This window comes from Xyrauchen texanus, chromosome 7 (genome assembly GCF_025860055.1).
Source record: "Xyrauchen texanus isolate HMW12.3.18 chromosome 7, RBS_HiC_50CHRs, whole genome shotgun sequence".
In the NCBI taxonomy this organism is placed as follows: domain Eukaryota; kingdom Metazoa; phylum Chordata; class Actinopteri; order Cypriniformes; family Catostomidae; genus Xyrauchen; species Xyrauchen texanus.
In genome coordinates this window covers 30,434,357-30,578,535 of record NC_068282.1, presented here as the reverse complement: position 1 = coordinate 30,578,535, position 144,179 = coordinate 30,434,357, and the positions used below count along the sequence as shown (strand labels likewise).

The window sequence follows — 144,179 nt, the reverse complement described above, 5'->3', positions numbered from 1 at the left end:
CGTGATCTGACAATCTGACTTTAGTTGCCATTTATTTGCATTGTTGAGGGATTCTGTGGAAATTCTGAAGGCCTGAGGGGGTGGAGCTCAGACTCACGTGTTGCTTGGCTTTGGGCATGTGATTTGTGAAACACTTGTCGCTTGTAACCATCAAGAAAAAAATTCTGGATAAACTTTTAGTTTTTCTCTATTTGTTTGTAGATTAATTAAGAGTGTAAAGCGATTACAAATACATAGGCAAAAAGGTGTTGAGAATGAAAGGATGAAAAATATTTATTTATTTATTTGGCATTCTTAGGCCAGCAGAGATGGCTTTGCTGGCCTTTAGAATTCTCCACTGAGAAAGAGAGAGAATGATTTGATGAATAAAGAACAATTAATTTTTGCAGGTGTCTTGAAAGAAAATTAGACCAAAAAACTATTTTTCACAAGTAACAGTAGAATCATTGTAAATAACATAGCAAACCTTTAGCAAGCTCTCAATGATTTACATTGGAGAAAATCATACAGTGTTTGTTATAAGAGAAACAGCTGTTTTTCATATTTAATTTTTTTTCTGCACTTGAAGCAGTTAATAACAGAAAATTTAAATCAAGGAAGTTGTCCTTGTCGCCATAGTTTCTAAATTATTCTTTAAGATTCTTGAAGGCTGTCTTGTCTTTGTCCAAAGTGAAGCTCTTACGGCTTCTCCACCGTAGGAGCTTGAGGAAATTGAGACTGGCATTGAAAACCTTGTCATGTTCAAAAACCATCTTGTAGAAGGTTTCAATGGGAAGGTCACCATTTGGATCAGCATATTTCAGGGTGGTCATGGGAGTGTACAGTGTGTTAGTCTGATGGCGAAATGGTGGGTTCTCCATGTTAATGATTTTGAATGTGTGCTGGTTATGGAAGAAAAACAAATAATAGACTGTTAGTAATTATAAAAGACAAAGCTAAAGATTAAGCATTATAAAGATAGTTTTGTGAAAGTCATTGAATAGATAGCTGGATGAAATTTCTATGGTTTTTGAAAGTTTTTACAAAAATTCTAAACTAGCCACACTTGACTCGAATTTGTTGCTTGTTATATTCACATGCAAATTAGCTGTTGATTCACCACAAATATTTGCCAGAAGTTGCTGGTAGTGGTGAACCTCTGGCAAATCTTTGGCAACAATGGACAATTTGCTGCAAGTTTGCCGCATAGCTCATTTGCATGTGAAAATGATCATTGGCGAATTTGCTGTAATTTGTGGCAAAGTTGCCATGAACTCTTGATTTTCGTAATGGGTATGGTGCAAGTACCTCTGCTACATCCTCTGGTGTTTGTCCAAGAGTCTCAAATATCTGTCTGTAATTTTTCAAGTAGATGTTGGTGAACATGTCTGCAGTCACTTTATCAGCTGCAGAGAGGTCTATCTTCAAGCCTTCCTCATACACTTTACGTTCAAACTCTGTGACAACTGGTCCAGGTTCAATGAGGCTTATACTGCACAGATGCAAATAAAATAGGCCCAAAAAAAAGGGTTAAAGTGTGCATGTGAAGATTCTAAAAACATCACAGAGAATTCTTAAAATAAATTTGCAGCAAATTTTCTGCTTGTTATTTTCACATGCAAATGAGCATGTGATTCGCTGCAAATGTTTGCCAGAAGTTTGCAACTCTTCACTGGTAGTGGTGAACCTCTGGCAAACCTTTGGCAACATATAAATTGCCACTAGTTTTCTGAAAAACTAATTTGCATGTGAAAATTATCTGTGGCAAATTTGCAGCGAACTCTCAATTTTTGGAAGGGACTTCAGCAGTATTTAAGTTGTGTAATGTCCACTGAGTCTAGATTCATGTTGAAGTCCATTCTAATGCTAGCTTTAGCTGTAGTGCCCACAAATGATCTGGAATGAGAAAAGCTTTACAAAATGCATATTGGCATGAGTTTTCACCACAAGCCAGCTGGTGTTTTCAGAGTTTGGCATATTGAGCATTGATGGAACAAAAGTATCTGATTGTGCCATTGTTTGTTCACATAATCATGCAAAACAGAAGAGAATGTTGAGTATGTTTCCAACTCAATTTCAGACTCTATGTCTCATAGATACATCACCCAACTAAACCTCAAGCCAAATAAAACAACGTAATTCAATGTAAAATCAGTACTTGAAGCGGGTTGGTACGCCATACCGGGAAATGATGCAAAAATTACGTTGCACGCGGCAACTATTCTTTCACGCTGGTACGGTGTCAAGCTCCCACAAAACAACCAGGGGAACCCTATGAAGGAAGTAAAATCTCTCAAACCGCTAAACAGCTTTATAAACAGCAATAACGAGGTAAAGAGACACTGTGCCATGCATTAAAATCAATTACAAAGCTTTTTAAAATACACATAATTTTCCTTACTAAAATGCATGATGTTTATGTAGTAACTGACAGAATGCTAGTTTAACATTAAATCTATTAGGTAGAATCTAATAGACAAATACTATAGTTTTTTTTATTTGAAAATGCTAATCATTGTAATAAGAAGCGTTTCATGGTCTTATGTGGTTATGGTGTTATTGTTATAAATGCCACAGTTAAACAATTAAATAACTATGATAATTTTTTATAAGGCAAGTAAAATTAAGAATGGGGGTTTAAGGTGTTGACCTTCATGACTTATAGACAAACTATGGGCAAAGTTTTCCTTCTGTTCTAATAAATGTTAAAAAAAAATTGCAAGTTGGCTGAATGTTGGCCATGTTTGCCTTCATACATTTCAAGTGATGACTTACTGCAAATTATTAAAAACCTGATGAAAGTAAACCAATATTTAAAGAGGAACAATCATTTATACTAAGCACAGTCCCAAATAGGTAAAATGGTCTAATCATAGGTACGGTCAGAATATTAACAGTAGCCCTATAGAAATAAGGCTTCATTTAAATTAGTTGTTTAATTTCACATAGCAGTACTAAACTATCAAATTCAAAATTTTCCAGATGCTTAGATTATCAAAAATAACTCCAAGATATCCAATGTAAACATGAAATGCAACCAACCAATTTTGAACGTGTGGATGACTGTACCTCAGCCACCACAGAAGACCATATTTGGATAAGGAAAACAACCATATTGTATGTGTGTTTACCCAGGTTAGTTAAGCACAAAAAATAAATAATTATTTACATTGTAGAGTTTGATTAGGTTATACTGCAGTGTTACAAATTAAATATATAATTATTATCATAATGCATACACGTGTGTATGGTTGATTCATTCCAGGTTACCAAAGTTGTGTAACCTACAGGGAAACTGTTCCCTACTGCTGCAGGTATACAACTGCAGATACTCCAACCAGACAAATTACATTCTATGAAAAACATTATGACTAAGTAATGAGTTACAATATGTGGACAATTTAACTATGGAATTAAACAAATACTAAGCTTGTCAGTTAATTCGTTTTTCATGTTCTGTTGTTCAATATCATGAAATGAATATGCTCATTTCCATGCTCATTAAATGAGCACAATCACTTACTTTAGATTGAATCTCAGAGCTTGAACTGCCAGACTCTCACAGAAACCTTCAACAGCAAACTTGGAAGCAGCATAAATGTCATTAAACAATATACCTATGTAAATGAACATGACAGTGATTAAAGAATAGTCAAATTCTGTCATTGCAATGAATCCATAATTTATTTATTATTTTTTTAATTATGATGAGCCAAAATGTTATCAGAAACCTCATAAACTCAAACTGCCATTTATTTTAGTCCTTTTTTGTGAGGCTCACCCTGAATCCCCATGACACTGCTGATGACCACTATGTGACCACTTTTTCTCTTCTTCATATCAGGCAGAACCTCCTTCAGCAGTCGAATAAGCCCAAAGAAATTGGTGTCCATGACAGTTTTCATCTCATCAATGGACTGGCACTCAATGGGGCCGATCAGTCCCATTCCTGCATTACTGACTGAGAGAAACAGAGAATAGAAGGGTAAGAAAATGTATAGTGAATCACAGAGAGTAAATTGAGCAAATCAAAAACAACTTAGAAGTATTCACAGGTGTTAATGCCACGGTAGACAAGCAGGAAGGAGAACCCAAATGCAGGAATGAGTGAAACAAATTATTTTATTAAACAAAAGAAAAAACAAAGATGAAACACAAAACTCTCACATGGGAGAAAACTTGTAAGAAAAAAAAAAAACAGAACAAAACACGATAACAAACTGAATAAATGATAAAGAAGATAACTAACCAGACAGAGGGGTAACACACAAACGCAGGTCAACAGACATGGGAAAAAAACGATCCGACAAACACAAGGAAAAAGGAGCTCAATATCCTTCTCCTATAAGCGATGGTAAGTGAGGCTGCAGTACCCACCGTCGGAGAGGTGGCATTACTGTCCTTGGGTTGGGATAAAGAGGGAGAGTCTTCCGAGACACAGGCTGAGATAAAATAATCCCACTTTAAAGCCAAAACTCCCCTCTTCCCCCCAACAGAAATACAGGACTTGATGGGCTCTACCAGAAAGAGGTCAATGAGGCATTCCTGGTTGAAGCCCAAATCCAAGGCCAACGCTTGAAAATCCAGAGAATACACTGGTTCCCCTGACGGAGAACAAAGAGCTTTTCGGTTTTTGCAGCTCTTTGATGAATGGGAAAAAACTCAGAAAAGCATTTTTTGTGGACGTTTCTTTGTGTACAGGGGCATTGTCATGATGGAACAGGAAAGCTATGCCCTATTCGACTAAAAATGTTTATCTAAGCATAAGCAGGGCTGTATGCTTGACTTAAAGCACCAGCTAGGCATGGCCCTGCTAAAAAACAACATGGGTGGTCTCCAGCATATGTTGTGTTTTGAATGCTGGTCCCCAACGTGGGATGCTGGTGTGTTGGTGTTCCAAAAAGGCTTTTTTGACTAGCTTAAATAGCAAAACTTCCTTGGTTAACCAGAAAAACCACACTAGTCGACCAGTGGTATGTGGATATGTGGTTAAGTGGTTATGCTTAACCAGCTAAGTTACACAAATTTAACCAGCAATAACCAACATAAACAGCATAGACTAGCATGGTAATTGCATTTGGTATTGCCTAATTTTTTAGACACTAGTGTCAAGTTAAAGGAATGTAAAAACATTTATTGATGCATTCTGTTTTATTCATTGTTCTGCGTCTATCTTTTTTTGTGCAGGTTTCACAAAGATTCGACTTCTTGAAGATGTTCAGATCACAAAGAGGACTTCATGTGGCATTGTTACACATGATTCTATATTGTTCTTCACCCAGTAAAGTTTCAGCGCTTGATAAACGTAAGCCAAGGTTTTTCCCTTTTCCTCTGGTGTGCTAAGGAGGAGCTATGCTTTAGTAAATTATGAATGTTTTTTGTTACAAAATTGTAACAGATGTTGCTTACTATGCTTCAATAAAATACAGCATATTGCAAGAAATGTACTTGCTTGGAGCAGAAATTATATTAAGAGTGAGCGGTTTCGGGTTTGAGTTCAGTTCAGGCTGATGGTACATGCCTGGTGGGGTCACACGTTCTCGGGTATGAGCTGCGTTTGGGACACATTCAGGCTTCATCTTAAGGCCCATGCAGACCTGTACAGTCTACCCAATTTGTAATGGCAACCCTCAGCAGGAGAATGCACCATGTCACAAAGCACTTTATCTCAAAAGCTGGTTCCACCAACACGGAATTCATTGAAAACATTGAAACACTGAAAACATTGATCTCAGTCGAATAGAGAACCTTGGACATGTGGTGGAATGGGAGATCTGCTGTTTTCATTTGCAGACAACATTCAGTAGCAGTTGTGTGATGTTATCCTGTCAACATTGAAGAAGATTCTGTAATTTTTGAGCACCTTTTCCACCATTGGGTCCAAACTCTTTTCATTCGAAGGTCGTTGGCATTTTTACAGTTTATTTTATCACTTTGGTGCTGCAAAATCAGGATTAGAATGGACTAACTGAGAAAGTGACCAATCATGAGTCACCACATCACATTCCACCAGCACGGTTCAGTACAGGTAGCTAACGAACCGTGCTGAAGTGGAAATGCTACTGGAATCATCATTCAATGTGCTAGAAACTTTCAGCCCAATGGTGGAGCGCTTCTTGTTGCATAAATGCCACAAAAAAAATCACAGTTTGGGGGCCAAATGTCCTACCCATTATTAGTATTACCTAAAAAAGTGACACGTGAGTGTAAATATATTTTATTTTAATTTTTTTTTGGCATGGAGACAATAGTTTTCAGTGCACTGAGATTGAAAAAAGGGAAGATTATAAAACATTATTGTTTTTATGTGAGAAGTACCATTGGAGCATGAAAAGCAAGCATTGCTCTTACTGAGAATGTCAACCCTACGCATAGGCAGACTGTCCACGCAGGCTGTGATCGACTTCTCATCACAAACATCGAGCTGCTTGATCTCCAATGTGCGACCCAAAGTACGACCTGCTGCCTCCACCAGAGCTTCTCCTCTTGCCAGGTTCCTCATGGTGGCATACACTGCCGAGACAGAACATAAAATCTGCAAAAATTGCAAAGATATTTGGGCTCTCTCAGATTACCACACTGGCATAACCCTAGAGAACATTTATTCACCACTTCAAATAAATATTTCATGAGTATGTTCATGCAAGGTCTTGTCACTTTGAACAAGCTTCTCTCATGCATTAATGAATGTGCAACAGACATCAAGATTAAGACTGAAATATGACTTAAACTTTGGGCTGTCATATGCCTACAGATGACTTGGAATATGAAACATGAGTCGCATGGACTACTTGTATAATACTTCTGTGTCCTACTTGTATGATGCTTTCAAGTGACTCACTTTATTGCTTTAAAAGGATATTTCATCCAAAAATGAATATTATCTCATAATTTACTCACCCTCATGCCATCCCAGATGGGATTAACTTTCTTCCTTTTAAACATTTTTAGAAGAATGTCTCAGATCTATATGTCCATGCAATGCAAGTGAATGGCGATGAGGCATTTGAAGCCCCAAAAAGGAGATACAGTCAGCATCAACGTAATCCATAACACTCCAGTGGTTTAATCAATGTCTTCTGAAGATATCCAGTTGCTATTGGTTGAGAACTGATACAACTCATATTTCACTGTACACCTTGCCATTGCAATCTCTAGATATGATCATGATTGATCTTGAAATCATGATTGCCAAAAAGACTGCTGCCAAGATGTACAGTAAAAAAGGAGTTACATTTTGGTCTGTTCTTGCTCAAAACCAACTGGATCGCTTCAGACGGCATTGATTAAACCACTGGGGTCTGATGATTATGTTTGCAACTTAATCTGCTTTTTGGAGCTTCAAAGGCCGGATGACCATTTACTTGCATTGTATGTACTGTACATAGAGAGCAGAGATATTTTTCTAAAAATATGTGTCTGTGTTCAGCAGAAGAAAGAAAGTCATCCACATCTTAGATGGCATGAGGGTAAATTATAAGAGAACTTTCATTTTTGGATTACCAACACTTTAAAGAAAATCATAAGGGTTTGGAATGTTATGAAGGTGAGTGAATAGACAGAATTTCCATTTTGGGGAAATCTATTCCATATAAGTTCCTCAAATATCTTATTGTGTACTCATCAAACTTTAATATGTAAGTGTCTCAAAACCTTTCCCTTATGATGGGTTTACTGGAAGAACCGTCTCAATATAAAATGGTATCTAGGTTCTTCATATGGTTCAATCAGTGTCACAATCTGAACCCCAAATGGTGCCTCAAGTATATTTAAATTTTTGAAGTTAACTTTTAAGTTATTTCAAGTAGCAGTAGTCACTGATTATTTAATGACTAATGGATTAAAGCTACTTATGTACTTTACAGTACCTTACAGTTCAACCATGCAACAAGTTATATCAACCTGATCTAACCCTTTAGTTTTGTTGATGTAACCTAGTTCAATCAGGTTGATTTATTCGTGTTCAATAATATGTTTTACTTGAATAAAACCAGTTATTTTAGATTAAGCACATTTTAAGGTCAACATTTCAACAACTTGCCACAAATTTGCAGCAATTAGCCACTCATTATTTTCACTTGCAAGTGAGCATGTGATTCGCCCCAAATGTTTGCAAAAAGTTTGCAGCTCTTCACTGGTAGTGGTGAACCTGCAGCAAACCTTTGGCAAAAATTGACAGTCTACTGCAAAGCTATGAAAATAATGCTGTGAAAATAATCAGTGGCAAATTTGCGGAAAGTTTGTGGCAAATTTGTCATGAACTCTCGATTTTTGTAAGGGTTTTCAATGTACAAGCAAAGCTAATTTATTTATGAGAATCCACAACTAAGAATATTTGTATGCATTTTTTTAATGCATCCCACATCTTCAATTGAAATTAACCACACTCACAACTATACTAAGGTAGCTATGCGGTTTACCTCCATTTACTGTCCTTACCCATGAATCTCTTCTTCTCATCTTTGGCAAAACGAACAGCAAGTGCCAGTCCAATGCCAGAAGAACAACCAGTGATCAGTACAACCTTCTGATTCATGGCAGCAATGAAAATTTTTTCTCTAAACACGCGGCAAGACAGAGAGAGTCAAAGTGAGCTGGGAAGAGGTAGGGAGAAGATAAAGAGACTAAGTGAGTTGGAGCTTGAAAGATGAGCTAAGACACATTTTAAATCCACCTCATACAGACTCAGCAGAATGGCCCATGTGTCATTTTAATCTACAGCCCTACTCACATGTATTGCAGATTGATTATTTTAAGCAACACAATGATTGCCAAGACACAAGTCCTGAACACAACTGTGATGTAATCTGTTTAAACTCAAAATACTTTATAAATATCATATGAAGTATTTTACCTGCTTGTGTTGCTCCAAGAAACTATGCATATATTTTACATTCTTGATAAACCACTGTCCTTCATGCCCACTTCAACAAACACAAAATAACTTACTATTATTTTAATAAGCACGGTTTTATTATGTAATGTAAATCAGCATAATTATAGACATACATTTTAAACCATTTCTAGTAACTACAATATATGCTTCGATAACATTTCAATTTGTGAGGCATAATACATACAGTACATGTGAACAGTTTTTCATAATCACATGGCACTAATCTAAAATATTGAAGACAGATCAATGTTTTTCATTTTATCAAGTTCAACATTATTCTTTGCTTAAACATATTCTTTTTAATATTCATAAAAAAATTATGATGCCAATGCATTTGGAAACATCATTGGTATATAGAAGTAATCCTAAGAAGTATATAAAAAGAAATAGAAAATAGTTTACATTTATAACAAGGCAAAGCACTCTATTTGAAAGTCATTAAGAGTAGAAAAATACAGTTCATAGAGGCTTAACATGCAACAGTATTGCATACTGTGTTCTCATCTGCATTCATTTCAGATAGCACCACTCTCCACCCATCAAACACAAGAACACAGATGAGTATTGGAAGCTACTGTATGCAAATGGACAAAAATGTGTAATAGTATGTGTTTGGAATGTGCATTTAGAAACGAGCACGGATGCGATCCAGTGGGTCTGTATCCCACATCTTGGAATCCCAGGCCTGGAACCAGCCAGTGAAGGTTGGGGGCTCAAAGCCCTGCTTTATAGTGATGATCGGGGTGCCACGACGGCCAGAAGGATCAGACTCCAAATATTCTTTGGCTGATGGAAAGAAACATTTAATTTAATTTAATTTAATTTAATTAATAATAAGGAATTCCACATTCAATGATAATGTTTAACCACATTACTTATCCTGCATAATGAGTAAACAGGGATTGCTCCAGTTGAGAGATATACATTGCTTTTTGTACTTTAGAATAGATAACTGAATTATCCTAACATTATAAATTATATTTATAATGGTATGAGGGAATACTCTGTTGGTTAGTGCTTCAGTGTATTAACTTACCTATTTTAGCTGATCCAGTCCGCTCTACTTCATTTGCTTCATTACCAATCCAAAGAAAGATCTATGGAGAAAAGATTCAGGGAATCTCATTTTCAGCAGCTGCAATAACTGAACTTGGTTGAACAGTATGTATGTACTTGTATAATGTCCAATAAACATTATGTACATGCTAAAACAGTGTATAAAATATCATGCCATTTTAAAGTCAACTCTTTAATTTTTTTTCTTGCATGTTCCTGTTCTCAGCTCATCTCTGCAAATGTTTTCAAATAAAATATTTTTTCCAAATATATGAAATAACTTAATGTATCAAGTTATGTAGATATACTGTAGAACTTGTTCTGACATCGAAACAACTTTCCATTTCAGCTGAAGTCACAAATCCTTCTTACTTATTTAACCCCTTCTATCCAACCACTTGATTCAAATCAGGTATGTAACATCACTTTTCCAGATCCATTTCAATCTCATTGGATAAAATCGAGCTTCGTCTTACATTTTTCCTCATATTTTTTTTTCATAGTGTTGTGAATGGTATTTCATGTTCAATTTTTCTAACCTGCTCCCAAGTATCCAGAAGCATGACATCATCAGTGGCCAAATCAGACTGGGTGAACTCTCCAGGCACTTCCTCAGCCTGAGATGAAAAGGGTAAAGTAAAGTATATGCATTCATTTAAAAAATAAATCAGTTTCAAATAAAATGAAAACCCATCTAGGTGAACTCACAACCAGACGTCCACTCTTGTTGGAGCAGCCAAACAGACGAGGAGGTTTAACTGTCTTCTGCAGACTTTTGGAGGTCTGATAATCCTTCTTTCCACCCAGAGCAGACCAAAACCCAGCTGAGAAGAGCAAGATGAGATGAAAGAGAGAGAAAGAGAGAAAAGGAAACATAGGAGAGGGAAGTAAAAAGAGGGAATTTTCCTATGTCATGAAAAAACATTGGGTTGTGAAAATTGAAGTGACATTTTTGTAATAACAAAACTGATAAATAACAGGGAATTTAGGGATGTAAGGGATAGTTGTTATTCAGTTAACTGTTCGACGGGTCTGTACAGTACTTTAATACCAAAATCAATTAGTCTAAATGTGCAATAGAGGTCTTCAACCCGATCCAAGCCCGACAGTACAAGACAAACTGTCGGGTTTCAGGCCAGGTTCAGCTCAGTTTTTCATGTATAGGGCAATTAAAGGTTGTTAACAGATGTTTTTACGTGCATCTGCGCTGTTTTTCTGATTGTTTTTCAGCAACTTGCACACGACAGCTGCATTTTTTTACACACCGTGCCAAGTAAAAAAATTGGTTTGTCAGCTTATACTGTAGCTCACTGTGGCCTTTATTACCTGCTATTTCTAGTGTTTGATGCATATACAGTGCAATAAATATTCTTTAATCCCAAGTAACCAAATGATTAATAATTAATTAATCATTGAACTCTCGTGGTTAATCGAATATTACAAAGGATCACCATGAACATTACAATGACTGAACATTTCTAAAACAGCAGGCACCAACCTGGTTCTTTGCCCTCTAAAATTTCAGTGGCACTTCCTCCAAGGAAGCTGCAGACGTATTTTGCAGCAGCCATTTCTTCCTCGGATGCACCTGTTCCTCTCCACAGAAACATGCCGTCAGGACACTTCAGCACAAACACATCATTAGTGTTCAGTTTAGCTGCAGAGGTTTCCACCTAGTTAAGGAGAGAGAGAGAAAGAGAGAGAACGAGTCAGAGATCATTTCCTGTTGGTCATTTCTAAGTTCATGTACAGTGTGTGTTGTGGAGTGACTTAAGTTATCACTGACCTCCACAGCGCGTGTTGCACGGGTGGAGCTCTGGCGGATGTGGAAGAGGCGTATGCTACCAGTCCGACTCTGACCACCTTTACGTGATGTCCCACCCAAGTGGATGATCATGGGTTTCCCCTTAAACAGACTCATCAAATGGGGTGGTTCCTGGCCTTGAGTGACACGGACCTGCAGTGGGACATTACAGTGAGTTCCAAATCAAGTAGACCTTGACCACATTTATTTCATATCAAATGAACTTTTCTGTGTAGCAAATTAGACTAGACTACAGGAGATAGAAAATACAAGATCATTTGACCAAACACAGGAGGTGAGGGGTGTGTTTGTTAATACCTGGACAGGTGCACCGCCCATAGAATCATCCAGCTTGACTGTAAGAAAAGCTGAAGCAGCCAGTTCATCTTGAGTGCACTTAAGCCCCTGCCTAAAATAAAAAATAAGTTAATCTAGTTAAACCATTAAATGTTGACTATGATTAATTTGTTGATTAATATGTATCAACCTGTAATTGTCTTAGCTCACCAGGTGTAGATAATGTGTTGCTCTCTGCTTCCTTGGCGGTAGGTGTAGAGTATCAGGTAACAGTCTCCTCCATAGAACTGCCCATAGCTAGAAGGGTCCACAGGAACTCTATCCCCACCCTCCACACGCCACACCTTCAGAAGTCCAGTGCAAGAGACATAGAATCACAATGTGTTGCTGACGTTACAAGCAAAAGCATTGTGGACTTTCTATCCTATTTTTGTATCAGTGGCAACACAATAACAACATATCAACGGCATATTGCAATATATAAACATACATTGCAAATAACAAAATCTTACACAATATAAGCCCAATTAGAAGGAGTTCTAAAAACAACTGGTCCTTGATCCTTTTAGGATCAGTACTTTTACCTGGACCTTGCCAGAGCCATTGTCCAGCATACCATGCTGGGCTGCCATTGCTTTGTTGGAGTGCAGACTGGAGGCGTCAAAGGGAATCTGCTGAACATGTGCAATGCGACCAATGCTGTAGGCCTTTCCTGGACCTGTGGTCTGATCCTTATCCTTCCAGTTACTGAAGAACTGTTTAAACAGTGTGGTCTCACCTCCAGCTGGCATAACCTGGATCTGGTTACAGAAAGAATGATAGACAGACTAGTTAGGATTTGGCTTCCACTTGATTTACTTAATTAACAAGGTCACTAAGGATGGTTCCAAATCAGATTTCTGATGAGGTCAATACCTGTGTGTTTTGGGGGTATTTCTTGTCTTTGATAAACTGCTCAGCTATCTTCATGGCTGCCTTACGTTCATCTGTGTTAGCGTTCGCTCCTGAGGGGTTTATATACATGAGAGGTTCCATAAAGTAAAACAAAGTCATCTTCGCTCTGTATTTCACCTAGTGGCTTTAATTAATATACATACATTATAATACAAGGATGAAACCAAATATTTAACATTTGGAACATACCAAATGTTCAAAATTCTCCCTTTGAAAAACCCATATTGATTGACCACTTATCTGAATATTGAAGGGGCATGTCCACCTCATTGACTATGGTGGTTATGACCTGGATTTAACAAAGGACACCAAAATAAAATCACAGTTGAATGTGGACCATACCTTTCCAAAGAAAGATCTTGCTGTCCACTCCATTGTCCAGGATGTAGCACTCATCTGGAGTGAGCATTTCTTGTTTGAAAGGGCTGCTCTGGGCCACCAGAGATGTATTCATGGAGCCGGCAGAGTCAGACACCTAATCCACACACAAATACATATATTTATAAAACTCAATTCATTTTAATTTAAACAAAAATTTCGGTAACACTTTATTTTAGGGATCAGAAATACGACTGTAATTAATGACTAATAACTGGACTTGTAAGGGACTAGTTACAGACTTCTTTATAATTATAAGGTACCAGTATATAAGGTATAATATATAAGATATATAGCCTGTTTACATTTGCTGTTGTTTTTTCTAGCAATTAATGTATTAGGTTAAATGAAAGATACCAATAGCTAGCAAGGTGGAAAATATATCATTTATAGGTTCTCATTACAATTTGTGAATGTGCAGCTTATAAATATAAAATAAATACAGAAGGCTGAGATTTTTGTTGCTTAGTGTAAATAGCAACAAAAAGTGTTAGATGCTAATTGCACCCCTAATTAAATACTACCATACAGTTTAGGGGCATCACTGCAGCATGATTATTGTGTTTATTTGGAGTCTCAGAGGGAATTTTAACCCTAACCTTCCCTGCTTTGTTGAAATACTATATGCATTCTACATGTATTTTATACTTACAAGCCGCACATTCACACAGAGTATTGATATGTTTTGTTTTAAGCTAATAAATTCATTGTTATGACCAAAGCAAATGTAAAGGGGCTATAAAGCAAGAATAAGAAATAAGCCTTAAGAAATAATTATAATGCCAAACCAGTCCATAACTAGTCACTTACAAGTGTAATTATTAGTCATGGATTACTGTCTAATTTCTGATCCCTAAAATAATGTTATCAAAAGTTCATAGAGTACAGCAGAACACAGTGCTTGTGGTAGCTTTCAGATGTGTTTACAGTAGGCCTATAGTACATAATCAAACATACCATGTAGAGAGTGCCCTTTTTCTGATTAGCTCTGTCTGTCGTCTCATCGTCAGGACTTCCTGCTGGGATGTTGGGCTTGGGCCCAAGAACCTTAAAATAAACACAATAATGGTTTCCACCAATTTTATCCATGGGAGGAAAAAATGGAACCAATGTGTGCAACCACCGGTCAACCAATGTCACATAAAAAGACTATTACACAGAACATCATGAAAGAAGTCAAAATCCAAACAATCCTTCTTTGATTAAAAACCAAACAATATTTTAAATATGACAGTGTTTATGCAGAAAGTGAAAATAAACCTTTACTTAAAATTTGTTAACAATTTCCTCAAACGCACTACTACTAAATTTAATTCACTGTTGCATTTCTTCTTACTTTTGCCTGCAAGAGTTCAACTCGACGTATGCACAGAAACCATTTTTGTTTTCAGAAATTATTAAATCCTGATGCCATTGAGAAATTATAAAAACAAATTCTTCAATACAGTATGTGTTCTAAAAGACTAAATGCTGTTCAGATTAAGACACACAAGATAGCACACGTACGTCTCTGAAATGTCTGTTTCAGATTTTTTTTATCTGGAAAGCATCTAACATCTGCTAAACATCTTAAAAAGATCAGATTTACAATTATTCTATATCATAAATGTCTCAAAGACATTTGCTGAATGTCTCATTGGCATCCGAGACATATTTATTGACATCCGTATTATAGCAAACAACACAAAATAGACATCTTCCAGATGTAAACACACACATCAGGTAGATGTCTGGGTGTTGTACATGTGCTAACAGGGAATAGAGTATAACAGGTGTCTCGAGACACATTTTTAACAGATGATGTTCTATTTTACTTGACAAAAGAATGAAAAAATAAATGGTGGTGCTCCTGCACAAAAAAAGGCAAAAACCACAGCGATACGTAATGTAACGGTCAAAAACACCTGCAATGTTAGCTAAAGGATCTATTTCTAACTAATCTAACCCATAACAATTACTTACAGTATGTTGGTGTAACCTAATGTATTCAGGTAGATTTTTTCAGGTTAAATAATATTTTTGACTTTATTATAAAACAAACTTGTTGTTTTTAAGTAATTTTGATGTTTCCACACAAAGTAAATAATTTGTAGGTTACCTGAAATTTTTTTTTTTTTTTACAGTTTATACTGTGTTTTGATTAGTTTAGGTGATTTACACTAGCTGAAGCAATTCACCCAAGACTTTTGGGAAGAGGTGTGAAGAGAAGAGGTAGATGGCAAAATTGTAATACAGCCCAGAAACATTTTTGTACATCTACTCTGTGATGCTCTGACTTGAAGCACCTTCAGCCACTGGTTTACTTCTTTTTGATGTCTAAGAATAACTACTTTTTTAAATCATTTTTGTTTTGTTTTGCTGAAGCAAGTCCTTCTCATATATGCACAGCTTCTAAAAGTCTAGATGCTGCATGGCATAGTTGGATCACCACTAAGACAATGATTGTCACATCTCTGAACATACGCACAGGCCACCTTCAGTTCCCCTAAAATGACATGGCCACCAGCCCACCATGTATAGTATTTGTGTGTGTGTGTGTGTGTGTGTGTGTGTGTGTGTGTGTGTGTGTGTGTGTGTGTGTGTGTGTGTGTGTTTTTTTTTGTTTACTTGATTACAGATCTTATGTTATTCTCTGTGGCATGCCTCAACTGCCCCAACAATGTATGTCTTCACATCTTGCCATAACAGCAATACCAATGCAATGCTCATTCTTGCAACAAAATGGACTTCGAAACACAAAACAAAATTTTGGAAAGAGCCTGGTTACCTAGTCAATTGCAACACCTCCACCACCCCAACTCCACATTAATTTTAATAACTCTACGTTTAACTAACTTTAACTAATTAGCACTAGGTGGTAATTTAGGGCTCAAAAGCCAAATATTTACCTTTACCAATCTGTTTGCCTTTACCATTTGCACAGATTAGATGGAAATGTGAAATTGTGAAATGGCACTTCGTTTTTTGTCTTGTGGAAGAAGATAAGACTTACATTAAGGACAGCCTCTGGCTCAGAACCCTCCTCAACCATGAGCAGAGCAGCACGCCCATTTCGCTCATTATCACGGATGTCAATAGCCACCTGGGAGGCTTTCAAGCGCTCAAAACGGTTACACTCACTCCCACACCATTGGTAGATGTCCTAAAAAAATCAGAATTTTGATTGTGAGGTTGTGAATCTTTGATTTTACAAACAGAAAACACAAAAAAAATCCTCAAATCTATTAATAATTTCACACAATGTGGTTCTGACCTTTCCAAGATCAACGATGAAGCAGTCACCACGATTGAAGCTGACCCAGGACATATTCACCTCCGTGGCACGAATGGTCCTCCGTCCCTTAATGTGAAGTAGACGCTTCACATTCATATCATTGGTCACCACATGTTGGAACCCAGAGGCCACTCCACCTTGCTGTGTTATGGAGACAGAAAACTGACATTGAGCACAACAAAATACATAAAAATGTCTTGTTACTCTTACAGTAGCATCTGTGAATTTTCAAGAAAGAAAAATATTTGCAGATATAGATGCAATTTACTGTTATATTTTCAGCTGGATTAATTCTTTGCTGTTTTCCTGACACAAAATTTTCCTCTGCCATTTTTTTAATTATTAGATACATTTCAGTAAAAAACAAAATATCACAGCATTGCGGAAATTTGTTATGGAAAATAGTAGACGTTTGCACCACTTATTTGTATGCAGTAAATGGGACCATTCTAACCCCACTTGTGACATTGTCCGCTTCTCAGGTGTTTTCCCTAATTATGATTCTGGAAAACGATAGCAACTCTGATCCACTGCTATCCATTGGCATTAATTAACATTCAACTTAAGACTGTATAGATAAATTCTGAAATTTTACAAATGTATATTGATGTTGGCAAATGTAAAATTAAGCATATTACAAAAAATCTTGCAAAATTGTGAACTTTTTGTTACTGAATATGACAAAATTTAAAAAAAAAATTGTAACTCGCTTCATAAAGCATCTGGTACCCCATATGGGTTATTACCTTGTATTTAATTCCAGATTTAAAGAAACCGAGGAATTTGATGGACTCGTTGTTCTGAGCTTCACGGTACTGAACTGGTGCTCCACCCAGATGATCATCTAGCTGCATAGAAAAAATGGCAGCAGCTCCTCTTTCATCCTGAGAGCACTCATTACCTGCAGTTCAAACATATACAGAGAAGTGCAAATATCCACAATAGTGTGAAGGTGTGTCACTATATCAGTTTACATGTAAAAACAGTGCCATGTTGTTACAAAGGCAGTGAATATTTTAGACAGATTTTTGGCAATGAGCATAGATTTAAGGTATTAAATGAAACTAGTCCAACTCACCTAACCATATGTGGATGCTGTAGGAGGGAGCAGAAGTGGTGAAGAGGACAACATAGGCGTCTCCAGTGAAGAAGTTTCCATGAAGCTGTTTGGGGACAGGTTTCAGGTCCATCTTCTCTATCCTCCAAATCTGCAGACCAGGCTCCTTACCTGCATTCTGGAACTCCTTGTGGAAAACCATGATTCCTGGAATATATAGACATTAACACTTGGATGTCTTGTCTAAAAATTCTGTGGCTGATTTTCAGAGCAAGATATCACATGTTAACACTTAAAGTTACTAATAAAATAGAACAGAAACTATTAAACATGTCTTAAAAATCTATATGGTCTGTGCATGGTAATTTAATAAGTGAGTGATAAAACAAGGTCATAACAGAATTTAGAAAATAAAGCCCTGGAATAGAATATGGCCTTAACATTAATTGCTGATATTATAAATAACACAGAGATCAAAGTCAAAGGCAGCTTTATCAACCTTGCTGGCACATGTACATCACACAGACGTTTATTTGATGTGAGTGTTTACAACTGGAAGATGTATTTTTTACATTGTTTGTTCATCTGCAATACGTCTATAAGACTTATGTCAATAAGTATGTTTTGAATGTCAATAAGACATTAAACAGATGACTTCAAGACGTTTTTGATTTAGAATGCTTGTAAATCTGATCTTTTTAAGATGTTTAGCATGTTGATTAGACTGTGATGCTTTTCAGATGAAAAGATCTAAAATAGACATCTCATACACTCAACAACAAAACAAATGAGGTAGGTTTCTAAACATCAGTTTTATTCAAAACACAACCATTTATATTCAAATATATGACAAACAGGTGTGTGCACATGGTACAAAGTTAGTTTTAAAACAGTGAGAGTTATGCAATGAGTAACAGGAGCATTTAGAAAAGGATGCAAAACTGACCTGCTGTTCAATAGCAAACATATTGCATGCATTTTTAATACATTTAAAAACAGTAATGAATTCATGATCAGCCCTAGGCATTATGTTATTAACTCAGTTGAAGTATTTAGTGGGTGCACCCCAGCAGGGTGGAGCTGTCAACAAAAGAGTCATGCTGCATAAATTCTTCTGTGTGCAGACATGCATGCCCCAGTTATTTACCTGAGTTTATTAGGGCACATATGTGCATGAGAGTGAGTTGACAATCTTAATCACAGAATCATAGTAATACATTCATGTCCAATTTACCTTTAACTTCGAACGGTGACATGTTTTGAATGCATTGAATGAAATCAAAATCAAAATTGTTGACATGTGCAATTTAACTTGTATTTTTGCTAACTGCACTGTTACCAATAATACAATCTTAGTTACTTAGTCCAATAATACAATCCTACGTGATATGACGTTATAACATAGTAACTAGCCTATTGTATTTTGGTAGAAACTATGGTTACCAATGTCATTTTTGTAAGAGCCGCGCGTCAAGGGCAGGTTGGGCACGCCCACATATTAAACCAGGTACACGGAATTGTAAAGAACCCAATCATTTTAATAAGAATTATTAATATTCAGCCAGGATGCACATTTAGCAAACAACAGGTTAACTTAATTAGTAACACCGATCATTTAGACTATGTGAGATAACACATCTGGAATCCCGTGTTTTCTCGTGCAGAGCATAAACACAATCTGCAAAGCACAAATGAAAAATTACTATATATGCCTATTTTATTTTTTGTAAATAGCCTATTGATAAAAACTACGCAGAAGTATGGGCGCAAACTGCAGCTGGACTCCATGTCTAGAGTAATGTAGCAATATCCTTTTATTTAGTACTCTTTCGTTATTGTTCTGTAGCGGATCGGCGCGTATAAAGCCCAAAAGTATTTTCTACTGTCAAATATCTAATGAATATACCAAAAGTAACAGAAATAAGGTAGGCTAGTTGATGATACAGAAGTATAATATAATTTGTTCTGCGTATCTGTCTTACGCACACTCAAACAAATGAAGTACAACAATAAAGTAATTGCAGTTCAGCTTTCTTAGGCAATATCTTACCTTTCTGGACAACAAAATGCGCAGAAGACGATAAAGACAGATGTGCTTTTAGAAGCTACTCCTGGTATATTCCAGATTGTGCAGTTTCAGAAGTTTCAAAGGATGCAGCGGACTTTAAATGATCTGCCGTTTTTCAGGGGAGAGGCAGATGTGAGCCCTCAGCCAATTACAACAAGTTTATCTCCTCCCTCAGGCTCATCCCTAAAACCCACATTATGTAACTTTATGGCACAAAGTCATTACACTCCCCCAAACACAAACACAACGATTATTTATTCTTATATAGACAAAATGGTAACATACAATAAATACAATGAAATGCATTACAAAACTGCATGGTAAGTGCAGCAGGGTGTGGCTGTTCAAAAATTGCGTATGTGCTCTATAACATGATGCACAATTTACACAATATAGACGGAATGGAAGACCTATACTGTTCATGAAGGCCTACAATGCACACACGTAGACAAAATGTCTAACCCATTAAATGTCACATCATTTGTAAATAGATACAGGTATACATTTTAATTGATGCTGCAGACCAGGAGAAGTGTCCTAGTTTAATTACATGCTGAGCATTATTCTCTCATTGTAGGCTACATTAACTGGGCTCTTTATTAGGAAAACCTATAAACCTTCTTATTCATGTGATCATCTAATCAGCAATCGTGTGGCAATAGTGCAATGAATAAAATCATACAGATACGGGTCAGGAGCGTCAGTTAATGTTCACTTCAACCATCATGGGGGAAAATGTGATCTCAGTGAATCTGACCATTGCATGACTGTTGGTGCCAGATGAGTAAATAAATAAATAATAAATATTAATAAGTAAAGTGCTCTTTAAGTGTATTGCATTGTATTGCATTTTCACAGTTGGGAGATTTCAGGTGAAGCAGTTTTCACACATTTCAGGTTAAACTCACAGCACACATTTCCAGTGAGGTGACATTCTTTTTTGAGTGAAGGTGAAAAAACCTTTCATTTATTAACAATTATAGGTCCGGACATGTCTATTTCTTTGTGATATGTGCACATAAGATTCACCATGACTTACAATTTACTCTTCCCCATTTACCCCATTCTCTGAGCACTGCTACACCTGCAGACCTGAAATCCACCTCTCAGCAGCAGGCATACACCTATGGCAACCTAGAGCCTGCAAGATTTAATATTCTACAGAGCCTGAAATATTCCATCAAGACACAAGCCTAAAGATTGTCAGAGCTTTCTATTTCATATTCTCAACAGATCCTTCATGAAATACCCTGAGCACAGTACTTTGTCTGAATATGCCTTTGGGTTATGAAGGTACAAACCAGGATTTCTCAGGCATTCCAAGAAGTCAAGGGTAAAGAAATCATAGATGCAGGGTTTGAGTACCTAAGAGCTTAAGGCAAAATTTGCCGCAAGATTTGCTTAGAATAAGGCCTGTGGATTCAGAACTTGAAGGTCTGACATGAGGGCTGTGAAATTGAGAAAACAAGAGGAATGCCGTGAACTTGGAGTGAGTGAGTCATATTTGCGTGTGAGAGTGAGTCATAGTTACAGGCTCTCTGATCTAAAGTTAGTCTTCTAGTTGTGTTTCGTGGACTGTCTATTAGCCTTTTTCCATTACATACAAATAGTACTCATAATTCTATATTAAACAGATTTGTATGTTATTAACTAGTCCTTAAATACTGAAACTTCTTAATATTTAAAGGATGAAACACACTGACAAGACAGAGTATGCAGAACCAGCAAACAAAACCTCAACTGTGAAGGAAGGAATGTGCATCTACATGTTTTCAGCCTTTCTGTAGCACATCACAACTTCCTGTTAAAGGAAGCAGTATGAGAATCTAAAACTGAAATTAAAGCTGCACTGTAGTGATACAGTACATTAAAACCCTTAGCTTTCCTCTAACCACAGGCCCAAGCAAACGTTTCTAATGACTACAATAGAGTGTGTAAACACAGATCAGTTGCTTCATAAACAAACATAAACCTACAGGTATAACTGCACTTCTTTGTCTAGTGTCTATCTCATTGTATGGGTCATACATGTGACTGCAGTAATGTTTAAATGTTTGTGGCAGGGAGGAGGGCGGGGCCGGATCGTGAGACACACCCAGTCCCGTATTAGGCTAATCAAGCCTCCCGAGAGAGATAGTTTACAGACATGTCCGTCATGTGTGTGTTTATGTTGTCTTTTAAGTTTATCATTAAACTATTATTTATATTGTCAAGCCGGTTCTCGCCTCCTCCTTCCCGCACGATTCTCTGCAGTCGACCTTTATCCCTCTCGGGAGGCTTGATTAGCCTAATACGGGACCAGGTGTGTAGGATCACGACCCGGCCCCGCCCTCCGCCCTGCCACATTGTTGTTGTTTTTAGTTTTTTTACTGCAAAAATACATTTGCCATTTTTTTATTTCAATACAAAAGCTCTTCATTAGAAATTATATTATCAGTATAACAATACAAGTGAAAAGTATCTGAATTTCAGACATTCTTAGTACTTGCCATTGCATACATTGCATATATGGTTTTTGCGCCTCTGCTCCAGCATGATTTGACAATGTTCCAAAGGACATCTTGTGCATTGAATTAACAAGAAAATATGCATTTTGTGTTAACAGGGTCAATGTCACAAATATACTCATTTGACAGAATCGTAAATCTTTCTTCTTCATTTTACGCCAGAACTTGTCTTTGTTTTACATTTTCAAATTCCTAAAACTTTCAGTTTGTCTCCAGGTCTAAATTAGATTTTGAATCCCAGATTTTCAAAGTGGTCTCAGAATTTTGGACCCCACTGTTTGAATGTCAATGATGTGACAGATTGTTTGGTAAGTCTGATTTGGTTGAATCTGTGCTGTGATTGAGGGCCTCTGTCCTGTTTTTGTGGCACATTGTGGTTTTCACGTGGCTGCTTGGCCGAGGAACGGAACAACTGTGTCGACCCTCTCTGATGAATAAACACTGGGGGAGGACTGCAGAGTTCCTAAACCTTTCACTGCAACCTCAGCATTGTATGTTATTGTCTGCCTTTTAAACACACACACCCCACACCATTCATACATAATCACACACAGAAATACACACGCTAACACATGTGTATGTATGCCCTTGCAGACATAGACACACACACTCCAGAAAACTCACGAAGGATCAGAAACATAATTTGATGCGTGAAACTTACACAAACCTTTCATGCATATATGCACAAATACAAAACTGTGCACTGGAGCCAAATGGCATGGATAAAATGCTATTGTCTTCAGACTAGAGGAGTGTGAGTAGAGCGTGCCATCAGGAATGTGCAAAAATCCAGCTCTATACACTTATGCAACGATTTTATCCAACAAAATCTAATGGATGTTGTTTCAGTATATTGCATAGTCTTGGTAGATAAACCAGTTTCACAACATTATATCACAAATTGGCCTGTTAAGTGAGTAGATGTCCCATTTCATTAAAGATTTTGGAAGGATTACATATGAATCCCTGAAGCCTAGTTTATTCTCTCTGCAGCTCTGTATTTTTTTCCAGTGGAAATTTACCCTGGCTCCCTTTCCCAAACCTTGCACTGTTAAAAAAAAAAAACACAAGTCAAGATATTGCTGTTAGGAATTCCTTGTCTTGTTTCACTGTTGCCCTCTGTCTGCCATTTTTGTCACCTTTGCATTCCATAGTTTTCACTTTTGTCCCTTGTTTAGCTCCACTGTCTCACTTGTCATTGTTTAGAACTACACTTCCCAGAATCCACCTGCCATCATCACTGCCATTTTGTTCATTGTTTTCACCTGTGTCTCATTCTGTCATCACTCACTGTGTATTTAAGCCCTGCTTTTTGTTCACTCCTTGTCGTTTGTTGAATGTTGTTAGCCTGGTGTGTGTGTGTTCCCTGCCTGTGTTTTCTAGTTTTATGTTTATTTCCCCATTGAGGGTTTTCCTTTGTGTTTTTTCTTGCTTGTTTATTTAATAAAGTGTAACTGCATTTAGATCCGCATCTCCTCGTCTGCCTTGCTGCTCAATCGTGACAGAACAAACGACCCAATATGGATCTAGCAGCTTACCTGATGGAACTGACCCAGGCGGAGTTGACCATCCGCGAGTACTCCCACTTCTTTTCCGCTGTTGCCATCCACACCGGCTTCAACGACACATCCCTGAAAACCATCTACCAGCTCGGGCTACCAACGTACCAGCTGAGGGGATTGCCGAACTCCGGAGACCTCACGTGGAGGGAATATGTGGATCTAGTCTTGGGAGTACTCGCTGCCGGGGAACCACCTCTCTCGATCCTGGTTTCCGCCACTGGGCTTTCCGTGCCTGCCCCGGTCAGCGAGCCAGAGCCCTCGCCTGCCCCGGTCAGCGAGCCAGAGCCCTCGCCTGCCCCGGTCAGCGAGCCAGAGCCCTCGCCTGCCCCGGTCAGCGAGCCAGAGCCCTCGCCAGCTACGGTCAGCGAGCCAGAGCCCTCGCCTGCCCCGGTCTGCGAGCCAGAGCCCTCGTCAGCTACGGTCAGCGGGCCAGAGCCAGAGCCTGCCCCGGTCTGCGAGCCAGAGCCCTCATCAGCTACGGTCAGCGAGCCAGAGCCAGAGCCCTCGTCAGCCACGGTCAGCGAACCCAAGCCAGCGCATACCACGGTCACCCAGCCAGCGCCTGTCGCCTCAGAGGTCAGCGAGCCAGCGCCTGTCGCCTCAGAGGTCAGCGAGCCAGCGCCTGTCGCCTCAGAGGTCAGCGAGCCAGCGCCTGTCGCCTCAGAGGTCAGCGAGCCAGCCTGTCGCCTCAGAGGTCAGCGAGCCAGCGCCTGTCGCCTCAGAGGTCAGCGAGCCAGCGCCTGTAGCCTCGACCGTCCCTGAGCCAGCGCCTGTAGCCTCGACCGTCCCTGAGCCAGCGCCTGTAGCCTCGACCGTCCCTGAAACCAGCGCCTGTAGCCTCGACCGTCCCTGAAACCAGCGCCTGTAGCCTCGACCGTCCCTGAAACCAGCGCCTGTAGCCTCGACCGTCCCTGAAACCAGCGCCTGTAGCCTCGACCGTCCCTGAAACCAGCGCCTGTAGCCTCGACCGTCCCTGAGCCAGCGCCTGTAGCCTCGACCGTCCCTGAGCCAGCGCCTGTAGCCTCGACCGTCCCTGAGCCAGCGCCTGTAGCCTCGACCGTCCCTGAGCCAGCGCCTGTAGCCTCGACCGTCCCTGAGCCAGCGCCTGTAGCCTCGACCGTCCCTGAGCCAGCGCCTGTAGCCTCGACCGTCCCTGAGCCAGCGCCTGTAGCCTCGACCGTCCCTGAGCCAGCGCCTGTAGCCTCGACCGTCCCTGAGCCAGCGCCTGTAGCCTCGACCGTCCCTGAGCCAGCGCCTGTAGCCTCGACCGTTCCCGGGCCAACGCCAATAGCCAGGACTGACCAAAAGCCAGCGCCAATGGTCATGCCCGTCCTAGAGCCTGCGCCCCTCGAGCCTTCCGAGCCTCCCGAGCTCCGCCTTCCGAGCCTCCTGAGCTCCGCCTTCCGAGCTTCCCAGAGCTCCGCCTTCCGAGCTTCCCAGAGCTCCGCCTTCCGAGCTTCCCAGAGCTCCGCCTTCCCGAGCTTTCCAGAGCTTCACCTCTCAAGCCTCCCAGGGCTCCGCCTCTCAAGTCTCTCGAGCCTCCCGAGCTTTCCAGAGCTCCGCCTCTCGAGCCTCCCAGAGCTCCGCCTCTCAAGCCTCCCAGGGCTCCTCCTCTCGGGCCTCCCAGGGCTCCTCCTCTCGGGCCTCCCAGGGCTCCTCCTCTCGGGCCTCCCAGGGCTCCTCCTCTCGAGCCTCCCAGGGCTCCTCCTCTCGAGCCTCCCAGGGCTCCGCCTCCTGAGCCTCCCACGGCTCTGCCCCCTGAGCCTCCCGAGCTTTCCATGGTTCCTCCTCCCTCGGCTCTGCCTCCTGAGCCTCCCACGGCTCCGCCCCCTGAGGCCTCTGAGCCTCCCGAGCCTCCCGCGGCTCCGCCTCCCGAGCCTCCCGCGGCTCCGCCCCCGAGCCTCCCGCGGCTCCGCCTCCAGAGCCTCCCTCAGCTGAGCCTCCCGAGCCTTCCATGGTTCCTCCTCCCTCGGCTCCGCCCCCTGAGGCCTCTGAGCCTCCAGAGCCTCCCTCAGCTGAGCCTCCCTCGGCTCCGCCTCCAGAGCCTCCCTCGGCTCCGCCTCCAGAGCCTCCCTCGGCTCCGCCTCCAGAGCTTCCTACGGCTCCACCCTCAGAGCCTCCCGAGCCTCCTGCGGCTCCGCCTCCCAAGCCTCCTGCGGCTCCGCCGCCAGAGCCTTCCAGGTCACCGTCTTTAGGGCCTCCTCCCAGGGGTCCTGACCCTGTCCCTGACCTGTGGCCTCCTCCCAGACCTTCTGACCCTGTTCCCGTCCTGTGGCCTCCTCCCAGGCCTCCTGACCCAGTCCCTGTCCTGTGGCCTCTGCCCAGGCCCCCTGACCCAGTCCCTGTCCAGTGGCCTCCTCCCAGGTTCCCCAAACCTGTCCTTGCCCGGTGGCCAGCTCCCTGACCACCTGAAATTGTCCTTGCCCTTTGTGCCCCCTTGGACTTCCTTCCTGCCTGCCATCTGTGCCCCCTTGGACTTCCTGCCTGCCATCTGTGCCCCCTTGGACTGTCTGTCTGCTCCTCGTTGCCCCCTGGACTGTCTGTCTGCCCCTCGTTGCCCCCTTGGTCTGTCTGCCCACCTCAAGCTCCCCCAGTCATGGACATTTTTTGTTTTGTTTTATGTTACTTTGATCGTCTGGAATCCGATCCTTGAGGGGGGGCTATGTTAGGAATTCCTTGTCTTGTTTCACTGTTGCCCTCTGTCTGCCATTTTTGTCACCTTTGCATTCCATAGTTTTCACTTTTGTCCCTTGTTTAGCTCCACTGTCTCACTTGTCATTGTGTAGAACTACACTTCCCAGAATCCACCTGCCATCATCACTGCCATTTTGTTCATTGTTTTCACCTGTGTCTCATTCTGTCATCACTCACTGTGTATTTAAGCCCTGCTTTTTGTTCACTCCTTGTCGTTCGTTGAATGTTGTTAGCCTGGTGTGTGTTCCCTGCCTGTGTTTTCTAGTTTTATTTTTATTTCCCCATTGAGGGTTTTCCTTTGTGTTTTTTCTTGCTTGTTTATTTAATAAAGTGTAACTGCATTTAGATCCGCATCTCCTCGTCTGCCTTGCTGCTCAATCGTGACAATTGCAAACTACCAAAACTCATTAACTCAAATGCATTCAACAGTTATTTTCCAGATCTCATGTAAAAATAAAATAATAATAATAATAATAATAATAATAATAATAATAATAATAATAATAAAAACCTGTTTAAATCAAACATAAGACAATAAAGGGTTAGTTCACCCAAAAGTGAAAATTCTCTAATCATTTACTCACCCTGATGTCATGCTAGATGTGTGACTTTCTTTCTTCTGCAGAACACAAACAAAGATTTTAGAACAATATCTCAGCTCTGTAGGTCTGCACAATGCAAGTGAATGGTGATCAGGCCTTTGAAGCTTAAAAAGCAGTTATAGTTAACATAGCCTACTGTTCGTAATTCATCTAGACTCCAGTGGTTTAATCAATGTTTTCTGAAGCGATTCAGTTGGTTTTGGGTGCGAACAGACCAAAATGCAACTCTTTTTTACTGTATGTCTTGACAGCAGTCTCCTTGGTGATCATAATTTCAAGCTTGTTTACACTTCCTAGTGCTTGACACATGCGCAGAGTGCTAGATGGCACTATAGAAAGTTTAATCAAGCTTGAAATCGTGATCACCAAGGAGACTCCTGTCAAGATGTACAGTGAAAAGATTTTCACATTTTGGTCTGTTCTATCCCAAAACCAACTGGAACGCTTCAGATGACATTGATCAAACCACTGGAGTCGATTACTTATATGCTACAAGCTTCCAATGCCTGATCACCATTCACTTGCATTTTATAAACTTACAGAGCTGAGATATACTTCTAAAAATCTTAATTTGTGTTCAGCTGAACAAGTCATACACAAATTAGATATATAGGCGAGTAAATGATGAGAGTATTTTTATTTTTGGATGAACTATCCCTTTAATGACCCCCTTATAACAATCCAGTGGTGAACCTGCAGAGGTTTCATGTGCCCTGTGTCTTTGTGAACTTTAGTATTGGAGAGATTTAAGAGCAGCATGTGTATGGAATGGCCAACAGATGTTGCAGCACTTTAATTTCCTGTAGCTGACTTTTTGGATCTCACGACACTGCCATACTAATATCAGCCGACTTTATGGCAGGAGAGTAGTGTATGCGCCACGTCTCACTCAAACGAGTGCCACTCGAATATGTGCAAACAGATGCTGTCTTAAGTCCAAAGTATATTTTGGTCAGATGCGAATACTAGGAGAATTTTGTCATCAGCAGAGTGCTCGAGCACTGAATGCATGTGGCCTGATTTTTAGAGACTTATATCTGTTCAGAACAAAAATGGGCTTTTCCCAATCAGTGGGCATTTTAAAACCACTGAGATTCCCTACTTTCATTGGAGAGTTTAGAAATATCCATCCTGGTTGAAACCGACCACAGATTTGAAAAAAACCCTTATTGGTCTGCAAAGACCTACACTTGGATTTTTCTAATCATGTGTTCTCTTTCTGAACACGCAGTATGCACATGCACTTGGAATTATTTGCAATAATTAGTGGGTCAACAAGTTGGCAATGCTCATAGTTAAGCAGACGATGAAGCACTAGAAAAAGATGTAATCGCCGCTAATCAACAGGAGACAAATGTGGAAACATAAACAGTGGATGTGCACGTCAAGAGAGCGTGTGTGAGGAGGCCAGGAGATACCTGTTATTGTATAACTTGAGTCTGAAGGAATATAATGAAATATTCATAGGTCTAAACTCTTGAAGATAAATAGTACAGTCTCTCATAGAAGTCGTAGCGCATATATGCTAACCACCTGTGTATGCACGCACAGCCAAATGATGTACACTTTGAAAGGCTAGAGTTAAAATTAGAATTAGAATAAGAATTACTTATAATTAGATATAACTGGGAAAGGTAACTGGTATTGTATTTCTGAGTTATTCTATCACAGTGATCAGGGGTATGCATATCCCATGAGGTACTTAATCAGGTTCAAGTGGGTAGGCTACTTGGAAACATTTGACTTTGTTAAACCAATAAAATATATAAATTGCATCTTAGAAAAAAATATTAGGGCTGTCAAAATGTTATAAATCTCATAATTTTTGGTTTTAAACACCAGTGTGATTCTAGTTAAAAGGAGCACATTTAGGCTTGGTGTCAATGAAACGTTCTTGAGCATACTGATAGAGCTGTGGAGGTGCCTACAGTAAGACAAAATAAGTTGTGATACACATATATCTGATGTTATACAACAGCTACAATCCTCAGATCTGATATTTAATTTAACAGCACTGGAACACTTAACTATTTGTACAATTTCATTTGTCTGTGTTCGCTGTGGGTAAAATATGATGGGTATTTTGATTTTTTTATTGTTCAATTTGATTTAGTTCGCTGATTTGTTCTGTGTTCTGCCTGCAGATTACATCTTTTTGCCAGCAGATGATGGCAAATTAATGTCTTTTATGTTATGAGTAAGTCATTGAGTCATTGACTTAACTGCTTTTTAAGGAATCAGTTAAGTTGAGTTGTTCCAAAACAATGGACGTGATCGAGAACGATTTGTTAACCTAAAAGATTCCTTCAAAAACATAGAATATTTTATGAACAAAACACCAGTGTGAGAGCATTGCAGACAGTGGAGTTGTGCTTGATGCTTTGGCTTCTTTTGGAAATATTTTGCTGGCCGAGAAGAAATGCACAAACTAACTAGCTTATTTTTGTCTGAAACTTAAGTTATTTGATTTTATTTGTTTGTTAAACTATTGTGTAAAAGAAAAATTACACTCACAATCATGCTGTTGGTCTAAATATTACCCGCAGCAACAGGGCCATTGTTAGGGTGGTAAAACTATAGGGATCGCTATTGAAGGGGGCCCCACATTCTGACTCGCTCTGGGCCCTGCACAGCTTGGGACATCCTTGTGTGTCCTGTGCAGCCCTGTGCAGCTGAATCACAGGCATGTTGAGAACAACAGCACTATTGCTCGTGTGAAACTGCATAATTGCAAAATACTCACTATGACCAAGATGTTTCATAAAACAGAATATGTATGACCTATTGTAATATATATTGCAGTCTACAACATGCTCCCAACATGTATTAAATTTCACCTTTTTTATTTTGTATAAAAGTATTTTGGTTGGCCTTCCTCGCAATGTCAAGTCCTAAATATGACAAAAATTGGTAAAATATTGCATCCTTATCATGAACACTACATGTCAAATAATCTAGAGACATATATTCAAGAATAATCCTATTCCACATTTTAACAGTCGGAGCTTTGTCCGAAATCCACTGCAAAGGTATACATTTTCTGGCACTAAAAGTGAGAATATTAAAGAGCTTTTATCTTGTGTGCAGTAAGACCCACATAATAAGATATTCCTAGTAAATAATATGCAGGGTCCAGGACCAAGGAGACCTCCAATATCTTGTTCATATCTTCTGTAACATTACACCAGAACCTTTGAATCTTATGACAAAACCAGAATCTGTGGGTAACATTCCCTATTTCTGTCTTGCATTTAGAACACAGAGGAGAGAGGTCAGCCCTAAATCTACTCCATTGAGCAGGAGATATGTGTGCTCTATGAAGAATTTTATGCTGGATTGCTCTCACTCTATTACAAACATGCAGAGACTTTACATTACATTCCTCCAGGCCATGTCCCATTCATCGTCAGAAATTATATTATCAACTTCTTTCTCCCAGATTGTTTTAAGACAATGTGTAGATATTTCTTAGTCATAGACAGCATATTATAAAAATGACTTATAGTTTCAACTGACAGAGTCTCAATAAGCTGTTCTTTAAGGTTTGATTAACTCAGATAGAAGTGAAGTGTCCTTCTGAATAAAGTTCCTTAATTGTAGGAAGCAAAATAAATCTCTACCATCCAGATAATTTTTTTAAGATATCTGACCAAAGGTGTGACAATCCAAGTGACACCTTGCTGGTAAAAGGCAGGAGCTGTCCAAGATGCTAAAGTAGCTATACAGCAGCTGGATATAGTGATGCGCATGTACCCTTGGCGCCAAGCATTTTGTGGCACACGGTGCTTGAGCAAGCACTGAAGAGGTCTCATGTCGGTGGCTGCCACCATAAACCCCAATGCATACTCCTTAAAAAGGAGATTTGTTGGCTGGGGAGAGCATGCTCTTTGCTCTGTTCACAATATGGCCCAAGCTGTTCAGATGTTGAAGCAGTAAGTCTCTGTGCTGGCATAACAGAGCCTCTGATTGTGCCTGTAACAGCCAAACATTGAGATAGTTTAAGATGCGCATGACGCTCAGTTTCAGAGGGGCGATAACTGCATCGATGCACATTGTGAATGTGCGAGTGTAGCCGGTTCGGACTCGCGTGTCTCTGCTATTACGACTCGGCTACCCCTCTGCGTTGTGTTGTAGAAGTCAGCGAGAGGCATTGAAGAATATGTCAGTTCACTAAAGTGTTGCTTTAGTATATCAATAATAACTCTTGGGTCTTCACCAGATTTTAATGATGGGTTACTGCGTAATGTGATTTTGATTATGTCTCTCGCTCTCCCTCCAAGTCTTGACATCATTTCCTGAGCCTGTTCTCCTGTCGGCACACCTCTCTTTCTTAAATAGAGTTCAATCTGTTCTTCCCACTCGTGGATAGAAAGTTTATCTGTGCTATCTCCACGAAAGCATGGTGGCTCTTTCACATCAGATTGCATCACCAATTTTACACCAGTCATGGTTAGTGAATGGGGGGTCAGCAGAAAGTGGTTCTAAACCTACATTTTGGCTGCTAGTCATTCTCCCCTCATTCTCACTTCCCTTCTTTAACTGTGCTGAAATAGACTGTCCTATTTCATGGGCTAACTGTGTAATGAGGTTGCTTAATTCAGCGGAAGTTGTTTCTGACTTGGGAACCTGTCTATCAATTTGTATGTGTGTGGAGCAAAACACTGGAGAGTCAGCGATACCTGTGGCTCCAGGAGTGTGAGCCATATCCCTAAAGAACTGCCCTCTCCCTCACCAATGTATGCTTCATCTTGCATATCTTCCACAACATAAGTATATGACATTGTCACAAAAAAAAAATTACAACAATGACAGTAGTTCTCTTTTTTTATTTATTTATATATTTTTTTTTTGCTGTATTATAATACTCAGTACTTGTACCTCTCTCTCCAGCAGATTAGACCGGAAAAGAAGGATTCAACCCAGTCCATAGAACAAACTATGCGGTACCCAGCAACATCCGGCGGTCAATCTGACATCGATCCTTCTGGGTATCCGGGTCACGGCACCAATGTAGCCGGTTCGGACTCGCGTGTCTCTGCTATTACGACTCGGCTATTCTTCTGCGTTGTGTTGTGTTGTGATGAATAAAGACTAGAGTCAGATGGCTGGTCCATAGGTCTTTTTTTATCTGCATGAGTTGAAAAATGCAGTAATTATTTGTTGCATTCAATGTAGTGTGTTTAATCAGCCTTCTCCTCGCTCCGCTCAGACCTCCCGCGGACTGAAGCGAGAGCACGCGCAACGCGACAATGACGTCACAACTGCGACGAACACAAAACTCATAAAAATATATATATATAAAAAAATAAATTATTTTCTTTTCTTACATACATATATAACAGAAAAATGTTGGATTTTGTGTGAATTTAAAATTAAAACACAAATTATAATTAATACCCGTTACACGAGGAGCCAAAGACAGTCCGAAGGGCAGGACTTTGAATTGATACGCTGTTCCCTCAAACGCAAATTTCAAAAACATTCTGTAATGTCATACAAATTGGATATGAATGTATGCATACTTCAGATCTATCAACGCAAACCAATCGTGTGGGCGTACATAAGATAAGATCCTGATTTCTGAGTAATAACTTTGAATGGCCGCTTTGTGAGTGTGCAATATAAATGTCTCAAATCCAGGATCGACTGAAGCCCACCATCTTTCTTTGGGGCAAGAAAATAACAGCTGTAAAACCCTTTTTGGGCTTGGTAATTTGGCTCAATCTCTTTCTCACTTTTCACAAGGAGATTGTGTATTTTGGCTCCTAAAGGCCAGTTCACAGTATACCGACAGACATGTCTGTCGGGTTTTGTCGGATCAGTGTGTTAACCCTGTCGGCGTGTGTCGGGTATTGTTGGTGTCTGTTTCAATCGGTGGTTGTCGGGTCATGGAATGAGCAGTGTGGTATAATTTTCCAACAAACTCTGATGTAATATAACATGACCACAAACCTTTGCCATGACGATGAGGGACGTGTCCCTGAAAACTCAATGTAAATTAAAGCGTGTGAGCTAGGTGCTAGCAACAGGCGTGTTAAATAGCTGTTGTAAAAATAAAAATGCCAGATTTCTAGATGAGAAATTACTTGTTAAATTCCCAAACACATATGAACTGTAAAATTGTGTTAATAGCACAAAGGAATGAAGCATTTGGTCACAGCATTTGGAACTATGGTGCCATTTCTCGCCAAGTGTACAGCAGACATTTCTTTCTTATGAAGTCCTTATGATGACATGCGTGTAATCACATAACATGCATTTATATTGCATGCATCATTAATCTCTGTGCATAGATTAGCACTACAAACACTATTATTAAACTAGATAGTGCTGAAAGCTTTGACCTTGTTTAGCACCAATGGACCTGACAGCTCCGTAACCATGTGCATACTTATTATTTGAGAAAAGATAATTATGTATCGATGTGTTATTAAAATTAATTTGTTTATTTTGTTCCGTTTTGGTATCAATCGTGATCATTCACTTAACCGTATGCCATTTTTAGTATTCTGTTGTATGAAGTAAGAAGCGAGATCAACATTTAACATTTGCAAATGTTAAAAGTTTATAACTTACATTTGAGTAAAACTACTGTTCACAACATATGACCTAACAAGGATCTTGTCACGTCACATCATCTACCTTAAGATGTCTTTCTTGGAGAACATGGCAGATGGCGCTACATGTTTCAGGAATAAGCTTAGTTAAAGTTGAGCATCCAATTCGAAACAAGAAATGCAAGTTATGAACAGATTCCCCTAAAACAATTCAATAGGTACAACATAGCTGTTAGAAATATAAATATTTATAATTTCCACTTAAATAGCTTAATTATCTTGTTTAATTACCGTAACAAATACTGTGAGATGGTAAAATTTACATTTCAAGGGATAAAATATGTTGCCAGGAAATGAAGTGAAATCATTAGGCATCTCTAAAATTTGTTAAAAGTAGTTCTTGAAACTGATTGGGGGCTGTGGCAGGGCGGAGGGCGGGGCCGGGTCGTGATTCCGCACACCCGGCCCCCAATTTGGCTAATCAAGCCTCAGAGAGTGATAAAGGCCGACCGGAATCTGCAGTGCGACAGAGGGAGAGATTTACGGGCAGCTGTCCGAGACCTGTGTGTTTATATTTGTGTTTTTGGTTGAGTTATATATTAAACTATTATTTATATTGTCAAGCCGGTTCTCGCCTCCTCCTTCCCATTAATCCCTTTACAGGGCCAAACAGAGCAAAATTTTGGAAGCTCTGGGCATCATTTGTTTGCAGTTCTCTGCATAAATTTAGGTAAGCGCCATGTCTCTCACGTCGCAACAACTAAGGCTCACCCACAACCTCTTTTGTTTCATTCGTCTTCTTTTCAGGCAAAGAACGACATGTAAAGACATAAGTAAAATTTGGATTGTGGTAAAAGGATCATCCATTTTTTAACCACTCTGACTCTCCGTAAAGAAGTCTGTTGGTGTCTGTTGGTGCAGTGTGAACATAACCATTGTTGGTGATTGTCAAGTCAAGTCAATTTTATTTGTATAGCGCATTTCACAACACACATCATTTCAAAGCAGCTTTACAGAAGATCAGGGTCAGTGTTTAAACATCGATTTTGTTTGAACTGTAAGATTAATAATGACTAATGTCTTTGAAGTCCATCCTGGATTAACTGCAGAAGTTCACATAGATGCAATTGTCCTTGTTAATTGGCTGATGAAAGATTCTGTTGGCAATTGTTAGTCTATGCATTTCATTTTAAGATCGTAGTCCATCAATAGACAGAGGTGATGCAGGCAGAGTAATTTCGGTGAGGTTCAGTGTGGTCCATCCTAAATCCAAGGTTCAGACAACGGCATATGAAGTATCCCATGTCTTATGGTTGGAGTTGGCATCAGTTCATCCTCTGCAGTCCATCATAACAGACTGAAGTGATGTTTGGCTGGCACCGGCTGCATTTAGTCATCATCATTCAGCGACACGTAGCAGTGGAGTCCTACACGATGCAGGAATTGTGCTGGATCCAGCCGGTTCTGGTGACCTCAGGATAGGAGTCCCGAGGTTGAGACAGGGAAACAAATAAAATTATATAAGCATAGATGCCATTCAATTTATTGCAGAGTTATAAATCATGATCAATGTTTCTGGTTTCCGGTTCTGGCAGACTTAACTAAAGCAGCCTAATTGTGGGTTGGAGGATAAATTAGGTGTATGCCTGGCTAAATAGATGAGTCTTTAACCTAGACTTAAACTGAGAGAGTGTGTCTGCATCTCGAACAGTGTTAGGGAGACCATTCCATAGTTTAGGAGCCAAATATGATAAGGATCTACCTCCTTTTGTGGATTTTGATATTCTAGGAACTATTAACAGGCCAGAATTTTGTGATCATCATGAACTTGATGGAATGTAGCATGGTAGAAGGTCACTTAAGTACTGCGGAGCTAGACCATTCAAAGCTTTGTACGTAGTTAACAGAATTTAAAAATAATTACGGAATTTAACAGGTAGCCAATATAACGATGATAAAATGGGGCTAATATGATCATATTTCTTGGTTCTTGTTAGCACTCTGGCTGCTGCATTTTGAACCAATTGAATTGTATTTATTGATCTTGCTGGACATCCTCCCAGTAAGCATTACAATAATCTAGTCTTGAGGTCATGAATGCATGAATTAGTTTTTCGGCATCAGCAACAGAGAGCATGTGCTGTAATTTAGCAATATTTCTTAGGTGGAAGAATGCTGTTCTACAAACATTGGTAATTTGATTTTCAAAGAACAGATTGGTATCAAATATAACAACTAAGTTCTTCACTGTTGAAGATGATGTAACAGTACATCCATCGAGAGTCAAGTTATATTGTAGTGGCTTATTTTTAAAGTTTTTTGGTCCAATAATTAGTACCTCTGTTTTATTGTCTTCTGTTTTATAGTACCTCTGTACTTATTGTCAGCGTTGGTCGGTGTCTGTCGGTGCGGTGTGAACTGACCTTAACACTGGTGTGTCTTCAGACAAAACCGTGGAAGACAGAACGCCGTTGAAACTGGGTGCCCGGTGTGCAAATAGGATTGTATAATTATGTTCTATACTTTTTTGCACCCATTATGAAATATCTGTTAGTGCTCGCCACGTATCCACGTAAAGGGACAGAGGATAATTTGCTTTGCTCACTGTATGATATGATGCGATGCTCACCATAGGTTGCGGGCTCTGCTTTCCGCTTCAAAGGGTAGTGCCCGTCAGGAGAGCTTTTGCTACACAGGGGTGTTTCTCTCACCGGCGCGGGGCATGCGCCGTTATGGCTGCTTCCGTTTGGGCGTGCGTGACCTCAACGGTGGCTTGGCGATGGCAGGTGGCGGCGCTGGATCGAAGCCTTGCTTGAGAAGGTTGTGCGAACCAGTTTGGTGATCCCCCTGCTCGAAAATCCATCAACAATGAAAACGAAACCCCCCCCCCACCCCCACTAAGCTCAACATCTTTTGGAGGGGGGCCCTTGAAGATAATTGGTGCCGGGGTCATAATCCATCCCTGGCTCAACTTTGAGGCCCCGCTGTGCCTCATGTGAATTATGATACAATATGATACAATATTTTATCTGACAGAGAAGAGGAAAGAATAAGACTACTCAGAATAAAATGGTCAGAGTGAGAAAAATTCAGGCAGTGAGAGGAAGTTCTATTCTAGAACTTTCCATTCTAACAGTGCTATTTGTGTACCAATGACTTGCTACTGATACAATTAACAGCATACTGAAAACAGATTTATTTGCTAGATTTACTATGTATTGTTTTCTAAAATGCTTTATGAATTTTCTGAGAAAATGTAGAAATAGTCTTTGATCCAATAACTTTTTGTGCAGCCCCATTATGCTGTGATATTTCCAATTTAAAAATAATCTTTTGATCCTTCTGACATCATATTAAAGGGAGTGACATCATAATTTCTATTCATATAGTTCGAACAAAGGTAAGGTTATCTTATAGTCTAAATCAGTATTGTTTGCTCTATTACACAAAATATTAGACGACTTTGTGACATTTAAGCCAAAAAGATCTTGAATGAAACAGGGTTGGCACATGTTTTGGGGGGAAAAGTTTATGAATATTATTATTATTTAAACTTCCATTATAATCAGATTTCTTTACAAGGTACACAATAACTGAGGGATTAAATCATCTATTCAAATTATGAGTAGACAAATTCCATACTTATTGTGACAGTGTTAAATTATTGTAGCTCTAAAGGATTGTGGAAATAGTGTATATAACAATTGCAAACCCATATTTGTTAATTACAAATCTGATTATAGTATTGTGGTCCCCCGATGTTTATGTTGGTTACAGCCCTGGTAATTTGGGCCTGAAGTGGGAAAATTATTTATATTTATTTTAATTTCACAAGTAACCTTTTCAAGTAAAAAATGTATATATATATATATATATATATATATATATATATATATATATATATATATATATATATATATATATATATATATATTATTATTATTATTATTTTTTTTTTTTTTCTGACAATAACCCAGATACAGACCCCAATATTCTTACAATCCACTCTGAGCTGTGGCTCAAGAGGTTTTCTATTGTAATTAGAGAGTTTGGTTTGGATACATGGATTAAGTAAAGCATCTGAGCTTTTATAAAATATATATTTAGTAAGATTCGCTAAGGTCATCCAGAGTTCTGCATGTGTTGATGTTTATCAGCTAAGTTGATATTGAAAAGATAAGTTGATACTGAGAGGTTTGTAATAACATGCCCGATGGAAAACTCTAAAATAGGAATAATAAATTTTATGAAGTACTTAAGATTCAGTTTAGGTAGCCCTGAAGATTATTGATAAAATCTAGAATTATCTTAATTTCACCGGTCCAATCTTCTCAGTGTACTGTAGATTAACCCTGAACAAGCTTTAGTTTCTCTATTTCTTTGTAAGGTAATCAAACAAATTAGTAATTATAAGTTGAATTTAAACAAATGTATTAGATAAGATTTAAAAACACTTAACATTGCTGAATGTAGTTTAGAAAAGAAAATGTAGTTAATTTGCCATTTACTAAACATATACATTTTCTTCACTAAGATTTATCCTCCTCATTAATTTCAATTAAATGTGTAAATCTTTATAAAAGACTGAAAAATGTACACACACATCAGAGACAAAAGCAACACAGCCTCTAACTAGGTATTGTAAACTTGACTACTCAGCAGTAGTGAAGCAATCTTTAAGCCTTATATAATGTTGTGACATGTCAAGTGATCCCTGAATAATATGAGAAGTCAGGGGCATTTCATTGGTTTCCAAAGTTGAAAATAGACTTTGTGCTACTAAGTTATATCCAAACAATTTAACTAAAAAAACAAATCACAACATTTGGTGTGAGTTAGCAATAAAAAGATCAGAACACTTTTAAAGAATTTCTAAATCTCCTGCTTACTTTATTAATAATATTAATTCTTCATAGGGCTGTGTCAGAAGACATAATAATCAATAAAATATTATATTAGTGTTGTGTGCATGCATAAGAGTGAATGTCATCTTCAACCATGCTTTTTGTGTATCTTTCATGTCTTTCATGACTGGGAACATTGTGTTATAAACCATCATCTACTATAAGACCTACCATGCAAGGCCTTTATAACCCAATAGTTTCTACTAAAACCATACCTTTATCTATCTTCTTACAAATTGTTTAATGGGTTTTATTGTCTTTATGGTACAGGAGAGTAGAGATTGACTAGCAGTTACAAAATGTATGTTAATACAGTGAAGAGAATGCACCCATCTGCATCCAAGTGCATTTATTTTCAGTATGCTTCTGGGCATGTATGCTTCTGCAATGTGTTTAGCAGCATACTTTATTTTGTTTAGCGTTTTGCCTGTAATATGCATTAAACTATGTGTGACAAAGTAATTGGCTTATCCTTTGTCCTGAGTATGAATTGAGGGGAAAGGGCAGTGGTGATATATCTTGGCATCAACTGTGTGTGGTATGAGGACACCAAATATGAGAGAACTTCAAAGCAGAGGATCTAAAAAGTAGATTTAGGATTGAATCTTAAAGCTAAAACGCCTTCAAGTAGCATGGAAATCCCCATATGAAATGAATATAAGTCACTGTTTTCTTTTCACAAAGAATAACATGGAGGATATATCTATATTTTTATTGAACAAGAATATAACCCATACAGTAGGTTCACCTGCATTACTGAAATACTATTAATGTTGAAACAGCAAAGCTGATTGGCTTTATGTTGCAAGGGCTGTGTGGGCATGTAATATTTGAGGGTATGCACATGAATAAACCTTACACAATTCAAAAGCAGCAGAAGAGATAAATACGCCCATATCAAAAGACAATGGACTTGTTTGCCTGTTTCCTTGTACATATGAAACATCTCAAAGCTACATGACATTGTTCACAGTCTGTGGTCTCACAAACCAAGTCATAAACAAAAACAAGAATGCCTGTCTGAAGTTGCCACACACAATTTGGTAAAATAAAAAGTGTAATTTATGACAGGGGATTCAAATTTATATCACAACTAACAGGGTATTAAGTTGATGTCTATATACACCAAACAAGTTATAAATTATAAATAAAGGCTGCTTTTCTGTTAAACAGGATATACCATACACAGAGCATTCAACAACCAAAATAGCAGAAGGACATAGAACTGTTTCCATATTTGGAGGGTAAACACACACCCTTTAAAATGGTTGTGGCATTCCATTATCATTTAACAAAGATTTTACAACGTAGGGCAGCATTTGTCACACAAGGAACATGTGGGGCCGGTCTAAACAATTATGCCATTTTGGATACGGTGGCCAAGAAAACATTTCAGATGAATAGTGGGGCAAATTCTTCATTATGAGAGGAATGCATATGGTGACCTATAAACTGAAGGCGGACAGGTAGAGTCTCACCTGAGCCCTGCTTTAAGTTTTTGCATGGTTGCTTCCCGCTCCTTTGCATTCTGCTGCGAACGCTGCAATATGTTACGCAGTTCCTGCAGGTGATCGAGGGTGCCGACAAGCTCGCCACGAACTGTCTTCATCTGACTCTCCAGCAGCTGTGTCCGGTGGAGGGAGTTTCTACGGTCTCGCTTGCTGCGTTGGACCTTCTCCTCCAGATCAGAGACTGAGACGACAAATTAGAAGACCCAATCAGACTGCATATACATTTGTTGTGTACAACGGGGCTAAGTGCCCCCCGGGATAAAGGGGGTCCACTGCAGATATTACACTACTAAAACATTAAACGCACTTTCCTTAACACCTGTTAGTCACTACACTGTAAAATATTCCTGATCCATGATATCATTGCAAACAATGTGTAAAGTTTGAGATAATTTGATGTAATATTTAATCATTTTTAAAATGTTGCACACGTCAGCCTGGTCTCATGACATTTACGTGAGTATTGCAACATTGTTGCAAAACTGAAATTACGTGATTCATTACAAGTTTGGCTGCACTTTTCAAGTGAAATGTCCAGCAGGGGTTGCCAAAACCGAGCAAAATGAGGTTGTAATCATTCGAGATTTTTAAGGTGAATTTTAGATAGGAAGGTAAGTTTTATTAAAACCTTCTAACCTAAAACTTACCGTAAACTTAACCAAAATTGTCCGAAAAGACAAATGAGAGTTTAACAAAACAGACATCTTTACCCTTAACTCCCACCTAACCTTAGTGTTTTAAAATGCAGAAACGAAATGAAAAGCATATTTTGTGAAGCATCCACTTCAATTTGTGTCGCTTCTATGTCTCTGTCGTGTCACGTGTCAGCTTGAGTTCTTGTCTGGTTTCCAACGGTCCTCCGAGTCCAAAGTCCAACGCTCTAGAGGTGCACCACTTGCAAGCTAATCATACTGGAATAAGTGTACATATGTAGGGTCTGTAATACAAACGTTAAAATGTATCATTTTTTGATGCTTTAGAGTAAAAGTGTCTCAGTATCATAACATGGCAGGGTCTGAGTAATAGAGAGAAAAATACATGTTTATAAAGTTATAATCAGCCATTGAAGTCATGATTTGAGTGAAAGTGAGAAAAAAAAAAAAAAAAAAACACATTGTTGTAGCACCTCTAGGGTTCATTTTACCTAGGAACGGCAGGGAACTGGAGACATATATAACAAGTTTTGCAAAAAATGATATATAGTCACGTTTTCACTATGAGACCAGGTTGGTAAATGTAGCAAATGAGAATACCTGAAATGATCACATTGTACTTTTTAGGCAAAATTCTTATTAATGATTTTCAAGATGATTATAGTTTTTTAGTAACTGTCCAATTACTAAAAGGAAAGTATTTGGTGTATAAACACACATTGTTAACCCTTTTCTGAAGTGGTTATTTTGAAGTATAATCTTAATTTGTTAATAATAAAATACAATTTTAAAAATCATGCTGTCTCAAAAGTGTCTACCTAAGGTAAGATTTTGCCCTGTACATGTAACTATTGTCCCTCTGTTTATCAAAATAACTAAAAAGGGGGGTCTTTTATTCAAATGTATTAATTTTAATCAAAACAACCTTTCATTATTATTTCTTTTCACACAATTTGTTGCTCCATCAATATTCAATAAAAAAAATCTTGATACATTTTATGACCATAAAACAAAAAGCACAATTTTCTTAAGGTGTGCCTTTTGCCCCACTGACTGTACCCTACTATAAAATCAAATGAGGAAACGAATTATAAAATTCTAATTTGTCATTCTAATTGATTATTCTCATTTGTTTCTCATTATGCAGTACAGTACAGTAATACAAATAAAAAATAATTTGTGGCCTACATGGGTGAATCTTTTAAAATTATGCACAGTTCAAATTTCAACCCCAACATCAAAAGAAAAAATATAGCTATAACTTTATAAAAAAAAAAAAAAGGGAAGAAAAAAAACACTATGTTTTTTTAAAGACATTGTCTGGTGTAGTTTAGAACTATATTCCATTTGTACACACGCAAGTTTCAGTGACTTGTTAATGCAGTCTCACATTCACAGACATAACATTTATAAATAGTTTATATACAGACCCATGGTGTCCTCACAGGGTTTGCTTTCTGATTCTGTCTCTGTTTTCTTCTCCATTAGCCCTTTGGTTTCTTCTAGCATCTTCTCCATCTGCACCAGCTGAGAGGCATTGGCTCCACTGGCCCTACGGATGAGCAACAGTTCTCTTCCTCTCTCACTCAACTCTTTTTTTTTACACTCACTCATGTTCTTTGTTAGTGGCCAGTCCAACGTACAATGGCACGTAGTAAAATACTTTAGAACACTAGTTTTATACCAGTTTGTCAGTTTGAGGCAACTCTATGATGTTCAACCCAACACAGCCTTGACATTCTGTTTCCTGCAATAGTTTTCCATTTTGTTTTCTCTTATGCTTGCCTATTTCCCCTGTCTTTTAGTTAATCTTTTAGTCCTTAATGTCTCTCCTGGCAGTCCTGTAACTTGTAAGTTGTCTCCTCGATAACAAGGAGAAGGTGGTCTTCTTTTATACTTGGTATCCAGAACATATTAGGCTTGCAGACAAACAAACAAAGAGTGAATAGAGAGTTGTGCCTGTCATGAGATCAGCCTGATTCACACAAAGCCTCCAGCAACGTAGCCTTTTATACACATTTATGGACGATACAGCTCTTCACTTTGGGTAATACTTTCAATACTATTACCATTATTTGTAATTATAAACAACAACTGAAACTTAGGATGAATTGATGATTGACGTGAAACCCTTTTTTGCACTGCATTTCTAAAGGTGCTTTCCACTCCATGTGCTAGGAATGTGCTGATAGACATTCACAGAGTGGATCTCCAAAAACAAAATTAGGCCCTCTTTCTGTATTTATATCTCTTAAGGATAAGTGCTCAAGAAAGGACATCATTATTTAATGAGGACAGAAGAACATTTAGATCCACAGTGTAGGTGTGTCTCCTACATGAGTTATGAGGATCTGAACACACACTCTCAAGAGCTACAGGGACTTATTTTAAAACCTCTGTTGCAAACACCCCAAACTCTTTAAGATTCTCTCTTATTTTCCTGAGTGAAGAGCACAGCAGCATACAATAAAAACACAAATAAATAGTTTTAACCATATGCAATTTATTCAGGAGGCCCTAGCTCTCTCAAGAGCTTTGTCTTTCCTATTTGATCTTTCACTGAGGACAGCTTAGTCTTGTGATGAGTCATGACCACTTTTGTGATTTCACAGCATGTTTACAACATGCACAGCAACAAACCAAAATATCAGTAACTTCTATTTTTGAAATTCCAACCAGGGCTGGACTGGGAAGAAAAACTGGGACAGGATTTTACATATAAACTGGGGTGCTGTCCTTTTCTGCATATAGCGGCGCAGTTTTGTGGTCCATTCTTCACACTGCCAGCTATTTTGTCACTGCATGTCTCCAGTGGCTGGTGGTTAGGTCGTTAGTGGTGTTTATGGAGAGTATAAACAGCACTGTTTCTTTACAATTAATATTATTATTATTAAAATATTAGGATCACGTGCGCAAAAGTTGCTCTTCATTTGCATAAAGTTAAACATTTCTCAACTTTGTCGCATCGCTGGACACACCCACATCTGGTCGTCAACAGCCGCCCTCACTCGTGTTGCCGGAATTCACCAGCTCTTATTGAAAATGAATGAGATGAGGTCGTTTTGTCGCTGCTGGCAGTGTGAATGCAGCTTAACGTTGTGGCTCATTGTAGGCTATCGCAGCACATTCTGCCAGTTTTGCGGCCGACCCACTGGCTCGCTCGGTTCTCCCGATGCCCAGTGCACCCCTGATCGGCCCCAAAGTGCGTTGGCCCACCGGGAAAATGCCGGTATGCCAGATTACCAGTCCAGCCCTGATTCCAACACCAGACCAGTTTTGCATTGCTCCTGTGTGATATAATTTGTTTAAAAAATTCACTATATTTTCATCTTTAACAATTTGGTTGTATGTTACAAACATGAAATATTGATTTTAAATATTTGCACATATTCTGTAAAAGAGACAAATTAATTCACCTACAACCAGTAGGCAATCTGGATCCACAGACTGCTTATGGACGCTATTAAAAGAAAGGTGATAACAATTGCTCACAAATAAAGGAATTTAGAGGGTGATTATATTATTATAGTTGTTCATTAGCTACGAAGGCCTAGTCCACACTAATACGTTTTCGTTTGAAAATGCATCTTTTTCTCTCCGTTTTGGCCTTCCGTCCACACTGAGATGGCGTGTTTGTTTGCGAAAACTGAGCTTTTTGAAAAGGCACTCCAAAGTGGATAAATTTGAAAATGCCATTTTCACGTTGTAGTGTGGACTGTGAAAATGGTTGATTTGGAAAATTATGACACATTTTTAGTCATGTGATCTGTTCCAAAAAAACTATCAAGATGGCAGCCTGTGTTCTAGCGGCGCTGTTGTGCCTGATACTCACTTTGATAGCGTTGTTAAAAAAAATAAATGTCACTTTGTACTGTACAACCTTCACATTGCATTCCTTCAAAGGTGAAGGGAAGTTTACTCAGAATTAGTGTCCGGCGACGAAACATGAGGACAATTGTGTTTCAGACTGTACATGCAATGGGAATTTTCCACATGCACAGTGACACGATTAAAGCATTTTCATACGTTTCAGTGTGGACAAGCAACTTTTGGAAAACGCTTGAAAACGTTATTGTGGATGGAGAGCATTTTGAAACGAAAACGCTGTTTTCAAATGTATGTAGATGTAGCCTAAGAAATAAGTTGAGAGAGTTAACAAACTAAATAATTCCATTTATGTAGTTTCACTCTGAATCCACAACCGACTCCTCAACTGAACACTGGGAGTATTATACTAACACAGACAAGATTTACTTTTTAAAGAAAGAAAAAAACTACTTTAGACCCAGTGTTTCAGGCTTGTGCTTGCTTTTAAAATGAAAAGCTGCCTTTATAGAACTTTGATCATTTTGTTCTATCCACATCTAGCTAAAATTGGACATGCAGGGCATACAGCCATTTGATTCAAAACCAGGCTAAGGACAAAACATTTTACTGACCTCTGCATCATTCAGGGACTTTATCCACACGCACACACACACACACACACACACACACACACACACACACACACACACACACACACACACACGCTGCACATGCAAACATATTCAGCTTGTAGTTTTACATACACATTTATGACTCTAGTCCTGACATGTGTCCAATATATGACAGCCTCTTATTCCACTGCACCTCACACAATCAGTAACTGATGATCATTGTCAACATCAAAGCATGAGCTTCTCTGAGTGAACTTCAGTGCTTTATGGGCTGTTCTACTCACGGATATTAACTTATTTTCAGAGAGAACATTATCCCTCTTTCAAGCAGAGCCTTAACCACAATATACATTGAGGTGGACAAGTCCCCCCCAATAATGAGATATGACCATGTCATTTGAGATTGCCAATCAAATCGATGAAGGCGGGACTAAAATTTAAGAAGCTGAGTGGTAACCTTGTGGATTATTCCAGCACCACGCAGCATGCACGCATCAGTATCAGCAGTTCAGGTTAAGAGTGTTAGTGTCATGTAAGATGTCAGTATCTAACTAAACATGCAATATTTGCCCACTATTTTATGATTTAAATGTTGTACAGAACAACAGTAATTCCAATGGTGCAAACTATTCACCATTTGCCGAAATATGCTGTTTTGAGTTAGAAATATGTCACGTACAGTACGTGATTCATATGTCATTCATAATTTTGAATGTGAAAACATTAACAGAGCCGTTTTCAGCATAACATACTTAAACAAAGAGTGAATGCGTTCATATTGTAAAGGAATTGAATAAATGAGTACTTTTTTTTAGAAAATCCACTTGATATTGTCTTAGAAAATTATCTATAATACAAAGTAGAGCGTTTTCACCCTCAAATTAAAACTACAGCATGCAAAGCCTGTGACCTGTGGTCACACAGACCCTCACCATCTTCAACTGCTTCAGATAGTTGCTGAATTCTTCTGACAGGAAGACAAGGTGGACCCCAAAACTTTAATTTCAACTAAAAAGACAAATTATTCTAGCTGAACAGGCTAGTGGGTGCTACAGTCATACAGAGGTAGGAGTTTATGACAGGGGAGACCTTATCTGTATATGTAGCCTGTCACACTCTTCAGCTGCTCGTGGTTGCATTTACAATTGGTTTTGGTCACAGTGAAATTAGGGAGGTGGTATAACTGTTAATAAAATTTTATCACAAATCTCAACTCCTCTGTGAACAAAAATTCGAAGTCCCAATCTTTGCAATAAAAAAATATAAGGAAAACATGTTACAAAAATATAAATATTGGGGTAGCTGTTTATAGCTGCACATGACCCTATATAGGACGGACGGACGGACGGATGGATACAGGGGTGTGCCATAGTGTGTGTAAAATCTGTTTAAGCAGGTTAAGTTATGTGAAGGAAGAATACGGAGTCTCTGTTTTTCTTGCTGCATCATATAAAAGCGTTTTTATTTTAACAGGCCTAAGGGATGTACTGTAGCAACTCACATGCAAAAACACAAACAAACTCACTAAATCATCCAAGCCACCATCTCAAAAGAAGTGATGTGCATGACACTCCATTTCAGTCTTTACAAGGGATGGAAGCGCATGAGTGTGACAGAAAACAGTGATCGATAATTTGACTTTTGACTTAATTCGAAATTCAGTGATAACTATACACAATCGTCTCAAAGAGGTGACTTATTTTTAAAAAATGTGATTTTCAGTGGTACCTTGCGGTCTGAATCATCAAAGCAACAAGCTCCAACACAGTGCACAGTGCCTTTCAGTCCAGGGCAGAGACACTATGGAGAAGCCCACTAATATGGAAGGCCAAATTATCTATTAATGTTCCCAAGTATTACTGGTCATAATTGCATTTTTACTAGTAAGAATTCCAATTACAGAATTCTATAATTGAATTTGTACTATTAAGAATTCCAAATAAAAAGCACTAATTACATTTTTACTAGGAATAATTTAAATAACAGAACTCTCTAACTTAATTTTTACTAGTAAGAATTCCAATTAGAGAGCTCTACAATTGCATGTGTACTAGTAAAAATTCTCATTTCAGAGCTCTACAATTGAATACTTGTCACATATTTCCATTGACTCCCATTTATTTTTAGCACTTTAATTACATTTTACTAGTAAGAATTCCAATTAGAGAGCCCTAAAACTGAATTCTTATTAGTAAGAATTGTAATTGCAGTGCTCTACAATTACAGTTTAGATATGTTTATTTGCAGAGCTCTGTAAATGGAATTCTTACTAGTAAAATGTAATTGCAGAGCTCTTTAATTGTAATTATTTCTAGTAAAAAATATTTTATAGAGCTCTGTACAAGGAGTAACACTGGGTGCATTAAAAGCTAAACCGGCTTGCCATGCAATTCTTACTAGTAAGAATGTATTCGCACAGCTCTGCAATTCAATTGTAGAGCTCTGCAATTGCATTATTCAAAAATGTCATTAGAGAACTCTGTAGTTATCATTCTTACTAGTACAATCAATTGTAGATCTCTTTTATTGGAGTTTTTACTAGAAAACCTTCAATTGTAGAGCTCTGCAATTCCATTCTTTAAGTAAAAATGCAAATAGAGAGCTCTGTAATTAGAAAATGTATTGCAGAGCTCTCAAATTAAAATATTATAAGAAGAAAATGCAATTTCAACACGTAATGCTGGAAGCATAAAAAGGTGAATCAGCTTGCCACACACACACACACACAAATGGCAAACCTCTAGACAGAGTATGGCTGAATGGAATGGAAATAGTCTTCAAAACTATTTTCAACTTAACATATATGAGCATGTCAATGTGTCCCGTCCTAGTGTGTAATCAGAGCATTTTTCTCAAACATTTTCTTTCATTTTAACCGCACAAGTAAAAGATTCCACTAGGTGGCGGCAGAGAAGGCTAAGACCTTAAACCGTATCAAGTTTTTAGCATTGTCTGGGTTAAGACAAGTAAATCCATTCACATTCAGACAAAAGTCCATTAACACAGTTGGTATGATATTTGTCTCATTCTCCTTGACATGCTGACATGAGCAATTAGCGGTGTACTGGCATAATCAGTTTGATGTTTCATTGTCAACTTGTGCAGATTTCAGGTTACACAGGTCACACTGCACTGTACCTACTTTCAAGTGAAGTCAAGCACCTGCACAGATTCCCACACTTACAGCTCACTGAACTAAAAGTTCAACTAAAAAAATAAAAACTTTTAAGAAGAGGAAAACAGAGGAGCTGTTAGTAAAGAAAATGGCAACAGATGCCTCCTAAATTCCCATAGCATTTTGAGAAAAAAAACTTTCAAATTCAAAATATTACAGATATCCAATATAAACATGAAATCACTTAACCAACCAACTCTGAGCTTGTGGTTGACAGTGTAACTCAGCCACCACTGAATGCCATTTTTGGACCCAGGAAAACCCTGGTTGTGCCATAGCTGTGAATGCCAGGTTAAATGGCACAAAAAAAGTGAGCACAAACAAACAAACCAAAAACATTTGAACATCTTGCCCATGTATTTGACCCTGACCATATCATGAAAATCTCACTCCAACTACACAGTAGGAAACCAAAGTTGGCAATCCAGAAACTATCCTATTCGCAAAATCTGCTCTTGATCAGGTATGTTTATACCTAATATATACATACATATATACGCACACACACACACACACACACACACATACATATATATATATATATATATATATATATATACACACACACATATATATCTGATATACATCTGAGTATTTCACAATCTGCTCAGTTACTGGGATTTTCACGCACAACCATTTCTAGGGTTTACAAAGAATGGTGTGAAAAGGGAAAAACATCCAGTATGTGACAGTCCTGTGGGCGAAAATGCCTTGTTGATGCTAGAGGTCAGAGGAGAATGGGCCGACTGATTCAAGCTGATAGAAGAGCAACTTTGCCTGAAATAACCACTCGTTACAACCGAGGTATGCAGCAAAGCATTTGTGAAGCCACAACATGCACAACCTTGAGGCGGATGGGCTACAACAGCAGAAGACCCCACCGGGTACCACTCATCTCCACTACAAATAGGAAAAAGAGGCTACAATTTGCAAGAGCTCACCAAAATTGGACAGTTGAAGACTGGAAATATGTTGCTTAGTCTGATGAGTCTCGATTTCTGTTGAGACATTCAGATGGTAGAGTCAGAATTTGGCGTAAACATAATGAGAACATGGATCCATCATACCTTGTTACCACTGTGCAGGCTGGTGGTGGTGGTGTAATGCTGTGGGGGATGTTTTCTTGGCACACGTTAGGCCCCTTAGTACCAATTGGGCATCGTTTAAATGCCACGCCCTACCTGAGCATTGTTTCTGACCATGTCCATCCCTTTATGGCCACCATGTACCCATCCTCTGATGGCTACTTCCAGCAGGATAATGCACCATGTCACAAAGCTCGAATCATTTCAAATTGGTTTCTTGAACATGACAATGAGTTCACTGTACTAAAATGGCCCCCACGGTCACCAGATCTCAACCCAATAGAGCATCTTTGGGATGTGGTGGAACGGGAGCTTCGTGCCCTGGATGTGCATCCCACAAATCTCCATCAACTGCAAGATGCTATCCTATCAATATGGGCCAACATTTCTAAAGAATGCTTTCAGCACCTTGTTGAATCAATGCCACGTAGAATTAAGGCAGTTCTGAAGGCTGAAAGGGGGTCAAACACAGTATTAGTATGGTGTTCCTAATAATCCTTTAGGTGAGTGTATATATATATATATATATATATATATATATATATATATAGATAGCACTTTTTATAATAAATAAACTCTCTTCCCGGGTTCGTGAGGAGTTAATTCATGCTCAGCAAAAAAAAGAAACGTCTTCTCACTTTGAACTGCTTTTATTTTCAGTAAACTTAACATGTCTAAAAATGTGTATGAACATAAATATTCAACAACTAAGATATAAACTGAACATGTTTCATAGACATGTTACTAACAGAAATGGAATTTCACCAGATTTGTCATACGTTACCCCACTCTTCCACCAAGGCACTTGCAAGATCCTGGACATTTCTGGGGGAATGTCCCTAGCCCTCACCCTCCTATCCAACCAGTTCTAGACATGCTCAATGGGATTGAGATCTGTGCTCTTCGCTGGACATGTCAGATCCCTGACATTCCTGTCTTGCAGGAAATCATGCACAGAACGAGCAGTACGACTGGTGGCATTGTCATGCTGGAGGGTCATGTCAGGATGAGCCTGCGGGAAGGGTACCACATGAGGGAGGAGGATGTCTTCCCTGTAATGCACATCACTGAGATTGCCTGCTATGTCAACAAGCTCAGTCCGATGATGCTGTGACACACTGCCCCAGACCATGACGGACCCTCCACCTCCAAATCGATCCCGCTCAAGAGTACAGGCCTCGGTGTAATGCTCATTCCTTCAACGATAAATACGAGTCCGACCTTCACCCCTGGTGAGACAAAACCGCGATTTGTCAGTGAAGAGCACTTTTTGCCAGTCCTGTCTGGTCCAGCGAAGGTGGTTTTGTGCCCATAGGCGACGTGGTTTCTGGTGATGTCTGGCAAGGACCTGCCTTACAACAGGCCTACAAGTAAGCTGTTAGTGTCTTAACGACTGTTCTACGTGTGCATGTTCATTAATTATGGTTCATTGAACAAGAATGGAAAACATTGTTTAAACCCTTTACAATAAAGATCTGTAAATGCAGAAGTTATTTGGATTTTTACAAAATTATCTTTAAAATACAGTGTCCTATCAAAGTTTATATGCCTACAGTTCATATATTCGTTATGACTGCTCCCATCCTGACCAACACGAGGATCAGTCACTGCGGTATATTCATGTCGGTTGCCGTTATGTAGTGTAGTGTGGCGTGATGGGAATCTGTTCCACATATGCATTACTACGCAATGTTGAGTGTACTGAGTTGTAAAGGAACATCTCAGTTACATACATAGCCTCGGTTCCCTGAGACGTAAGGAACGAGACATTGAGAATGCTAGCCACACTACAAGAATAAGAGTTCATGAGGCACAAGCGATCCACTCCTTGTTCTCAGTCAGAAAGAGTAAAAGGTGTTTGTGCTCCTGTTTTTATAGCTGACAGTTTTGCGCCAAAACAGGCGGGGCTCAAACACCAAAGCCAATATTAGAATATTGCCGTTATTGTAGAGAGGTTTCGACTAGGTTGTGTAAGAAGGCACTCCCATATGCAGTCTCATACAGAAACAGAGACGTTTCACATGCCCTTGTTGAAATTTATTAAGCAAAGTAAGCCAGGATTAAATCCATGAATGAAAGTGTCCAATAACAGGGCAGTTACTTATGGCACTTTTCCACTGCACGTTAGTTTGACTAGCCTCTACTCTACTCGCTTAACATTTCTGAGCTTGCATTTTCACTGCAGTTTAGTGCCACCTCAAGGTGAGGTGGCACAAGGTGATTATAGGCTGATTGTCATAGGCACCGGCACCTCTACCGCTGTGACATCACCTTAAACACGACACAAACTGACCAAAACAATAACACTAGCTGTTAGCTACTAGCTCATTGTGCTGCATAAAGCAGTTGTTGCATGGGGATTTTTCACAAGTGTTACCTGGTTGTTTAAGAAGCAAGCTTCCAGTATCTGGTCAACTAAATAAAGTGAAACTTTCCAGCAGTGTATAGAGTTAACATAACAAAACATACCATCCTCCATCGTGGATCAACACCAAGTCCAGGGCACTCTCCCTCCCATTGCTCGCCAGTATAGAGCTTTTATAAGGTTACTGATATGGCTTAACTCTTTATCTCACATCAGTGGTCATGACTCTATACAGGTTTAAAAATTATTCATTTATTTTTAAATAAAACTTTTTAATGAGAAAACAAATACCGAGTGCACCTTTAAACCAAATCAAAATTAAATCAAAATTATTTTCAAGTGATAAGGTATGAATACAAATATTTATTTACATTTTTAAATGACCTTGTGAGGAAGACAACAAAATTCAAACAACACAGGTTTTATTGTTTTAAATACAACAATGAATGTAAACCAGAAACATGTACATACTCTTTACACTTTGTTCAAAACATTTTTTAAGTTTCATCATTCAAAGACAAAGAGCAACAAGAAAAATGCATTTTTGGTATCCTACAAAGATTCAAGCTACAATCAATTAAACAATAACTTCGAAAATTACCCACATGCAAAACAACTGCACTGAGGTTAGTCCTTCATGTTGTCCATTATGAATAGTACAAAATTACTTCTACATAAGCCAACAAAGGTTAAGCTGCAAATGAATGGTCTTTTTTCCCAAAAACAAATAAGCAAAGAAAGGAGGAAGGGATGCAGTAATCCAGAGACCAACCAAAAAGGTGGCTGTAATCCAGACCAGGAGAACCTACATTACTGCCTCTGTCAGTGATGTGTTTCCAGTTCCACAATGGTCCACTCCCCCTGTGGAGAAGCAGCATCCTCGGGGGAGAAGCTAGTCACAGTGATGCTGGTAGTGGAGTCCTCCAGGGGAGAAATAAGCTCGGCCCAGCGCTTAAATGTGTCCTTCTCATGATAAAGGTAATCTTGTTCATTCAAGCAGTCTCGAGACAGGGACAGTGTTTGCTTTATCAGGTACTGTGCAAGGTTTAAATCCTCTGGAACAGAGTTTATGATGCCCAAATTTGACTCTTGGTCAGACAGTAGCTGTCGAAGCAGGCCCCAGTCTCTTTCTGCAAACTTACTGTCATCTCTCTCCACTTCCTCTTTAACTCCCTCTGTCTCTAGATCTTTGACATTCCAGTGTGACTTCTCCTGCTTTTGGTCATTGCTCCGGTCCGTGTCCAAGCTTAGCTCAAGGGCTTCTCCCACGTCCATCTCAAAAATGGGGGATAGGGCTTTAGACGGCCGTCTGTCATTTGTACAGGTTTGATCCAATGTGTCACAACCATCAATGTCCCCTAAAAATAATTGACAATACTGGACAATGACCAAGTGTTTAAACCCTAAGTGGGCTTTTTTTTAAACACAGGTATTTTTTTTATTTTTTTTAAGACATGCGTAGTTTCTAGCTCCACACGATGTACAGATTCACCCCTAGTGCAACTATGTCCTCCATGATACAGTTAAGACCTTAATGCTTGAAATTTCATTAAAATAAATGATATCTTAGTTAGTTACCACTTTGTTTTCACTGTCATTAATCAAGATATATTTGATTAAATGACAAGTGCTTTATAATTAACCAGATGTACAAATTCAAAGTTATTCATGGAACAAGTCTTACTTGATAAGGATGGACGGCTGCCATAAAGGTGAGGCACAGGAAAGCCTACAACTGAATGTGTCTCTTTTTTTCCACAAGTGCTGTAACAGTGAAAAACATGCTTTTGCCAGCACCTGTATCTCTAGCATAACTCAAGTTCAGTAACAAAGGATAAAAATACTCTTTAGTTCCGATCACACAGAGCATTTTTTCCTTAAATATATACACTCAAAAGCAAGCAAGCACCATTTTAATTAAAGTTTTTTCCAGAAAGTTTATTTTTATGCTTAGAGCTAAACATAAAAAGGAGGGACGTTCTGGCAAAAGACTACTTATTGCTTTACTTGGCAAATGCATGATACTGTATGCTTCTTATTAAGATGAAACAAGCAAAACCATTAACAGTGATTGGAAAACAATACAAGGGTGAAAAAAAGAGAGACATAGGAAGACCTTTTCTAGAAACACACCATATACAGAAAACACTACTTATTCTACAGAAATACACTGAATAAAATAAAATAAAAATATAATGGTTACCTACTAGATCCTAATGAAACTACAACTGTATGGTATATTGTGAATGAGATAAAGAAAAAACAAAAACACAGACATACAAAAATGGATACAAACATAGATGGGAAATTACCAAAAACAATAATAAAACCTAGTGTAATCATGCAAGAATTTACGGTTTAAATGACTAATAAACAGACACAGACCCCAAAGATCAGACAGCATCACACTCAACATTGATATTGAGTATAAAAAAACATCTCAATTTAACACATTCAAACCATCATGGCCTCTGTGGTAAGGATGGTCCTTTATGTGCAGTATTAAAAGGAAGCTTAGCTCACTGTATATTTGTGCATGTATATATATATAACTTGATGGCCAAGTCACATAGTGCTTGTCTTTTGCATGTCTTATGGAGAAGTCAACAAATAAATTAGTTGGTCTTTGACTATTCAGTTTAGATGTTTCATGGAATATCTTACAAAAAAGACAAGATACATACATACATACATATACATATACATATACATATATTATTATATATATATATATATATACTATACTATATATATATATATATATATATATATATATATATAAAAAAAATACTGGGTACTTGCTTGTCTATAAATTAAAGTGCACTGGTACAACTGTAGCAACCCAGCCATGCCACATAACAGATGGTCTGACTCAGCATACTACACCACATGCAGATAAATAGTTTACTGGCGGAAATATGATGTTTGTAAACTGTAGAAGTTTAGGGTATATTGCCTCAGAGTGAAGACAGTTAATTCGTTTTGTGGTTATTGAATTTTTGGAGAGCAAAATGTACAAATTTAATGAAAATAATTAAAGGAAGGGGGAAGAGGTAGTAGTGCGCTATCTAAATGAATAAGCTATCAAGATGTACCCCATTAAAAAAAAAGAGTGGAGATTAAAGGTATTGTCTGAATATTAGAGTTTAATGGGTCAAGATGGGAGACTGTGGGCAGATTTATTTGAGGCTGAAGTCTGGGTCTCTAACATTATACATTACCTGCTGGAGAGTGTGCAAGTGAGCACACAGTCAGCTGCGGCTCAGTTAATTCTAGCCGTAAGTCAGCTTTTTTGCTGTCTATATGCTTGGCTTGCAGACTGTCATATTTCTCTGCCAGCCGCAGGTCAAGGTGACTTGGACGCTCCTGAGCAGGTAGGTCACTGATGTCTCTGTCTAGCACGGGGGCATCTGGCACACAATTTTCTTGTGGAGATTCCTGGACTTTTGTCAGGAATACCGCAGGTTTGGGATCCTGTGCATTTCCCTGGTTGTTAGAGATATGGCTGCCGCTCACTGTGCTTGTTAAATGCTGGGAGCAGTAGTCGGTATGGGAGTAGTGTGGATCACTGTCAAAAACATCACCATGTGTCATGGAATCACCTGACTGGTTTGGTGGAGTCTTGGCACCTCCTTCTTCACATCCAAGCTCTTCACACTCATCCACAGAGAGCAAAATAGAACGGCGGAAGTTAGAAGCTGACTGGTACTCGAGCTGCTCTTTCTCTTGGTCCACAGCATCTTCGAATGCCAGGTTAACAATACCTTGAAACTGTGAAGATGGCTCTACTGGGGGAGCCATTCCTCTTGGCAGTACCTCAACTTCAGATGTTTCATCTTCAGTCTCCTCTTCCTCCTCCTCCTCAGAGGAGAAAAGTCGGTGGTCCTGTGCACTCTTCACATTTGTTGCTGTGGTATCCATTTCGCAGGGTTCCTCCATTGGCACCTCATCCTTTCTAATCCATGATCGTGGTCTCTGACGCCCCCCCTCTTCTTCACTTGTAGTTTCAGCCTCTCGTCCTCTAAGCCGCACCTCCACATGTAGTCCAGCACCGCTCTCGTACATCTTGAGCTCCTCAGGTGTGCTGGTGTCACTGCTGCTGCGACCCAGGAAGTCAGAGCAGCGCATTGTCCCGCACTTAGAAACACCACGCTCGTGAGAGTAGCAGTCATCATCCTGCGAGCCACCAGCATCATAATCCTCTGACTGTGGTTTTATGTCATCAGAAGAGGTGGTGGCACTGACAGACTCGGACTCGGGGCTAACCTGAGGATGAAGCCCATTCCACAAGTCCTCTAGGGGGGTTTCAATGCTACCTAGACTGCACGGTGTATCGGGAGGGAGGTCGGAATCCTTTGAAGAGTTGGAATTGAGGCCCTGTTCTGGTCTACAGAGATAGGGAGGAATGGTATGGCTGGACACAAATTTACTTTCACTCATCTCACATTGTCCAGAAGTATCTATTTTTACAGAGTTCACATAGTTTTGTGTTTCTAGGGTCACTGACTTAATCGTCTCCTCTGTAGTGCTTAGTTTACTCAGTGGATTACTGCTTTTATCCAAATCATGACCCTTAGTGGAAGTTGTTGTTGTAGCTTGGGAGACTGATTCCAGCACTGCTTCTGGCTGTAGTATGGCTGGGCTGAGCAGTGAATTCTGCTCTACAAATAAAGGAGCTGTGGAACTCTCCACACAAGATGAAGTAACTTCTGGGCCTTTTGCCTTACCTTTAGTAGAAGTTGGATTTGACTGCTGAGATACTTTTTTAGATACCGAGTGTTTAGGGCTAGATACCAAATCTTTTACAGCAGCCACTGGCTTTTTATAGACCGCAGAAGTTGAGTTTTTGAATGTTCCCACTGATTTTGGAGATGATTTTGTTGCAGATATTTCTGAGGCTTTCTGTTTGGGTCCTGCTTTGTTTGTGGAGGTGAGCGACTGCTTGGCGGACGATGTGGGAGCTTTGATGCTGGGCGACTCACGGATGGCTTTTGTTGTTTTCTTAGTGGTTGAAGGTTTAGACATATCTTTCTCTACTTCTTTTCTGGGGGAGGCAGTCTTTCTAGAGCTAAGGGCTGATCCAGGTCTGGATGCAGCTGTTTGAAAGAAGTAACAGATACCATTTTAAGTAACATTTTCGTACACAGCAGCCTTTATACTTTGATAGGTAAGATATCGTATAGTTTCTACTAGTTAAAATGTAATAAATTAATTCTCATAAATGTACAAAAGCTGCAACTATCTATCATCAGCCTGAATGTTTCTTACCATTGTTCTCTGCAAGCCCTGAGACGGTGACCCTGCTCTTTGGATCTGAGCGAATTGCAGGAATTCCAGGTCCTGCTTGTTTGGCTGTGGTGGGTTTAGCCTTGTTTGCTTTATTTGTGGGGCTGTAGCAACACATGGAAGGACAAACATTGATTATCAACTGAAAAAAAAAAAATAATCAAAAATGTCTTGATTTATTAAAACTAGATGAAAAAAGTAGAGAAGCGGTATGTTCACAAAATCACTCACCTGCTAGATGTGTCAGTGTCTGGTTTCTGTGCAGGTTTGGTCAGACAAGATTTTGTTGTTGCCTTGGCTTGAAGTTTAGACCTGAGACCTAACAGGTAAAAATAATTATTGAGTCTTTAGAAGTCCAGTCTGAAAAACACAACAACTGTCCGTTAAGCATCAATAATTGTAATGTTGATAATATTAAATGTTTGTAGTTATAATTAAATACTTTCTGTGCATCTCTGAAATATATATTTTTTTCTTCAGTATAATCCAATTATACAAAACAGCATCACATTTCCGTCATCAACCCTGTATAAAGAAATCAAATAAGCATTGTGTTGAGGGTTGATGATATTAGTTGTACCAAATAGGAAATGTTTATATTCAGCAGCATCTGTGAGCTATTTGCACCTACATTCCTTAAGATCTGTGAGCAAGGGAACAGGCATGTACAGTTTTAGTAGGTTTAAGCAGCTTAATGATGAGCTAACTCCGGCATACCTAGCTAAAACCTTCTCTGCTGAGCACAGCCACTCTGAGTCACAGAGGAGTCTGTACCAGGCAAACACCTGCTAATGAGCAGGAAAATTGGGACAGTCTGTGAGACCAAACAAAATAGCAAAGACAGCCCTCTAGATTTTTCCCTCTAGATTTTGACAGGACTACAGTTGACGAGTTGAGTGGTACGGATTGCAATAGAATGGCATATCTCAGCAACACTAACTGTTTGGCCCAATGGTGGAAAATAACCTACAGAGGGACAAACAAACAAAGAGTATCTGAATGTAATTTCTTGACTACCATGGACCTTCACAGTCATGCTTATACCAACTATAGAGCTGTGGTAGAGGCTTGTTTTTCTACTGGTTTTGGATTTCAGGTAGCATCCAGTCCTAACACAGGCCAAGAGATCAGTAGGCTGAGCTCAAGGACTACTTTAAGATGATAGAGGCAAGTTTCATTATTTGATGTGGGGTAAGAGGGTAAAGAGTGGGGTAAGAGGGTAAAGAATCAAGGTAAATTCTGCAGCAAACCTGTGGTTGTACTGAGGCCATTGTCACAAGGACTCCCAATGCTGTTGTCTGGTGAGGTGCTGCCAGAGTTGGAGGGGGTATTCTGGACATGTTGGGCATTGCTGGTGCTGTCAGTGGATGATTCCGGAGGCACATCTTTCCCTGACGTTGTGCTTTTTTGGACTTTTCCTGCTTTAGTCTGGCCACCCACAAGATCCGCAGGGGAAGACTTTGGCCGTGCTCCAGGGTTGGGCTTCCTGTCCAGCACTACCTTCCCTGTGGACGATCCACGGGCACCTAAAGTGGTGGAATTCTCTCTCTGAGTGCCTGAACCACCAGTGCCATTCAACACTGGTTTAACAGGGGATGCAGTCTTGGTTTTAGCGGGTATATGAGTTAACTTAACTTTATCATTCTTGCTTTGAAGTGAGACGTTTTTACTAGCTGTTGTTTTTCCACCAGGAGCCGTGTGAGCTGTTGGCCCCAGAGCATCAGACTTCATGGTGCCTGATGCTGCAGCTACAAGTCTTGCAGGGGAAGCACGTGGACCCTGTGATACCTTAATGGGACGGTGAGTAGGACTATCACATGGAGATGAAAAGCCTGAGAGGCATTTTGCAGGCTTCTGTAAGAGGAGTAAGAAAAGAGAGAAAGAAAACTATAATGTCTTTGCTCATTGTTTATCAAATCAAATCATCATAGACATGCAACTCCATGTCAAAGTAAAATAACATTACCTTTGGATTAAAGATGCAGTATGTAAGATTCAAAAACCCTTGTTATTAATGACACCTGTGGCCCTTAAGTGAACAGCAGCCAGCTACCCGTTGCTCGTGCACACACTCCATAGGGACGTGATCGAGTATCAGCCACAACAATTACGTAACGTACAAATTGACTGAACGTGATTCACTGGCATCATGCTGACAGATGAGGTAGCATAATTAAAATGACACTGTTATGATTGTTTAACTACAAACTTTTAGACTAAACTAAAACTACTTATCCGCTAACATAGCATACTGATACACACATAGAGCTACATACTACTGAACTATAACAGACAGTTTACAGTTGCACTGCACTGCTATGTTGCTTTGTATGTCATATGTTGTACTACCATCAAGAAACCAGTGTATTTGCTTAAATGTATCCTGTATACCTGACATTTAGTAAAAAGAGAAGATAATTTAAATTATTTGAAAGTTACGAAGCAAGGTAACTTGCAATTCGCCAGCGTTAGCAGGCGAAATGCAAGCATCAAAGTTGAATGGGGACTGGGAAGTTGAATCAAGCATCACTGGTAGATGGGAGCAGAAGACTCAGGTGGTGCTCTGGCGAAAAAAAAATATATATATATATATATATACACATGTAAAGCTAACAACAGCTGGATGGAAGAATTTAATTTCATATCTCGAAGCCATATCGACAATGCCCACGCATTTTGCAATGTGTCTCACTGATTTTAATATCGGACACGAAGGGATAAATGACGTTACTCAGCACATTGAATCACAACAGCACAATTTGTATTTAGCCTGCCTTTGCCATCCAGCAGTGGACTCCTGGATTTTGGTGCCCAAATGTTGTCAGGTATGTGCCCTGCCGATGTTCACTCTAGTTTTCGCTCCACCACGTTCCTGCTTAGCCATATGGGATTCAGTAAATACATTTTTTCAGTTTTTGTAGTGTGTTGTGCTGGGAACCGGACGTTTGCTGGATTCCATCTCTAAGATACAGTTACCTAGTGTTGCAGTTTGTTGTCGCTGTTGAACAGCGGAAGAGAAGCTATTACTAAGGCAAGGCTCAGTGAAGCGCACATAAACGTCACATCCTTTAGATTTTCCAGGCAAAACCTGCCTGCTCCCTTCACATGAAAATCAGTCTACAGGCTTTAATAGGCAACCTTAGAAGTCTGGAAGGGGCTAATTTTTTAATTTGTGCTAAAAGCTGTTCTCACATTGGCAAAAAGGCAAATATTACATGAAAATTGTTACAAACTGCACCTTTAAGTCAAACCCCCCCCCCCCCCATTGGTAGCCACAAGCATTAAGAGATATGATGAAGAAGCTTAAACATCAATATGCATATGTCATTGTGTCTATTAAATGACAGTTGTATAGCTTATATTATTCTATCACCTTTAGGTGACAGGGCTCTTGCAAACTACTATGCAAAGCAATTCTCTACTAAAATTTCTGAATGAAAAAAGAATAATTCTCATTCCCATTAAAAAGAACCTTTCATAATCAACTAAGCTTTAAGTTAAACCAGAGATCAGCCGTAAATGTAAGTTTTTAGGATGATTTCCCAACGAGACAGCTGCAGCACACATTCTCTGAATCGACCTAAAGGTTGCTGTGGCGAGACAGTATTGACATGACAATGAGCTATTATATTCATTACAGCCAATGTAGACAATCAGTTTGTCTTTCAGTAAAAGTAAATCTTACAAAAGCAGACCTTACAGAGGATGTATAATTCCAGAATAAATACATTTTACAGAATAAATAAATAAAAAAAAAAACAAAAACAAAACCAGAATAAGTGATTACCTGAGAGCTAGTGAGCACAGGTTTTTTTCCAAGTCTTTTGCAGTCACCTTTATCAAGAGCAGCTGAGAGGATTGGCAGAGGGAGGAAGAGAAAACACAGAATTTTAAATTACAGACATCTTTAGTTAATTAGAACATCCTCTCCAGCGTAATAACAATTTCCCAAACATTTCCTCAATCAAGCACACGAATGTCACAACACCAATCAGTGAAAATAGCAGTGTAGCATTGCAGAGTGCCACTGATTTCTTGCTTCAGATCTGGATGTGTGTGTACATCCCTAATATCATCATCATCAAAAAATAAATAAATCTATGCTTCCTTCCCAGTGCTGCAATGGAGCGCCACTTTCAAGAACACTGCTGTCAACCAGTTCCTCTGAAGGAATGCAGCTTGAGTGTTTGTGTTATTGCATGTAGAATTCTTTGCAAACACATTTGAAGGCATTTATGTAAGTGTGTCAAGCATTGCAGTATGTGGGGGGAATCTTGAGAAAGCAGAATGTAATCATGATCTTAACAATCATAGCAATGCATTATTTATGTTCTAGCATATATTTCTTTGTGTATCCACATGTAAAACAGGACAACACAAGGTCAATTTGAATACAGTCTCTAATCAGAACCAGAACAATAAAGAAGGGTTGGACCAATTCCCCAACCCCTTCTAGAAATAATGAATGTGTTGTGTGTGGAGTATTCTAGCCGTCAATGGTAAAGCCGTCATCAAAGCATCACAGTCATATTACAATGGGATGGACTGATGGACTGACAAGTGTCATCATCAGAAGCTGGAGATTATTCAAAAGGCAATGCCTCACAACATCTGGCTACACACCAATCATGGAAAGAGAGCTCTTCATCCCCCCCCCCACCACACACAAACACCAGCACATTCTGAATGCTGCTTGGCTTTGAAACCGCAGCTTCCACAGAAAGCTGTTAATTTCTTTGAACATATTTTTCACTCCTAGTCTTCCAATTCCATCTATACCTTTCTTCAATCACCTGTTCTTTAAACTTAATTTTCATCATTAATGGCTCTCCTTGTCTTTTTTTTACTGCTAAATCCTTACCTTGTCTCTCTCTCCTCACCTGCAAGTATTTTCTCCCGATATCTGGGTTGTAGCGTGTCCCATCCTTGTGTGTGTCGCACTGCAAAGAAGGACTGAAGCAGGAAGGTCCAGAGCCTCTTGCGCAACAAACACAGCTCACGCCTGAATGGCTACCGGAGGAACAGAATGAGTGAAAGAGAGAGCATGAGCGAGCAAGTTAGTCAGAGAGACAGAGAGAGAGAGAGAGAGAGAGAGAGAGAGAAAGAGAAGGAGGGTGGGTGGATACAACAGCAGGAGCACAGGAGCGAATCTGCAGCTGCTTCAAAGGCTTGTTGTCCTGGCAACCGATCGCCGTTGCCTCCCTCTATCCTTAACAGGATCCTCTCCAATTAAATGGATGATGTCAACAGTTGAGGCTTGGATTTCCGCCTTCTGCACTGAATGTTCATTAAAACCCTTTTCATATTATTATTCTGCCACGGTCTTTCCATTTGTGATTCATTTCTCCCTCTGTCCCACCCTCCCATCCTCTTTAACGGACACAGAACCAGATTACACATGACCACACCCATGACTCTTAGTCTTACTCTGCCTAATCCATCTTGCCATTTCCCCTGAAATGTGAATCAACTCAAAATGAGAGAGAAAAACTGATGTGCAGAGAAAAATAAAATCAGAAGAAAAAACAGAGGAATTATCAGCTGGTAAGGTGAAGTTGTTTACAATGATCTCTACTACTTCGAAGTGTCAATTTACTGTAATCCGGCCCAGGCCTGGCCTCAACAGACCTTTGCTGCAGGCACACAGCTCACTGCAGCTCAGAGAGAGGCATGGGAATTTGTGCACCCAGAATTGAAATTAGAGTGCAACATTTTTTCACCACAATTAATTCAGCTTGAACCTCTTAGCATACAGACTCAAATATAAGTCACTCCAATTTACTTTTATTTATAAAATGATTGCCATACAAACAAAAGCGATGATATCATTATAAAAATGTATACTGAATTGTGAATAGTCTTCTTTCTTGCATTTATTAGCATACTGAATTGTGATTGGTCTTTCCATTTTCTCTATTTAATAATGTAGCTGCAGTTACATTGCAATGGTGTCATGTGTTAATTCTCTGACTTACCTACACTTTTCTTTTGCAGTCTTGCATGCACTATTACTGTATTTCCTTCAGGAAATGCAAATTTCGTTACTAAAAAACAGATTGAACATTTGCAAATCCAATGAAGATAAATAAGTTATACATTTATTTAAAAAGATTAATTCTATATTAACCTGTGTGTTTTTACCAATTTAGCATTCATCTGACACTTTTTGTCATTTTGTCAATGAAATTCTGTATAATAATTATAATGTATTTTAACATAGATTGCTCAATCCCTGACTAATTAAGTGAAGGTTTTCAGTGTTTTGTTTCTTTGTTTACCTCCACTTCGTCTTGATTGGCTTTGTCATCAGACAGATTGTCTACATCTGTTGGGTCACCACTCAGCTGATCCATGGTAGTAAAGAGGTCACAGCAGTTTTCCACGGTTATGCACTCTCGCACGGCTCCACACACCTTCCTCAGTAGAGTGGGGTCACGTGTGAACTCCTCTCTCTAAAAACAATCCACATCTGACTATCAAAGCTGATTTTATATCTAAATACATCTCTGAACATTAATAACTCTATTTGCGAGTTCGTACCCTTCTGAGGTTGTGGAAGGCAGTGGTATGTGTGACCTGGGGCAGGTGTGTGACAATCATCTGCAGACACTCTTCTTGCAGTTCACTGGCCAGACAGACCACCTGCTTTGCCCATTTCACCTCCGGGAGGCTGCCAATCAGCTGCTCGCTGCCACACAGCACAGATACCACACTCTGCACCGTCTGAAACACAACAGACACCATCACACACTCTCCACCACTAATAATTTCGTCCATAACAAAACACAAAACATAATCTACATCAATGTTTCCTACAGAATTTGATTTTATTTGAATTCAAATGTAATTTAAAATACAATGTATTTCAATAACAATCATCATTTGTGGATGTATATTTTTAAATGACACACTGTCATAAAAACATCAAGTCATTAAGTGAGTCTGATGTAATTTCAGTAAACACTGATGGATATTTCATCAGACTGATTCAAACGGATAACTCTTTAGTTTTTGGGCCTGCTACACTGGTCGTACTGTACAATTTGTTTTTGTGAACATTGATGCATAAAACACAGCTGTACACCATCTAGAACACAACAACCATCATCACAAACACACGCACTGTCATTCACACAGAGTCAATCATCCCTCCTTCCTCTGACTCACACTGGCCGCACTGTTAGAGACTGCACATTTCCTAGTGTAATTCAATATACTTCACATCAAGGCTGGAAATCAAGAGGGGGAAAACCCGATGTTATACAACTGCACTTGGCAGACTGCAGCTGCTCAAGGTCTGGCTGTGTGCGAGTGTGTCTGAAAAAATTTTGGGCACTGCCAGAATATGGCTAAAGATAGAAAAAGTTGTTTGTGGCTATAACACACAAATACATTCTCAATCAAGGCCTCTAACTGCACTGTAGTCAAAAGGATTCTCAAATGTGAGACCACAGATCATCTTAATGTAATTATGTAGGCTGAAGTCAGAAACAGAAGAAAAGTGAGAAAAGAGGGTGTTGTTGCCTGTGGATAAATGTGTGATTGTACAGTCCAAAACTGTTCCCAAAAGAGAGCAAAATCTGCTTTAGTTATGTCCTTAACTGAAAATCAATTCATAAATAAGGCAAATACTCCTTTTCTTATTTTTCTATTCTAAAAAATAAATTATTCGGGGGTAGGGTTAGGATGTGGGTTAAGGTTAGTCTATAGAAATGATAATAAGCTTTACATAAAAACAATAGAAGTAATGGTATGTTCCCATTTACAGTAGATAGCCAAGTAAACACATGTGTTACACACCATGTTTTTGGTGACAGTTTTGAGGCACTCTCTCTGTAGTTCTGGAGGGAGCAGGGCAAAATTCCTTTCTGACCAGCACTTCACAAAATGCTCAGCAACCCACCTATGAATTGAAACAAAACACACACACATCCATGAGTGCAAGCAATTATCACTCAAGAAATTTGATCACTGTCATGGAGACAAAATTCTCTAAGGTGGTTACAAGAGTGGGGGATGTCGAGAAACGGAACGATTATCTTGAGCAGGGGTGCACAATACGTCGATCGCGATCTACCGGTCGATCGCAAAAGGTAGTGTGGGTAGATCGCATGGCATTAAAAAAAATAGTCGTCAGCCTATCATCCATCCTTGCTATAAAATTTGTCACTTGATTGACATACAGGGCAGCCAGTCATCGCCACGCATGCAATGGTGCCAAGTGCTGCAAAACTCTAGCAAGCTTGCGAGTTGCCCAGTTAGCCTCCAATTTATTTCTTTTGAACTTGAGAAAGGGTTTAAAAATGAGTAAAGAAGCTGGACCAAGTAAGAAGCCTAAAACTTACCATTTCCATACGGAGTGGGAGGAGGACTTTTTTTTCACCATGTCATTTTCAAAGTGCGTTTGCCTCATCTGCCAGTCTTCCATCACTATACCTAAGAAAGGGAATGTGGAGCGCCATTTTCGGACACTTCATAAAAACTACGACACCGACTTTCCTCCAAAAAGCGAGCTGAGAAGGAGAAAGGTGAAAGAACTAAAATCCCAGTTGTCCGGACAGCAGTCATTTTTCTCACAGTGAACTACAAAAGCGAAGGCAGCCACTGAAGCGTCATTCCGGGTGAGTCACCTCATTGTCAAGAACAAGAAGTCATTCCGAGATGGAGAGATGGTAAAAGAAGTGTTTGTTGAAGCAGCTGACTCGCTGTTCCGAGACTTTAAAAACAAATCAGAAATACTGTTTTCGATCAAAGCTCTCCAGCTATCAAGAACTACAATTTCGCGGCGCAGTGAAGTCATGGCCGAGGATTTGACCCAGCAACTTTGGAAGGACATCTCAGATTGCGAGAGTTTCTCACTGCAGCTGTCTACAGACGTGAGTGACTCAGCCCAGATGTGCATTTTTATTCGGATGGCGTTTACCGATATGACTGCGAAAGAGGAGCTGTTAACTGTACTGCCCATGAGAGAACATACACGAGGAGAAGACATATTTCAGTCTTGCAAAAACTTTATCGAGAAAACCCAGCTCCCATTGTTCAAATTGGTGTCTATCACCACAGACGGAGCTCCCGCCATGGTTGGTCGCTTGAATGGATTTATTGCCAAGTGCAGGGAGAATGATGATTTTCCGGACTTCCTCAATTACCACTACATAATACACCAACAAGCGTTATGCTCAAAAATGCTAAACATGAAAGAGATAATGGATGTGGCAACGAAGATCGCCTGTTCTATTCACGCCAGATCTCTTCAAAGACGGCTATTCCGTGCGCATCTGGAGAAGGCTGACTGCGACCACTCTGACTTGTTATTACACACTGACGTGAGGTGGCTTAGTCGAGGTAAATTCCTGCAACGATTTCGAGAGCTCTCGTGTCAGAGCTAGAGACGCAAGGGAAGTCATGTGTGCAGCTTGACAGTGCACGCTACATAGAGCAGATTGACATTTGTCTGTCAGAGTTTGACAAACGCTTTCAAGACTTTGCTTTAATCGAGCCAATCGCTACATTCATGTGCCATTCATGTGCCATCCATTTCGGGAAGATGCTGAAGTTGTTTCACTCGCATCAAAAATTGCAACACTGTTTCACCTGAACTCTTCTGGAGTGGAGGATGAGATTTTGACACTACAAGCCGACATTGAGCTGAAGTCAGTTCAGTTCTGGAACTTACTCACAGAGGAAAAGTACCCCAACATGAGGAAATGTGCCACCTCCTTGACTGCATTATTCGGCTCCACTTATTTATGTGAGTCAGCTTTTTCACACACGAAGATCATTAAGTCCACATACCGTTCCACCATGACTGATGATCATTTGGAAGTTTGCTTGAGGCTGGCTATCAGCAACTACTGTCCAGACTATGCATCCCTGACTGATTCCATTCACTGCAAGTCATCAGAGTAAGGTAGGCTAATGACAAAATATTTACACAGTTGTATTGTGCAATATGGGTTCATGCAGTTATTCAAGGTTCACAGCATACGTTGTACACATAAAAAATTGTCAATGTATTTATAAATAAATATATGTCTTGCATTTTTATAGTAGGTAGATCACATCGAGTAAGTCATTAGATAAGTAGCTTGCATGCTGAAAAAGTGTGTGCACCCCTGATCTAGAGTCATCGGAAAGGGAATTATCTACTAATCCAAGGTGGATTTGGAGCGTGTCTGGGAGAAGTTGGAGGACATGGAAAACCATAGCCGAATCACTTAGGGAGCAGAGGGACAGGATACGGTCAAATTCTTGGGTGGGCTCTTTCCGAATCTGCTTGACATAGCAGGCAATAAGATGGGAATTGAGCGAGCTAACAGGGTTCCAGCTCGTTGATCTACAGAGGGAGACAGGACCCGATCAATTCTGGCCAAATTTCTGAGATCATCCTATAAAGACATTGTGTTACACGAGGGGAGGAGTAAAGGAATGCTTTCTTGGAAAAACCACAGCATTTTCAAGTTCATGCAAACAATTTTTTCTTATGTGTCAAAATGTCAAATGTTAATATGAGTGGATTGTCTCTCTCCACGTGGAATGTGAATGGGTTGGGTTATTTCTCTTCTTAAGCATAAGAAACGCATCTTTCCCCGCAAAAAGCTGAAATATTTGTGCAGATGGGGTGGACATGTTTTCTTTAGTGCTGGCTTGAGTAATGGTGCGTTCACATACAACAAAAATAAAAAAAATAAAAAAAAAAAAAAAAATAATCGCCTCGCGCAAGTTTGACCGCTAGATTATAAATGTGTGTTTAAACTTGCATTTGTGCACATAACGCGAATCCACGAGTATTCCCCCTTCTCTTCCGGAAAAGGACAGGAGGGGGGCTTCTACGACTCATAGTAAAGTTCAACCAATAGCTGGATTCAAGTAGACGTGCATATTTTCAGAACTTACCTTTCAGACCTTAACTTTCAGAAATTCAGGGGCAAGTGTTATTTTGGCTAATATTTACGCACCTAACGTCAATGATCAGGGCTTTTTTTAAAGATCCTGAAGGGATGTTGCAAGCCGCTGGCACCACTCATGATATACAGTCAGGTCCATAAATATTGGGACATCGACACAATTCTAATCTTTTTGGCTCTGTACACCACCACAATGGATTTGAAATGAAACGAACAAGATCTGCTTTAACTGCAGAATTTCAGATTTCAGCTTTAATTTGAGGGTATTTACATCCAAATCAGGTGAACGGTGTGTATATGTGCCTCCCACTTTTTAATATTGCCTTAAATAATCATACATATATTTATATAATTTGAAAGCCCTAGTTCTTCTCTTCAAAATGGCATATAGAGTTCAGGTGTGTGATGTTATATGAACATAATATGAATTTGGATACAAATACCATATTCTGGCACAGAATGGAATTTTCTGAATTTTGGGCTCAGGCTGGAAAGGGTTAAGTTACTTTGTAGACACCCAGTAGAGGTGGTGCAAATTAATGGATTAATTTCAGATTATTTTACTCTGGATAGGGGCACCTAGCAGGGTTGCCCTCTTTCTCCATTATTGTTCTGTCTTGCCCTCAAAAAATTAGCAGCAGCAATAAGAAAGTAGGATGATTTTCCAGGGGTGGTGATGGGAGGTGTGGCGCACAAGCTTTTGCTTTATGCAGACGTTATTTTATTATTTGTCTCAGACCCTACTAGATTTATGCCTTGCCTCCACAGAATTAAGATACAGGAGTTAATTTGTCCAAATCCGAAGCTTTGGCTCTGACAGTGTACTTACTGCCAGGTAATATCTTTTCAGCCAGGCACCTTCCAGTGGCCCAAACAGGGCATATTTGGGTATTTTATTCCCAGCAAATTTGTGTGATTTAGTTAGAGTTCATTTGGACCCTTTAATAAAAAGGTTCGAGCAACGTGGGCTTCATTACATTTATCTATGATTGGGAAGGTTAATTTTATTAAAATTAATTGTATTCCAAAATTCATCTAACTGCTACAATCTCTCCCTATAGATATCCCCCTCTCTTATTTCAAGCAATTTGATAGCATAGTGAAGTCTGTCATTTGGAATGGTAAACATCCCAGATTACATTTCAGTAAGTTGGATAGGCCGATTGACAAAGGTGGGCTAGGCCTACCCAAGATTTTGTTTTATTATTATTATGCATTCAGTCTCAGACATTTGGCTAATTGGCGATTCCACGTGATAGAGCCCCTCCCTAGTTTTGTATTGAACAGGAATTTATTGCCCCTATTTTGCCATTTCAAAGCCTTTCTATCAAACTAACCGGAATAGTTAAATTACACCCAGTTATCTCGCATTTGCATGCGGTATGGGCAAAAGTTTCCAGAGTGTTTAATTTGGTTATTTATTTAAATGTAGCTTCGAGCATATGACTAAACCCAAAGTTATGTCTTAAGTCCCCTTTCTGCTGGACAGAGTGGATAGTGAGGGGGGTTAATATGCTCAGTGACCTATAGGGGAGTGGAGAGTTGAGATCCTTTGAAAATTTGGTTCAACACTTTGGGATTCCCAGGTCTAAATTCTTTAGGTATTTACAGCTGCGCCACCTGCTTTGCACTATTTTTGGGAGTAGCGTACACCCCCCTAAAGCGGCAGATACTCTGGAAGTGAGTATCAAATCAAGTATCAAATCAAGATTTTACATTACAATCTAGAGGGCTCATAGAATCATAGGCTTGGTCTGAAAGACACACCCACCTGCTGGTGATGCCAATCAGAAGATGGGGACACAACTCATGCTTTTTGGTGGTGTGTTAAGATCTAAGAATTCTGGTTAAGGGTTCAGAGTTTTATTTGTGACATATTGTGCACTCACACATTTTGCCCCAGACTTGCCCAGTATTTTAGGCGATGGGGCGGTCATTGGTATAGGGGATAAATACATAAGAAATTGGGTCCTAGCCAGTGTAATGATTGGTAGACAGATCATTCTGAGGAGATGGAATTTGACTGGTTTGCCCTCAATTCGGGAGTGGTGCAAGGAGATGGGCGGGGTGGCAGCATTTGAGGAGAAGTAATATAGAATGCTGGGCAACCGGAGGGTGTTTGACATGAAGTGGGGCAGCTGACCTAAATAATAATAATGAGGGTTAAAAGTTGATGCTGTGCATTTATGCTTTGCTTTTCTGTTTCATGTGTTGGAATCAATAAAATGTGTTAATTGGAAAGAAACACATAAGGACATACTTAGAAGAAGGTCCAGGCTGCTCTTTCCCATACAACAAGTGATTCAGACAGTGATTTATACTATAAAATCTATCTTCCGTGCGCTGCCCTCATGGTGACCCGTAGCAGGTGTGAGTTTGTGCTTGCATGTGTAACCGTTTTTACAAAAACGTATTGTTGCTGTATTAAATGTGAGTGTTTAAGGAGGAGTGAAACATTTTTAATGTTCATGTACAAGATCTTGCAAGATTGAGTTATTTTATTGGACTATTTTGGCTATTCTCATCAACAAATATGTGTGCCATCAGCAGTATGCCCAAACAAAGAGACTCCAGTACTCTCGTGAGTTCCTACTGTGATTGCAATGGAGTTATCCAGCACTGGATATTAACATGGATAGTTGGATACTGCTTTGAGCTCCTGCTGATGAACAGATATCGAATCGGGACATGGACAAACTAAAAGGAAAAGTCAAAGTCAATGCAGAATAAACTGCGCAAGGAGACGTGGGAGTGTGCGCAAGAGTTAAAAAAACTAAACAAGCGAATAAATAAAAAAAATAAAAAAATAAAATCACTTCCATTGATAATCCTTGCAAATATACGGTCACTGAGAAATAGGGTTGACGAATTGTAGACTAATGTCAAACATCTATGTGATTATAAGAATGCCTGCCTGGTTGCAAATCCTTAGAGATTTGGCTTACTTTGCAGGACCTCGACTCTTCTCTGGATATCGGTGGTTTCAGTACCCCCATTCGCTTGGATCGGGACAGGGAGGTAACAGGGAAAAATCAAGGTGGGGGAGAGTGCTTGTGCAATATATAAAACACAGATGGTGTACAAACATCACTGTGCGAGAAAGACTATGTCTTCCAAACATTGAACTGCTTTTACCTCCCACGTGAATTTCCTAAAATATTCATTATGGTAGTATACATTCACAACAATGCAAACTGAAGCCCTGGCTCTGATATTATTGGAGGCAGTGTTAAAGACTTGTACAGAACAGTTGTGTGGAATATTTCAATATTTCTTCACAGTCTCTTATGCTACAAAGAGTTCCTCAGATATGGAAAAACTCCATAGCTGTCCCTGTTGCAATCATTAGTACTACAAAGGTCCTTAAGGATTTTAGGCCAGTGTCACTTACTTCATTAGTTATTAAATGTTTTGAAAAGTTAGTAAAAACTTTTAAACTTGACCTAAACATTATTGGTTGGATTTTGGACTTTATAACAAAGAGAACACCATGTGTAAGGGTAAATGGTGTACTTTCTAAATAGATATATTGTTCGACTGGTACACCCCAGGGCTGTTGTTTATCCCCCCTTTTATGTATTATGTATGCAAATGATGGTCAAAGCCATCATGAGAACAGATATATTATTAAATATGCTGATGACACGGTGATAATGAGCCTTCTTCAGGGGAAGGATCAAGATCATGGACACGTAGTTGATGGTTTTGTAGCCTATCTTTCCTTTCTTAAATGTGGTCAAAACAAAGGATATGGTGATTCTCTGACTGAGGTTGAAGTTTAAGAGATTGGACTTGTAGACAATTCTAAATATCTAGGAACTTTGACAACAAATTGTGTTTCGGTTCTAATGTTGATGTTGTCTGCAAAAAAGTTCAACAGCGACTGTTTTTTCTTTAGGAAATTGAAGGATAATTATTTAAAGATAATTTTGTGAAAATCCAAATAACTTTTTTTTTTTTACTGAATCTGTTTTAAAATTTGTATGGTTGCATGGTATGGAAACCTCACCTTGTCCAACTAAAACAGACTGAGTAGCCTCGTAAAAGTGGCATGCAAACTTAGACTCAGGCCCAGTTAGCCAAATTTCTTTTTATAAAAAAAGAAAGGAAAAAAAAAAAAGAAACTTAACATGCCTAAATATTTGTATGAACATAAAAGGATTCAACAACGAAGACATAAACTGAACAAGTTTCACAGACATGTGACAAACAGAAATGGAATAATGGGTCCCTGAACAAAGGTAACAGTCAGTATCTAGTGTGGCCACCAGCTGCATTAAGTAAATTTCTTCGACAATAAACGCTAGTCTGCGAGTGTGCCCATTAGGCGACGTTGTTGCCGGTGATGTCTAGTAAAGACATGCCTTACAACAAGCCTACAAGCCCTCAGTCCAGCATCTCTCCGCCTATTGCGGACAGTCTGATCACTGCTGGAATGATTGTGCATTCCTGGTGTAACTCAGGCAGTTGTTGTTGCCATCCTGTACCTGTCCCGAAGGTGTGATATTCAGATGTACCGATCCTGTGCAGGTGTCGTTACACGTGGTCTGCCACAGCGAGGATGATCAGCTGTCCTTCCTATCTCCTTGTAGTGCTGTCTTAAGCGTCTCGCAGTACGTATATTGCAATTTATTGCCCTGGTCACATATGTAGTCCTCGTGCTTCCATGCAGCATGCCTAAGGCACCTTCATGCAGATGAGCAGGGACCCTGGGCATCTTTCAGAGTCAGTAGAAAGGTCTCTTTAGTGTCCTACGTTTTTATAACTGTGACCTTAATTGCCTACTGTCTGTAAGCTGTTAGTGTCTTAATGACCATTCCACAGGTACATGTTCATTCATTATGGTTCATTGAACAAGCATGGAAAACATTGTTTAAAACCTTTACAATAAAGATCTGTTAAGCTATTTGGATTTTCACAAAATTATCTTTAAAATACAGTGTCCTGAAAAAGGGACATTTCTTTTTTTGCGGAGTGAATATGGGTAAGAACAAAGCTAATTCCATCCCTTGCATACAGAGTTAAAGGTACTGCCATCAGGCCATCAATTCAGAGTACCAGGGGTCAGGTCCAAGAGAATTAAGGCCTATTTTGTGCCATTGAAATCGATTTAAATTGTGTATTTATGCATTTTGCACTTTATGGACGGTGTCTCCTTTTAAGAGATCTTGTATGTATTGTGTCTAATGTATTACTGTATTGTCTTTTGTCACTTTTGCTGCAAAAATAATTACGTCTAGAGGGCCAAAAAGTTGAAGATGAAAATTTAAATAATAAAAAAAAAAGAACAGAGAAGTACCATATAAGGCAAGAATTTCTGTGAATAACGAGATACATTTTGCTCTATTTGTCACACAAACTATTTTATGACTTATTAAGTTTTGCAATATAGTAATTTGGACTGCTTTCTTGTTGTTTTGTGTGTGTGTGTGTTTTAGCTTTACAGTATAAATCTACTTCTACTTTTGTAGAAGTAGCCTGGAAATTCTGCTAAATATCTCTTTAGGTGTAAAAAAAAAAGATTCAGGTTTCAAACAATATAAGGGTAAGTTAATGATTTTCATTTATAACTGTTCCATTGATCTACAGTATGTTACTAAACCTAGGGGCTGCCGCTTCAGATGGAACTGGACTGGCCTCAAAAAATCAGATCATTGAAGCTGTTCTGAAAACCTCTCTTTCTGATGTATGACTCCCGCAGCAGAAGCAGCAGCTCCAAAACATCAGAGATACAACGCACGCACGCACGCACGCACGCACGCACGCACGCACGCACGCACTCTTTCTGTCTCCAAAGTCATTGTAAAATCCTGACCTACATTTACAGCTTTCTGAGCTTGTTAACTGCAGTGCACGGAGAGTGAAGGGGTTCAAATGAAAGAGTAATTAAGTAATGGTATTATTAAAAGTTCAAAGATTAGATTTTCTTGGTGTCCATTTTGCAGAGGACAGATGCATGTTAATATAATTTAGAAAATGTTGCCACTGTGTACAACTACTCATTAGATTTTAGCCATTTAATTACCAAAACACATCTTACAACCACATACTTCAATCAAAATATATTTTTCATTCACAATCAATGCCAGTTGGTATAACTACCAATAAGAGCAAGATATGGACAATGTCCAGAAAATGGTCCCTGGTTATTTTAGTCCGACCTTTATGCAATGGATTTCAGCACAGATTGTTTTGTGAATCAGTTGCAGTTTAATGCAGGTTTTACATAGATGCTTTTGTTTAAGGATGTGACAGTTAAAAAGTATATTGCACTTGACAGCAAACTCAATTAAACCTTTAAGCTCAGATTGGCCTGCTGGTGAGGTGAAAGTCATCCAAATATGGGCAGAGAGGATCTTTCACTTTAATTACACTTGGCCACCAGGGTATGGCGCCATGTGCAAGACACAGATTCAATGCTGGCTCAAATGACACAGAATGGAACTGAATGAGATCTTGTTACTCATGAATGCATGCTTTGCAGAGAGAACATACCTTTAGTCATTGTTGTATTTGCATGTGTAATTATTTATTAGTTTGGCTTAAGTTTTTGGTGTGATTTTTCAGCAGTTTCTTCAGAGCTGAGGGTGACAATTTATGATAATCTATATCATAAAAAAATAGAAAGGTTTTATTTAAACTTATACCAAACAATTGGGCATCTTTGTTTTTGTTATTTTGTAGAGTTATAGGGGCCTTTAATTTTGGGCATGCCACTGAAACAGGAAATCTATAAAAACAACTTCAGAACTGTAAGGGTTACAAGTGCAGAAACATGCTGTTTCTCATTTTACATGAAGAGGCCGCTTACAAAGTGTTTTAATTCAAGTCTTGTTGTCTAAACTAACTCTTTCTAGGAGGTACACGTTCGACTCGTATGCACATCCTACTACAGAAAATGATTGTGTGGAGCAGTGCATGCTTGTTCATTACGTGCAACGCATGTCTCCGGGCGTTATAAACACAGGAGCGGATTTTACTGTATGGAGAATGGAGACTTTACCCGCAAGTGGTGAGCCAGTTGAGGAAGAGATATGGGCAAGCTGCCGTATCTCTTTGCATCACCCGAAAAACTCTCTTACTGTCATCTGAACCGGTGTCAAACATCAAACCACACAAGAGAGACTCAGCATGTGAGCAGCCAGTGAAGACAGTAAAAAAAAAATCCATTCCAATACAGCTATATTTGAAATGCAATTCAAAGAAAATGAACAAACTCCACACTACATTTCAGGGTTAGCACATAACATACACCCAACACATTTCATCTGAATATATTAAACTGTTCACTCAAGCAGCACAATACAATATTAAACAGTCATGACATAAGAAATATTCTTGAATAAAATTGTTTACTTACGGATTTGCTGTTCAATAGTGTTTTAACTAGGGTTGTCACGGTGTACATTTTTACTCGTTGCAAGGAACAACACCAGAGTGAAATATTATGCCGGGCAAAGGGGGGGAAACATTATGAATGGAATTTCAATAACAATACAATAGCCTAATGAATAGAATAGCCTTAAATAAAGAATAGTTGCCAGATGAAGAGTTTGTATCTCATGATAAATGAACCTAAATAATGCATTGAAAGCCAGATGTTCTTTACCAACGTATCAAATTACACAGGCAGCGAAGTACGCCCACTGACAGAAGACATTTAATTGCAGGTAGCAAATATAATGTACATGGTGGGTAACTGTAAGACGTCTCGGATTGAGAATGACACAAGAAATGCTGTTAGACACACAGACACGCATTTGAAGAAACTTTATGACATTTTTGAGAACAGAAAAGCAGTCTATGCGCATATCTGACACGCTGTTTGTTCAGAGGCACGCAGTCTCGTGGAACATGTGTATGTAAAGAGTTCTCACTCTTTCTTTGTTTCAGTCTTCTGAAAATGTTTTGCAAGAATAGTATCGTCTATGAGAATGCTGCAAATGACCTCAGACCATCTCAGCTCAGGAGGTGCTTGGAGTTTAGTTTGCTTTATTTCCACTGAGCAGTTCATTGTGAGAGCAACTGCAGGGTCACTTTATATATAGCCTATACATCTGTGATTAAATCATAAAATAATACAAAAACACATTGAAAAAGAAGTTATGAATTTGCCCAGACAGTGAGATACCAAACCGGTAGAGAATGCGCGAATTAAGTAGGTTCATTACCAAAGAGATGTTGCCCCTCACAACTGTTAAAACACTTCTTTCAAAAAGTTTAACACCACACATTTTAAATTGCACTTAAATGTTTTTCAGTTTCATTTGAATACAAAGTTTGAAATCAAGCTGCCTTGCATTATTGTGTAGGCTTAACCCTAAACCTGCTTAACGACAATTACCCCATAGTACCACATAGCATCCAACCCAAGGTAATACCAGTGTTAGTCAGTTTGAACGTGAACACCGCACCGGTGTGAAAATTATAATATCATGGCAAGTCTAGTTTAAACTGCCCCATCCTTCAATAACAGTTCCTTTGCAAAGCTTAAATCATACTCTGACTGTAATACAATCTACAATGTTTGGTTTGCCAAAGCAGAGACATTGGTCTTCACATGTCACATATTTTGTATTTGTTTACACACAGGACTGCATGTGTTTTACCCATCCAGTGGCAGCAGCAGAATGAGGCAGGTTTTTAAAAGTTGTGCTTGTATGCTCTTAAAACGTGGCCTACTTCACCGGAGTTGTGTGAAGAGGCACCAATACGATCAAAGACATCCATGTTTATGGTTTACAATTAAAAATAGCACAGATGGGTGCAAAAACGGTCCAAGACTCCTTCAAAACAGCACAACAGCATGACAGCGCAGCTGAAAAGCACAATTGGGGTTTAGAGTTATAACTTATCATAGTGTCTTTTAAAAGTGGCGTGAGATGTATGATAACTGTCAAAGCCATTGGTTTAGTGCAGGGGTGCCCAATACGTCGATCGCAAAGGCAATGCTGGTAGCTCGCACAAAATTTAAATGTACTTTCGTTACATTTTAATAAAAATAAATATAATGTCTTTCCTTCTTTTAGTTTCTGTCTGACTTGCACTTGACGAGTAAATATTGACCAGGCGATGTTTTGTTTATTCAGTTGCCATAACAACTAGGTTTGAGCATACTCGCCTTCCAAGGACTTCTGAGAACAGAGCACGAAATTGCGATACTACTGCCCGGATTAGGCAAAACTGAATGGAATCAGACAAACAAAACCTCGCCTGGTCAATATTTACTCATCATCAGAATAAGGTAAATGCCCTGGCTATTGTAATCTATTGTGCTGTAGGTGTTTTGGGTTTAGTTTTAAAACTGAATGATATCAACATTGAACATTATTACATATTTTTTTATTAATTGGAAGATGAATTCCATTTAGGGATACATGCAGTAGTCCCAACAAGCATTTTCTTATTTTAAATGAAACTGTGTTTTTTTTAGTTGGTAGATCTTATTGAGTTGGTAATTTAAAAGTAGATCATCACACATAAAAGTGTGGGCACCCCTGGTTTAGTGCATGTTTATGTACAAAAATATTTAAATCCAGACAGGCACATAAAGGTGTCCTGAGCAAGTCAATTTTAGATGAATCTCCCATGACAGGTCCATTTCCTCTTCCCCTGTGTTACTGACTGAGCACTTGTGGGCGGGGCAAAGGTTGCAATGATGGAAAATGATGCGTTGCATATGAAGATTTATTTGGGCCTTGTGACATCACAAGTTCCACGAATTCCAGATGAGTTTGCTTTTATAATACAATGACCTCTTATATGTCAAAAGATCAAGGAAATGTTTATTCCTCATGCCATGACCCCTTTAAAGTATTCCATAAGGCTCCAGTGGTTAAATCTATATCTTCAGAAGCGATATGATGTGTGGGTGAGAAACTGGTCAATATTTAAGTACTTTTTTACTACCAATCTCCACATTCACTTTCACATTCTTCAGATTAAATTTTTAGTGATTCACATTCTTTGTGCAAACCGCAACCTACTGCAATTTATGGCAAAAACAGACTTAAATATTGATCTGTTCTTCTGAAGATATATATTTAACCACTGAAGACCTATGGATTACTTTTAAACTGCTTTTATATGCATTTTGGAGCATCAAGGGTATCAAGAATAAAATAAATTGTCAGTGGACTAGAAATACCACAGTCTGATATGACCCCTTATATCTGAAGAACTGTCTGCAAATGGACAAAAGCATAACCACTAGAGAAAAAAAAAATGTGTTGCTTGGTATAAAGTAAACAATATAGTCTTACAACAGTAGAGGGGGGGATATCTATAGTACAATCAGAGAAGAATGGAGAGTTTAACTAATTTTAAAAGACTATTGAATGTACTGTATAAGTATCCACAGAAGGGCTGAAAATACCTCACCTCACACAAGAGTGGTAGAGATCATGCAGGCCTATTGAGTGGGTAATGGCAAGGCACTCCAGTATGGATCTCTGAACTCCATCAACAGACTGCAGAAAATGAGAAGAGTAACATTATTCAAACCACATCTCACACAGTTTAGGTTTCAACAGCCTGAAACCTGCCATTATGAGTTGGAACCACTGATCTATATATCAGTGGTTGGAACTATAACATACATTTGTTTTCCCACACAGAGCTTGTGTGTTTGATTGCGTCATCTACAACTGAAATCATTTTTAATAAAAAAAAATGTAGCACTGGAACAGCTCCCAGAAAGCTACAATTAGAAGCAATGTAGAGCTTTCAAAACTGGGGAAATCACTTGGCCTCTCAAACGAACCAAAATAAACAGATAAAAGGTGCAACAACTCTGCATCCGAATATGCATACCTCCCTACTATATAGTATATTAAAAGCAGTATGTCAATGGAGTAAGGTGTCTGAATCCTCAGTATTCATAACATGTGTGAGAAAAACCCAGATGACCAACTAAATCTGGAGAGATTCTGAAGTGCACATCCAATGGACACATTCCTAATGGTAGACATTAGATTCCAAAAGCTGAATTAAAATCTGGGAGACCCATGAGTCACAAAGCTCTTTTCTAAGATAAATACCAAGAAAGTTTTTCCTTGTGGTTAAATTGTATTTGTTAAACAAAACCAAAGTATAATATTTTTGCAGAAGTTGTTACTACGTCATATATTCGGGTCATGGGAAAAAGCCCACGTTCCCGGATGAAGTCTGGGAATGAATGAATGAATGAATGAATGAATGAATGAATGAATGAATGAATGAATGAATGAATGAATGAATGAATGAATGAATGAATAAATGAATAAATAAATGAATAAATAAATGAATAAATAAATAAATAAATAAATAAATAAATAAATAAATAAATAAATGAATGAATGAATGAATGAATGAATGAATGAATGAATGAATGAATGAATGAATGAATAAATAAATATATATATATATATATATATATATATATACACACACAGTTGAAGTTAGAAGTTTACATACACCTTAGCCACATACATTTAAACTCAGTTTTTCACAATTCCTGACATTTAATCGTAGAAAACATTCCCTGTCTTAGGTCAGTTAGGATCACTACAGAATAAAATGGCTTGATCGGAGGATATGACAGGTGTTTCCATCTCATATGAGGTTATATAATTAAAAAATGCTTATTAAAAGTGCTATTGATTTATTTAGGTCCAATAAAAATGTTATGCCACAAATTATGTATCTTTAATCAAGTTTTATAAAACCAGAAAAGAGTCAAAAAGGTTTAAAGGAGGAAAGAGGGAGAATGCATTCCTCTCGCAGCTCTGTGCAGGATGAAATTGCTGGCGGAAATGTCACACACTGGACTACTCTCAAAGCAGTCTGGGAAGGTAGGAGTGAGAACGAGAAAACCCTCTGAAGCACAAACAAGACAGCTCTGCATCAATAGAGAAAGGCTGTCACACACACAACACTGTCTGACTTACTCTGCTTTGCACTGATGCTTCTGAATCAGACAGCCTATATTCTTGACAATCTATGCCTGCATGAGCAGAGTGTCTGTAAACAAAGGATGAGTCTGCTGTAGGATTTCTAAAAGGCTGAATTACACTACCTGACTTGAACACAAATTTTAGCTCGTCTGCACTTGTCGGTAGATTTTGGCCCAGATGGAGCTGACAGATTTGACAAAAAATTGTGTAGCATATGATGGGTACAGACTCAGATTTCTCACCCTCAGACTATGATTCCATCTATTCAAAGGATATCAAACATGTTTAAAATTTCAGAGCCAACTATTGAAGAAATCTTGTAGTGTATGATTCTCCATGACTAAAATATGAAGTGAGCAGCCAATGGAAATCAGGATGCAGGCAATGGATATGGCGATCAAGCATTCAAAGACCCCTTGTCACGTGGTATTAAGATGCATTTCGGGTGATCTGATCACATGTGGTCAGCCCTAAATACAGGTCTAAAGAGGGTCTAAAACATTTTGTGATCGGATCACGAACATCACATCAGACTGTGGTCAAAAACGCATGTGACCATATCACATTTGAGGTGTAAATGCTAATCCGTCCAGTATACACCGGCAGCAGTGAAGCATCGCCTCTCACCTGTCAATCAACCACTGCACTAAAATAAGAGTTTAAACTATGACAGATATGAGCAGCTTTAAAAAGAAAAATAACCGTCCGATAAAAATATTTAAAAATGCGAACACATATACAGTTATGAGAGCTTCACAGATCTACTTTAGTGTATTTCACATCAAAACAGATGAGAAGCACAAACAACTGAAGCTACTATAATACAGGTAATCCAATAAAATAATAAATAATTCTGCTAAGCTTGTGCTTCGATTAAATTTCAAACAGCATCTGGGAGAAACAGTGCACCATTTTTTTCCTTTTCTGACTTTGTTGTGCTTTAATATCTTGCAGTAACACACTGACAGAGTGATTGATGTATGTTGTCATGAAACAGAGACCCTCCCATCCAAATCCGATAGTAAGTGGTCACAGGAGATGCATTTAAATGACCAGGTGTAAACAGTGTCAAAATGGAGCTACCGGTCACTTTTAAAAGACACACACCTCCAACTCCTGTTGCAGCCTCTAGAGGCCACACTTGCCGAATCTTCCCACCCAAGAGCACAAACAAATCTTCTTGGCCCGATTCTTTCATTTTGCGCTCGGAACACAAAGTAGCAACAACAACGGCAGAGCCCTCCATCCATTTTTGTTGACCTCGGTTTGACTTGACAGTTGGGTGGTGTGTGATACTGAATCATTTTGTGTGTGATGCCTAGTTTCTTTTTCTGTAGCCATTTACAATGTCGGTAAGTGTGATACCAAAGATGAGAAAACTGCACAGTGCTGGGAGTAACCGAGCTCTGGAGTCACACCACAGATCTAGGGGCATGTCTTTTTAGCTGACAAATTGAATGCCCTACAAAAGCTGAACCAATGCCCAGACTTTACTCGCTCACAAAAATAGATCACATAATGTGTTTATTACCACATAATGTGGTAATAAATGACAGAAAGATAGTACTATTGGCATTGCCTCCGTAAAGACCGCTTAACAGGGCTATCAACACTCCTCATCACTAATCGACAGAATGTATGTTTCGTGACCTCTAATACTGGTCTCACCTTTGGGAAAAAGCAGCAGTAGTCCCGGGTTAGAACCATCTCAGCCACATCTTTCAGCCCCTCCAGGCCCAGCATGTCTGCTGCTAATACAACCTGACTGAGAGGCAAACACAAACACACAACATCTAAAAATCCAGCTAAAGCCACTGATGTTTTTATTTTTTGCAGAGATCCATTTAGCTCAACATTACAGCTGTTTGTTACATAAACTAAACATATTATGTTCTTGACTCTTTGAGTAGCTGTTTGTTTGACGAAGGACAACCACAAACAAATGGCAGCACGCATCGGAGGAAAATCACGTTTGATGTATTGACTGCGTATAAGAGCTGTACACTTTTTATCTGGGTACTTTGTTGACGAGTTGGATGTACACTGGTGGCCAAAGGTTTATGTACAAATAATGTACAAAAGTACCAATTAATAAAAGTACCAATTTTCTTCCATAAGAGCTAAATCTGTACATTATGTACAAATAATGTACATAAACCGTTGGATTATGTACATTGTACATAAACCTTTGGATGTACACCAGTGTACATAAACCTTTGGATGTACACCAGTGTACATCCAAAGGTTTATGTACAAATAATGTACAGATTTAGCTCTTATGGAAGAAAATTGGTACTTTTATTAATCAAAGTGCCATTCAACTGATCACAAAGTATAGTCAGGACATTAATAACGTAAAAAATGACAATACAATTTGAAAAAATATTCAGAGCTTCTTAAACTACTTCACAGATTTCTCATCCACGAGCAGCAATGACAGCTTTGCAGATCCATGGTATTCTAGCTGTCAGTTTGTCCAGATACTCAGGTGACATTTCACCCCATGCTTCCTGTAGCACTTGATGTGCTCTAGATGTGGCTGTCTTTTCGGACACTTCTCATGCACCTTACAGTCTTGTTGATCACACAAAATCTCAATGGGGTTAAGATCCATAACACTCTTTTCCAATGATCTGTTGTCCAATGTCGGTTTCTTTGCCCAATCTAACAAATCTTTTTGTTTTGATTTTGTTTCAAAAGTGGCTTTTTCCTTTGCAATTCTTCCCATAAGGCCTGCATCCCTGAGTAATTTTCTTTACTGTTGTACATGAAACTGGTGTTGAGTGGGTAGAATTCAATAAAGAAGTCAGCTGAGGACATGCGAGGCGTCTATTTCTCAAACTAGAGACTCTAATGTACTTATACTCTTGATTAGATGTACATCTGGTCTTCCGTATCTCTTTCTGTCCTTGTTAGAGTCAGTTGTTCTTTGTCTTTGAAGACTGTAGTGTACACCTTTGTATGAAATCTTAAATTTATTAGCAATTTCAAGCATAGCGCTGTAATGTAAGTAGTGTATAGAGTGCAATGATGGTTATAATCACAGCGGGAGGCAATAAATGTGACTACATGGAGTGTATTGTAGTACCTGACATTGGTTCCTGGAGGAAGGTCTATGATGGCACCATACATGAAATAAAGCAGAATCTCCATCTCATCTGGACCCAGACTGATCAGAAATAAATACAAAACAGACACAAACTCCATTTATTGTGATGCCTTACATGCTCACAAAGCTTACAAAACCATTTCAACTCAATAGACTGGCTATTCTGCACTTTACTGCAATGTCACTTTCCTGTTAAATACTTTTATGCGGCTATATTATAACTGCTCCTCTTATATTCACGGATTTATTTACAACTAAACAACTATCTACAACTAAACAGCACATGTCACTTTACTGCATGGTCTTCTATAGAATTCCCTTGATTTATCGCAATACATCTTCCACCTCTTGTTTTGAACAAGAAACCGTTTTGTTTTTGTATTGTCTATATTGTCAATGTCCTTAAAGCATTTTAATGCCCAGTAAACCATGTTTAAGCTGTGCTTAATGCTGTGACATAAAAAAACTTGACTTAAATCAGTTATCTGTTTAATCAAAAAATAAATTGTTAAAAAAAACTATGAAATGATTTTATAAAAACATTCTCTTTTCTTTGTTAACATATTTAACAAAAAGCGCTAGATACATCAAAGATCTCATACTAGTCAGTAACATTGAATTTACTTCAAAGCACAGCAAAACCACACTTGACAGTTTGTACTATGGATGAAAGACACTAAACATTTAATTGTGGAGAATTTCTCTGCTAGTATCTTCACCTTCACCTGGAGACAAACCAGAATTGGAGGGTGATGAAAAAGAAAATTAATCCTTTTTTAAACAAAGGCCATATCCATTTAAGAAGTGATGTGTCTGAATTGTAATTGTTTTTTTTTAGCATTTGATAACTGAGCTATTGTCTGCTTAAATTTGTAGCATTAGATTGGAGGCAAGTGTTATTTATAATTAATGGGGAGGAGATACTCTAATTCTAGCAAGAGCACTGTATTGGACAAAAATTGTCAATGTTCTCAGAAGTGATTTATAAATAAGATTTTAAATAAATTTTTTACTTTGTCAATTTTTAAGAGTACACTATCTTGTAGTAGGTGGCCTATAAACTAGAAGACATCGATTAAAAAGGCACAAAACTCAAATTCGGATTAAACATCATGGATTGCACTGCCTGGCATGAAACACTACACACAGAGATAGCAATTTCCTGATTTTTTCAGACAAAGACTAAGCTATGCATAATTGATTGTTTTTAGGCTGGCAGTTGCTCCTGAGTTAGCAGGTCTTACGGAGTGCGCTCACTGTTGCATGACCTTACATTTACAACCTCTCATATGGAGATAGACTTTTAAAAGGATATGTTCTGCAAACAAAGCTTCTAAATTCTATCACAGACAGATATGACATAGGAACTCAGAATCAGAATCCTGCTTTATCTTTGTAAACACAAGCTGCACCAGGGGGCTGACTTCATGTGTGAAGTTTGGATAGATGTCAAGTAACTTAAACTGACTGTATCTGACACTTGCAGGTTTGAAGACCTTTGAAGATTGATGATGAGTTGGAGTGATTTGTCCTGTACAACCTACCCCTGCAGAGTGATACAATGACGCAAACTCTCCATCCAACTGCCACACAACATTGCTCGGAAATACTGCGAGCGTGCACACAGAATGGCCCTGTGGGGACAAACACACACACAAACACATAATGTCAGCTTTCCCTATCACTCACACACATTTCACAGCACATCGCCCAGGGTCGTGGGCTTGATATTTGTTAAACAGGCCATGGAGAAATAACTGTATGCGTGTTTATATTTGTGTGTATTATGCACTGAATGTTTGGGCATATAAAAAATAATTCCCAAAAGAAACCGCAAATGCTATTGGTGGGTCTCAAAACCTAGTCTGCTGTACCTACAAAGAGAGGGAGTCTGTTCAAAAACCTAACGAGCTTCCTCGGTGGCGGTATTTTAAGACATCCAAACTGTAGGTATCTTAATTGTGCTGATTATGCATTAATTATAAGATATATCGTTTTGGCCAAATTTGACCAAGGTATCATCGTATGTATTCTTCCCCGGATAGGTGATTCCAGAATGCACTGTGCTGAGTTCAGAGAAAAATTTAATTCAAGATGGCAGACAAAGCGAGATACATTTTTATTATAAATATACTTATAATGCATTCAATACTGTAAAGTATCCATAAAAATAATTTAATACGATACAAAAGTGACCATTATATCTTAAATGGGTGTGTGCCATGTATATCATGCCATTCCTTTCGTGTCACCTGTACTGAAATCAGTTGCGAGTCAAGTCTCCCATGCTCATCTTATGAGGAGTGCTTTATAAATGATGCATGGACTTTCCACCTTTGTAGAGCATTCAAAGTCGCTATCTTATGGGGGTCCATTTCAAATAGGATACTGCCATAGACAACAGTTGTCTAAGTAGGCAGGAGAAGTTTAAAAGAAATTCAACTTTTTAAAACACGGCTTAAGAACCTGTGTCCTGTTATGTTCTACTCGATGCATTGCATTAGCTTTATCGCAAAAATGAGTTCGCACTAACCAGCCCTTTTATGTATGTTTTTTTTAACCGATTATGAAGAATATGAATAATGGTTAATGGTGCACTCAGTAACTTTTTTGTTTATGTCATTTTAGACTTTGACACCTAGGGGCGTGATGCAGCATCATTCAAACGCAAGTCACAGATACCATTGTAGAAATTCACTATTACCAGTCAGCCATAAATAATTTAATCCATCAGTGAAATTGACAAATAACAGGGTGGTTTCTGTAATTAAGCGAGACATGTTGGGCTGGTCATGTGATCTGATGCAAGTAAAAAAAGTGATCTGATGACAATATAAGGTTGCAATATATATCAGTATCTGCCTATAGTTTTGTGTTAAAACCATATTGGTCAAAAAATTTAATATCGGAGCATCCCTATGACTGGAGTCTTCATCTCAAATGAGTGGTCATGATTTTATACATACATTATGTTTCAAAGTTTGTTTGTTTTTTTGGAGAAATACTTTTTTAATAAAAAATACTGAGTGGACCTTTCAGGGTGCCAGAAAATACCATTCACTTTGCCGGTTTGTGAGGTACCCTCAAACATTTTGATGACATATCTCAATGTAGACCGGAGGAGGGCGGGCAGGGCTGGAACAACGAACGCCCGGTCCCCAATCAGCCAGATGGGGACGCACGCGCAAGGGATGAAGGCGAGAGAGAGAGAGAGAATTACAGGCAGCTGCTCCGTGTGCTTATGTTTGTGTGTTTTGGTTTAGATGATAATTAAACTACCGGTTCTCGCCTCCTCCTTTCCCTGTACACCTTTACACTCCTATTATATACTATACCTCACACTATAATTCCTATAATATCTGACATCATGAGAATGATAACATACAAAAATAAAGCATCAATTACACACCTAATTCACATCCTTTGCTCTTCATTTTATTGTACTAATCAAGCGCTTAAAAACATCCTGTGTTTGTCAGGAAGTAAAAAAAAAACATTAAATTATCCCACATGTCTATTTTATTCTGACCAAAATCACTGAAACACACATCTCATTGTAATAATGACTTCTGAACTCATAAGGAGGAACCTCCCAGGAGGATGTGAAGAAAGCATAAGTAACAACCATGTTCTCAAAAGACAATTCATATTCTCCACAAACTTTGTCCTGCTCTCTTAATTCCCACATCTTTTCCCTCCCAATACTCCATTATCTCTCTCTCTCTACCAACACCCCCATTATCTGGCACAAACATCCACTATAAATAGACATCTATTTTTACAGTGTGTCCCTCCTGGTCTGCTTTCAGAACAAACTGTAGCTCTAGGGTGATGACTGGGGTAGAATAAAATAAACCCTCTAATATATTCTGGATTCCACAGCATTTGAGTAGTTTAGCATGTGCTTGTTTATTGTGAATTACACCCAATTAGCTCTATAGCTAATAATACCCAATTCTGTGTGTGCATGTCTGTAAGATAAACATGGGTGTGAGAAACAGCGAGAGAAGGAGACAGACATTGCCCTCTTTTCCTGGGAGAGGTAGACAGATGATGGAGATTTGATGAAAGTGAATGGGAGGAGACAGGGATTAGCCATGCTGTCGCGGTGTGTGTATCCTGCAGCGAGGCTGACAGAGCTGCAGCAGACACTTCAAGCCTAACATACTGATCAGGACTGCAGACGGCATTCTCCATCCATAGAGCGCAAACCCGCAAAGACAATTCTCTCGGCTGAGGGCGAAGGAGAGCCTGTTGCTATAGTAACAGGTCATGGCAACTGCTCTAACCTCTGCAGAACCAAATAAAGGTCCTAACAAGACATTTAATGGCAGAGCACTTACAATAGTGCTGTAATTCATCCAAAGAATCCATGTCACATGCTAAAATTATCAGTAAGCATCATAGATTAGTGTTGTAGACAAAAAGCATATATATATATATATATATAAGTTTAGCTTCCTGCGATGGACTGGCGACCTGTCCAGGGTGTCCCCCGCCTTTCGCCCAATGTTAGCTGGGATAGGCTCCAGCCCCCCGTGACCCTGTACACAGGATAAGCGGTTGACGATGGATGGATGGATGGATGGAAGTTTAGCTTCATTACCATTTCCTTTCACCATTGCTGCAAAATGTAGCAGTAAATTGTTACTCTGCCACCTCCTGGGCATTTATGATTCAGCAACATCAACTGGATCCAAGACCAAAAAGCACTGATTGAAAACGAAAACTCCTCTTCTTCATAGTTGTTGCTAGTTTCCATTGTATATTACAGTTCTCATGCTGTTAATTTGTCTCTTTTTTTTTCTGCAAACTTAAAGGTTTTCAATGTTTAAAAGGTGAAGAGTGTAACCTTTACGATTCTAAAATACTTCCAGGTGTTAAATTGTGGCACTATCAAAACATTGCCCTGTTTGAGCATCTTGACCAGCCTGATACAGCAACACTGGATCAACCAATGGCACAAGTTTGGGAAGGGATATATCAGTTTTGTTGAGCAATAGAAGACAGTGCAGCACACAGGAAAACTGTTTAAAAACATCTTTGAAGAGGCATTTGTGTGGTGAATTCTCACAAAAAAGCTACTGTCCTACAGCACAGATCTTATGAAATTGAGAGAGAATGTGGTGGTAGTGCAGATCACTTATTGAATGATAAACTTGGAATCAGTAATACTACATGTAATGCTTAAAGACTTATATAAGAGTTAAAGGGATAGTTCACACAAAAATGGAAATTCTCTCCTCATTTACTCACCCACTTGTCATCCCAGATGTGTATGACTTTCTTTCTTCTGTTGAACACAAACAAAGATTTTTAGAATTTCAAATCTGTAGGTCCTCACAATGCAACTGAATGGTGACCGGAACATTGAAGCTTCAAAAATCACTTAAAGGCAGCATAAAGTTAATACAAAACTCCAGTGGTTAAATCCATGTCTTCTGAAGCGATATGATAGGAATGCGTGAGAAACAGATCAATATTTAAGTCCTTTTGTACCATAAATCTCCACGTTCACTTTCTTAAAATGAAAGTGGAGATTGATAGTAAATATTAATCTGTTTCTCACCCACTCCTATCATATTGCTTCAGAAGACATGGATTTAACAACTGGAGCATATGGATTACTTTTATGCTGCCTTTAAGATTTTTTAAGTTTCAACGGTCTGGCCACCATTGTGAGGACCTAAAAAGCTAAAATATTCATCTAAAAATCTTTGTTTGTGTTCAACAGAAGAAACAAAGTAATACATATATTGGTTGGCATTAGGGTGAGCAAATAATGATAGAATTTTCGAATAATGAGATACACTATCGGTCAAAAGTTTTGAAACACTTGACTAAAATGTTTTTCATGATCTTTTGATCTGAAGGCATATGCTTAAATGTTTGAAATTAGTTTTGTAGACAAAAATATAATTGTTCCACCATATTAATTTATTTCATTACAAAAATAAAATTGAATAAAACAAAAAAAAGACAAAAGATGACTTGGACCAAATAATAAAGAAAAGCAGCCAATAAGTGTCCCACATAGATGGGAACTCCTTCAAAACTGTTTAAAAAGCACTCAAGTGTGATACCTCAAGTTGGTTGTGAAAATGTCAAGAGTACATTTCTGCAAATTCTAGGCAAAGGGTGACTCCTTTGAAGATGCTAAAATATAACACAGTTTTGTTTAGTCACAACATAATTCTCATAGTCCAATTTATTTCATTCCATAGTTTTGATGACTTTACTATTATTCTAAAATTCAAAAAAATTATAATAAAGAATGAGTAAGTGTTTCAAAACTTTTGCCCGGTAGTGTACAAGCAAGTTCAAGCGAGTAAGTTCAATGACAAGAATCAGAATGGAAGAGCTGGTCATGATTTTACCTGTGTGCTGAAAAGACTCTATCTGCCACCTGGATGCTGATGTCAGACATATCACCCCTCTGAAAAAGAGTCAAAAGATCTGCCCCAAGCCCTGTGGCTGGCTCTAAATGCTCTGAAACTGACAAACAGAGAAATAAAGCAGATCACGTATGTATATAAGTTAGCAGTGTGTGTTTGTGGGTATACTATTCATAAACAGAGTAGCACTAATGCAGTTCTAGTGGGCAGAACTGATCAGTAAACGTCAGTGCTAGTTCAGCTCTTAATAAGTGGAAGAAACGAGACTCGTAAAGTGAGCTGAGGAGGATTAAAGTGAAAGTGTTCTGAGGTCAGGGGTCTTTTGTGGCAGATGTCTTAAATGATATCTGGAAATGTTGTTTGTTCCTCACCTCGGACAGAGCTGACCTTAGATTCGATATCATGGCTGTCTTCAGAGGTACCATTCACTACCGATGAGTGGCCATTGTGTGTATTTAAGGCACTATTCTCCTTCCCCAGGCACTTGTCTTCAGTGTACACTTTCCTGTGGTACATGTAACATTTTATCAAGTACACATAAATAGCTAAGCTTTTTCACACAACTCACCCAAAAAAGGTATTTTCCATACAATAACAATTCATATTGACCACATCTGTTTAGCTCTAATAAATTGATAAAGTCTGACAAAGTAGTCCATATGACTTGTATGCTACATTTAAAGTCTTCTGAAGTCATACTTTTGCTTTGTGTGAGGTACAGATTCAAACATTTTATTCACTGATAATCTTCTGCACTTGAGGGGAATATTAACAGTGAATAATTCATTCCTTAACAATTGTATGTCAAAAAGCAATTGCATGGCTTTAAAAGACTTTGAATATAGCACACAAGTTGTGCTTTTTTTTTTGTCTTTTTTTTTGCTTTTCGGTCACTATTAACCAAAATTTCTGTAACTCAAGAACATGAGTGGCTTACTGATTTTCTCTCTGTTTTTTTTTTATTTTTTGACATTGAGCTTTTCTATAGCCGTCTGCCAAGTGGATATACTTGAAAATCCCATCTTTGTGTTGTAGTGTGGACAAGGGAAACTATAAACTATAGCGCATTTGTTGTCATGTGGTGTAGTCATGTGATTCATTCAACCCAAAACATTCAAGATGGCCAACCAACATGGAGCGTGCTTTGTTGTGCCTGCTATTCACTTTGATAGCGTTGTTAAAGATAAATGTTACTTTGTACAACCTTCACATTGCATTCTTTCAAAGGCGATGTGAAGTTTACTCTGGCGATGGGAAGTTTACTCTTACTCCGGCAATGGAACATGAGGACAATAGCGTTTCAGGCCTCGACCATGGCATGCTCAGTAAGGGGAATTAAGCGTTTTCATGTTTCAAAGTGTACAAGAAAAAAGGTAAGCGTGGACAGACAGCATTTTGAAAACGCCATTTTCAAATGTATCTGGATTAATGGGGACGTAGCCAGAATTGAATAAGGATAGACCATTTGTGAACTTTGGTTAGCAAAAAAAAAACTGATTGCCTCAATGTGAAGAACGTCAGAGTGATAAATAAGGAGAAATACAGGAGAATGCAGGGACATACTGCATAAACTCTTTGAGTGCTGCAGGTTCAATCCCCTGCAGTTGGATGACCGGTGTAGTTGGTCCGGTTCCCTGCAGGAGGTGAGGAGCTCGGGCCAGCAGCACTGCTCTGTGGGCCTTAAGCCGAACCGCAGAACCCACACACAGAGTGACGTCAGTCTCCTGCTCCTCATGCAGCAGCCTGTCAGAGCAAGATATCTCCATAAAAAAAAAAAAATCACAACACATCACATCAAATCAAACTAATGCAGAAGCTCTTTAACTAGAAAAAAGAATGGGGCTTTTAACACATTGATTGCTCATTATCTCCTTTGATACCACACCAAAATAATTAATTTATTTGCTCACCCTTATATCATTCTAAACCCATATTACTTTGTTGGTCATAGGATGGACTACACTCTTTAAATGGAATACATAGATAATAAATTAACCTCCTCATGGTCACGATAAGTGGTTCTCTCAGTGCGGTGTGTGGCAAGTTGTGCGTGGATCGCAGAGGGTAGCATGAGCCTTCACATGCGGAGTCTCCATGGTGTCATGCACAACGAGCCACGTGATAAGATGCGTGGATTGAATTTCTGCCATTGCATGAGTTGTTTTGTTATTATAAATATCTCCTTTAGTGTTGAAGAAAGAACATCATGTGGGTTTGGAACAACATGAAGGCGAGTAAATGATAACCAAACTTTCATTTTTGGGGAGTAAGTGGGGGTGCTATAGGTTAAAAGGCTAAAAATGTTTCCATTCCTTTAATCAAATGGAAACTTTGCCTACTAAAATGTAGCACATTAAAAGGTAACCTAACATAAGAGGGTGAGATAGAAAAAAAGGAGATAAGGAAAAAGGGTGAATCATTTTGACAAACTATGGCAACAAACTATTCCAACAAAGACTAAGAGATGGTAGTGCTAATATTCTGACCTGCTGCACAATAAACCACAGCAAAACTCATTGTCTTCACATAACACTAAATCTACAAAGTAGGTCTTTTACTGAAAGAGCATCTTCACATCCACATCAACATCTGCATCATTTTGGCATCTTCTGCTGCATTGCGACGAATCTGGGTGACCCAGAATCCCACACTGCCCCAGGCTTTTGTTCTGGAGCTGGTGTGTCTGTAGTCCACTCTCTCTCTCTCTCTCTCTCTCTCTCTCTCTCTCTCTCTCTCCTCCAGTGTAAGCACAGAGAGATGAAGAATGGAAGAGGAGGGAGTTGAATTGCCACCATAATGTTTTCACACCTAGTTCGTTTGAGCGATCCAGGCGCTCACAGCGGTATAGTGTGTATATGTGAACAACTCAAGTTGTCTCAGACACCCCTAAAAGGACCCAAAAGCTAACCGTACTCGGACCACTTCAGGAGGTGGTCCGAGTACGGTTCGTTTGTGGGTCCTTTAGTGGTTCGATTGATATGTGTGATGTGAAAGTGAAGAGGTACCAGTCCGCTTTGCATTTTATGTCATAAGTACCTCGTTGCTTGCCATACATACTTCATATGGGAATTTTAAGTAAATATAAATATAACTTGGTTACCATGATGTGTTTTTGTATCTCATAGATTTTATCTGTCAATTGTATTAATTGAGCACCTAAAATTAACGGACCGGCCGCATTCAGAGCAGAGCAGAGCAGCACGTGAAGATTAACTTTTTTTAAAGTGCTCTAATGGGCATACGGTCTACGGAGGTTTGCACCAAACTCCCAAGAAAATACAAGCAAGGATTTTTATAGCTTAACTTTATGCGCCATGTTTAAATGTTCTTGGCTCATCCACACAATGTAAATGACACACGCTCCATTACTCTTGAGATGATAGATAAAGAAACTAATGATGATATTTTCAAATGCACATAGAATTTCAAATGTTTTCCTTTCCTACGAAATCAAGGCTTGTAGGTTTTATCGGAGAGCCTAACATAACATGAGAGAGAGTGAACAGAAATACGGTATACAATATTACTATTGCATAATGTAATATAATTGCCGGTGTTGTCTGGGTTTCATAAATGATATAACATAATATATAAAATATTACTTTATGTAATTCTATCCCTTTGCAAAAGTTAATGAAAAATTTTATATTCTTAAAGCCATAGATAAATATCATATAGCCCCATTTTATTATATGATTTCAAGTTAAACATCAATAAATTACTACTTATGGTGTAGCCCTATCTGTAATAAGCATATGTAAAGCTTAAGTATGACAATTTGTATGACAATTACTTATAATAAAATCGCAATTATTTATGAGAAATTATTGTCAGCTGAATTTCATAACTGTGACAGCCCTTACTGCAATGGGGTTTGAGTTCTTATGGAGCTGTGGTGTGAGCAAAAAGGGGTCTGAGACCACATTAATGTGAAGAGGACCAAAAAAAGAAACTGGGTCCTATTTGAAGTCCACTTACATTGTGAACACCAAAAGCACTGAGGTCATTTGTGGCTGGTTTCCTTTCGAGTTTAGTTACCATTTTAAGTTTAGATCACTTAAAATGTACTATATGTGAAACCACCCTTAAACTGCTTTGTGCACCAACTACTGCTCCAAGTATGATTACATCAGCATGGCTCTCTAGAGCAGGTACAAAAATCTGTGCCATAAACATACAGCAATGAAGTGCAGGTTGGCCTATTTGTACACATTGAAATTGTCAGAGAGTTTGCATATCAAATAACCAAAGGGAGCAGCATGAGCAGAGCAACCATTAAAACAGATCAGAGTAATTGGAGTACACTGGTTGCCAAGATTGCATCATAGAACAACACTGATACTCCAGGCTCTGACGAATTCAGACAAGTTTAAAAAAGTAATAAAAAAAGTCTTTCACGTTCAAGGTGATAATTACCTGTTCAGATCTCCTGACAGCGCATTTGCCAATCGCTTCTTCAGCTGATTTCTGAATTTGCGCTCTTTGGCTTGGAACTCCCTGGCAGTCTCAGTGGACGACATGTTATTGCCAAACTGCTGATCACAAACGTGAGCACCTTTCTGTGACAATAAACATCTGATGAGAGAAATAGCAAACACACATTTCAGTGCAGTTAATCACACAGTCTTCAAAGCAGATCTTTACTGTCTTCATACTATTACAATCAATGATGACAATAATTGACTAATTCATAATTTAGCTTATGCTTTTATCTTAAAGGTGCAGTATGTAAGATTCAGAAACCCTTGTTATTAATGACACCTGTGGCCATTAAGTGAACTGCAGCCAGCTACCATAGGAATGCGAGCATCGACCAAAACAATGATGGCGTAACGTACAAAGAGACAACCTGATTCACCGGCATCATGCTGACAGACGAGGGAGCATTATTAAAATGACACAGTTATGATTTTTTACTACAAACTTTGAGACTGCATATTATATTTGACTCTCAAGTGTTAGAACAGGGCTGAAGCAAAGTGTGGATACATGTCTGACTATGCAAGACTGTAGTTTGAAGTAATTACTTTTCTTTGCATGATACACTGACTGCATTTATTCGATAGCCTATAACAGCATTAGCTTGCTAGCCAGCTTTATCAATAGCTGTTAGCTGTATTTGGTGGATGATGACAGAAGCTGTTTTTAAAATAGACTGTACATTACAAATATGTTGACACAATTCAGTGCTGATGTGTTTTCATCACAACTGTCATTTTGATGCGCTATTGTTTTATAATAATAGAATGTTTATATTTCTGTATAACCAAATTATCTTACACTAATGAATGGGTCTTTTTGCATTATCTTGAACATTGTCTAGCATTCATTTCATGCGTTCATCTGATTGGACGAGAGACATTCCATGAGCACTGATGGTCTGACACCATCAGCACTTCGACCCTTCACTGTGAGTGTATATCACTCCACTTGTGCTTGTGCAGTTCTAAACTAAAGTGTAAGAGCAGTATGTGTTAAGAGCTACTATGTCTTTTTTTTTTCATTACATATGTTAGCCATTTTTTGCACCTTTAAATGACCAATAGTAGACTTTCTGTTTTACATAGACTGTCTATTTTAGAAGTTGACAGATACACAATCTATCTATCTATATATATATATATATATATATATATATATATATATATATATACACACACACACACACACACACCTCACTCACTCACTACACCTACTTATTCATGTGATTGTCTAATCAGCCAATCGTGTGGCAGCAGTACAACGCATAAAATCTTGCATATACTGGTCAGGAGCTTCAGTTAAATGTTAACATCAACCGTCAGCATGGGGAAAAATGTGATCTCAGTTATTTAGACTGTGGCAGGATTTTTGGTGCCAGATGGGCTGATTTGAGCATTTCTGAAAAAGCTGATCTTCTGGGATTTAACGCACAACAGTTTCTAAAGTTTACTCAGAATGATGCCAAAAACAAAAAACATCCAGTGAGCGGAAGTTCTGCAGAAAATCCTTGTTGATGATAGGTCAACGGAGAACGGCCAGACTGGTTTGAGCTGACAGAAAGGCTATGATAACTCAGAAAACCCCTCTGTTCAATTGTAGTGAGCAGAATTGCATCTCAGAATGCACAACACGTTGAACATTGAGTTACAACAGCAGAAGACAACATCGGGTTCCACTTCTGTCAGCCAAGAACAGAAAGCTGAGGCTGCAGTGGGCACAGGCTCACCAAAACTGGACAGTTGAAAACTGAAAATTCATAGCCTGGTATACAGATGGGTAAAAATTTGGCGGCAACAGCACAAATCCATGGACCCAACCTGCCTTGTGTCAATGGTCCAGGATGGTGGTGGTGTAATGTTGTGGGATATGTTTTCTTGGCACACTTTGGGCCTGTTAGTACCACTCAATACTTGAAAACAACCTATCTGAGTATTGTTGCGGACCATGTGCTCGAAATCTAATGATGACGTGAGAGAGGAGCACAGCAGCTCGTGCCTGACTGAGGAAGAAAACACAAGTCCAGATGCACTCTAAACTTTCCAAACAGTTTCAAGTGATGTAGATCCCAAACTATATTGGAATTATAATGAAAAAACACAAAATGAGGAAATACAGAAGCACTGTCATCGTGAAATAAAGCAGAGCTGGATCTGGAATTCCACTTAAGCAAAAGAGACGCGTGAAGGGGGAGAGATTGAAACTGCACCCGACTGAGGCACCATCTGGCGCGGGGACGCCCGTCCCACGTGCGAGTTTCCTGAAGCTAGATTAATAACGTGATGGATTGTGACGTATTGAATCATAATATACTGTAGCCTATGTGTAAAGTTTGTATCTTATTGTGAAGAAAATGGGTGATACACAGCTCTATTAAAGGGTAACTAAACCCCTGCTCAGAGTCTGACTCCACCCACTAGCAATATTTGAAAAATGCTCGAAAAGTGGGCAGACTCCAGCGGGGATAGAGGGGACGAACCGAGGGCGGGGCTGAGCGGGTTGGGGGGGGGGCGTGCACCTGAGACCCGTAGTGACAGATTAATTGACAGCTGCTGTCAGACTCTAAAATGGAGAGTGACTGGAGTGACGCAAGTAGCTTTGCCACGGAGCAGTCTTTTGAAGTCGAGGACCTTTCTCCCCCACCTTCATCTGAAGTGGAGGAGGGTGAATTGTTTGTGGACACAGAGCCGGAGCCATATCAATTGGAGCTGCTGGCTCAAACTGCGGTTTTAACTCTCTGTTGAGCATCCGAGTGCGCATTCACCTTCACTCGCGTGCAGGAAAAACAAACGAAACGCTGTTCAGTGATGTTTATCCTTTTAGCAGGATTTTTATTTAGCAAGCTTCACTTCAACATAACATCAGTTAGCTGTTCTCTCAACTTAGAAGAATGTGACATAAAGTGTAACGTCATCATGTACAAAACCGTATACCTCCAAATAAAACTATACAGGTAGTCAATACCGTAATACAATGTAGAAGGGTGCAATACGTTTAACACTCCCGCATCGCGAACGCGCGTTTGTCTACCCCAGAGGATTAACTTTAGCCTAACCATAAATTGTGATTCAAATATATATGATCACTCACCTCAAGACGCCGCTGAGGTGGTGGAGTCCTCCAGCTCTAGGCGGGAAGGACGTGCAACCCCTGGCGCCTAATTTCCAAGTCTGCTGGAAAGCTATACAGTCCAGCAGTGCTGTTGCAACCAGAAACACTACACCTACGTACCATCCTGACCACTGTACTAAATACATATAATCTACGTTAATTTGAAGCTATCCTAACTGACGCAATACTATGCTACTAACTAACTATGCTTCTAACAATACTACACTAACAAATATGCTAATTAACTACCTAGGCTACATGAAATAATCTAAATAACTATATAAATGCTATGCTAAATAGATGCTAAAATACTCTATCCTGATCGTTTTCAATACTCACAATTCCAACTCCTGACTCGCTACAGTGGTTTTGACGAAACGAGATGGTTTTTATACTGCCATGGGCATGGTAGCTCGTACCAAGGGCGTGGGGAGTTGGAACCTGCTTACTTCAGCTGTCACCGCTTACGTCACGAAGTACCGCAAACAGCCAATAGGAAAATTCAACTGCAGTAGCCACCGTTCAACCTGAAGAGGGCAGCACTCAGACGTTTTTACACCATATATTGTAGAATTAAACACTTTATACACAAATGTCCCATTCTTACAGATCATTAACTAAAAAAGTTGGTTTAGGGTTTAGTTACCCTTTAAGAGTTTGTTTTAGTGAGTTAAAGATGGATTGAAGTGAAAATAAAGGTGAGAGAGTGTAGTCTATTATACACTGTAACAAAGTTTTTGATCAGTTTTTTTTGGCTTGTTTTCCAAAAATAATATCTAAAACTCATTTAAATTACATTTACATTAGTAGCTATACTGAAGAAGAAAAATTGTTATTGGAGAATGTTGAATACCATAAAATAAGATACATTTACCAGAGAAGCAACATATACGATATTTAGACTTGCTTTTAGAGAATAGGTGGAAAACAATGAAGAAAAGACAAAAACTCTTGAGTACAATAGGTTTTTTTGCAGTACATTTTTACTGAATTATACTTAATAAAATAAAAATAAAAACATTTTCCTTGGAATTCAGTGAATGTAATTTAGAGAGATTTTTAAAATATGGTTTTGTCCTCTTTATTAGTAAGCACATTTAATATCAAGTCTAGGCACAAGCTGAAAAGTCGGATGAGAGCTACTGATTAATCGTTGTAATAATCAACCGAATAATCGTTCTAATAATCTTTAGATTAGTCGATTATCAAAATAATCGTTAGTTGCAGCCCTAATGTGCATCCATCCCTTCATGGCCACAATTTACCCATCTTCTAATGACTACTTCCAGCATGATAATACACCATGTCACAAAGAAAAAGTCATCAATCAGAATTGCAACTGAATATATGTAACAGTAATTTTCCATGTTATTAATGTCCTGACTATACATTGCGATCAGTTGAATGCCACTTTGGTGAATAAAAGTACCAATTTATTTCCATAAGAGCACGAGCACACACGAGCACACACACACTTTAGAAGTGTTTAGAAGGTTGCACCACTCTTACAACCCTTTAAAAATAAATATTCAACCCAAATCCCATTTTTGGTGCTGCCAATAACAATAGCAATACAGGTTTTCAATAACTGCTACTGATATTTGGAAAGCAGGGTGGCTTATGGCTCATTAATGCCAATATAGGTGAGACCCGGGATAGTTGTCACACTGGTAAATTATCATATGAACTACATCTCAGTAACGACACAATCTGAAGTAAAAGTCAAATTGTGCAAATGTGTGTTTTCTATGTTGGCTTCAAACACAGAAATTTCAGTTCCCTCATAAGAAAGAATAATTTTGTGAATTCTAAAGTCTACCCCCAACTGCATTTTTACTATCATATTTTCATAGCACTTGGTAAACAAGCGACCACAATCAACAGGCTAAGTGACAATTATTGGGGCAAGTTGTCACAGAAAAATCTATGCGTGTTCAATGAACTGTATTATTTTCCCTGGGCAATAACGGTGAAAATGTTCAAAAGCTTTTTGTAGCCAAGCCCATATAAGGTGTGGCTGTGCAGAAATTGACTTTTGTATAGCCTGAGAAATACAAGTGTGACAACAACCCTCGGTTTCTCCTTTATGACACAGACCTAAAAGCAGTTTATCAAAAGCAATTAAATGCAATGAAAATTGTAATTTAATTTCTTTTAAACAATATTTTGAATTCAGAGAAAAAAAAATATTGGAAAATGTGTATTATCCACTGACAAGGCTTTTGGATCTGACACACTTCTGATAATCTGCCAAAATCGCTAAATATCAGCCAATATACAGTAGAAGGTCAATCACTTAAGTGTCCCCAGGAGTTAAGTGTCTTGATCAGGGCACAACGATGTTTGAGAACCCATAACCTATGCTTTAAGCACCCACATATTTGACAACTAGACCAAGAACACAAAGTCAAACATCTGTGTAAAAAAGCCAGTCTCTGGATTTATTATTGAATTATGGACTCACAAATGGTGTCTCATTTGGCTTCTAATGACAAATGAAAGTGGTGCCGATATTATAAAGCTTAGACTTACAAATCGAATCTCTATATTTAGTGTTTAATTGAAAAGCTCAATCTCAATGCTAGCAAGATTAGCATTCACACCTTTTGAGATATTATAGATATCAAAGCAATTAAAACAAACCTTATTTAATAAACAAGCCATTAAATTACAACATAAGACATAAAAACACTCCAGTCATCGCACTTTGTGTGTAAATAATGGTTAATTAAAGGGTGTGAGGGTGTATTCAATGCTCTATACTGCTAGCCATTAGCCTCTAGACTGTCATTAAACACCAAAACAAAGGAATAAACTTCTCTATGTAGAGTGAGAAACAATTTGTACATTAAAAATGGAGGACAGTATTTATATCTCTGAAGAGGATTAAACTAACAGGTAATTCAAGCACAATGACATTTCACAAGCATCATTGAGACAGTGACAACTGGAATAAGAGGAGACTTACCTCACCCTCTACCTCACATGAAGAGCATGTCATCCTAACTGTAAAACTTCCACATCTGCGCTTAAGATTTTATAAATCATGCTGATACCGAAATTGTTATTTTAACAGTCCATGCGAAGCTGAAAACTAAGACCACCTTTATATTGAGATCGCTGCCTGAATTTCTGAGAAGGCTTTGTTTTTTCTGCCCTCTTGCGGTAAAGGTACAAATTATTTGAGAGGCAAAGTAGGTGAAGGGTTTTGCTGGGTCAACCAAGCCACGAGCGCAGAAATTCGTTTTTCAAACGCTTTACATTTAATTAATTTCAACTTTGATTCAGTTTTCTCAAAATATCAAATCAGTGGTCTTGTGTTGTACATATTAACGTCTTTCTGTCATTGTGCATGTGCAGTATTTATTGATCATATTCCAATTGAACGAGGTGGTTCGGGCGAATAGGATCGTTTTGATTAAAGGGATCAATAAAATGTAATTTACATAGTTAAAATACTCAAAATAATTTTTTTCTTAAAATATGCGATTTTATTTTAGGTGCACTCAGTAACTTTGGTCTTTGTGTCATGTTGGACTTATACTGACACCTGGTGGCTTGGATGCAGCACCATTAAAAATCAATAGTTTTAAATGTCAGATGCGATTGTAGATATTTAGGATTCAAAGTCAGCCATGGTTGCTTTAAAATCGAGTGTGTCAAATAACAGGACGGTTACTGAGATTAAGCGAGTTGTAATCGGCTGGTCATGTGATTCTAACATGGCAGCCCCCATGTGCGGACCCTATCCATGTAGAATAAAACAGCTTTTATACGGTTACTGATATGACTGGAGTCTAAATTTTAATGTGAGTGGTCATGATTCCCTACATATATTACAAAATGATCATTCATGTCTTTAGAAGTTAAACATTTTAATGAGGACAAATAAGGACAAATGAGGACAAATATGTGCATTTAAAAATGCACATATTTATATCAAAATTAATTTATACCCTTGAACAATTGCACTTTTATTTATGTTTTTATGTGATTAACAACTCAGTTGTTGACAGTTGTCAGACCCTTTATTTATTTAACTAAATGTTTAATTAACAAAATTGTGCTTGCTTCAGCCTTTAAAATTTTTTTAATAATATAAATGGTCCAAAAATGCCATGGAAAAATATTTTCTAAAAACCCTCTGACAATATCATTTAAGAAGCAAAGCCTATAATTAGAAGTCTGTATCAATTATGAAACATGACATATTCCACTTACTATAAGAGAAAAGCATGGCCTTTGAAAGACATAATAATAGTGACTATAATAATAAAATATAAATATTATATATTTATTAAGTTGCCTATTGTTTTGGAGGTTTGATATGTTGGTAGCTGAAGTAAAAAATAAATAAATAAATAAATGAAATCCTTCCAAATCATATTTATGCCTGTGGTACCTCACCTTAAAGACCAGTCAATCAATCAATAGTCCATCTAAACTACCCTTTTAGAGAAGTTTCACTGTAATTATTTTGTATTTCTTTTAGAAGACCAAAATGTCTAGACATACACAGAGGCAGCAGAGAAAGCAAAGAATGCGATCAGGTTCCTATTATTTATTTGCTTATAAAATCAAATCAAAATGGTGCAGAGCTGGTTTCTACTTTCTTAGATGCAGCGTTTAGGAAGAGATACAAAAAAGTGTACAATATTGAAACATCACTTTGTTTTATCATACAGGAAGATCAAAATAACATTCTCACATGTTTAAGCAAAGTATTGTCAAAAAATACAAAAAAGACCAGGAACAATATTTTTCACAAGACAACACTACCTGATAAATACGTGTAGGGTTTTGGGACTCCCATAAGATTGTGTTTAGAGAAGAGAGTAGCAAATCTGATGATACAAATGGCTGACAACCCTACAGTTCAGTCTCAAAAAACATGGCACATCTTTTACGTTGCAAAAATGGTATGTCAAAAGGCATCACACAATACAACTTACAGAGATTTTGCAACACACTTTAAAATACTGTCACCAATAAACTTTAAGGCAAATGTCATGTGCAAACTTGAGAAAAATAGATCAAACACACTACTCTCCAAGCAACCCCTCCAATAAAACTGTGCTTTTGTTCTTTTTCGCTTTATTTAAGTTACTTTTGTTTCTATACCTTAGATGTATCAAATTTAAAATGATGATTGCATTAATCATTAAATTGGTTTGTTTTCACAGGCATAAACCCTGGTCCACTCGTCAGACAAGGCCTGAGGGAGAAGAACCTCATTATAAGTTCCTGTAGTTTTTCCGGCCCTCTCCCTCCTTGATGAAAGTCCATATGAGTGTATTGACAATGTCAGGTTGGTCTTGCTGTAGCCAGTGGCTGGCTCCAGAGATGATGTTTAGGCGGAAATGGTTTCTAATGTACAGACGGCAGGCCTCTGCCATGTCCTGCTCCATGAAGGCATCTCTTTCTCCCCACAGCAGCAAAACAGGAGACCTCACCTCACTCTGACTCAGTGGAAGGACACTGCAGAGAGCAGATAATGAAAACCCAACATGTAAATACATGGTTGGATAAATAGATGGCCAATATTAACTGAATGACAAACTGCAGAATGTATAATGTATCTTAACTAGTGGGTCGAAACCCAAAAAAGGTTCACAGGTCTTGTCTGAAAGGGTTGTGGTCAGCAGGGAAAATCAATGTTATATACAGTTTATATATATATACAGGGATGGGAGGGTTACTTTTGAAATGTATTCCACTACAGATTACAGAATACATGCTGTAAAATGTCATTTGTAGTGTATTTCGTTAGATTATTCAAGGTCAGTAACGTATTTGTAAAGGTTCCAACAGGAAGGAAGCGGGAAGCGGGTTGGCAGGCCAGGAAAATCAGATTTTATTCAAGCATTCAGCTTCACAGACAAAATATAGGCTTTACAGCTTCATAAACAAAGAGTATGCTTTTCAGCTTCATAAACAATGAGCAGGCTTTTCAGCTTCACGCAACACTAAACAGGCTTTCAGATACAGAAGTGGCTTTTCAGCTTCATGCAACTTTCTCTCTCTCACTGGTGTTCATGGCGTCCTTTTCAAGCCCATCTCCATCGTCACTGTAACAAGAAACAGGTGTTACACATTATTGATAACCAGGTGATGGCCCTTACTGCTTCCTCTCTCCCCAGTGACAGACACATGACCCCCCCACCCCCTTGGCTGAAGTGCCAAGTACCAACGAGTGATCCGTGCAATGGCATCCTTCATGCGTTGGAGCCACTAAAGCAGCCACTAATCCGAGTGGAGGACGAAGACCCACCCTAGCAGGTAGTAGCGGAGGGTTAAGATTGCCCACTTGATGGCATGACACTCTTTCTCGATGGTGCTGTACTTAGTCTCACTCAAAGTGAGCTTACAACTAATGTACAGCACGGGGCGCTCCACACCATCCACCTCCTGCGAGAGCATGGCCCCCAAACCCTCTCTGATGCATCCTTCTATAAAATAAAGGGGAGAGAGAAGTTAAGAGCATGTAAAAGTGGCCCACTACAGAATTCAGATTTCACTCTCATGAAAGCCTGTTGGCAAACCTCTGGATCTGGTGCCCCCTTTTTAATGAGAACAGTCAAGGGGCTGGTGACATCAGAATAATTAGGAACAAACCTGCTGTAATAGCCAGCCAGCCCCATGAACTGTCTCAACTCCTTTTTGGACTTGGGACATGGGCAGGACGCTATCGCTGCGGTCTTAACAATTTGGGGACATACCTGCCCATGAACCAAGTAGAAGCCCAGATACCATACTTCCACCCACCAAATTGCGCACTTTTTAGGGTTTGCCATGAGCCCTCAGCGACCTCAGGATAGCTCTCAGATACTGTATATGCCTTTGCCAATCATTAAAGCATTTAATGATATCATCCAAGTAGGCAGCGGCATACACAGCATGTGGCCGGATGATCTTATCCATAAGGCGCTGGAATGTGGCAGGAGCCCCGAACAAACCTAACGGAAGAGTGACGAATTGGTGTAATCCGAACGGTGTGGAAAAGGCAGTTTTTTCTCGAGATAATGGAGTTAAGGGGATTTGCCAATATCCCTTAGTTAAATCCGATGTCGAATAAAATTGAGCCACACCCAACCGATCGAGCAGTTCATCAATTCGGGGCATTGGGTACGCATCAAATTTAGACACCGTGTTGACTTTCCGGTAATCAACACAGAACCGGACTGACCCGTCACTCTTAGGTACAAGAACAACCAGGCTCGCCCAGTCACTGTGCAATTCTTCTATTACTCCCATCTCGAGCATTGCCTCTAGGTGATTCATCCCGAATCACCTTTTTTTTATGCGGTATGGCCGACTATGCACTACCACTCCTGATGTGGTCTCGATATGGTGTTGTATGAGATTAGTCCTACCGGGAAGAGGAGAGAACACATCCGCAAACTCTTTTTGCAATCTGGCCACCTCATTGAGCTGGGAGGTTGAGGTGGTAAATTTGATGTGCCCCGACTCTATCCATTAATCTAACTTCATAATCGAGATCCCCGACTTGCTGTGTAACCTCAAAGAGATCTTGACACATGGTGAGTAATTTGGAGCTCGACATGGGGAGTACAAGTACTTTGCCTCCCGGTGCCAATTCCCGTAGCTGGGCAACCCTATTATACAGCCGGCTTTGTGTCTCTTGAGCTTGGAGCAAATTCTGTTGTGACAACTGACCCAGTGTGTGTAGCTTTGCTCAAAGATCAAGGACGCACTGAACTCAATTTTTGCTCTAGGAAGGTCCTTCCTCCCTTACCGTGTCCTGCCTCCCCGCAACTCCAACAGACCAGCCCAGGCTACCTGGCTGCACCCCTGGTGGCGGGCACCAGTTTGGGTAAATACAGGTCGATAGCAATGGGTCGAGAGGGTGGAGAGGGAGGGTCAGAAGGGGTAGTAAAAGAGAGAGATAGAGAGAGAGACTTGGACTGCTCGCCGGCTTCGGGGTAGGCTGCCATGTGGGCTTCTACCAGCTGACACTGGACCTATTCCAGCACCATCAGCTCTATTATGTTCTCCATGGCGTGCCCTTCCCCGGCTAGCACCCATTTTCGGCAGGCATCCCAGAGCTGCTGGGCAAATGCAAACAGGCGGCCGAATTCAATCAGCATAATGGAGCGGAACCGCTGGCGATGTTGTTCGGGGGTGCAGGACAGCGCTCTTCAGTTTCGCATAGTCCAGGTGGTCTGCAGCTGGCAGTTGTTGTGCTGCTAGTTAGGCCTCCTGGAAAGCAGTGGTAGCAAGTGGAGGGCCCACTGGGCTTGAGGCCAGCCGGAGGAGATGGCTGAGTGCTCAAAGAGGCCCAGGAATGCCTCTGGGTCATCCTGAGGGCCCATCTTCATCAGGAGGAGGTGCGGATTCATCGCTGCCTCCAGGGCAGCGGAGGAGGATCCGCCTGGAGCTAACCAGCTCCGTAGAGCAGGGCTTGGTGGTGGGTCTCCTGGATGCTAGACAGGGTGCAGATGACTTCGCCCAGCGGTGAGGTGTCCATGGCGACCAGTCTTCTTCCTTCGTTGTCCCGGGTTTCGGCACCAGTGTAAAGGTTCCAACAGGAAGGAAGTGGGAAGTGGGTTGGCAGTCCAGGTAAATCAGCTTTTATTCAAAATGTATTCACTTGTTTTGATTATAAAAACACTGCCAGTACAGTAAGACAAAATACACGTTAAAATACATTCTCTGAAAAACCTAAATATCTTATGCTGTGTTGTTTCTAAAACGAGATTAATCAAATTGATCTTGCTTTAAGAATGTTTTTTTTATATTTTTCTGTGAATTTTCTTAAAAAAAAAAATAATTATCGTGCCTGGTAACATGTGCATGTAAAATGGCTAGAAATAGCATTTAACTTAATGTAAAACTGACTATTTACACAAGGTTTATTTCTATTTCTTCTGCTCCAAACTTACTTCAAACTTACTTCTCTGTCTTCTCGTATGAATGTAACACATCATAAGAAAGTGTTTCATTGCTGTTCAAATGCACTTTGGATTGCACCATTTATATGTATATATGTTTTCCATCTGAAAGGACTAAATATTAAATGAAAAAAATTACAATAAAATGCAAAGTAATCTCTTCAGTAATCATAATACTTTTTGAATGTAACTGTATTCTAAATACCAGTAATTTAAATTGTTAAATGAATACTTATATTTTGTATTTTAAAGACGTATTCCCATTACATGTATTTCGTTACTCCCCAACACTTTATATGTGTGTGTGTATATATACAGTGACAAAGATAAAAAAGGGCACTGTTTTGAATTAGTAATTATAAATACTAATTTATTTGCTTTTTGAGCATTTAACCATTTTCTTGTATATACTGTACATAATTTCTTCCATTTTTCCTTTATCACAAATAATAGTCTGTTCTGTTATATTTCTCACAAATAGCACCGTGGTAATACACTTGTTTATTTCTTTATTTTCAGACTGTAATGGTCTATGATAACCCCATGTTTATGACATGTGTCATAGTAAAACCACTGTATTTTTAAAGTACAGAGTAAAGTTTAGAGTACCATAATAGTATCATGAAATATGAACATGATCAATCTTTCAGTACCATGGCATTACCCTGGTAACGTGTTGCACAATGTGAAGGCACGATGAGAAAGTGCGAGTGCGAGTGCGAGGCGATCGGTTGTGCTCTGCGAATGCTACAGGGTCCGGTGGAGTTTCTGGTGCCCCCTAGGGAATGATGGTGCCCCCCTAGGGAGATGGTACCCTACGCAGACTGCATAATATGCGTATAGGGAGCGGCGATTCTGTGGTAGCCTAATGGTATTTCTCTAAAAGTGATTAGTCTAATGGCATTATTATTTTCAGCAAAATCAAACTGGCTTTGGCTGAACCTGACAGCTCCTCAGTTTATGTCAATATTCTATAAAATATTAATTTAATTTATATCACTGAAAGTGGCACGACTGCTCCCATTATAATAAATAAATCTGTCTACATGGCATGTGCACGATATCGGAGAGGGCTTTTTATCTGATTTGTTACTCGTGGATCACTTCCAACTGGAATCTGCCCCCGATCTGCCGCATGCTCTTAAAGGCACCTCTGCTTAATTTCATTTAATACGCCTGTGATTTACAAAGAAATCTCATAACACATTATTACTGTTATTGTAAGATTATGACATGATTTGAATTTTCTTTTATTTAACAATTTTAATTTAATTATTAATATTTCTCCCATTTTCTGGATGACTAAAAGGGTACCTTTAGATTTGTGACTAACAGTAACTGTAATCTGATTACAAGAATATAAAATGTAATGCATTACACTACTTTTTTTAAAAAAATTTTTTTACTAAAAATGTAATTTGATTACTGTAACTAATTAATTTGTAATTGGATTACACCCAACACTGTCCATGTTTACTGTCCCAGTATGGCTGCTGTTTAACCATTTTCAAAATTGGCAATTTTCATCAGCCTATAATAAAACAATTTTGCATATTGTTAGGCATATGAAGTTCATGGTAATATTTATACATACAATTTTTTATTTTTAAGGACAATGTTTACTTTTGTTCAAGAAACATCATGCAGACATGAATTAAAGATAAAAGTATGTGAGTAATGTCAATCCCCTAAAGACGAATTTATAAAATTTCATCTTCCTCTCACTGATTTTCTAAAATGGATTTATGTGTTCCCAGTTTCTTTAGAAACTGTTATGTCAGCTCCCTCCTACACACACCCACCTGTCCACCTACACACATACATTCGTGCTCACAAGCACAGTCAGCACAGCTCTGCCCTGAGACATAATCAAAGTGTGCTTTAGAAGCAGATGGAGGGCTCAGTCAAGCATAGACTTGCTCTCCACGATAAAATAATACAGAATATTAACACTAGGATGTCAAAATTGTTTTGGGGTATATAACAAATCAATTTATATCCCCATAATGATTTTTCGTTAGTTCTCTCGGTCACAGCTAAAAACGAGGAGCTGATCTAAGGCTGATATAAACTCATTATGAGTTAACGGCTGTTCATGCACAGTTCAGAGAGCATGAAATCAATCTCTCTCTCCCTCTCAACAAGGACAAGTGCACTTATGAATTAGTTCTTAGTCTGCCAACCTCAGTCATGCCAATTTTCAATGTTACTTTCTCTAACATTTGGAATAAATATTTAACCCTTTTTAAATAACAAAAAATAATAACAATAAACCTTGTTTTTAAGCATTCCGACTACAATTACTGAAAACAAAACAAATCAACTCCTTCCCATCAAAAAGGTGCCTAATATACAGTACAATATCCATTAAATATCAATATATACTTAATCAATATCTCATAAATACACTGAGGACACCTCACTGGACAGGACAACATTCTCTTAACTACATGTCTGTAACAGTAGTTCGGAGGCAATTGTAACAGTTTTTAGATTTCTCTTCACTACTCACAAACTACGACACATGTCCATGTCATCTTTTGGTATAAGAAACATATGTATATGTGGCAAAAGTCATTGTGCCATTAATATATTTATATCAGGAAAGAATATATTAAAATATTTAATTAAATACAATCGGTCAGATTGGGCAGGGACAATTGTAACAAAAAAATGATATTACTCCACTGTCTCTCAAATAAGAGCATATTAAAAATATAACTGTTTTAATATTTAGTAATATTAATTAATTAATATTTTTCTCCTTGAAATGGTACTGATTCTTTTTGCAGTCAATGTGGGCCTACACGTTAATTAAAGAACAGGCTTCAGCCATACGCTTTAATGAAACAATGGTCAGGAAGGAATCATTTATTTAGACAGCACAAGAAAAATACTGGACATCAAAAAAAAAAAAAAAAACATTATTTCTTAAAAATTCCTCACAAAATTAAATGATTGCTCAGATTCACCCTTTTTTTTCTCAAGCAGAGAGAGAAGTTTATCAGGCATGTGTTGCAAAAGGTCATCACTCTACAGGTGGGTTGTTTTTGACTGAAGAATGTTAGTGTGTTACAACTGTCCACTGATAGAATTGCCCCTGGTCTCCTACAGCAAATCTGCATTTTTGGCTTACAAACACCAAAGACAAACTATTTAATAAGACAAAATTTAAAAGTACCTGAAGACATTTCTGAAGTAGTTGAGGGCGCCGGTGAGGGCCCCTGGCTGGGAGAGGGCATACAGATATGCTTCAAGGTCTTCTGTGGTGAGCCAGCGACCCTTACAACTGATGCCTGTGCTGCGGCTGGTGAATAAACTCTTCAGCGCCTGCAAATCCACATCAGCAACCAATGAGAAAACAGAACAAAAGATTATCTGAAAAAAGACACATAAATCTGGTCCAACTAAAGTAGCAGCTGAAAAGAAAAAGAAAAACAATGCAATTTTAGAGAGTTATACAATATAAAAAATATTTTACAAGGGTAGCTGTGCTCACTGATTAACTCAAACACAAACAAAGGTGCATGCATAACAGAGGAGCTGGTCAGTCAGGTGAAATCATCCAGAATTAATCTGTTTTGGGAAATTAAAGTAGTAGAGATTGTCATGCTTTTAAATCTGAAGCGTTATCAATTTATTCAATAATCATCCAATTCATGGCAGATCAAATCTGGAGTATTTCACATATTATACATATGGACAATATGGATATTTATACTCACAACCACTTTATTAAGTACATCTGTACACCTACTTAATCATGCAATTGTCTAATCAGCCAATCGTGTCGCAGCAGTACAATGAATAAATCATGCATTTACATGATTGGTGCGTCATTTAATGTTCACATCAACCATCAGAATGGGGGAAATATGTGATCTCAGTGATTTCGACCGTGGCGTGATTTTTGGTGCTAGACGGGCTGAGTATTTCTGTAACTGCTGATCTTATGGTATTTTCACACACAACAGTCTCTAGAGTTTACTCAGAATTGTGCCAAAAACAAAAAAATTATCCAGTGAGTGGCAGTTCTGCGGACAGAAACACCTTATTGATGAGAGAGGTCAACAGAGAATAGCCAGACTGGTTTGAACCAACAGTTTACCTCAGCAGAAATCAAGAATGATCAGACCAGGCTATGTTTTCCAGTCTTCAACTGTCCAGTTTTGGTGAGCCTGTGCCCATTGCAGCCTCAGCTCGAATCAGTCTGGCCATTCTCCATTGACTTCTCTCATCAATAAGGCATTTCCTTCCGCAGAACTGCCGCTTACTGGATGTTTTTTGCTTTTGGCACTTGTAAAGGGATATATTTGAAAGGAGGAGGCGAGAACCCGCTTGACAATATAAATAATAGTTTAATGAGAAACTTAAACAAAAGACACAAACACACACGATCTCTCTCTCGTCGCACCACCTTCTGCAGTCAGCCTATATCCCTCTCTGAGGCTTAATTAGCCTGATAAGGGACCGGGTGTGTGTAATCATGACCCATGATGTACACCTCCCATTACATACGCCCCCCCCCCCTTCCCTGGAAAGGGGCGTGCCTTCCGCCCCGTCTGCCTGCAGGTCTTCCCCATCTACCTGGATGAGGGAGGTGACAAGGGGAGGGAAACAGAAATAATTAAAATAGGGGGGGTACTTACTGTAACAGTGTAGTACCCCCCAAAAAAAACACTGTAAAATTTAAAGAGAGGGAAAAGGCCAACGTGGAGTGGCAGTGAGATTAAAAATTTAATTACTCGCCAGTTCTCCGATATGCCGTAGCTTGGTCCTCGGCCACTCCTCCACCCTCTAACGGATGGCAGCCACGCCTCCCTGGTCGGATCGGAGGCAGTCCTCTGCCCCTGGCAGCGGCCCTGACCGCTCCAGGCGGTTGGTTAGGAGCCCCTTCTCCCCTCGTGGCTGCTCCGTTGGGGTGGACAGTAGTAACGAGAACTTTACTACAGCGTATCCCTCCTCCTTCCGGGTTTCGGCACCAGTGTAAAGGGATTTAGACGGCCAAGGAGGAGGCAAGAACCGGCTTGACAATATAAAAAATAGTTTAATGAAAAACTTAAACAAAAAGACACAAACACACATTATGGTCAGCTGACCATAAACGATCTCTCTCTCGTCGCATCACCTTCCTCAGTCGGCCTTTATCCCTCTCGGAGTCTTAATTAGCCTGATAAGGGACCGGTTGTATATAATCCCTGCCCGCCCTCCGCCCTGTCACAGCACCATTCTGAGTAAACTCTAGAGACTGTTGTGCCTGAAAATCCCAGAAGATCAGCAGTTACAGAAATAATCAAACCAGCCCTTGTGACACCAACAATCATGCCATGGTCGAAATCACTGAATTCACATTTTTGTCCCCTTTCAAATGATTGATGTGAACATTAACTGAAGCTCCTGACCCGTATTTGCATGATTTTGTGCAGTGCTCTGCTGCCACACAATTGGCTGATTAGATAACAGCATGAATAAGTAGATGTACAGGTGTGCCTAATAAAGAGATTGTGAGTGTATGAGATTTTTTAAATAGATTAAGACTTTCTGTGTATCAATCAACAGGCTGCCACTCCTTTACATTAAATAATTACATAAGGTTTCAAAAATATATATTTCCTGTCGAGCTCACCTTGAAGTCATTGATGGAGAGCATAAGCTCTGGGAAATATGGCAATTGGAAGAAAAAGTAATAACTTGACTTGAGCATCTGGCTCGGGTGTCGAAGGGCATAATCTGGACACAGAAGAGAGAAGATAATAAACAAACAAAACAGCAGAAGACAGAGCATAGGAAACACAACTCTCTATAAAAGTACATTTTAGTCATTTATAGTCAAACTACATCCTGGCAGTCATTTTAAAATATTTCCTTTTCTGCCATGGTGCACTGTGTGGAGGTTGCATATTTTTGCAAAATGTCTTCTCAAGCAGATTTGGATTGATTTTTCACCCATAAAAAATAAGATTCTCATTTGTTAGTGAATAGACTTTTAAATTCTAAAAAGACATTTAAATCATTTGCACGTTATAAGGAATTACATTAATGTGTTTGTTGTCTTTAAGCAACATTGTACAACATTGGAATGGATATGGATGCAGTATGGATACAAACAACAGTAACTACACAGTATATTGCCGTTTTCATGATTGTATTTTATTTATTTAAAGTTTTTTTATTATATATTATTAAAAGCTCTACTCTCTTTACTTGACTTGTAAGTCAAATCGGTGTCTTTATGTACTAACATTAAAATACATACACTACAATGGATTTACTGTGTAACTACATGTTGTTCTGCAAAATTCTTACAAGATACACATATGCTGTTACTGAGGTTGAGGAGTAGGGGTAGAGTTAGGGTTGGTTTTAGGGGTTAGAGTTAGGTTTCAGGCTAAGGGTTGTGATAGGGTTAAGTTTAGGGTTAGGTAAGGTTAACAGTGTAACTACAAATGTAATTAAATGCATGTATACTTTAAATGTAAGTACAATGCAACAGCACATATGTCCATCTTGTATCAAATGCTTATGTACATATTAGAAGACACCTAATATATAGTGGGACCGTCAAAATTTTATTTTTGACAGGAGTCAGTTCTATTAAATTCTCTTCTGTAACAGTTAGTATTTAATATCTGGACATAAGGAACATCTTTGAATAATTTATTTCCATTGTTGCACAGTGCTGCCTCCAGGCATGCAAAAGAAAGGTTAGGACAGAAAACACCCTGGGTCTGTTCCAAAACCTAGGGAGTTGCCTGCTGCCTACAGAGGCAGCCATCTATGGCAGCATCCTAACTGAATCTGAACCTTACAAGAGACCAATTTGACTCAAACTCCACAATAGAGCGCAACAGTGCCACGACTACTTTTTCAGCCATCTTGATTCCAGAAGTATCCCAATTAATTTCTTCCATAGGGATCTCATAAAATCCTTAATTTCTTAGTCAAAATTCCAAGAGGTTTAAGCCATGCACCAAACAGCAGCAAAGTGAATCATACCAAAACGAACTTTGATATGAAGCAAAAAACTATTTAAAAATCAAACAAAAAGACAAAGGCACAAGACTTACTGTCTTTAATGAGTAGATACAAATGTATAAAACTATTTATTAAAAGTTGTTGATTATAACAATATATTTTAATTATATTACAAAATATTGAGATGTATGCTATATATGTAATGAGTGTGTGGAAATCAGGAGAAGGCAGACGAGGAATTCGGATCTAAATGCGGTTTATTAACAACAACAACACAAACACAGGAACAAATGCAAAGTCCACGATAGGAAAAGTAAACTCAAAAACAAACTAACGCACGGGTGAACACAGGTTGACGAACATCCACGAAGGGCAGGGTTAACTAGAATAAACACAAATGAAGATAGCAACACAAACACGAATGAAGCACACACGGGCAAAAGCACGAACATGAAACGATAACGATTGACAAAGGGAAGGGGAGAAAGCAGGGTTTAAATAAACAGACAAGGTAATGACAAAATAACAGACAGGTGCGGACAATAACACAGTGATCAGGGCTGGGAGTGTGATCCAGGAATTGTGGGAAGTGCAGTTTCACACACGGACAGTGAGACTCAGGGCGGACAACAGGGAAAACGTGACATGGAACGGGATCGGTGATGGGTGAAACGGAAAACACGGAGCAGACAACAAGGAAACGTGACATAAACGTGAATAGTGAGACAGAGAACACAGGGCAGACAACACGGGAACATAACATAATCCCCCCTCAAAAGGACCGGATTCCAGACGGTCCTAAGAAACAGAAAAGAAAAAATAGCAAGAATAAACAAATGTTCAAGGAGAGAGGGGCTAGAAAAGGGGAAAAACAGACAGACCAAAGGGGGCAAAAGGGACATGGAGACAGAACAAGGAAGCACAAGGGGCAATCTGGCAGTCCACGGAGGCACAAGGGACACTGAGGCAGTCCACGGAGGCCAAGGGGGCAGGCAGGCAGTCTGTGGGGGTGTGAGATGGGGCCAGGGTCAGGTGGCCTGGGGGGCGTCCACTGGGTAGGGACAGGCGTATGGCATATGACAGTGACAGGGGCAGGCGTGGGCCGGGAGGCGGAAGCCATCTTCTCTTCCTCCTCAGGGCAGACGAAGAGGAACGCGCTGGCTCGTGGGGGGCGACTGGCGTGGGGATGGGCTCGCTGACAGGTGGGGCTGGTGCGACAGGAAGCGCCATGGACGACTGGGGAGTCACCACTGTGGGAGGAGAGGTGGGAACCTCCTCGGCGACGCCCACGGTGTACGGCGAGCCGCAGACCAGTAAGGTCGCCTCCAGGAAGTCGCGGAGAGTCCAACCGTGCGTCGCCGGCGGCAAACAATCCCTGAGCGAACTGTGTAGGGTGTCCCTGAAGAAGACCACCTGGGCAGAGTCCGGGAAGTCCGAGATCCTCGCCAGCGTGAGGAAGTCGCTGATTTGGTCTTCCACAGGGCGGTCCTCTTGTTTGAGGCTGAGCAGCCGGAAGTTGGCGTGTTGCACCGCTAGATCCATTGTTGGTCAATCGTTCTGTAATGAGTGTGTGGAAATCAGGAGAAGGCAGATGAGGAATTCGGATCTAAATGCGGTTTATTAACAACAACAACACAAACACAGGAACAAATGAAAAGTCCACGATGGGAAAAGTAAACTCAAAAACAAACTAACGCACGGGTGAACACAGGTTGACGAACATCCACGAAGGGCAGGGTTAACTAGAACAAACATGAATGAAGATAGCAACACAAACACGAATGAAGCACACACGGGCAAAAGCACGAACATGAAAGGATAACGATTGACAAAGGGAAGGGGAGAAAGCCGGGTTTAAATAAACAGACAAGGTAATGACAAAATAACAGACAGGTGCGGACAATAACAGAGTGATCAGCGCTGGGAGTGTGATCCGGGAATTGTGGGAAGTGCAGTTTCACACATGGACAGTGAGACTCAGGGCGGACAACAGGGAAAACGTGACATGGAACGGGATCGGTGACGGGTGAAACGGAAAACACGGAGCAGACAACAAGGAAACGTGACATAAACGTGACTAGTGAGACAGAGAACACAGGGCAGACAACACGGGAACGTAACAATATATAAGTAGTTTGTGAGTGTATTGAGATTCTATTGCATTATTCACAGTGCATCATGGGAGTGGGCGGTAACTGCAGAGTTTAGGCTTGTTTGAGATGAGCAAGTTCTGTGCAGAACTGATCACCTGTGATCACCGGCAGGTTTATGCTGTTAAAATGACTTGCTGTGATGTCACAGCAACATATGTCAAATATACTAGCAGTCTTTGGAGCCAGGCAGAGCAGTTGCTTTTCCCCAGCTGCGCAAACTGCAAGCACGATGGAAAATAGCTTGATGGCATCACAGTTTAAAGCTCACTGGCTTTAAAAATGTGATGCTTTGTTCTCCTTTACATTTTTTTTTTTTTTTTAACTCTGATATCATGTTTTTATGTCTGTACAAGATGTGTAAATTTTCCCAAAACTCTGAGAGTACAATCTCTGTATGGTATATGTGAATGTTATCATATTTTTAATATAGGTGACTTTATTAAAATAAAATTTATGACAAAGACACAGCTTTTGGGGGGACTTAAATAACAATAACATTGGGAAAATTGTTCATCATATTCATTTTCATTTAAAAGCAACAGAATTGATATGGCATTCACTTTATCAGCAACAAGGCACATGAATGCAAACAAATATCTCTGATCCCGTAGGTGGCTGATCCACTACGGGAATTGAGATCTGTCCGATTTGACTGCATTTATTTCACTCCTCCTCTGACTGCAGCTGCCTCATCTCATCTACTTTCAAAGCGAGGCATTTGACATCTCAAATGAGCCTCTTGTTTGGCGTATATTGGCCACGATTCTCAGATTGGTGGATCTTTCTCTGCTGGATGTAGATCTTTACGAGGAATTATGCTATTAAACTTGATTTTTAAACAATGAATTTGAAAAAACGTAAACTGGTGGTTTCAACAGAGACATATTCCATTGCTTAACAACTTTGTACCTCATGATATACACTCACCTAAAGGATTATTAGGAACACCTGTTCAATTTCTCATTAATGCAATTATCTAATCAACCAATCACATGGCAGTTGCTTCAATGCATTTAGGGGTGTGGTCCTGGTCAAGACAATCTCCTGAACTCCAAACTGAATGTCAGAATGGGAAAGAAAGGTGATTTAAGCAATTTTGAGCGTGGCATGGTTGTTGGTGCCAGACGGGCCGGTCTGAGTATTTCACAATCTGCTCAGTTACTGGGATTTTCACGCACAACCATTTCTAGGGTTTACAAAGAATGGTGTGAAAAGGGAAAAACATCCAGTATGCGGCAGTCCTGTGGGCGAAAATGCCTTGTTGATGCTAGAGATCAGAGGAGAATGGGCCAACTGATTCAAGCTGATAGAAGAGCAACTTTGCCTGAAATAACTACTCGTTACAACCGAGGTATGCAGCAAATCATTTGTGAAGCCACAACTCGCACAACCTTGAGGCGGATGGGCTACAGCAGCAGAAGACCCCACCGGGTACCACTCATCTCCACTACAAATAGGAAAAAGAGGCTACAATTTGCAAGAGCTCACCAAAATTGGACAGTTAAAGACTGGAAAAATGTTGCCTGGTCTGATGAGTCTCGATTTCTGTTGAGACATTCAGATGGTAGAGTCAGAATTTGGCGTAAACAGAATGAGAACATGGATCCATCATGCCTTGTTACCACTGTGCAGGCTGGTGGTGGTGGTGTAATGGTGTGGGGGATGTTTTCTTGGCACACTTTAGGCCCCTTAGTGCCAATTGGGCATCGTTTAAATGCCACGGCCTACCTGAGCATTGTTTCTGACCATGTCCATCCCTTTATGGCCACTATGTACCCATCCTCTGATGGCTACTTCCAGCAGGATAATGCACCATGTCACAAAGCTCGAATCATTTCAAATTGGTTTCTTGAACATGACAATGAGTTCACTGTACTAAAATGGCCCCCACAGACACCAGATCTCAACCCAATAGAGCATCTTTGGGATGTGGTGGAACGGGAGCTTCGTGCCCTGGGTGTGCATCCCACAAATCTCCATCAACTGCAAGATGCTATCCTATCAATATGGGCCAACATTTCTAAAGAATGCTTTCAGCACCTTGTTGAATCAATGCCACGTATAATTAAGGCAGTTCTGAAGGCGAAAGGGGGTCAAACACAGTATTAGTATGGTGTTCCTAATAATCCTTTAGGTGAGTGTATAGGCCTATAGAGAAAAGGAATGGGATTTTTACTTCCGGAACCCAACTATTGCACTCTATTGATATCGATAAAGGTCATGTGAGAGAAAAGACGCAATACTCTAATGAGCATAAATATACATAGCACACATACATTTTGGGTAAAATAGTACATTTTCTATCAATGTAAACCGTTTTTCAATAATTTTCAGTATTGAATCGGCTATACACTGGCAGCCAAAACTTTGGAATAATGTACAGATTTTGCTATTTCAGAAGGAAATTGGCACTTTAATTCACCAAAGTGGCATTCAACTGATCACAAAGTATAGTCAGGACATTACTGATGATCTAAACAGGCCCCATTTCCAGCAGCCATCACTCTAAAATCTTATCCTTGAGTAATCATTCTAAATTGCTAATTTGGTACTAGATCACTAGCCATTCTATCAAACACAGCTGAAAGCTATTTGGTTCGTTAAATGAAGCTTAACATTGTCTTTGTGCTTGTTTTTGAGTTGCCACAGTATGTAAATAACTGTCATGTCTTAAGATCAATATTAGGTCAAAAATGGCAAAAAAGAAACAGCATTCTCAAGAAACCCATCAGTCAATCATTGTTTTGAGAAATGAGGGCTATACAATGCTTGAAAAAACTTTTGCCAAAACTTTTTGTAAGATTTCATACAAAGGTGTACACTACAGTCTTCAAAGACAAAGGACAACTGACTCTAACAAGGACAGAAAGAGATGTGGATGGACAGATGTAAAACTAAACAAGACTATAAGTACATCAGAGTCTCTAGTTTGAGAAGTAGATGTCCTCAGCTGACAGCTTCATTGAATTCTACCCATTCAACACCAGTTTCATGTACAACAGTAAAGAGAAGACTCAGGGGTGCAGGCCTTATGGGAAGAATTACAAAACAAAGCCCACTTTTGAAACAGAAAAAAAAAAAAAAAAGGTTAGAGTGGGCAAAGAATGGCAAACATTGGAGAACAGATATTTGGAAAAGAGTGTGATGGATCTTAACCCCATTGAACGTTTGTGGAATCAGCTAGACTGTAAGGTGCATGATAAGTGCCCAACAAGACAGCCAGATCTATGTTAAGTGCTACAGGAAGCATGGGGTGAAATGTCACCTGAGTATCTGGACAAACTGACAGCTAGAATGGCAAGCATCTGCAAAGCTGTAATTGCTGCATGTGGAGGATTTTTGGATGAAAACTCTTTGAAGTAAAATTTCAAATTGTAATAGAAATATTTCATGTTATAAATGTCCTGACTATATATTGTGATCAGTTGAATGCACCTTTGGTGAATAAAAGTACCAAATTCTTTCCATAATAAATCTGTACATTATTTAAAACTTTTGGCCACCAGTGTATGTGTATTTATAATAAAAATGTATCTCGCTTTGTCCGACATCTTGGAATTAATTTTCCATAAAGCTCATCACAGTGCATTCTGGATTGCCGTCACAGGGTAGGATACTGTAGTATATTTTTATCAGGTTAAGTATACATTAATCAGGTGTAATCAATGTAAACATTGTTGATTTGTACCACAGTTATGTCTGACGGCAAACATGCAGTTTACTGTGTGTGTGTGTGTGTGTGTGTGTGTAAAGGCCTGTGGACGTGATGGAATGTGTGCTCAACATATGTGTGACTATTTGAAGGTATGTGCAGGAACAGGAATAACCTCATGTGCTCTCATGACTGCTGAGAAAATATATGGTGAGGCAGGTGTTTCCTGTTCACTTCTTAAAATGGTCAGACCAGAGTCAAAGAAGAGGATGATAGATAATGCATGTTTAAAAAAGTATAAGCCCCACCTTGTTTGAGGAGAAGTATTTAAGTGAACCAAACCCAGAGATGCGTTAGTTGTTGTTGTGGTTTTACTGCAGGCAACTCGGCTTTTTGGAATGATAATAAAGTCTATTCTTCTGAAATCAAAACCCCAAAGATGTAGAGTGATTTTTCACAAAATTGGCAGTAACTACTACAATACATACTGTACTATGCTATCCTAGAATTTGGGCAAAATGAGGTATCTTCGGAGGCAGCATAACTAAGGTACATAACTACGGTACTTTTGGAACATCTTTCTCGTTGGAATTGTGTCAATGGTGCCTTAAACTCTTGCCTCTGGAGACAGCTCACTAGGTGTTTGGAACAGACCCCCTGATTAGCAGATATAAATTCCAAAAGTACAAGAAAAACAAAACGTGTAGTCTTGTACGTGTCACTCTCAGCGGGTACAGAGTGGTGTTATAATAATTGCCACAGTCCCCCCGTGTCTATGCCAGACGCTTGCCTGTAATTACCTCCTCCTTCAGGCTGGAGCATATGAGCCAGATGGAGAGCAAAGCCCCAAGTTTCCCTGAGCCCAACCACAATATTCCATTGTGAATGATACAGATCATAATGAGCCCTATAACTAAAGCAAACCCTCTGTGGATGGCATGACAGAACTTGAAGTCTAATTGTCAGATATATAGGCCACTTACCAGTGAACACACAGGGGTGTGGGCTATTCAGCACTATGAGTTTTGTCACCATTTCAGGGTAGTGAATTGCACAGAGCCATGCAATGATGCCACCCCAGTCATGCCCCACAAGAAAACATCTGTTGTATCCTGAGGAGAGGATCAGAGGTAGAAAGCTGACATGTTTGTTTGTTGTCATGTGTGTGTGTATGTGAGTACATGCTAGAAAAAATCGTGTTTGTATTTGATGATGAATAGTGAGTTTTAGCATGCTGGCATTCTATGCCCATATGTTTCTCTATATTTATGTATGTATGTGTGTATCAGTCCATATTTAAAGTACATTAGCGTCAGTGAGGCAAAACAAGACATAATGTTAATTAGGATAGAGATTTCTTTCAAGAAACTACTGATGAGACAGGATAGAATTGTGCAAAAGAATAACTAACCACATCCTTAAAGTAAAAATAAACATTCTGCCATTATTTACTCACCCTAATGTTGCTTCAAACCTATTTGACTTTAAATTTAAAATGACCTTTTAATTAAAAATAAATCAAATAAAATATGCCAATAAAAATACAATTATAAGCCATAAGCAAAACAACTTTGTCAAGTCAGCATTGTTTCTATTTTATCCCAAATATAAATTTTATTTAACAATATATAACACAAAAGAATGAAATGATACACTGATTGTTGGGCCATATGTTTTAATTGGAAAAATAACAACAGTAAATGTTGTCATTAATTTATAAGCCATCTTCTTCTGCAACAATATTAAGTTCCAGTTCATTTAGTGTCATATCAAGGACTGAATTAGGATGAATGACACCGTAGCTCTGAGCGAGGGTGGAAGTTTCCACTGTCTGCAATAGAGTGATTCCAATGTCAAGGAGCTGAGACCCTGAAGCAAGACATCATCATGAATCTTAATAACACGTCACACCGTAGTGTGTAGCTCAACTAGCGATTGTGTATTTAACATCCAGACACAGTCCATTAGACCTAATTTTAAGCAGACTAAACTGGCAATATTTTAAAATCCAAGGACATTTGTGAAAGTGTCACATTCACCATACAGACTGTTGCGAAGTCTGACACATTAGCATTCACCACTATAACAGTCTTACCAAAACCTCTAGACAGACTGGAATGTGAAATAGAAATAGGGATGAGATAAGGAAGGCAGGCTGTTCCTACCCAGATACTCCACAATGTCCTTGATGTCAGTGACAAGGTATTCCAGTCGGTAGCTCTCAGTGGAGGAGGGCAGGTCAGACTCTCCGTAGCCTCGCATATCCACGGCAACAACACGGAACTCGCTTTTAAATTCCCTCAGCTGGTGACGCCAGGAGAACCTGTGAAAACATAGGCGCATTTTGATAAATCTTCATTATGATTTTAAGGGTTACATATGAATACATTTGCTAGATAAATTTGGATGCCAAAAGGCCTAAACACACAGCACATACATTCCTTGAAACTCATTGGGTTTTTGTGTCTATAAGCAGTCTGAGTAAATCGTACATAAATCTAGTGATAAACCATTATTTTTATGTGCCTTTACAATATCTGATTATTGAGAACAACATCTGCTGATATCAATAGTTTGATGGTGACTCTGCTTTCCAAGCAACATTGTTTCAAATCACTGATAATTAATTTTATATAGTAACTTTACTGTCTACAGTCTTTCTATACATGTTTTCCATGTTGCAGAGTACCTGGTCTTGGTTATAAACCAAATACTGAAACAAAAAGCATATCTTGAAAGAGATAGTTTATCCAAAAATGAATGCCAACCCTGATTATGTATGACTTTCATCTGTAGAAAATAGTTTTTTTTAGAAGAATATCTCAGCTCTGTAGGTACAAACAATGCAAGTGAATGGTGACCAGACCTTTCAAGCTCGAAAAATCACATAAAGGCAGCATACGACCCCAGTCGATTAATTTATTTCTTCTGAAGCTATGCAATCATTTTGGGTGAGAAACAGATCAATATTTAAATATTTTTTACTCTAAATCTCAACTTTCACTTTCAGAATGTGATTTTGACATTTTAGACAATCCAAAACAAGTCTGAATAAGAAATATTACTTGAAAGGGAAGATTTTGTATATCAGTTTGCAGCTGAAGTGCACTTCAGAGCAGAACACTCCAACAGTAATGTCCATACTGGTATATATACTCACTGACTTGTTTATTAGGTACACCTGTACACCTACTTATTCATGCAATTATATGATCTGATCTTAATGATCAGCCAATCATGTGGCAGAAGTGCAATGCATAGAATCACGCTGATACAGGACAGGAGCTTCCTTTAATGTTCGTATCAATCAGATTGGGAAAATTAGATCTCAGTGATGTCGGCCGTGGCGTGGTTGTATTTCGGTAACTGATGATCTTGGACTTTCACACATACAACAGTCTCTAGAGCAGAAAGTTTCATTTTGAGAATGTGAAAGTGAAAGTGGAGATTTATAATCTTAAATATTGATCTGTTTCTCTCCCACACCTATAATATTGCTTCAGAAAACAGATTTAACCACTGGAGTCCTATGGATTACTTTTATGCTGCTTTTATTTGCTTTTTGGAGCTTGAAAGGTCTGGTCACCATTCGCTTGCATTGTATGTACCTACAGAGCTGAGATATTCTTCTAAAAGTATTTGTTTGAGAATTTTAATTTTTGGGGTGAACTATCCCTTTAACTCACATTAACTGTCCCTTTTTAGCTGAAGCAGCATCCATTTAGCTTTAACATGTGATATTGTGTTTTAACGGTAGTTCCACCTTGGGAAATTCTAGCAGCTCAAAGCTTACAAAATACTCTGCTGACACTGCTAGCCAATTCAATGTAATTCCATAGAAGAGAAATTTTCTTTTGTACACTGCACGAGTTGGAGGAAAATTATCCGATGCATTTTTCCGCCCTGATCATAGTTTTATTCTATTGGTCAATGTCCAATAGTTTAGTTAATTTATTGGCCGCTACATCTTTGCATCATTACATAAATACATTCTTACATAAATTAACACAAGCAATTCAATGGGACAATTTATGAAAGAATATATTTTTGAACAGTTTACACAGAATTTGGTCTGCTTTTTCATGAATAAGGCCCAATGTTTCTCTTCTTTTTAAGGCTTTATACCTTTGATTTATAGTATAGTAAAGTAAAAACAGGAAATTGAGGGGAAAGGGATTGGGACATGTCACAGGCCAAGTTCGAACCCACAATCCTGTGATTGTACAATCCCTATTATGAATTGCAGACTTGAGGAAAAGCAGAAGCTGGAAGTCTGACTACTACTGAAAAGTAAGGCACAGCAGAGGCACTCAGGACCCAAACCCAATATGTTACAATATAGATGAGCTTTAAATTAACAGACACAATTTCAACCCCCATATTTCCCAATTGCTCAGTGTGACACTCCTGTTCTACCCACTCCGTATGGGACTTGAACCGGCGTCTCAGGCATGGGAGGCGGGTGTGCTAATAAGGAGGCTAAAGGCTAAAGCATCTAGTGTCAGTTGCTAATGCATCTCTTGAGGTCAGGAGAGTGAGGTTTATACACATTGCACAGGTATCTATCAGATGACCACCATTACACTCACCCCCCTAAACCTCACTCCCATCCGAGTCACGGCACCATTGTGACGCTCCTGTTCTACCCGCTCCGTACGGGACTCGAACCGGAATCTCCAGCATAGGAGGTGGGTGTGCTAACAAGGAGGCTAAAGCCTCTAGTGTCAGTCGCTAGTGCACCTCTTGAGGTCAGGAGAGTAAGGTTTATACACATTGCACAGCTATCTTTCAGCTGGCCACAGTTACATCAGCACTAATTTGACTTGAACTTTTTGATTGCACTAAACTAAAGTGGATCAGAAGTCATAGGCAAGGGTATCCTGCAGGTCTCCTCTATTCATTCAAGAATTCATCACTGATTCTGGAACAGTAGATTGGCCAGTGAAGCAGAAAGGAACCATGCCACATTAATTAGGCACAGTCCTGTCCTGATCTAAGTTCTGCATTCTTGCAGCTCACAGACATGACAGCTTCACTGGTCCCCAGATACTCAGAGTGCCACGACACTCCATATCACGTTTCATAACAATGATACAACAAACCACAGATGGTGTTAGGATAAAATGGACATTAAATCTGGCTCTTGCAACAAGATTGAGACATTTTAGACTATCCAAAACAAGTCTGAATGAGAAATATTACTTGAAAGGGAAGATTTTGTATATCAGTTTGCAGCTGAAATGCACTTCAGAGCAGAACACTTCAACAATAATGTACATACTGGTATATATACTCACTGACTGCTTTATTAGGAACACCTGTACACCTGCTTATTCATGCAATTATCTAATCAGCCAATCAGGTGGCAGGAGTGCAATGCATAGAATCACGCTGATACAGGTCAGGAGCTTCCTTTAATGTTCATATCAATCATCAGATTGGGAAAATTAGATCTCAGTGATGTTGACCGTGGCGTGGTTGTATTTCTGTAACTGCTGATCTTGGATTTTCACACATACAACAGTCTCTAGAGCAGTGGTCCCCAATCCTGTTCCTGGAGGCCCCAAAACACTGTACATTTTGTATATCTCCCTTTTCTGACACACCCAATTCAGGTCTTGAAGTCTCCACTAACGAGCTGATGAGTTGAATAAGGTGTGTTTGATTAGAAAGATATCCAAAATGTGTAATGTTCGGAGGCCTCCAGGAACAGGGTTGGGAACCACTGCTCTAGAGTTCACTCAGAATGGTGCCAGAAACAAAAAACAAATCCAGTGAGTGGCAGTTCTGTGGCGGAAACGCCTTGTTGATGAAAGAGGTCAACAGAGAATGGCCAGACTGATTTGAACTGACAGAAAGGCTAAGGTAGCTCAGATAACCACTCTGTACATTTGTAGTGAGCAGAATAGCATCTAAGAATGCACAACATGTCATACCTTGAGGCGGATAGGCTAGAACAGCAGAAGACCACATCTGACACTTTATTAGGACCATAGTGTTCCTAATAAAGTGCTCAGTGAGTGTATTTATATACCACCAACAAGGGTACAATTACAAGGGTAATTGCAAGGGTATTATGCTATAAATTACATTTCTAGTATCCCCATAATTCAAATCACTTAAAAAACACAATAAACAATGTTTCTTTCAAAATTAAAGAATTCTGGTTATGCTGGGTTATGTTTAGGGGTAGGTGATAGAACCTATAGTTTGTACAGAATAAAAATCATTATGTCTATGGAGAGTCCTCATAATGATAGCTGCACCAACGTGTGTGTGTGTGTGTGTGTGTGTGTGTGTGTGTGTGTGTGTGTGTGTGTGTGTGTGTGTGTATTTAATAAAATCTCACCAAAACTCTGGGAATCCATGCAGAAACAGCATAAGTGGCTTTCCTCGTTCCCCGGCAGCAACATAGTGAAATCTGAGTCCAGACTCCTAAAATTATACATAGAGCAGAGGAAGTTAATCTTCACAGTAAATGGAGTATATACAGTATATGATAAAAGCAGCCTGGTCTCCTCATTCACTCAGGCATGTCCATCCTGATGTAAAATCCATTTGCACATGCTCTTTGTTTTATAGAGCTATAAAATGAAAGAGAGGGACTCTTATCCGAAAGCTTCAGCTAACATTGAAGCAATATCTTGTATTGACATTTATGGGAAAATGCTTGCCCTTTTTAATAACAGCCTGTATGAAATTGTATGTGATGAGTTTGGTGGCTGTTTAAGTTCAACTCTAGGAAAAAAATATATGTTATGCTTTTTGAAAGGCATAACAAATGTAAAAAGATGCTGTCTTTCTTATTTGTTTATTTTGTAAGTACCCAGACACTATGAGGGGCAAAACTTAAAGCGGCTGTTTTCAAGTCCAAAAAGGCAACATTCCAAATTGTAGAGAAACATGCAGAATCAGAAAATTAATTTTTGAACATAATGTTCTAAGCTCTGCAGGTAACACATCACAACTATCATCTCGCGACTGCCTAAAGGTGCTGTTTTCAGCACCATTTGGGTGGACAGCAGAGTCCAAACACTGACCATCATTTTGTCCACCCAAATCGTGCTGAACTGATGTTTAATAATGTACCTGCCAGGAGCAAAGCACCGAAGTGCAAAGCTATCCCAATACACGCACGCTTTCCTCATATTACCTCGTTTTTTAAAGAAACGCGCGTCTTACCTTGATCCTAACATAACAGTGGGTTCCCAAGGACGTGTCATTCAGGCACGCGGGGGGTGTCTCACGAATTGTCCACTGAAAGGTTGTTGACGGTCGTAGGATGATATTCCAGCCAAGTTTGAGTAGCGCTACGCCCGTACACAGCGCGCAATATCCGTAAATGAGAGACCAGTATCCCATAACTCTGATCTTCAGCGTCAGTCCGACTGTCAACAACAGCAAGTTGTGAAGCAGTCTCGCCATTTTTACATTACTGCGGTAATACGCTTGTTGATCGCTGTGTCTATTGATTGGTTTACTCAATTGCTGACGACGTGCATGGCAATAACGCTGTCGCACCGTTAAGAACGCATCCTGCTGAGTCCTGACTGGGGAGGATCGCTCTGTGTGGAAGGACCGGTGTCACGCTTACGTATGACAGGAGACATGCTAAGGTGTTTCGCACCTCAGACTAAACCATTATACTGCTAGAGCCGCAACTAAACTAGAAGTCTCCCTTGGTCAACAAAGCTGCTGTGGGGCCCACCGCACACTGTTTGTGCGAGCTCACGGATTGTCCACACGCAAAGTTCTGTTGTTGTTGGAATGTAATGGGAACGTTCTACTGTTTCTCGCCCCCACCCCCAGAAACTAAATGACAATAAATAAAAAGTGCTTCATCACGATTCATTTTGCAATTCAAGTGATTCCAGATTATTATAATAATTGCTCTTAACCTTAAATATTGAGTAAGCAAACTCATACATTTTAATAGTACTTCATTTGAAACATAACTATTTAGCTGAACTTACACTTACTGTGTAAGCTTATATTACATACTTGAGTCATTCCAGGATTGGAGGACAATTTAGGAATCAACACTTATGAAAAATTTACACTTTATTTAATAATTTTCTGTTATGTATTAAAGAAAAACAGGTAATAAACCATCAAATAATTTGATTCGAGAAAAAAAACTATTTCTCCCCAGTCTGTGCATACATTTCACCTGGCAGTGGGTCTCATTCAACTCCTGGATGATCCCTGGGTAGATGGTATGGTCGTACACCAGGGCACCATTTCCCCACAACCTCTGGACTGTGCCACTGCACTTCTTCTGGTGTATTGTGTATGGGGTCTTCTGTGTTGTCATCTCGAGGATTAAAGCTGAAACACTTGTTTTTTTGGCAGTCACACTCCAGATTCCCTGTTGCAGAGCACATGCAGCTGACATCACGGTAGAGAATTTTCCCAGGAGAAAGAGTGACCACCTGGTGGAGCCTCATTGTGGATGGTACGGCTGGAATGTCAGCTGGCATTTCTTTCACTGCATCCTCCACATCTTGCTCCTCAATGTAGAACAATTTCACCTTTGATTGTCCCTCACTCAGAGCTTGGTACAGGGACAATGCCGTGGGGATATCCACTCCTTGGCTGACAAGTCTGGCAGCCCTCCTCTTCAGTGTGCCACCCACACCATCTGGGGCACCTTTGCCATGGCTGACTTCAAAGTAGTTCCAGGTTCCTCTTGTAAACCCCTTCTTGAAAATGTCAGTACAAAAGAGGTAGAAATGACCCCGCTGTTTGTACTGTGTACAGGGGCCGTCGCTAAAAAAAATTGATGGTTGTTACATCTGGGCATCTCTCTCTGATTTCCCTCAGAATGGACTCCAGGTGTTGCCATATGACAGGTGGTCCCTTCAGTCTGGATGCTGATATTGTGCAGAAGGAGGTAGGGCCAGATGCACCCCCCCCCAACCACACATATAGTAAACCCCAGTGTGCAATTTGGCCTGTTGGTGTGATGCACCAAAATGGGCAGCTTGCACTTCTGCGCTGTATTTGCAGCCATAGTTCTCTGAGAAATCAATATGGACTGCAAATTCATTTGCTTGGAGGTTTAGATTCAGTGCCCGTGAGAAAGCATATTGCTGCCTGATGTTATAGAGATGGTGCCTGAACTTCTGGAGCAAAATGGCAAACGTTTCCACTAGCTCTTCTTGGGAGCATTCAAATTCTTTTTTCACAGTGATCTTTGAGGCTGTTCCAGGATCCTTTTTGTGCTTTTTGTCCACGGTGGTCCACTGAAGGTAGGAGATGCAAGCTGTGACTCTGTAGTGGCTTGTGAGGGTATAGGTATTATTCCTGCATTCCTCATATCTGCCATTACTTGGTTATTTCCAGCAATAACTTATTGCGGGTAATACTGTGCTATCCGATGGCAGGTTATTTAATTCTCTTGTTTCTCTTGCTTGCTTGTCATTCACAATTTACTATTTTCAGTTCTATCCGAAGATATAATTGATAGTCCAAGTTTTTACTGATTATCTTGGCTGTCTGATTCCCTATGGTCCTAACCGAGGGCGTGCAATAATCGGCCATTGTCACCGGCTTCCCGCCGAGTTGTAAACTGTGTCCGAACACATTTCTCCCTGATGACGGACACGATCACTGCCCATTGTGTTTAGGAATCCAGCATTTAAGAGAAGCTTTGACAGATCTGTGTTTGCACTGTAGTATGCTGCCTATGTCAGAAATACATCTTCGCCTCGCCGAGTTAGATCCTCGCTCGTCCGTTAGTCTCGCATAGCTTGATTCAGCCCTATGGCGCGCTCAGAAGAGCCATGTGTTGGCAGTGGCTAGTGCTCTGCAGGCGAAGAAGGAATCTGTTCCGCACACCGACAATTCTGAGCATTTGCTGTCGAAGACTGTCGCTAATCTCTCATCAGAAATGGCAGAAATGAAACGTCTTCTTCAAGCTCTCAACCTCCAGCATTACCTACATCCTCTGGGAACAAGCCAGTGGAAGAGGGTGACTTCCAGCCTCCAGATAATATTGATTTGGATGTTCTTTCCATGAGTGCCTCCAATTCACATTTTCATGACGAGGAGTTGGTTGATGATGTTATAAATCTTCCTTCTCATGAAGTTTTTTCCAGCCTCTCTGTTACAGGTGGCTCGAGGGGGTGTTCAGCTCATTCACCCGGGACAGGCCTGTCCTCTGTGGATGACACTTTGACGTTGCATACCTCGTTATATAACTCGAACAGAGAATACTATCTGCAAGCTGCTTCTTGCCTGCAACACCACATTAGGGTCGTCAAATGTAGACACTTAGGTACCTCAGTTCCTACAAATGGCTTTATTGGCCATGGGTCATGTGACTCGTGAACTGGTTACATTTTCAGCAACCCTGCTAACAGCCCATCACCAGGTGTGGGTTGCTCAGGCAAAGCTGCCTGAAGATTTTAAAAATACTCTGAGGGACCTGCCAATCGTATCAGAGCATCTGTTTGGCCCCAATGTCTCTAAGGTATTGGAGAAGAGTGTGAAGTTGTCGGAAGCTTCCCGCCAGCTGACTCGGGTCCAACGGGCACATCATTTTAGGATGCCACCAGCTCCAATGCACCATCGCTATCCAATACCAGAACAGCGATTTTGTCACCACACTGCTTCCTAACCTCAGGCACCACAGTGTGTTGCTGCCATATCTGCACATCATGCCCCAATTGATGGTTCTCCTGTGGGGTCTCATAATATTGTTTAAATTTTTTTGAAGGGGGCAAGGTGCTTAAAGCCAGTTCGTGGGACTCTTTTTCCTGTGTGGGATTGCCACTTTTCATAGATTTTCTTAGTACATCACCATTCTAACCAATGGGTGAGGCAGATATTAAGTGGGTGTTTTTAAAGACATAATTCCTGTTAGCTGTTGCTTCGGCTAAACGAGTAAGTGAGATCCATGCACTCTCTGTGAGTGAGTTGTGTTTACACTGGTTGCCAGAGGATTCAGGGGCCATTCTTCATCCTAATCCAACCTTTCTTCCAAAAGTATTGTTACCCCATTTTGAGAATCAGTTTATTAATCTGGCTGCTCTTTGACTGCCCTCATCTCCATCCAATGTGGTTAGGAGAGATCATCATTAAATTCTTATGTCAATTATACTGCGTCGTTCAGACAGACAGATCAACTATTTGTCATTGCAGTGTGTGTAAGTGTGCGCCTTTGTCTAAGCAGAGACTGTCGTGCTGGATTGTAGAAGTGATCAAATTGGCATATGATAATGCTAAAATACCCTTACTAGAAGTTGTTACTTGCCATTCTACAAGGGCGGTCTCTTCGGGGTGTTTCGTTGGCAGATATCTGTGCTGCTGCTACCTGGACTTCTCCATGTACATTTGCACGGTTCTACAAGGTTAATGTGGCTGCTTCTCATGGTGTGAGCTCTGCAGTTCTTCTGGGGCAACCTTGATGACTTCAGGTGGGTGGCATTCCTCATGACTGTGTAGCATATTTAGGGGTTTCAATTAAAGTTTGCTAACTGGTTAGTGTGGCGGTGTTGTGTTATGCTATTAGCTTAGCCGTACTGTGTTTACAATATGGCGTCAGCAGGTTGTGCATGCGCGGTGGATTGCCCTGGAAGAGTCTCTTTAGGACTTCCTGTGAACTTTCGTCGCCATAGCAGCCAACACCAGTGATTTGTTATCTGTGTCAAAATAGTTTCATCGATGCATATGAACATCAACGCGTCCCACAATGCACAAATAAACAGCAATCCGTGAAAGTGCCCAGATACTCACACCAATATATGTAGCGAATTTGGTATGATAAATGTACACTGTACGGGGTAAAGTGTTGTTGTGTACGTTACCATTATTTGTATGGGAGACAGTATGTGTGAGCTAGGAATTAAATTAAAAGGTCCTATTTCTACATTACTTTGTAAGGAAATTTATAATGGAATCAGTCGTGTTTGACAACCGTTATAATGTAGATAAATGACAAATAACTAGATTATTTGTCTGAATATATTCTCCACCATTAATATCGTAATAAAACATATTGTTGTATCAGCTCACATTTTCTACTGTATTAATCAGAGCATAAACTTTTCTCGAGTTACTGTAAATTTAAAGAGACATGTCAATTAAACCCAAAACAATCAAACACTTCAGGTTACTTAAAATGTGCAAGTTTTGTGAACTGAAACGAAAGATAAAGTTCTAAACTCTCATAAAGGTTAATTTATTTGGACAAATTTGAAAAATTCTAATTTTTTCTCTACTCAAAACAAGTAATTATTTTAAGCATTAGGGTTTACAGCATTCTCTTACCAACATGTATTAATTTGTATGGTAAATATGTAATTTTTACACTGATAGTGGAGGATTTTTTTGTGTGTGTCTTTTGATTTATTGTCCACCCTGTTATGCCATGATACTGTGATCTTTATTTGAAGAAATGTTATGAAATGAGAACACACACACCGAAGGTGACATAAGCCATTCAAGCAAAGTTATTTTGAAGTGTTTTGTTTTATGTTTTGTTTTATTTTGTGATGTTAGCCATAAATGGGCAAGTGTCAGAATATTGGGGGCTTGGGTAGCTCAGTCAGTAAAGACGGTGACTACCACCCCTGGAGTCGAGAGTTCGAACTTTACATTGTAAAAACAGATTTACCCTTTTAGTTACCTTAACTTAAAATGTAGAGTTAGAATAACTCAATTATTTCAGTTTGACTGAAATAAGTCAAGTGTACTATGTACATCATGCTCATGTAATCAGATTCCCAGCATGCACTGCAGCATGACTCAATTACACAAATTGCAGTAGTGTCTAACTTATTTTGTATTGTTTGCTAATTTATTTATGGTGTTGGCTGTTGTGCTTGCTGTTACTTTCAGTTATTTGTCACGAAGCAATAATTCAAAGTTCATATTTTTAATCAGTGTTTGATGATTGTCACCATCATTGGGATTTGCGTGTAAAGTATTAAAGCCCATGCATGGTAGTCGGTTTCCACATTGGTCTCTGATCATCAGCTGGCCGTTATTTATCAAATAGCGGTTTATTTTTTACCCCATGAAATGTGATAGCCCTAATGATTTCTATGATTAGCATCAATAATATTAAATTATAATGTAAGTAATTGGACTTTCATATTAAATTTGAATTGAATTAGACTGAAGCTGACAGAACTAGAAAGTCAGGTCTACCTAAAGAGACATTGAGCTCATTTAACAAGTTTTGATTTAAATCAACTCTGTGTTCTGTTTAAAAAACTTTACCTCTTAAGTTGACACAACTGGAATTTTTAAGGCAGCACTAACACTTTTGAATTGAAACAAGATTCTTTTTTTTTTTACAGTGATAGAGGAAAAATTCATCAGACTCCAGTGGTTAAATATATATCTTCAGAAGCAATATGATAGTTGTGGGTTTTGGGAAACAGATCAATATAAAAAAAAAATTCCAAACATTCTCCTCCCTGACTAGTAGGTGGCGATAGGCATGAAGAATTCAAATAACCAAACAAAAGGAGAATGTGAAAGTTGAGTTAAAAGATTTAAATATTTATCTGTTTCTCACCAACATGGATCATATCTCTTCTGAACATGTATTTCACCACTGGAGTGTTATGGATTACTTTTATTCTGCCTTAGTCCTTTTGGAGCTTTAAAATTTTGGTACCCATTCATTTGCATTGTGAGGATGTATAGAACTTCTAAAAATCTTTTTTTGTGTGAAGACCGACATACAGATCTGGGATGGGTGAACCATCCCTTTAAGGCATAATAACAAAGGTGGAACATTTCTAATTGCCATTTTGCAAGAATTGCTCCATTATAGACCACTGTGAATTTTCCATTTCAATTAAAAGAAACTTTCTGTAAGCATTCTTAATCAGACTTAAATCTTTCCATCTTATGCAGCTTTTTTAATGCAAAAGCATCTTTCATTCTTAATATATAAATCACTCTTGAATAGCATAACAGAGCTCCAAATATTAAACACATGCAAACTTGTCTACATGATGTTAGAGATCACACAACACAATCTTGTAATGAAAATACTTTATTGATTTAACTTTTAGAATGCAATCTTTTTGAAATAATATATTAGTCTTTCCCTCTTGTGACACCTCAGCATGGTGGTAGAATGAATAAAGTGCTTGTGATGACCCTTAACAGGAAGATATCCCTGGAAAACTGCCATGACTGTTACAGTCAGAAAAACAATATTTAACTTGTCTTTTTGCAGTACAATCAACAGATCACACATTGGAATCAACATAACTCTGGGGAACCCACTGTCTTTAGGCACAGAGAAATGCCCATCACCTCTAAGAGTGGAACTTTATGGCACTACACTTCAAAATGGATACAAATAGAAATACAGGAAGTGCAATAACTCATCTGAAGAACTCTCATTCATTGAAGGCAACACCTAGGAAAATGGCTGTCCCCGGTAACAAAATACAAATTACTTTTAACACGCATGCTAAATGTTACATTTCTGACACTACAGAAATACTATTTTTTTTTTGACAACTTAAACAGGTCAAGTTTAATGCAGTACGTTTTCAAATAGATGAAATACCAGCTAATAGGATAAACAGGGACAGAACCCTGCACAGGAATATCCCTTACATTTCTGTCAACAGCTAGCACAAAACAACCAGCTATTCATTATTCATACAGCAGAAGAGTTGATGGAATGTGTCAAAGATTCGATTACAGTAATATTCAAGAGAAGTAAACACAATTGTTCAGTATAAACAAAACGAATAACTAAAGATGTTAAAGAACACAAAGGCTTTTGTGAAATGTCAGACATGTTTCTCTTTCAAAACTGCCTCAGACAATTGGGCAGCATTTCAGTGCAGGCATTTCAAAAACATTCAACTTATTAAAAAAAACAACAACAAAAAAACACGAATATACACACATAAACACACAACACGGTTACTGGTGCGCATATTGAACTTGCATGGTCCACTACTGATTTCTTATTTTTACAAGAGCTAATTTCATACAAATGTAAAGTGATGCAGCTATATTGCAGTAATTTTGTCCATTGAAATACTAAGACCCGTTTCAGTCACCAGGACTCTTGGGAAGGGACAAGATGATCCACACTGTTCACCGAACAGTAACACAATATCCACAAGCAAATAATTTTATTTGTTTATATCTTAGATCAAGTTCTTCTCAAAGGTCGCCATTATGTCACTCTGCATGGTCATGTCAATGATTCCTGACATCTGTGGGGAAAAGGAGAACATTGAAAAGCACTTGATACGTTTTATAATTATATACAATTATTTAAATGTTAATAAATTACAATATTACGTGTAAAAAAATTACATAGTAAAAACTATTGTGAAGTATTTTACATTTAATTTTTAACTACTGTATAGTGTGTAACCAGCGGTGTATGAGGTACATACAGCCTCCCTCCTGCGGCGCTCCTGCTCTCTTTTGCGAGCCATCTCTCGTTCTCGGTCCACAGAATTCTGCTGAAGAGTGCAGGGCTCAGGGTCTTTGGGTGTATCCAAGATAGCCATCAAAGGCAGTTCTGATAACTCCACTTCTGGCTTTGAAGGCTGGCAGTCCAGCTTGGTCTTTTGCTGCTGCATCAGACTATAAATCATTAAAGGGCACACTGTCAGCAAGTTTACTTGGAACATGTGAATATTATATGACTAGTCACACTGTGGGCATGGGGATCAGAGTGTAGGGAGAAATTAAAATCACACCAGACAGCAGTAAGATTGGAATGCACTTCTAGCAAATACTACTGCAATACTATAAGTGAAACCACTACAAGTGGTGGCAGGGCATCTCCCCTACGGACCGATGTGGTTTAAATCATTGTTTCTTAGCCTTTTCCTAACATACACACAAAACATAATTAATACTTAATTCAACATGGCAGTCCAAGTCATTGTCCAAATAAATTCAGAAGTTCATGACAATACTAGGTCTATTAGGAATGTATGGAGTCTGATGTGGAAGAAATTGACTGGCCTGCAAAAGGCCAAAACAGAACCTCATTGAACATCTTTGGGATGAATTGGATGCCGAATGCGAGCCAGGATCCATTAGAAAACATCAGTATCTGACCTCACTGATGCTTGTGTGTCTGAATGGAAGCAAATTCATGTGGCTATATTCCAACATCAAGTGGAAAGCCTTTCTAAAAGTGTGGAATATGTTTTTGTGCTCAACAAACATAAATTAATGTTCATGTTCAGGTCAGGGCCGGCGCTAGCTGTAGGCAGACGAATTGCCAATGGCCTCAGCATAGCCATGGGGCCTCCAAAAGACATTTGAATTTGGCAGTCAGTAGTCTGTAACAAAAAATTAGACCTAAAAAATAAAATAAAAAAACATTTACTTTTAGGTCAGGCACCAGTCTGCCCAGGGCAGTTAATTGTGTCAACAATTAAGTACAACTGATGTTTACATTACTGTTCTAACAGAATACATATTGTTGCCTGCAACATTAATTTCACCTAGGGCCTCTTAATGTCTAGAACAGGCCCTGGTTCAGCCTTCAACAAACATTTTGTTGCATATAGTTGTGTACCGTTAGCTGCTGCCTGTGTAGCATATTTTATTTCAGTCACACATGAGATTTCTTTTTGGTAGGAACACTGGCTTAAACCATGTCCACACTAATCCGTTTAAGTTTTCAGCTTCCTAACATCATTGTTTTCCAAAGTATGAGGATATTGAAAGCGTTTTCGAAAGTTTTCGGAGGAGGAAAACACAGCTCTAGTGTGAATGAGATGCTTAAACATAGCAAAATTAATGCGGTTTCAAGGGCTGCCCCCTAATAGTCAACCAAACGTAAGTTGATGAGAAGAGTTTTGGTCTACCAAGCTTTAATTGGTTAGTTAGTCACAGAAAATAAATAAAATAAAACACTCCACAGGACATGATGAACTCTAGTATTACACTGCTGATTAGCACTAGGTGATACAATGGAATAATATTTGTTAAGCAGGTTTAAGGTTAATCCTACACAATAAAGCTTGATTTCAAACGTTGAACTTTATTTTTTATTTATTTTAACTAAAATTAAAGTGAAACTGGAAAAATATTAAGTGCAATAAAAAATTTGTGTTGTTCAACTTATTGAAAGATGGCTTTAAAACAGTCGTGAGGGGCAACATCTCTTTGGAAACTAACCTACTTCATCTGTGCATTCTCTACCGGTCGGAATTTCGCTGTCCAGGAAAATATATGTGAGAATAAATTCAATTTGTTCCCTCCTTCACGATTGATATATAGCAATATACAATTACATCAGCAACCCCTGGTCTGAGGGTTTAGTGAATATTCTTGCTTTAATGATTTTGCATTGAAAATGTAATTAATTTATTTAAAACATGAAAAAGTTAAAATCAAAAATACATTTCTAAATTCAAATAGCACTCCAAACGAAATGAAAAAGGCATTAAAATCACAATGTGATAAAAAAAAAAAATTATTCAGAAGACAGCAACAAAGAATGAGTGAGAAATTTTTACATGTGTGTGTTCCACGACACTGCACACCTCCGAACAAACAGCATGTCCTACATACACATAGACAGCTTTTTTGTCATCTGTTCTTAATAATATAATAAAGTGTGTTTCTTCAAGCACGTGTCTGTCTCTCTACGGGAGACAATATAAATTTTATAATAATAGCCTAATAATAATAATTTAATACATTGGAAAATGAGCCACATATCATCTTGACATCATCAAAGGCATCAGCTATTGGCGATCACTCTGACCATCAGAGATCATCATCTGTTGGCACAATCCTAATGTACATTTCTCTCTATAAATTGCGCTTGTAAAATGTATATTTTAAAGGCTCATTATTAAGGTTTTATATTTCTCTGTAATGTAGAACAATGTTAGTAATGTTACTAATAACATTCTCTCTCAGCCGTGGAACTCAAAACATTTTCTGATGCTCCCCAAGATGTATACAAGTAATTCAATTAATATCATAAACGTGTGCCGACTAGTCGACTAATGGCTTAAGCATGTCCTACATACAGATAGACAGCTTTTATTGTCATCTGTTCAGGAGTTATAAAAACCTTTTTTTTTTTATATTATACAATATGAACTCAAAGACTTGTTCACCCTCTTAAGAGTTCTGCGGTGAAGTAACGTAGATCGCTAATAAGCATTGCGTAAAGGCATCTCAACACCATTATTGCAGGATAAACTATTATTTTTTCCTTTTATGGTTGTTATCATGACAAGTATATAAAAATTCAACAAGATGTCATAACACAATTTTATGAACAGTGTTGCTTTTAGAATAAGCTTCCTTTCATACCTGCTTTTGTCTGTGCAACTCTTTTCTCGGCCAACCTCCAACTGGAGTTTACGAGCTCGCTCTCGTTCCTCTTTCTCCATGGCAACCTTACGGAACTGCTGAAAACTCTCCTTGGATGACTTAATGGTGCAAGTATTTTGAGTAGCCATCTTACCCAGACACGTCCAGGAGTCTGCATTCTTCAGGACAAAATCCTGAAACGCACACATGCACAGGTTATCTGAGATAACACTTAAGATCAAGTGTTCTTGTGGATGAATGCATGTATCCAGGTAAATAATTTGTACCTTTTTAGGCATGCTGAATTTGGCATCTTGAATGGACTTGCATAGTTCACTGCCATCGTGTTTCGCTCCTATAAAATGTGAATAAGAACTCAGAAACCATTCAGAAAAGAAAGAGAAAAAGGACTCTGAAAAAGAAATGCTGACCAGATATTTTGTGCAGCTGAAAGGAGGGCTCTTCCAGTGTTTCTAGGCAGCCCTGCTCATCCTTCATATTAGTTAATGGACTCTCCTGCAGAGGTGACAACATTCTACAATGCTGCAGAGAGACAGAGAGAGACACTCAAACTGTGTACAAACTGGTTCTTCCACGACAATACACGTTTAGCAGAAGAGAATCACCTCAAATTGAGAGCTGGAGGTAGGCAGTGATCCTATGACAGGCATGACTGCAGGAGGTGAGGTCAGTGGTGATAGAAGAGGAGGAACACCTGAGAGATTGTGGGGGAGAGATGAGAGATTGATTTTACCTTGAACCACAACCTAAGTTGTTACAACTTGTAAAACATGTACTTGTACATGCAGTGCTGCTAGGCAGTGAAAGCAATGACATGCAGCAGATGAAAAAATAATAATAAAGCAATTCTGATTGTTAATTTACAGAATACACTTGTCGTCAAAATCACCAGTCAAGACACATGCGATGCTAAACCACAAAGGAAGGGAAAGGTTGCAGGTTGTGACATACAATTATTAGAGTAGACTACCCTGAGGCTGGCAGGGGACGCAAGCAAGTGGCGGAGATTGGCGGGCAACATTATTAACATCAGAACAACCTCTTACCTTCCTGTTCAGACTTATGTGGAGGCTTCTCAGCAACAGCAAGTGAGGGGGAGCCAAGCTGAAAATCCTGTGGGTCAGGGATATGAGGGGCATGTGGAGGATTGAGCGAGGGACTAAGGGAGAATGGTTGGTCTACCGGGGGTGAAACAGGAGGGTGTGGAATGATTGCCAAAGGGGAGCATTCGGGTGGAGATGTTTTGTGATCCTTACAAGGGGTGTTGGAAGAGTTGAGTAAAGGGCAGTGGGCCTGGTCTGGAGGTAGGTCGAGTGGAAAGGGAGCAGTCCGGGTTTTACAAAGTAGGGGGGCAGCTTTGCCATTAGGTCTTGATGGCTGAGGCGGCAGCCGGTTGTGTAACGCTGTCGTGGAAGGAGGGTAGGAGGATGGACAGAAAGGTAACTGATAAATCAAAGCTTTCGAGATCTATCTAGTCTTCAAATTCATTAACACGGCTGTTAGATAAGGCATAAAATCCAATTAAAAAGATTTTAATTTCATTATAAAAAGGTAATTTCAGTGTTCTTTTGAACAGCATAATTGGGCCACACAGCGAAAGAAAACACACTAATGTAAATAGTAGTATGAACAATGGCACCAAGCCTGACCTGGGATTGCTGTAATGGCATCCTCTGTGAGCTGCTTGGCTTGTAATGCAAACAGGTCTTTGGAGTCTGTCTCTGAGACTGGATGAGACTGGCATGTCACGTCAAGTGAAGGGTCCTTTACACCAACTGCAGCTGGCTGCTGCAATGCCTGTTTTGGAAGGACAACAATGGGCAATACTTCACTCAGGGAATATCTGGCACTACATGAAGTGAAATGCACCATGTGGCCTCAAAGTTGAATGAGTGAGTCTAGGCCATTTAATGTTTGTTTTATCTATTATAGGGTTGTGTGCTTTTACCTTGTTTTTAATTTTGTTGGCATGGCCAGGGGCTTTGCTTTGCTTCCTCTTAATTTTCTTTTCTGCAAGACAATGCACACCGTTGTAATTTCACTTCAGTCATGACTGCGGGAAAGGCCAACCTTATCCCATGAGGTTAGCTTAACTGACAAAAAGTGTACACAATAGAAGTGTTAAGTGCCACCCTTTAAGTATAGCACCCAAACCCCTTTCTTCCTTTAAAACAAAGATTTACTGACTGCAACTTCAGATTCATTATAGTAAAAAATTTGTCAAATGTACACACCATTACAAAAATGTTTAGCAAATTATGTACAAGGACAAAAACAATGTGGGATGACTGAAAAGAAACAAAACTAATATAAAAGAAGTACACCAGTGGTCTATGAATATTTTTTATTTATAATTCTGGGTGTCAAACACCAATGTCAGTGGGTAAGCTTTACACCTGCTTAGGCAAATAAGTTTGCACACATTTACAAATAATGCAATGGATTTAAAGCCGGACAGATGGTTGCCTCTTAATGACAGCTTTTAGTCTTACCTCTAATGTTACTAAGCCCACTATAGTTTACAATTTATTAAGTATCTCACATACAACATAACAATGTATGCTTTACAATCTATTGTAGAGGATTGTTACATATGCATCTCTGCATAACCTATCACACAAGTACAAAAAGTAAAACTGCAGAAGTAATGTAACAGGAAAACCACATAGTAATGAATGAGTGTAGCAGTTTAAAACAAAGACCAACCGTGACTCTTGGCAGGGATAAAAGTACATAGCATAAACAGTGCTATTTCCCAATGAAGAGAGACTCAGTTATTTACATCATGAATTATTCATGTAAGCCTTAACCACAAGAGTGAGTACTTCTGTCTTAGGGTATATATATATATATATATATAACCCTAGATGAAACAAACATCAAGAGCCGGCTACAGCACAACATAAATAAGTGATTGTGATAAAAAAGAACAAAATATCAAACATAAATAACAGCACCCAACAAAAACTAGAAAAAATAAAAAAAAATTAAAAATTAAAAAAGAGAACTGAGTGTTTTACTTCTTTGGAAACAAAAGTGCACGTGTGTGTGTGTTTAGTAACAAGCAGTGAAAAAACACAGAGTAAAACAAAACAAACAACAAAACAACTTAGACCAATTTTTCAAAAGTTCAAAATGCAAATACAATTTAACGGCATAACGTTTCAAGAATTTGGTTGTCCAGTAGCTGGGGACTCTGATCTGAGAGACCGTGAGCGAGTAAAGGGGTTGTAAGTAGGTGTGAAGAAGCTAACCTGAATCAGAGTCACAGCTATCAGAAGATCTAGTGTCACTACTACTGCTGTCAGAGCTGGACGAGCTGCTGCTGTCACTCAAGCACGTTGGATGAGTCATGTCTTTAAACTCGTCCTCTTCTTTAACTGCACCACAGAGATAAAACAAGAGAAACATGTAGGATTATTCTGCACTGATATATGACTATAGTTTAAATAACCGATTAGATGTTACATGCTCATTTGTTAATAAAAATAAAAAAAACACTTACTCTTGGCCTTTTTATTGGACATTGGTTCACCAGACATGTTTTGTAGTTCTTTCTCCATTTCCTTGTTTTTAGATTTCTTTTGTGGCTTTTTTCCTGAAAGAATAACCAATAACCCATACATTACAGCTACAAGTTTTCCTCAATTTACATATAATTCATGAATTCCTGAAGTATGTAACGTTTTCTGTGTTAAATGACTTTCTCCTATCCCATTTTAATATGCACAAACAGCCATAAGTCAACCATTCATAGATTAACCCTTTAAGCTTGGATGAGCCCACGAGAAATTTTTTTTAAAAATATTAACATCTACAATCTTGACCAACACAAAATAGGTATAATTTTACAGCTTAGCTCTACTATACAATGCATGTAGGCATTAGGACCAAAACTGAACAAGTGCTTTGAAATTTGCACACAAATCAGCATTCTGAAGTGTTCCGTTTTGATAATTTATGAATAATTTTGGACTGTACATATTATTGTAACTGGTAAAAACATCAAGCTCATCTAATAGCCATGTGTCATATGTTGTTGGAAAGCTCTCAGAGTAAAATACAACAAGCAGACTTGTTTTCCTCATACTTGTCTGTTACTTGCTATATTTTTGTCTATGTCTTTGACATGAATGTTGCATGTTAACAGATAATGCTTATTTACCGCGGTTTAGCTTATAACTTTACAAAAAAATAAACAGAACATAAAATATCACATACCATTACTTACAGGATAAGAATATCTTTAATATGAGTCCACACACAAAGTAATCAGATGCATAAGTTCATTAGATAACCCACACAAAGTACAATGTGCACACAGCATCTGGCATCTTGCTATCTGGCTAAAAACACTTTCGCTTTCCTGGATCAGATGACGGCATCGGAAATGTTGTAGCTTCATCGAAAGCAGAACCAATCGGATTGGGTTCAGATCACTCAAACCAGTGGTGATAGTCCTCCATATTTGGGCAGAGAATCATGTGATCAATCACCGTAATTACATATGGCCTCCAGAAGTTGGCGCCAAGTACATGACAAAGACTCAATGATGACTTTAACGGCACAGAATTAAACATTCTATGAAGTCTCATTACTAAAATCATGTCTGCATGCTATGCAAACCTTCAGTCATTGTTGTGTTTGCATGTGTAATTAGTTCTTATGTACAATTATTATGTTTTATTTGTTTAGAGGCTTTTGGACACAACGATATTATTTTTGGAATGCTATAACTTTTGATTGCTTTGTTGTATCAACAACATTTTCAGTTAAAGGTGACATGATTATGAGGAAAATAAGTTTTTCAGAGCCACCTCATTTACACCCCTGAGGTATATACAAATCAGAAAAATACATTTCTGGCTCAGGTTTTTTGTGTGCTTGCGTGCATGTTTTTTTCCCCCAGCAGTTTCTTAGGCTGATAGTCTCATTACATTTTCATAGAAATCTGAAAACACTTCACCCACCTTGTTATTTTTGTAGAGTTATAAGCCTTTAATTTTGGGTATGCCACTGAAACCAGAAATATTTAAAAACACCAGCGCTTAAACGGTTAATCTTCTTGAAAACTGTAAACACAGTCTCTATGGTGTTATGAAAATTTTCTGTTTTGAGCGACTCTTCAAGAGGGTCACTGTTTATTCAATCAATAGCAGAAGGTGTGCGTATTCAGAAACCGTTTTTGAAAACAACGGCTGTTTCTCAATTTCCATTCTTTTTGTTCTTACGTTCTTGTGGACTTGCTTGACATCATTATCACCCACTTCCAAAATAAGAAAATAGTAAAAGGCGTTCTCCTTATGTGCTGAGAATCTACATAAAATCGCAGCACATTTCAAAACTTGCATAGATGCGTTTTATGTCCTCAAGTATTCAGAGTTCACTCTTTCAAGGTAGTCAGACAAGACCGAGAACGTATTCTTTGCATTAAGAAACACCCATCGTTTATTTTTGCAATTCCATTTGGTGGCACATAAATCACATACTTCAGCTGTAATTAGCATCAGATTAAAATAATATTCCATGTTTTCAAGCATTGCTAATCTACACAATAGTTCTCAACCATAGTTGCTGATAACAGTGTCTTCAAGTTGAATAGTGGGACTCAACAACAAATTTATAACTGGCCCAATTTTGGACTGTAAGCATTCTTCTAACAATTTCTAGCTCTCATTTTAACCAATACAAATTTTTTGAAGAGATTTATAACCAAGTAATTTCAAGTCAAATAATTTTTATTTGTATAGTGCTTTTCACAACACCCATTTCATAAAGCATACATTTCTGTAAAGCTGCTAACAGAAAAAGCTGTAATATAGTAATGTCTTCAAGTCATTATAGAGTGATTTATACACGCACACACCAACTGTTTTGTAATTGTGCCTTAAAATAAATAGAAAATTATATTTATATTTAGACCTCCAGAGAGCAAGCTTAAGGCGACTGTTGCAAGGAACACAAATCTACTTAATTGAGAATAACCAGGCTAACTGTAGGGGCCAGTTCCCCTCTGGCTACACAGCATGAATATAATGCCAATATTTATGCAAGTCAAGATTTAAAATTGTGTTAGGGGGTAAATGTTTAAACAAAAAGATTTTGTATTAACTGTAAGATTAATAATTAAAGTCTTAGAATTTACATTCTAAATTAAATGCTGAAGTGCAAAAAGATGTAATGATTGACATTAAAGATGATCAGAGCACGTGAGTGATATCAAGAGAACAGCATGTATTAAGTTAAAAGTCCCTCGACAGGTTGAAGTCCTCACACCTGCATACAAATCTTCAGAATCAACAGAAGCATGCAGCGTGGACAAACTATTCGCACAACCACAGCTCATCACAAGTCGCTGATAGCAAGCCACTGATAAGTTTAAGCAGTGCTGCAGTAGAGGATAGTGCAAGAAAACACATCTACTTTCCATTGGTCATGCTGTGCAATTGAGCAGATGACTGTCCACAGTTTCTTGCATTATTAGTTGCTTTTTACACCTACTTGGTGTCAGGGCATTAAGCATAGTCATGCGCTTTTCCTCCGGGCAAGTAAATTGGTCATTCAATTGTCCGAGTAAAAACAAAAGGGACATTTCAGTTACAAAGTTGTCTAAGTTTATGTTGTATAATTTTAATAAAATTATGACTGATGGCAAACCTAATATTGTACCTATGCAATCAGCTCAATTCTCTGAGACAAAAATTTAAACTGCACTGGGTAGCGGAGGAGGCTATTGTATGACAATTATTTTATGTCACGTATGGTAGTCAAATAAAGCCTCCATCGCCACCATTAATAGCAGGGATGCTTATAGTTATATGGAATGAGAGCAATTTTTTCATCATGTTATTGCACCAAGATCTTGCAATAACATGATGAAAAGACCATGTACAATAAAGGCTATACATTAAATCGCAACACCAAAATTTCAGTAGTCGTTAGTAAAATTTGACAATTCTCAATACCAGCACCAATACCACAACAAATAATAACACAAATTTGTTAATTATGGAAGAATGATTTCAGGTTTTATGTAATTATTCAAGACTAGTAAACAGTCAGAAATAAAATACTGAAAAACAGCATTGAACAGAAAGAGATTAAAAATAATAATAATAAAATTTAAAAATTTAAAAAGTAC

General features: G+C 39.0%; 6 protein-coding genes across 8 annotated transcripts in view; all 6 read right to left on the bottom strand.

The window, feature by feature from the left end:
- Positions 1 to 263: 263 nt before the first annotated feature.
- On the bottom strand, positions 264 to 8,588 carry zgc:109982 (uncharacterized protein LOC553564 homolog). The gene is made up of 6 exons (XM_052130105.1): positions 8,419 to 8,588; positions 6,331 to 6,492; positions 3,761 to 3,940; positions 3,503 to 3,596; positions 1,288 to 1,471; positions 264 to 881 (listed from the first exon to the last, which is right to left on the bottom strand). The coding sequence occupies exons 1-6, from the start codon at positions 8,513 to 8,515 to the stop codon at positions 627 to 629; spliced, it is 972 nt and encodes a 323-aa protein (XP_051986065.1). The 5' UTR covers positions 8,516 to 8,588; the 3' UTR covers positions 264 to 626.
- Positions 8,589 to 8,930: 342 nt separating this feature from the next.
- Positions 8,931 to 19,898, bottom strand: LOC127646441 (gelsolin-like). Its single transcript, XM_052130104.1, has 17 exons — positions 19,746 to 19,898; positions 17,717 to 17,902; positions 17,385 to 17,539; positions 16,618 to 16,779; positions 16,357 to 16,506; positions 14,322 to 14,411; positions 13,329 to 13,461; positions 12,948 to 13,036; positions 12,617 to 12,832; positions 12,243 to 12,376; positions 12,054 to 12,144; positions 11,718 to 11,888; positions 11,430 to 11,604; positions 10,640 to 10,755; positions 10,471 to 10,548; positions 9,912 to 9,972; positions 8,931 to 9,661 (listed from the first exon to the last, which is right to left on the bottom strand). The coding sequence occupies exons 2-17, from the start codon at positions 17,895 to 17,897 to the stop codon at positions 9,501 to 9,503; spliced, it is 2,163 nt and encodes a 720-aa protein (XP_051986064.1). The 5' UTR covers positions 17,898 to 17,902; positions 19,746 to 19,898; the 3' UTR covers positions 8,931 to 9,500.
- Positions 19,899 to 39,285: 19,387 nt separating this feature from the next.
- On the bottom strand, positions 39,286 to 42,629 carry LOC127646444 (coiled-coil domain-containing protein 18-like). The gene is made up of 2 exons (XM_052130107.1): positions 42,184 to 42,629; positions 39,286 to 40,281 (listed from the first exon to the last, which is right to left on the bottom strand). The coding sequence occupies exons 1-2, from the start codon at positions 42,365 to 42,367 to the stop codon at positions 40,064 to 40,066; spliced, it is 402 nt and encodes a 133-aa protein (XP_051986067.1). The 5' UTR covers positions 42,368 to 42,629; the 3' UTR covers positions 39,286 to 40,063.
- A 9,542-nt stretch (positions 42,630 to 52,171) lies between these two features.
- Positions 52,172 to 100,146, bottom strand: btbd8 (BTB domain containing 8). The gene is made up of 19 exons (XM_052130744.1): positions 100,006 to 100,146; positions 93,864 to 94,022; positions 91,011 to 91,190; positions 89,819 to 89,952; positions 89,430 to 89,547; positions 84,597 to 84,686; positions 83,032 to 83,112; positions 81,612 to 81,708; positions 78,391 to 78,479; positions 64,904 to 65,006; positions 63,644 to 63,826; positions 63,382 to 63,555; positions 61,984 to 62,113; positions 60,891 to 60,952; positions 58,354 to 58,957; positions 57,335 to 57,422; positions 57,086 to 57,207; positions 55,039 to 56,913; positions 52,172 to 53,175 (listed from the first exon to the last, which is right to left on the bottom strand). Exons 2-19 carry the CDS (start codon positions 93,965 to 93,967, stop codon positions 52,640 to 52,642), a joined length of 4,770 nt encoding a protein of 1,589 aa, XP_051986704.1. The 5' UTR covers positions 93,968 to 94,022; positions 100,006 to 100,146; the 3' UTR covers positions 52,172 to 52,639.
- Positions 100,147 to 101,592: 1,446 nt separating this feature from the next.
- ephx4 (epoxide hydrolase 4) lies at positions 101,593 to 126,443 on the bottom strand. Its single transcript, XM_052130897.1, has 7 exons — positions 125,912 to 126,443; positions 125,079 to 125,164; positions 120,895 to 121,052; positions 119,713 to 119,841; positions 111,576 to 111,679; positions 109,131 to 109,279; positions 101,593 to 102,515 (listed from the first exon to the last, which is right to left on the bottom strand). The coding sequence occupies exons 1-7, from the start codon at positions 126,152 to 126,154 to the stop codon at positions 102,272 to 102,274; spliced, it is 1,113 nt and encodes a 370-aa protein (XP_051986857.1). The 5' UTR covers positions 126,155 to 126,443; the 3' UTR covers positions 101,593 to 102,271.
- Positions 126,444 to 132,741: 6,298 nt separating this feature from the next.
- The window catches only part of brdt (bromodomain, testis-specific), a 36,368-nt gene continuing 24,930 nt past the window's right edge, over positions 132,742 to 144,179 (bottom strand). For 2 of the 3 annotated variants that reach the window (XM_052130251.1, XM_052130252.1), the window contains exons 11-21: positions 140,544 to 140,636; positions 140,293 to 140,418; positions 138,987 to 139,048; positions 138,688 to 138,835; positions 138,085 to 138,441; positions 137,644 to 137,732; positions 137,449 to 137,560; positions 137,305 to 137,372; positions 137,018 to 137,211; positions 134,119 to 134,311; positions 132,742 to 133,932 (exon numbers count right to left, since the gene is read on the bottom strand). In XM_052130251.1, coding sequence (XP_051986211.1) covers positions 133,864 to 133,932; positions 134,119 to 134,311; positions 137,018 to 137,211; positions 137,305 to 137,372; positions 137,449 to 137,560; positions 137,644 to 137,732; positions 138,085 to 138,441; positions 138,688 to 138,835; positions 138,987 to 139,048; positions 140,293 to 140,418; positions 140,544 to 140,636 — 1,511 coding nt within the window. In that variant the 3' untranslated portion in view covers positions 132,742 to 133,863. The remainder of the gene's footprint in view (positions 133,933 to 134,118; positions 134,312 to 137,017; positions 137,212 to 137,304; positions 137,373 to 137,448; positions 137,561 to 137,643; positions 137,733 to 138,084; positions 138,442 to 138,687; positions 138,836 to 138,986; positions 139,049 to 140,292; positions 140,419 to 140,543; positions 140,637 to 144,179) is intronic. The other variant, XM_052130253.1, reaches the window with a different exon arrangement.

What these genes read in the sequence shown, in the direction of transcription:
- LOC127646441 (XM_052130104.1), bottom strand. Translation starts at nt 17,897, where the DNA reads ATGGTTTTCCACAAGGAGTTCCAGAATGCAGGTAAGGAGCCTGGTCTG. An exon ending in AATCTGGAATTAAATACAAG is followed by an intron (nt 16,780 to 17,384) that starts GTAATAACCCAT and finishes TCCATAACACAG; the next exon opens with CAAGGTGGAGTGGCCTCTGG. An exon ending in AAAAGGGCACTCTCTACATG is followed by an intron (nt 13,462 to 14,321) that starts GTATGTTTGATT and finishes TGTGTGGATTAG; the next exon opens with GTGTCTGACTCTGCCGGCTC.
- zgc:109982 (XM_052130105.1), bottom strand. Translation starts at nt 8,515, where the DNA reads ATGAATCAGAAGGTTGTACTGATCACTGGTTGTTCTTCTGGCATTGGA. An exon ending in TGAGAAGAAGAGATTCATGG is followed by an intron (nt 6,493 to 8,418) that starts GTAAGGACAGTA and finishes CTGTCTCGGCAG; the next exon opens with TGTATGCCACCATGAGGAAC. An exon ending in GCGTAGGGTTGACATTCTCA is followed by an intron (nt 3,941 to 6,330) that starts GTAAGAGCAATG and finishes TGTTTCTCTCAG; the next exon opens with TCAGTAATGCAGGAATGGGA.
- LOC127646444 (XM_052130107.1), bottom strand. Translation starts at nt 42,367, where the DNA reads ATGAGTGAGTGTAAAAAAAAAGAGTTGAGTGAGAGAGGAAGAGAACTG. An exon ending in ACCCTGTGAGGACACCATGG is followed by an intron (nt 40,282 to 42,183) that starts GTCTGTATATAA and finishes TTGTCGTCTCAG; the next exon opens with TCTCTGATCTGGAGGAGAAG.
- ephx4 (XM_052130897.1), bottom strand. Translation starts at nt 126,154, where the DNA reads ATGGCGAGACTGCTTCACAACTTGCTGTTGTTGACAGTCGGACTGACG. An exon ending in GGACATTGTGGAGTATCTGG is followed by an intron (nt 119,842 to 120,894) that starts GTAGGAACAGCC and finishes TCCTCTCCTCAG; the next exon opens with GATACAACAGATGTTTTCTT. An exon ending in ACACCCCTGTGTGTTCACTG is followed by an intron (nt 111,680 to 119,712) that starts GTAAGTGGCCTA and finishes TTCTGTGTCCAG; the next exon opens with ATTATGCCCTTCGACACCCG.
- btbd8 (XM_052130744.1), bottom strand. Translation starts at nt 93,967, where the DNA reads ATGTCGTCCACTGAGACTGCCAGGGAGTTCCAAGCCAAAGAGCGCAAA. An exon ending in AGAGTCTTTTCAGCACACAG is followed by an intron (nt 84,687 to 89,429) that starts GTAAAATCATGA and finishes TTGTCCCCACAG; the next exon opens with GGCCATTCTGTGTGCACGCT. An exon ending in GACACTGACACATCTAGCAG is followed by an intron (nt 57,208 to 57,334) that starts GTGAGTGATTTT and finishes GTGTTGCTACAG; the next exon opens with CCCCACAAATAAAGCAAACA.